This window comes from Ruditapes philippinarum, unplaced genomic scaffold (genome assembly GCF_026571515.1).
Source record: "Ruditapes philippinarum isolate M1 unplaced genomic scaffold, ASM2657151v2 ctg1503_1_1_1_1, whole genome shotgun sequence".
NCBI lineage: Eukaryota > Metazoa > Mollusca > Bivalvia > Venerida > Veneridae > Ruditapes > Ruditapes philippinarum.
In genome coordinates this window covers 1-125,451 of record NW_026858709.1, presented here as the reverse complement: position 1 = coordinate 125,451, position 125,451 = coordinate 1, and the positions used below count along the sequence as shown (strand labels likewise).

Sequence of the window (125,451 nt, the reverse complement as noted above, 5' to 3'; positions counted from 1 at the left end):
ACAATAATTTCACTTTCTGCACTACTTTGCTCAAGTGATAAACATTTAACATTCTCTAAACCCCTATTATTTTAAATGTTATAAAAATCATTTTACCCTAAATTTCTTAAGTAGAAAAAAAAATTGTATCTATGGCAGAATGTGCCTTTAAATTTACTCAGGTGAGCAATAAAAGATTGGTCATGGCCATCTTGTTTAAATGTAAGTGTAATTTATAGTTTATCTGTTGTTTTATTTGTTTTTGTTTTTTTTGTTGGTTTTGGAATAAATGATGTTTGGATTGTTCGATAAATTCATCAAAGTTTCATGAATCAGCAACATATAAATTACCTATGTTTTTGAAGTCAAGATTTTTTTGTAGATTTATTAGTCATCCAAGGTGTCAGAATGTCTATCTTCCTCAAGAAATCAAAGTATTGAAATTATTCATTTTGATTTTTTATTTAATAGGAAATGTATTAAAAATTCAGATTTATCTTAAAATAAAGTTATTTCTTTATTAGCTCGACTATTCGATAAGAATAAGTAGAGCTATTGCAGTCACCCGAGCGTCGGCGTCAGTGTCGGCGTAGGCGTAACCACTTATGTTAAAGTTTTTGTAATAGTTCAAATATTTTCAAAGTCCATTGACATATGGCTTTGAAACTTTGCACACTTGTTCACCATCATGACCCCAACCTGTAGACAGGAGGAGATAACTCTATCAAGCATTTTGACAGAATTATGCCCCTTTTTTGACTTAGAATTTATGTTAAAGTTTTTGTAATACCTTAAATATTTTCCAAGTCCATTGACATATGGCTTTGAAACTTTGCACACTTGTTCACCATCATGACCCCAACTTGTAGACAGGAGGAGGTAACTCTATCAAGCATTTTGACAGAATTATGCCCCTTTTTCGACTTAGAATTTATGTAAAAGTTTTTGTAATACCTCAAATATTTTCAAAGTTCATTGACATATGGCTTTGAAACTTTGCACACTTGTTCACCATCATTACCCCAACCTGTAAGCAGGAGGAGGTAACTGTATCAAGCATTTTTTTTTTACTATCAAGCACTAAGAATAGTTGAGCCTTGCTGTCCTACCGACAGCTCTTGTTTTTTTTTTATTTTTTACTTGCATATCAAGCAATCTTGAGGTATTTATTATTATTTTTTAGCAAAAAAGGAGTGATTTCAGATTTTTATTTATAAATTAACAATTTTACATTTTGTTCCTTTAATATTATATTTGGGTTTAATTTATTCTTTATTTCATCTCTTTGGGTTTATCTTGTTTCATAATGAAATGAATAATACTTTTTGCTTGGTCTTGAAGTAAATTGATGTGTTAATTAAAGAACATTTATTTTGAGCTCTTTTGACATTGATATTTATATTTCCCTACCTGTGTTGTTTTGCATATTTATATTTTGCTTGTTTTTTTACAGAATTTACAAAATTCCGGGCATTTCCTATGACAGGATTAATAAACATCATTGTTACATAAGTTACATCATGTTAATGTAATTATGAAGTTGATGCCACAGATAAATGTTCCCACCTGTCTATAACCACATTGCACTTTCTCAACCTTACAACACATTTCTTAGGGAGAAAAAATAATTTCAAAAATATTTTTCGCTGAATTGACTTGAAAATTTTATAATAACTTTAATTACAGGAATGTACGTCAGTGCCGAAAGATGTACTTACTTTGCAATATATTTTGTACTTTATTACACTTTATATTAAATCTTTAATGGATAATTAATTATGCTCCTTTACGTCACAGACACAAAATTACTTTATTTTTCAAAAATAAAAAATCAATTGGAGTGATATGATTTAGAAAGATGGTTTGATTTACCCAGGGATTAATTTTCATATAATTTTGCAAATAAATTATTCCCTTTGGGTATAAATATTTGTTTCAATTACAATTTGACTAGTGTTTGAAAGTCTGAAGTATGCTTTAATGGTATTCCTAATCAGTTTTTGGTTGTGATTAAATTTTATTGCAAGAATTATCATTCTGTCTAAATCCTTAGCCTGCTGAATCTGCGTGAATCTTAAGCCTTTGCCATTAGTATAGAGCCAGGTCAGCCTGCACATCCTTGTAGTCTCGTCTTTGTCTATACCGTTGGTAGCTCAAGATTTTGTTACTGAAATTGGCCCTTAAAGGGACTCCACTGAGGTTTTTTAACATGAAGGGACTGGAAATAATTTTTTTCCAGATTAATGTTCCATTAAAAAGTTTGATGTAGGTCCAGACACGTTTATCCAAAATAATTATTATACAAATGTAATTGAAAAAATAAAAATTGTGCTTAGAATAGCACAAAAATACAATGTTCAATTTATTTCTGAGTACATTTCTTAATTATCTTTTGCATTATCTTCCTGTTTTAATTGTCCCAGCTGATCTATGTAAGAAATTCAAATTTTATGGTTTTAAGCTTTTGGATCTCAGTTGAGTTCCTTTAAAGTTCAAATGAACTGTTCCAATTCAAAGCATAATGAATCGAAGGCTTGAAGGGTATGCATCTATATCTAATGAAAAGTTTTTACTTTTATTATTTCTATGATCATAATAATGGTCAATTCTTGAAATAGTTATTGCATGTTTCTGTTATTTAACACAGTTAAAGACTGCATAAACAGAGTAAAACGTTCTGTAAGAAAACTTTATGCTGCCATTTAACGTTTAGGAATTATTTTGTGCATGCAATCATTCACTGAAAACAAAATATACAAACATAATTCTTTCATACAGGCATTTGGAATTATACTTTTTCAAAAATTATAACAAATATTTTGTAAAGTGCAGGCAGCAAAGAATATAGCTGTAAAAACCTTAAAGGCTTCTGACTTTTAAACTCTAGTGTGACAGGTGACGTAGATGTTTAGGACCACACATGCTACCTCAATGGCACATCATGATGTATTAAGATACTTGAGTTGTATTCACAAAGCGGGCTAGTGCAAATTTTTGAATAAAAAAAAAATGATTAATGTAGAATTAGTCAGAGAAAAGTTAACTTGTAACATTAAAAAGATGAAAAAATGGAGAGAAAAAAGAGGGTAAAAATCTCTGATAAAATTTAATGACAACAGAAATTAGCTTAAGCTTCTGTAGAATCTGGCATTAACTGTTTGGATGAATGAGTTTTACACACTTTATTGTATAGACTGGTTCAACATCAGTGAGTATCAATTACCCAAGGTGAAGACAAAAGCTCTGCTGTTTGAAAACCAGTCTGTATCATTAATAGTTTAATGATAAGATCACATTTTCTTAAGAATTTTTATAAAAAAAGTTTCGTTACATAAATTCCACAGGATCAGAAGTCGGTCAGACAGTATTGTTGTATTTGGATAAAGGCTATCTGAGTAAAAAATAACAATTAAATCAATAAAAATGAAGAAGAAAAAAAAATACCAATTATTATTTTTAAAGTTTGTAAAATGATTAAATAGGCGTAAAGGGTATATGCTTATAAATTATAAAGCCCTAAAAAAAAAAAAATTAAGTTATAAAATGGATAAAAAAAACAGATTATTCAAAAGTTTGTAAAGGGACTGTTTTAATAGCATGAAAAGTATAATATACAGTCCAACCCCGTTTATTCGAAGTGCCTGGGACTGAGTATTTACTTCGAATAATCGATGGGTTCGAATAATCAAAATCAGAATATTTTGATAGACGAAAACTACTCCACTTTGACCAACATAGCAAAACTACCGTTTACAACACACTAACTTCCTGTAATCAATTGAGGAAAATAAATATTAAAGAAAAGATGCGTAAAAATTATTGTATTGACATTGAAGACATAAATACTTGCATTTTATTCTACATGATGTATCGATTCGCTTCGCTCAAAGCCTTGATTATAAATGGCCGTGTTGTCACTACGGTATTTACAGCTAAACTCTGGTATTTTCGATTAGGAAATAGAGTTACAATTAATGAAAAAAATGTGTTGGATGTTTTGACAAATTTACATATACGGTATGTATGAAAATAATTGCCGTCATCTTCAAGCAATAACAGTAACAAAATCGGACACGGTGCATTGCTTTTCATTTCCGGTAATTAAAGTTGATTAAATAACACACAAAGAGTTATTATCATGACTGTCTAAGTGCACGCATGACTGTTGATATTTTTCACATGTCGACCGGTCAGCGAGTGGATCTGCGCCAATTAGTCTGGCTTCGAATAATAATTAGACTGGCTTCGAATAATAGGTGTGAAATTCTTTCATAATTGTATAATCGGGACCGAAATTTTACTTCGAAAAATAGGAGGTATTCGGATAATGCATTTCGAATAATACGCTCGTATTTATATTGTATTATATAGAGATAAAAACGGGACAGCCGATCTACTTCGAATAATGCCAGGTATTCGAATAAAGGGTTGTCGAATAACCGGGGTCGGACTGTATAAAAAAAGACAGATTATTCAAAAGTTTGTAAAGGGACTGATTTTATAGCACATACATGTGAACTATTTTTGATGATCAAGTGGGAGATTTTTCTTCAAAAAGAGGGAGATTTTAGAATTTGCAATAAACAAAGAAGGAAGTTCTGACATCAAAAATAGGGAGATTTCTTTTATTTGTGAAAATACCCCTTTTTTTAAGAAAAATCTTTGAAAATTTGGCTGCAGAAAGTGGGAGTCTCCACCTAAGAGTGGGAGAGTTCACATGTATGATATCATGAAAGGTATAATATATAAAAAAAAGACAGATTATTTAAAAGTTTGTAAAGGGACTGATTTTATAGCATGAAAGGTATAATATATAAAAAAAAAGGGTATAATTGTTATATTCAGCTCTGATTCAGTCTTGCATAAGTATATTCAATTTACTATTTGTTACAAAAATAATGTTGCCTATCCTATACAAAGGTTCCATTTGTAAAGTAAAGATAACATTTTTGTACCATTAATCCTAACAGATTAGTTGTGATTAGTTGTGATTCATTGAAAACAATTCCTGATAAAATTAGCAACCAGCCACTGTACTTATTTGATGATTCTTACAAATTGTTATGGACTGGAATGCAACATTTATTTGTAGATTGTTCACTATGGTATAAACATTGTGTCTGCTTGTGAATGAGCTGTGCAAGACAGACAATATCTCATGAGTCAAGAAAGCATTTTCAATTTACATAAACAATGGATACTTAATGAAACAAAAACCTGTTATCTGATAAACATCATCTTGTACAGGGGAGCTGCAAACAGGAGCTTGATTGTATAGATACATCAAAATGATAATGGTGAATTTATCATCTGCTGCAAGCCTGCAATATGTGTCTGCTGCTGGGTTATGTCGTCTGCTTCTGTGTCCAGTTGTCTGTGTTTATGTGTGCTGTTGTCTGTTTCTATGTCATGTTGTCTGCTCCTGAGCCCTGTTGTCTGCTTCTATGTCATGTTGTATGTGTATATTACCTGTTGTCTGCTTCTGTGACTTGTTGTCTCTGTCTTTTACCTGTTGTCTGCTTCTGTGACTTGTTGTCTCTGTCTTTGACCTGTTGTCTGCTCCTGTGTCCTGTTGTCTGTCTCTTTAACATGTTGTCTGCTCCTGTGCCCTGTTGTCTGCTTCTGTGTCCTGTTGTCTGTGTCTTAGACCTGTTGTTTGCTCCTTTGACCTGTTGTTGTCTGTGTCTTTGACCTGTTGTCTGTTCCTAAGTCCTGTTGTTTGCTGCTGTGATCTGTTTGTGTCTTTGGCCTGTTGTCTGCTCCTGTGACCTGTTGTCTGTATCTTTGACCTGTTGTCTGTATCTTTGACCTGTTGTCTCCTGTGTCCTGTTGTTTGCTCCTCTGTCCTGTTGTCTGTGTCTGTGACCTGTTGTCTGCTCCCGTGTTCTGTTATCTGCTTCTGTGCCCTGTTGTCTGCTCCTCTGTCCTGTTGTTTGCTCATCTGTCCTGTTGTCTGTGTCTGTGACCTGTTGTCTGCTCCTGTGTCCTGTTGTCTGCTTCTGTGTCAAGTTGTTTGAGTATCAAACCTGTTGTCTGCTTCTGTGTTCTGTTTCTGTGGCTATGAACTTTTGTTTGCTCATGTGCCCTGCTGGCTGCTTCTGTGTTAAGTTTTGTCTGAGTTTAAGACCTGTTGTCCTGTTGTCTGTGTCTATGATCTGTTTCTGCTCCTGTGTCCATTTGTCTGTGTATTTGACCTTTTGTCTGCTTCTGTTCCCTGTTGACTATGTATGTGACCAGTTGCCTGTCCATGTGTCCTGTTGTCTGCTCCTGCTGTTTCTGTGTCCTATTGCTGTGTTGTTCTGTCAGCTTTTGTATCATTTTGATCTGCTTCTATATCCTGTTGGTCTGTTTCTGTGTCTTGCTTTTTATACCCCCAAAAACGAAGTTTGGGGGGGTATATAGGATTCACCCGGTGGTCGGGCGGTCGGTCGGTCGGTCCAGACGTCCGTTGCATTTTCCTTGTCCGAAGCATAATAAATAGCATGACTAATGGTTGGAATTCAATATAACTACATACAATGGTCAAGCACATTGAGAGGAAGTGCAGTGCACAAGAACCATAACTCTATCTTGACTAATTACAGAGTTATTGCCCTTTGTTACGTTTCCTTGTCCAGGGCATAACTTGAAAACTACTGGTTGGAATTCAAAACAACTTCATACAATTGTCAAACACCATAAGGGGAAGTGCAGTGCACAAGAACCATAACTCTATCTAAAGTAATTACAGAGTTATTGCCCTTTGTTACTTTTCCATTGCTTTCTTTTGTCCGGACCATAACTTGAAGACTAATGGTTGGAATTCAATATAACTACATACAATGGTCAAGCACATTGAGAGGAAGTCCAGTGCACAAGAACCATAACTCTATCTTGACTAATTACAGAGTTATTGCCCTTTGTTACTTTTCCTTGTCCGGGGCATAACTTGAAAACTACTGTTTGGAATTCAAAACAACTTCATACAATTGTCAAACACAGTAAGGGAAAGTGCATGGCATAAGAACCATAACTCTATCTAAAGTAATTACAGAGTTATTGCCCTTTGTTACTTTTCCATTGCTTTCTTTTGTCCGGACCGTACCTTGAAGACTAATTGTTGGAATTCATTATAACTTCATACAATGGTCAAGGACATTCAGAGGAAGTGCAGTGCACAAGAACCATAACTCCATCTTGACTTATTACAGAGTTACTGCCCTTTGTTACTTTTCCTTGTCCAGAGCATGACTTGAAAACTACTGGTTGGAATTCAAAACAACTTCATACAATGGTCAAGCACAATAAGGGGATGTGCAGTGCACAAGAGCCATAACTCCATCTTGACTAATTACAGAGTTATTGCCCTTTGTTACTTTTCCATTGCTTTTTTTGTCCGGAGCATAACTTGAAGACTAATGGTTGGAATTCAATATAACTTCATACAATGGTCAAGCACATTGAGACGAAGTGCATTGCACAAGAACCATAACTCCATCTTGACAAATTACAGAGTTATTGCCCTTTGTTACTTTTCCTTTTCCAGAGCATAACTTGAAAACTACTGTTTGGAATTCAATACAACTTCATACAGTTGTCAAGGACATTAAAAGGGAATGCAGTGCATAAGAGCCATAACTCCATTTTGACAAAATACAGAGTTACTGCCCTTTGATACTTTTCCTTGTCTGGAGCATAACTTGAAACGTACTGGTTGAAATTCAAAACAACTTCATACAATGGTCAAGCACAAAAAGAGGAAGTGCAATGCACAAGAACTGTAACTCCATCTTCAGTATTTATAGAGTTATTGCCCTTTGTTCCTTTTCTTTGTCTTTCTGGACTTATTACAGAGTAATTAAATTATAAAAACTTCATCAATGGCCAACCACATTGAAAGGAAATGCAACATACAAGAACCACAACTATCTTTAATTGCCCACAACCATAACTCTATATATCAATTCTTTTACAAGGTATTCTGTTACTAGTAACATCCTCATTTCCTAAGCAGTCTTGTGGGGGTATTAATCACATTTAGTGATAGTTCTAGTTGTTTCTGTGGTCTGTTATCTACTTTATATGTGTTGTTGTCTCCTTCCTCTATCCTGTTGCCATGATTTATGTATCCTGTTCTCTGTTTCCTCTTCCCTGTAGCCCTGCCTCCTATTGTCTGCTTCCTATGCCCTGTTTTCTGTGCCCTTTAGTGTACTTCCTCATTATTTGTCCTGCCTTGCTTCTGTGTCCTGTTAGGTTATGTATTTCCTATAGTGTGACCAGTATCTCAAAGATGTTGATTATACATTTAAAGAGTTTGTATAGCAATTATCAGTATTACAAAATATTAAATTTTAGCATTATATAATTATCTTTTAAGTTTTTAAGAAATAATTAAATTTCCATTAGCTTTTATGTCTGTAATTACAATGTATTTTGAAACTGATGATGAAAGTGCGTGTCAACAAATTTCTGTTAACCATTTAATATAATATACTACTTATTGTTAAAAATAAAGTTTTCATCTGCTATTAATAATGCCTTCATTGTTGTTGATAGACGGGTTAGGAATAAATATTCATTCATAGATGGCAGGCATTATTATGTAAAGAGCTTATGGATGTTTTTGAAATGTTTTCCCAACTGTAATGCTTTATAAATGTATCAAATTAAAATATGCTTATTTGCATCATTTCCATCGTCTACTACAGTTGCATTCCTCAGAAATGAAGGATTGGCAAAATATAGCCACAAGAATATCAAGTAGCCCCAAGAAATTCAAAAAAGGACAAGGTGTGTCATTCATGCATGCTGATTCAATTAGACAATTATTGATGAAATTTTGATTTTAGATACGCCTACTTCTGATGTTGATTTTTCAAAAGATTCTGCAGAAAAAAAAAACTGTTGCGTCATATGTAATAAAATAAACAAATTATTCATATTAAACATTAATCACGTTAAATTCTTGAATACTTCATCATTCCTGAGGAGTTCTTAACCATTTCCTTCTGATGAAATAGAAGCATAGACTATTTCCATACTGCTGGGTGATCTGACATTAAATGTCTTAGGTTTTTGTTGATTATTTGATTTATTTGGCACATGAGTGTTTAGTAAATTCCAATGACATTTTTGTATTTGGAACATACTGTATACTTATCTAATTGTTGATATCTTACAGACAGAAAAAAAAAGTATTTTCTCTATTAAAGCTGTCTTAAATGATAATTAATACACAAGATTTGTGAGGTTTTGATGATGCATGTTCATTTTCATGATATTTACATCTAAAACCTTTAGCTGTTTTTTGGACAATAGAGATACTCCGGAAAGTATGTGGGTTTTTCCCATCTTATCCGGTGTTACAAATTTAACAGTCACAACTTGATAATAACAGAGGATGGCTGCCCCCCACCCCCACTTAAGTGCTTGATAAGATCTATTAATGTACTTTTGTAACTCTTATCAGATTTATCATAATTAAAATTTAAATAATAATTAAGCAATTAAAAATTGAATAAGGGGGATTATCTGAATGACCTCTCAAACCACAACTTGATTTTTCCTGTCCTTTGGTGTTTGAAAAATAACAAGTGAGAGACACTACAAGCTATTCAAATATCCTGGTAGAATATACCTGATATTCTTGTAGATTTTAATAAGAAGAATTATTATGCAGTATGATATGATTATAATAACTTGCACTCAACATTTAAAAGGGCTGCTGTGTCCCAAGATTTTCAGAAAAAGCATTTTTGTTGTGATTTTCAAATACTGGTCATTAAAAGTGAGGTATTGACTTTGCTATTTATAGCAGTTTATCGACACTTGAAAATGGGTGAAAGATTCATCTAAAATATTATGATGACTTAGTGATATTTAAGAAAAGTACAACTGTAGCCACGAGTCTTGGGATTTAACTAGGTAGGGTGAAAGGGCACATAGTCTGTCATGTTGTCTGTTAAATGTTTTTTTGAAAAGTTGGGGCGGTCAGCACATCGATCAGTTTCAATTTGTCTGGCTTCGAATAATAGGTGTTAAATTCTTTCATAATTATGTAATTGGGACCGAAATTTTACTTCGGAAAACAGGAAATAATTGGGTAATGCATTTCGAATAATATTTTCGTATTTATATTTATTTAAATATTTAGAGATAAAAATGGGACAGCAGATCTACTTTGGATAATATAAAGGGTTGTTGAATAACGGGGTTGGACTGTACATTAAATATACATGTTCTGTGCTTCACAGTTTGCAATTTTGAAGACTGCTAGCTGTGCTTGATTTCGTTTATAATGAATTTGTGCTTACAAAAATGAACACTTGGGTAATATCCTAGCTTATCATAGGAACTGTTCCTTCAAAAAAAAAAAGTTCCTTAATTACTTTTGATACAGTAAATGAAGTTAGTTTTTTGTACATTAAGATGCCAGTCTAATTTCTTCTGAGGGTTTTGAGCCTTGAAAATGTCAAGGAACCCCACTTTGTCACTCTCTTAAGCTATATTTATTTGAAAAGCAGTTAAATGACACAGATTTTTTTGTTGCTCTTGATCATATCAAGGCTTGATTCTCAGTACTTGACACAGTTCAATATAGCAAAGTATGCCACAATCTTCAAGAGCTGCATGAATGTTGGTGCATTTCTTTTGTATGTCCTGTCATGTACTTGCAATGTCAGTGTTTCTTATTCTAAACAATGTAATTTCATTTGCCTCTTGTTTATTTGCAGGATTAAAGATGTTGGCAATTTTATGGCAAAGAATGAGAGGGAGAAATACCATAGGTAAGACTAAGTTCTTGGAAATTTCAGAATGTTAAGGGTCAATAGTTACCGGATAAAGTCCCCTATGTTTTTGCAGGGGCAGCTGTCTTTTGCTCCGCCTGTTTCCAAATTTTTATGTTTGGAAAAGTTTTGTGCAACTACTTTTTGTATGTATATACATGTATGTACTGCCTTGATGTATTTATTATTTAGTTATGCACCCCCCTCCCCCCTTTTGGGTGGAAGGAGGAGTAAAAAATTCGATCCAATATATGGTTTATTTGTAATTATTAAATTGATAAGAAAAAGGTAATTAAAGGCTTCTTACATGCTCAGAACAGTTAGTATAAAAATCTATTAATCGATTCTTAGAAAGGAATCCTTTTAAACTAAAATTGTAATTTAGCAATATTTGAAGGGTAGTCATCAGTTTTCTATACTTGCACGTGATATTAATGCACGTTGCAATTCTTGTTGTCAGGTGTCAATTTTGTTATCAAACTTAAGAATATCATTAGTCTTTGAATTGAAAATGTCATGAAAATTAACATGGAGATGTGTTTGAAGTTCTGAATAATAAATGACACTCACAGGTGTTCAAACACTACCTATGAATCTTTATGTCAAAAATCAACTTCTTTACAGGAGTTTTTCTCTGTATTCTTTTCCTCATTTTTGCTTTTTTTTTGTTCTTTACTGGTATTCTTTTTCTCTGTTTGTTTTTTTGTTGTTATTCTTTACTCTGATGAGGAAGTTGATGTTAAAGATTGACACTTTAAAAGCCGTTGAATCAGGCTGGTAGTAATTAGAATGGTAGGAAATGAATTGATAGAGATAGGCCTTGTCTGTTGAATGATAGATTGTTTCTTAAAAAACTTAATTACTGTCAGAATTGATATAAAGAAAAACAGTTTAAATGGCACCTAACATTGGATTTTAATGAAGATAGGAACCAGTTATCATTATTATATACACAAAGTGGATAAACAAAAACACAAAATTGCCAGTATATATTACTTAATGTGTATGGTCAATTGCGAGGACTTTGGGCCTTCACTCTTCCCCTCAGTATGTGTATGTCAATGAGAAAGCACAGGCACATTGACAGATGATTGAAGATCCACTGCAGCATGTAAGACGGCAAGTTTGCTTGCTTTCTCCAGCTTGGGGTTACGTTTAGGTGGCACGTTTGTTTGAGGTTACCTGCTGGTGTCCTGACTAAAGCCAAGGGGAGTTGCCATAAAATGTGGCATGGGCAACTAGGAAATTGTGCTTGGGCGTGTGTGGCCCTAGCACAGAGAGTGACGACTTGAACTAAGCCAGGCCCTTTGCTTGGCACTATTGGCCCTTTTAGAGCTACATCCTTATCACATTGTCTCAGTTTACTGTACATTTAGATTCCCATTGGCTGCAATACAATGACATACTTTTGGCTCAAAATTCATATCTTTGGTAAATACTCCGTGGAAATTGCATGGAGGTAAATTATCACCACTTTGTGGATCAAAATTAACTCTTTAAGGGCATGACTGGAGACATGGTCTGTACTCAACAGCGAAAGCAGTATTTTGTGACTTAACAGGGAGATAGACCCTCATTTAACATTGAATACATACATACAATTAGAAGGACAAGCACCTGTTTATTGTAATAACTGTATGATTTATTGCAAGCTTATATAAATCGACTTGTGTTATTTCTTGCAAGCACAGGATGAAGACGCAATTCTCCACTGTGATGTTCTTGTTTACCAGTTTAAAGCACAGACAATTCCAGTGTATATTTATTGCTGTTAAGAATACACAACCCTATAAACGTTAAAAAAAATCTTTATTATGAATTCATAAAATAGCAGCAAAATTCCTTTTCTTGAAGAAAAGTGAAAAGTACTTCGTAAATTGACAGCAGCAGTGTATATAGATTATACAAACATCAGGATTATCCAATGAATGTGATGTTACAAACTTACAGCATTATTGTAAAATAATATATCGCTAATTAGGGAAAACAAATTTTTTTTGTCATTGTTAATCTTTTCTTTTCTTAGGACCTAGACAGCCAGTTAATGATGATAAATTTAGGTGGACAACTTTAAGCCATATTATATATACTTTTTACAAGAAAGTACTAAATCACTTTATCTAAGCTGTTGTTTGTTGGATAAAAAGTTGTTTTCCATTCTGTTTTGTGATTTTTTTGTCTCCTCATTTTGTTTGATGGCTGGCAAAGAAATATTTCTTACTGCCAAGGTGCGGGCAAAGTGTGCCTGTAAATCATCATGTGGTAGTAAACTGACATTTTTATGACAATTTTTTTTTAATTGGTTGATGAAGGTGTTTGTACTTTTGATTTTAAGATCAAATGCTGGCGTTTTGAATGTAGGGTCAGGGTCATACATTTGGGGTCAGAGGTCATACATTTTGGGTCAGAGGTTACAGTACTATAAATTTATCTTATGTATACATTCATGAAGTTTGCACAGGTTGTTTTTTTTCCTGTTTGTCATGAAAAAAACAGTAATGATTTTTGTAATATAATTTTAGGCTTTATTTTGTCAGTAACATGTTTCAACTTAGTTCGCACATTTTTTTTCTATCTTCTTCTTTATATGGTTTATGTCAGTCACACCTGCTGGATTGACTAGCTGTATTGGTTAAAAAAAATAATTACGTCAATTAACAGACTATAGTTTTAATTATTGTAAAATATGTAAAAAGATCTTAAGTCTCTTGTAATTCTCTACTCAAAGAATGACTATGTACAATGTTATGTTTATCTATTATGCTAGAATATATGAGCTGCACCATGACAAAACCAACATAGTGCATTTGCGACCAGCACGGATCGAGACCAGCCTGCGCATCCGCACAGTCTGATCAGGATCCATGCTGTTCGCTATCAGTTTCTCTACTTGTTATAGGGTTTGTAAGCGAACAGCATGAATCCTGATCAGACTGTGCGGATGCTCATAAATTATGTAATTGTGCATAAATGAGACTATAATAAATAAATAAATATTTGGAATTCATTTCAGTTCTTTCCAGTTTTTATGGATGGATGAACCTGACACTGTCAACAACATCATGCTGGCATTCATAAGTATGCCGTACGTAATGGTTTTAGACCCGACCGTCCATCTGTACTATGTCCCTGAATCCCCAATAGAAGATTTAGATGCAACATCTATAGGAAATTTTCTCAAAAATGTGAAAGATGGGAAAATGCAGGTAAATATGTGCTTGAAAAAATGAATCTGTGATGTACAGTAACACTCCTGAAAACTAGACACCTTCTGGCATTGTCTTAATACATGTGTCTGGTTTTGTAAAAATTATAATGACCTGTTACACATTTGATCTAATTCAAAATTTTGTTACTTTCTTCCAAAAATATACAAACTGAATCATCAGAATTTTCTGGAACTGGAGAAGTTCTGTTTTCATGATTCATTGAGTAAAACCTGATAGGCTGTATAACTTCAATTTCTTACTAACCCGTTTAGACTTCATAACTTTGATTCCTTTATCCCATAGGATATATAACTTTAGTTAATGCTTATCCCATAGGCTATATAACTTTAATTAATGCCTATCCCATAGGATATATAACTTTAGTTAATGCCTATCCAATAAGCTATATAACTTTAGTTAATGCCTATCCCATAGGCTATATAACTTTAGTTAATGCCTATCCCATAGGCTATATAACTTAAGTTAATGCTTATCCCATAGGATATATAACTAGTTAATGCCTATCCCATAAGCTATATAACTTAAGTTAATGCCTATCCCATAGGCTATATAACTTAAGTAAATGCCTATCCCATAAGCTATATAACTTTAGTTAATGCCTATCCCACAGATTATATATCTTTAGTTAATGCCTATCCCATAGGCTATATAACTTTAGTTAATGCCTATCCCACAGACTATATAACTTTAATTAATGCCTATCCCATAGGATATATTACTTTAGTTAATACCTATCCCACAGACGATATAACTTTAATTAATGCCTATCCCATAGGCTATATAACTTTAGTTAATGCCTTTCCCATAGGCTATATAACTTTAGTTAATGCCTATCCCATAAGCTATATTACTTTAGTTAATGCTTATCCCATAGACTATATAACTTTAGTTAATGCCTATCCTATAGGCTATATATCTTAGTAAATGCCTATCCCATAGGCTATATAACTTTAATTAATGCCTATCCCATAGGCTATATATCTTTAGTTAATGCCTATCCATAGGCTATATAACTTTAATTAATGCCTATCCCATAGGCTATATAACTTTAGTTAATGCCTATCCCATAGGCTATATAATTCAGTTAATGCCTATCCCATAAGCTATATAACTTTAGTTAATGCCTATCCCATAGGCTATATAACTTTAATTAATGCCTATCCCATAGGCTATATATCTTTAGTTAATGCCTATCCCATAGGCAATATAACTTTAGTTAATGCCTATCCCATAGGCTATATAACTTTAGTTAATGCCTATCCCATAGGCTATATAATTCAGTTAATGCCTATCCCATAAGCTATATAACTTTAGTTAATGCCTATCCCATAGGCTATATAACTTTAGTTAATGCCTATCCCATAGACTATATAACTTTAGTTTATGCCTATCCCATAGGCTATATAACTTTAGTTAATGCCTATCCCATAGACTATATAAACTTTAGTTTATGCCTATCCCATAGGCTATATAACTTAAGTTAATGCCTATCCCATAGGCTATATAACTTTAGTTAATGCCTTTCCCATAGGCCATATAACTAAAGTTAATGCCTATCCCATAGGCTATATAACTTTAGTTAATGCCTATCCCATAGGCTATATAACTTTAATTAATGCCTATCCCATAGGCTATATAACTTTAGTTTATGCCTATCCCATAAGCTATATATCTTTAGTTAATGCCTATCCGATAGGCTATATAACTTAAGTTTATGCCTATCCCATAGGCTGTATAACTTTAGTTAATGCCTATCCCATAGGCTATATTACTAGTTAATGCCTATTTCACAGACTATATAACTTTAATTAATGCCTATCCCATAGGCTATATAACTTTAGTTTATGCCTATCCCATAGGCTATATAACTTTAATTAATGCCCTATCCCATTGGCTATATAACTTTAATTAATGCCTATCCCATAAGCTATATAACTAGTTAATGCCTATCCAACAGGCTATATAACTTTAGTTAATGCCTATCCCATAGACTATATAACTTTAGTTAATGCCTATCCTATAGGCTTATTACTTTAGTTAATGCCTATCCCATAGGCTATATAACTTTAGTTAATGCCTATCCCATAGGATATATATCTTTAGTTAATGCCTATCCCATAGGCTATATAACTTTAGTTAATGCCTATCCCATAGGCTATATATCTTTAGTTAATGCCTATCCCATAGACTATATAACTTTAGTTAATGCCTATCCCATAGGCTTATAACTTTAGTTAATGCCTATCCCATAGGCTATATAACTTTAGTTAATGCCTATCCTATAGGCTATATAACTTAAGTAAATGCCTTTCCCATAGGCTATATAACTTAAGTAAATGCCTTTCCCATAGGCTATATAACTTAGGTAAATGCCTTTCCCATAGGCTATATAATAGCAGTATAACTTTAATTGATTCCTAACATGATAGACTATATAACTTAAGTAAATGCCTTTCTCATAGGCTATATAACTTAGGTAAATGCCTTTCCCATAGGCTATATAATAGCAGTATAACTTTAATTGATTCCTAACATGATAGGCTATATAACTTAAGTAAATGCCTTTCTCATAGGCTATATAACTTAAGTAAATGCCTTTACCATAGGCTATATTACTTAAGTTAATGCCTTTCCCATAGGCTTTATAACTTAAGTAAATGCCTTTCCCATAGGCTATATAATAGCAGTATAACTTTAATTGATTCCTAACATGATAGACTATATAATTTCATTTTTTTCCTCACTATAGAATGCTTTATTATAAATATCTTGCAACATTGTGCAACTTAGCAGTAATTTCAATTTGAGGTTTATGCAGTAAAAGTACAACTATTAACAAAAAACATTCTAATGATAAGAAAATTTTGAAGAAAAAAGTGCAGAATATTTTGCAATTTCTTGGCACTTTTAAAATGTGGGAAGGTAAGATTGAATTTGTCATTTCTAATATATAAGCAAAACCTTTGTGAAGACGGTTTTCATTAGCTCAACAAAGTTGATGTTGTTGTTGAATAATATCGGAATTTTGTAAAAAATGGGAGATAACTCATTATTTATATAAGAGTAATTAGATTCCAGGCTTTGATAAAGTTCCAGGATATAAAATTATGTGTAAGGTGTACCATTACATACTAAATGTGCTTAAAGGAACACCACAGAGGTTCAAAAGCCTAAAGACATATAACTTTAATTTCTTTCATAGATCAGCTGGGGCACTAAAAACAGAAAGATATGCAACATATAATCAGAAATGCCTTCAGAATTGTATGTTTTGTTATTCTCTGCAGGATTTGAGCAAAAAGCATTACAACACTTCAATTCTTGTTGGTTTTTCACTACTGGAATATTATTTTGGAAAAACAGAAAGCAAATTACCTGAAATTTTGCACAAAAGTTGTTGGTATAGACCTACATCAAAATGGAACATTATTTCAATATCTCAAAATATTTCCAGTTCATGGTAATAACCTCAGTGGAGTCCCTTTAAGGGCACATTATATCTCAGAAATAGATAAAAAAAATCTTTGTCTTCTTTAAAAATGCAAACATAAGTTTTATTATACTTAAATACATGTAATTGTTTTAGAGCATGTTTGATACTTATCACCTGAAGAACGAAGAGCTGAATGTGAAATAATGTGTCCAAAAAGTAGCAAAATGTAAACAAAATAGATCTAGTATTTGAACTTCAATACAATATCACTATAAATGTACATGTATTAACTGCCAAGAAGCAATAGTAGATGATTCAGGTAATTGGCCAATGAGTAACTTTTTTTGAAAACTTTAAAAATACACCAAAAATTAAAAGCTTTTGAGACATAAAAATGAAGCATTTTTTTGCAAAATGAGCCTTTAATATGGAGAAGTTTAATACACAAATTTATACAACAACATCACAATAGTTGCTAATAGAGGTAAAGGGAAACATGGTTCATAAAGTTTACTTACAACAGACATACCTAAGTTAAAGACCATTCTAAACATTGTACACAAAGGTCAGTCTCATGGCATTGATCTCTCATGACTGATTCAAAAATCATATTTGATTAGTAGTTGGTATCTTTAGGAAAATTACTGGTTTGTTATCTGGAGAAAAAACCCAGGAAAATTGTCTTGGTTTGTTATGTGGGGGAAAACAGGAAAATAACTGGTTTGTTTGTTATCTGGAAAAAAAGGAAAAGTTTCTTGGTTTGTTATCTGGGGAAAAACAGGAAAATAATTGGTTTGTTGTGTGGGAAAACAGTTGTGTGGATCAACAGTCAAGACATTTTTTAGGAATAAAACTTGCCTATTCAAAATTTTTAACCAAAGTTACATTTATAAGTAGACTGTGTTACTATCATGGTTTGTTAAATAAAAGATTTACGTGCTGTAGGAATAAACTAAGTTCAACTAATCAACTTGTCAATTATCAGTAATTTATGGCCTGCAATAAAACATTTTGTGAAAAATTAGTTAGTACTTAGTTCTAGCCTCATAAAATGTGTTTTTATCAGTGTATCCATTATCTATAGCCATCAGAAGAAAACTAATTAGATGATGAATGAATAGTTATTGGTAAAAAAAACCAAGCCATTTATCAGGAGCTTAAGAAAAGTTAGATCACTCTTGTGATAATATATTCAGTGAAAGATTCTCAAGAGTTTTGTCCCTTTTCACTGCTTGATCCAGATGATAAAAATGTTGTAGACTTTTTTGTGTAATTTTTTATTTTGAAAATATAACTAGTGTATAAAATCAAAATAGATCTAGAATGTAAAATGGCCATTTTATACCTGTGTGCAAGCATAAAACTGAAATGGTACATGGGAAATTGACAAAAGTCCTCGCCCTCCCCATGAAAATGAGAAAATGGAGGAAAGTTCTCCAGTGAAACTGACAGGGTTGACATATGATACATTAATCATTTATGTGCTGCTTTTATGTGCTGCTAAGTTTTGATAAGACACTTGAGTTTCCTTAGTCATAAGATTATAAAACATAATATTAATACATAAATATGCCACTGCGAAAGACAAACACAGTTGGGGCATATATGGACACATTTTTAGTTTTAACAATCAATGTGTAAGGCACTATTACACTGGATCTCTGTTGTTGTTTTTTTAAAGTCTTATAAATGGTAAGGAAATTTAGTAATTGGAGAATCAAACTTGTGTCCTGGATTAGTAGCCAGACAATGTTACCATTGGAACACTACATCAGCTCTCCTGTTTTAAACTTTTCATGGGCCATGCTTTAATATGTTATGCAAAAAATACCTAAATGTTCATTGTATGTTTCATGTTTTATTTTAACCAATCAAATTTGGTTGGAATGCTGCATTAACATTGTTTCATTGCAGGCAATGGGAGGTACAGGATTCTTTCAGAGACTGAAGAGATTATTTTATGACATTCTAGTCACCGTTATAGTAAGTATTAAGCTTTTTTTATTATGATATAATTATGGATTAACCCATTCCTGCATTGATAAAATGTACAAAGTATATTAAGATACTGCTTAATTCTTTGCCAAAATACTTTGGTGTCTGCCACTTTTTAGCAACAAATGGACCAGTTTAGCTAGTGGAAAGGTATGTGGTGCGACATAGATACAGGGGCATCCAGGTAAAAATCACATGCAAAGTGTCATGTACTGCCTGGATAAATAGTTGTTTATGCACCCTGAAAGTTATTTGGAAGTATATAGTTTTAGCTTAGTTTCTTTCTGTTCTTCTGTGTTTTGTGGGTCTGTCCTACATTTTTTCCCTGGGCAGCTTTATTTATTGACTGATATCTTCTACATTAATTTTAATCTTCCAAATTTGGAAGATATAGGTAGATATTTTGTAGATCTAGAATGGTGTTTGGGGTCAAGGTCATCAATGCGATTTACCCTTTTACTCAACTGGCATCTTTTATATTTGGTAAGTACATCCTTTGGTGATCCTCTTAAGGACGATTTTGGGAGTTTTCATATAGACATATAGGCAAAATTAAAACTGTTCAATAGAATTTATTTAAACTTGGCATGTTGTTAGAATATGAAAACAGAAACATTTTAAGCGGAAAAAAAATTGGGGTCACCGTACTCATTTTTGAGATATCTGCCCTTGAATTCGAGTTTTTCGTTAAATTCAAGGGCAGATGATTTACAATGAAAAAACAATACATTTTTTTTTCTTATTTTCATAAAGCTTACCTTCCTTTTAGTCAATATGCAAAATTTCAAGAACAAATTTAGAGTGGGTAGTTTTTTTCCACATTTTCTTTTTAACTGTGCATTTTTTCTTAAAAATACCCTTTTTTTAAGAATTTAAAGTACCTTTATTTTCATTGAAAAAATATAACAGAAACGATATAAGGAATTGCTTGTTATTATGAATTGTACTCAATAATAAAAAGGAAAACATAATCCAGAAGTAAAATCAAGAAATCGTTTAAGTATGTATAAGTTATCTGCCCTTGAAATGACCTCAAATAAGTAGAAAATTCTAACGACATGCCAAGTTTAAAGAAATTCTATTGAACAGTTTTAATTTTGCCTATATGTCTATATGAAAACTCCCGAAACGTCCTTAAACTTTGAGGAAGAGGTAACTTGGATAAAGGTCATCAGCACTAAAAATAGATTTTTACACCCTTCATAGTTGGTAGGTTTATGGTTGGATGCTACTCTTAAGATAGAGTAAGGCGTCTCTTGGGTAAAGGTCACCAGTAAGGGAGCATCCATCATCTTTGAAGATAATTATGTCTTGTTTCTTTTTTCTTTATGCCTGGTACTTACCAAATACTGCGAATTCTCTTACATTTGTGGGCATGAAATTTTGTGGTTTTGTCAAAACGGGCATTTTCTTGGGTTCTTAATTTCGTGGATTTTCATTTTCTTGTAAAAAAATTTAATAACCTAATGCAAAGTAATCTTTAACTTAATCGCCGAACATTTTTACTTACAGCATGTACATATCTTTACGTGTCACACAGCACTTGTCAATAAATTTAATCCTTTCCTCTGGGTATAGCGCAGTTACTGCCGATAACTGACTGCAATTAACACATACTGTGACATGATATGCACCTCCATTAGACACACTTCCCCTGTAATTCGCCGATGTAAACATCGCATAATTTATACGACACCCAGCGAGTTTAAAATGTCTACACCCTGAATTGGTCTTACCATATTTGACAGTAACTACACGCAACGTTACAGCAACTGTGCAAATTTACATGCATATAAATTAATCTGAGTAAATAACACGAGTATGTGTGGATCTAGAAAAAGTCGGTGGCGTCTTTGATGTTTACGTAATAGCATTCGCACAAATAAAAACGACAACAGAATGTACAATTCATCTGTTTTAGCGATTGTATTTTTTTATAGTTTTGTGTACTTACGACATTAATATCAAAGACTTTTTTTTTAATAAATAAGAGCAAACTGACATTTTTATAAGCGGTAATTATTGAATAGCCTGGGTTCCCATATATTTACTTGATTATGTCAAGTATTCTAACAATGATCAAGTGTGTATATGCGACCGACATTTGCGACAGTAAATTGCGGACATATAATCGAGTTTTCTTTCAAGTTCTTAAATATTGCAAACGGATTTAATCTGTCACTTACCTGATTATTTGTACTATATGTATATAGACCTACATCCATTTCACAAAAATCGGCCTGAAAAGAGCCGACGCATGTTTGTAATATATAGAACAGAGACTGGGTAAGAAGTATTTGTTGGGATAAAATTTTGTGGGATCTTAAATTCGTGGATTGACCTACCCACGAAAACAACGAAAATTCGTACCCCACGAATAATAATGATTTTACAGTACATTATACATCTGACTTTAAGTTATGACACAATTTCTTTCATAACTAAGTGCCTTGTGCACACTTGTGCTCAGTGACATAGCTATGCTTCTTGCCAGAAAAGAAAAATTTGATGTATATACACCTTTTATATTTTTAAAATAACTTAACTTTTATACTTAATAACCTGTATAATAGATTTGCCTAGCTTTGAATTTGGAACAGTAAAAAATTAAGGGATTTCAGTGTCAAAATACAATACTTGTACTATCAGTAGTACTTTAAGCCTCATGGTCAAACTTAAAAAGGTTTGCATCAGGTTTAGGATTGTCTCCAACCATTTAAATTTATGTAGGTGAAACAAGTTAAATGTGAACTATATTAGCTGAACTGCCTGGTGGCTCTTTACTAAAGTACTTCTTGCACCAGGTGCTAAATTTTATTGTTGTTTTCAGTTAGAAACTAAATATATATATTTATATTACATAAACACTTCAGTTATATTCCTATCTAGTTAGTTCTACTTTGTATTAAGAATGTAATCTTTATATTTGGTTAATTTCTCGTATTAAAAGGCATATAAAAAGCACCTGTTATACCATGAGCTAGTGCATAGAGGTTTATAATGAACCGTTAAAGGCAAAATACTTAAGCATTTAATCAGTTACTATTTACTGCTAGAATCTGAATGTTTTGGAACAATAATTTTTGCTGATTTAACAATATTTTATTGCTGACTTAACAAAATTTTTTGCTGATTTAACTTTCTTTTTCCAAATTAATGATTATGATGTGTTTTTCTGATTTAACAATATTTGTTCTATTAGATAATAACATTTTATAAATATTTTTTTGCTGATTTAACTCTGTTTATCTGATTTATTAACAATAATTTTTTTTTTGCTAATTTAACGAAAATTAATTGATCTATGATTTTAATGTTTTTTTTAGATTTCTTTCAAATAATGTTTACCGGTATGTCATAGCTGATAGAAATCTTCCAATTGACTAATATTTAGCAAAATATTACATAAATTTTAAGGACATCATAATATTATACAGTGTAAAATTAATAACTTTTTTGCCAATATATCAACATATTTTTGAACACTCTTGACATTTTCATTTCATATGGTAACTTTTAACAATTCTCTAAAGGGGAATCTCTAACATAGTGATTACTCAGTAATTATTATGGAGTGTTGATAACGCTGATGTTGTACAGAAAATTTCCCATATTCTATATTTCCCATATTCAGACAGCTTCCTCCCATGAATGAATCCAAAGTCCCTTTGGAATTCAAACGCAGTGCCATGAGGAACAAGTTCTAAGTTTGTGATCATGGACGCCCCTCCAAACTGACATTTCAGAATAATTTCATGTATCACCAATTTGGAATTTTTTCATGTAAAATTGAGGAAAGAAATTAGCTTTTTACATTGAAAATGCTCTTTATAAATAAATAGAGATTACTTTATTTGGAAAATATATTTATCTACCTAAAATATTACCCTTGTTTTTATGACCGAACAATTAATGTGTCAGGTTTTTCCCTGTTTATAATTTAAAGTTAAAATTTTCATGTGTGAGCAGTGTTTTATGTTGTGATCTGGCTATAAATCTATGATAAATTATTTACCCAGATTTTTATCGGTAGCTCTATTTGATTTTACTAAGAACAGCCCTTCATTGATAACGAGCTTTTTTTTATGACAAAATGTTTAGAAGACACAATTGTAAGAAATTTCATGATTGTAAAACTGTCATATTTGATACATTATTTTTTTGTCTTTTCATTTTTAAACAAATAAACTTTTGTACTGACTTGTTGTCCAATATATATCTTGGCAAGTGTATAGTAGGTTATTATATTATACATGTAGTTTTCATAATTTGTTCAGTAAAATTGCTCCAACATAAAATAAATCTCAAAGATTAACTTATTTTGTACAGTTGCTAAACTCCGGCAGTAACAGGTTCTACCCATGTGACCAGGGCGGACCAAGATCAGCTGGCAAAGTCTGATCATGGTCTGCACTGTTTGCTTTTACAGACAGTATTTCGAATTTTTTTCCAGATTAATAGGTACATTTAAGATATTTAGAGGAACATTGAGGGTTGAGTACAAAAAAGTTCATGTATTTAAACATGATGTTTGTTTTAATATATGAGCTCGAATATTTGAAGCAAAATAAATAAAGCTGTTCAACTGACCTTGGCAACAGCATTGATCAGTGCAATAATTCTTTATGGTTTTAAAGCAGCATGCTTCCAGATTCATGCTTATTTTCATGAAAATTTTTAAAACGTATTTTAAAAAAAATATATTGTGAAGTGAGCAAATCAAGTAATTTACATATTTCAAGCAGCATTTATAATCCACGTAAATTACCAAAAAAAGAGGTCAACTTATGCAAAAATAGCTGTTACTGCGTAAGTGATGCAGAAGAAATATGGTGATAGATACTGCAAAATCAGTCGCAAATTATATGTAAATTATCAATTGAATCATTGCAAATACATTTTTCTCAAGTTTTATTTTCTTGAAATATTTTGGCTTATCTAGTTACATGAGTCTTTGGGAGAGTAAAAGCATAAATTTTAAATTATTGAGGTTTTATTTGTAAATTTGATCTCCACAACTGCAGAAGGTGTTCACTTGAAATTTTATATATTTTCAGGATCATGATTTTAGGTCAAGACTAAAAGTTCTAGTATAGCTTTATTTAATTAACATTGGCATAAGATTCCTTATAAAGGTTTTAGGTATGAAAGATATTTAACATAAAAAATGCTAAATTAGAAAAGACGGGATTCCTTAAGTTAGTAGAAATTTATCTAAAAGTTATGAATGAATGAAAAGCTGTGACTTAAAAAGCACTCAATATTTACTGATGAACTCAGTACTTTGTATTAAAACAAAGTGGTGCAAATTTGATGTTAGCCCTGAGGCAAATTTTTTTTTTTTTGAAACTTGAAAATAATGATAATATCATTATATTTTCTAAGGAGTAATAGATTTACAATAAAATAGCTGACTCTGCAGCTATAAACATAGTTAAACAGTTAATTTGAAATAAATGCAGTGAAAAACAAACATAAAAATGGTATATTAACAAGAGTTCTTGATATTTCTTGAGGTTTTCTGTATTATTTTATTTTATTGCACTTGCTTGTATTGAAGATAATGAAATTATCAACAAGTGTCTACTTGTGTGTTGATGATTAGTGTAGATTTAATGATTGCAAGTTGTACTAGTTCACCATCAAGATATAACATTTCAGAAGGGCAGATTATCCTGAAATAATTTTTTTTCTTCAAAGTTATGCCTCTTTTTAATTGTTTTTCTTCTGAGATCAATTTTTTCTTCTAAGGTCAATTTCTAAAAAAATTTAAAAGTCAATCGCTTCAAAAGTTAATTTTTATTTGTTTGGGTCGTCAGACCAAACAAATAATGGTAGCGAAATTTCAGAGTCTAATGCTGTTAATTGCAAGTGCCTAAAGTAGTCCACTTTTTTGAAGCGGTTACTTCCTTTTATATGTACACTAACGCCGAAAAATTCAGGGGAGATCAATGCGTAAAGATTGTCAAATGACAGGCGCATTAATTTTCAAGCAAAGTAGTTCCCGAATGGTCGAAGATTTCTAATATTGTTTCATTCTTTATAGATATACATGCTTACAGTAAGCTCCATGATTATTTATATCTGTGTTTAACAACAGGTTTAGCGTCGAAATAAAAAGAGTTACAAACCCTAATTTAGAATAATATGGTTTTCTTCAGGGCGATAATATATAACTTCACCGTGGCCGAGGGGTTAGCACGCTCGCTTATGAATAGAGAGGTCTGGAGTTCAAATCCCAGTTAAGGCAACTCATTTTTTAAAAAAAAATTTAAGTCAAAAAAACATTGAATAGACTATCAGTGTTGCAATTAGTCTTATAGCCAATTTACTACAGTTAAAACACTGGAAAGCATTGGTGGCACTTTACAAAAACAAATTGGTTTATAATCTCACAACCTTCACCTTTTCTGACTTTCTGAGACCCAAACAAATTCAGCGCCTTCTGTGCTTTGATTAAAATTGGAATGCATTTCTAATGGCCATATTTATTACAAGTTTCAGCCTACATGTTGTCCATTTTTCAAGGATTTTTTCCCTTGTTTATTTTATTGTGCCCCCACGTTAGTGGCGGGCATTTAGATTTACCCTTGTCCTTCCGTCCGTCCGTCCTTCCGTCCGTTCACTTTTGTGTCGCATGTAACTCAAAAAGTATTTAACCTAGAGTCATGAAACTTTACAGAAATGTTGATCAGCATGTGTAGTTGTGCACCTGGGTATTTTCGTCTGGATATTTTTAGTATTTTCAGAGTTATTGCCCTTGACTTAGTAAAATTTTGCAATTTTCAACTTGTGTCGCATGTAACTCAAAAAGTATTTGACCTACAGTCATGAAACTTTACAGGAATGTTGATCAGCATGTGTAGTTGTGCACCTGGGTATTTTCGTCTGGATATTTTTTGTATTTTCAGAGTTATTGCCCTTGACTTAGTAAAATTTTGCAATTTTCAACTTGTGTCGCTAATAACTCAAAAAGTATTTGACCTACAGTCATGAAACTTTACAGGAATGTTGATCAGCATGTGTAGTTGTGCACCTGGGTATTTTCGTCTGGATATTTTTAGCATTTTCAGAGTTATTGCCCTTGACTTAGTAAAATTTTGCAATTTTCAACTTGTGTCGCATGTAACTCAAAAAGTATTTGACCTACAGTCATGAAACTTTACAGGAATGTTGATCAGCATGTGTAGTTGTGCACCTGGGTATTTTCGTCTGGATATTTTTTGTATTTTCAGAGTTATTGCCCTTGACTTAGTAAAATTTTGCAATTTTCAACTTGTGTCGCTAATAACTCAAAAAGTATTTGACCTACAGTCATGAAACTTTACAGGAATGTTGATCAGCATGTGTAGTTGTGCACCTGGGTATTTTCGTCTGGATATTTTTAGTATTTTCAGAGTTATTGCCCTTGACTTAGTAAAATTTGGCAATTTTCAACATGTGTCGCACGTAACTCAAAAAGTATTTGACCTAGAGTCATGTAACTTTACAGGAATATTGATCAGCATGTGCAGTTGTGCACCAGGTATTTTCGTCTGGATTTATTTGGTATTTTTAGAGTTATTGTCCTTCACTTTGAAAATTTTTGCAATTTTCAACTTGTGTCGCAAGTTTCTCAAGAACGATTTGACATAGTCATTAAACCTTATGGGCAGGTTGCTCAGCATATTTATGCTCCCCGAAAAAATTTCGGGGGAGCATATAGTCGCCGCCTTGTTCGTCCGTCCGTCCTTTCGTCCGTCCGTCTTTCCGTCCGTCCGTCCGTCCGTCCGTCCCCTTTTCTTGTCCGGGACATAACTTTGAAACAACAAGAGGTATCAACATGAAACTTTGTAGGTAGATAGATCTCATTGAGTAGGTGTGCAGTGCACAAGAACCGTAACTCTGCCTTGCCTGATTTTTGAATTATCCCCCTTTGTTTATTTTACACTTTGAACTTTGTCCGGGACATAACTCTAAAAGTATAAAAGGTATCAACATGAAACTTTGTAGGTAGATAGATCTCATTGAGTAGGTGTGCAGTGCACAAGAACCGTAACTCTGCCTTGTCTTATTTTTGAATTATCCCCCTTTGTTTATTTTACACTTTGAACTAAAATTGTCCGGGACATAACTCTAAAAGTAAAAGAGGTATCAACATGAAACTTTGTAGGTAGATAGATCTCATTGAGTAGGTGTGCAGTGAACAAGAACCTTAACTCTGCCTTGCCTAATTTTTGAATTATCCCCCTTTGTTTATTTTTACACTTTGAACTTGTTCCAGGACATAACTCTTAATGTATAAGAGATATCAACATGAAACTTTGTCGGTAGATAGATCTCATTGAGTAAGTTTGCAGTGCACAAGAACTGTAACACTGTCTTGCCTACTTTTGGAGTTATTGCCCTTTGTTCATTTTGAAACTTTGAACTTTGTCTGGGACATTACTCTAAAATTATAAGAGATATCAACATGAATCTTTGTAGATAGATAGGTCTCATTGGGTGAAAGTGCAGTGCTTAAGAATCATTACTCTGCCTTGCCTTATTTTGAAGTAATTGCCCTTTGTTTATTTTTACTTTTTGACTTTTGACCTGGACATTACTTTAAAACTATTAGAGATATCAACATGAAACTTTATAGGTAGCTAGATATATTTTGATAGAACTGCAATGCTTAAAGAACCTAAACAAAGCCTGGTCTAATTTTGGAGTTATTGCCCTTTGTTCATTTTTACACCTTGACTTTTACCCTGGACATAACTCTGATATCATCAGGAAACTTTTTAGATAGATAGATCTCATTGAATAGAAGTGCAGTGCAAAAAAACATAACTCTGCTTTGCCTAAATAATGAGTTTTTGCCCTTTGTTCATTTTTTTTATACTTTCCTGTGTCCAGAACCTTCTCGGGGAGCATCACCCGGTTCAACCGGTTCTTGTTTAGATTTGCACCTGGGGTTTCGCTTTTGGATTTATCCAGTATTTGTAGAGTTATTTCCCTTGACTTAGTAAAAAGATTGAGAGAACAGTGGCGCGGTGGGGGCACCCGTGTCCTATGGACACATTTCTAGTTTTTGTGCCCCCACGTTAGTGGCGGGCATTTAGATTTACCCTTGTCCGGTTGTCCTTCCGTCCGTCCGCACTCACAGGAGAGTAATTATGTGGCTAGAGGGACAATAGGTAACTGTTCTTTCTCTTTGATGTCATTCATTCCGTAATGCTTTTATGTGGCTATTTTCTTTTGCGTGGCTAAAAAGAACAATAGAGAGAACAATAGAGTAGCCACATAATTACTGTCCTGTGAGAACGTCCGTCCTTCCGTCCGTCCGTCCGTTCACTTTTGTGTCGCACGTAACTCAAAAAGTATTTAACCTAGAGTCATGAAACTTTACAGAAATGTTGATCAGCATGTGTAGTTGTGCACCTTTGGTATTTTCGTCTGGATATTTTTAGCATTTTCAGAGTTATTGCCCTTGACTTAGTGAAATTTTGCAATTTTTAACTTGTGTCGCATGTAACTCAAAAAGTATTTGACCTACAGTCATGAAACTTTACAGGAATGTTGATCAGCATGTGTAGTTGTGCACCTGGGTATTTTCGTCTGGATATTTTTTGTATTTTCAGAGTTATTGCCCTTGACTTAGTAAAATTTTGCAATTTTCAACTTGTGTCGCTAATAACTCAAAAAGTATTTGACCTACAGTCATGAAACTTTACAGGAATGTTGATCAGCATGTGTAGTTGTGCACCTGGGTATTTTCGTCTGGATATTTTTAGTATTTTCAGAGTTATTGCCCTTGACTTAGTAAAATTTGGCAATTTTCAACATGTGTCGCACGTAACTCAAAAAGTATTTGACCTAGAGTCATGTAACTTTACAGGAATATTGATCAGCATGTGCAGTTGTGCACCAGGTATTTTCGTCTGGATTTATTAGGTATTTTTAGAGTTATTGCCCTTCACTTTGAAAATTTTTGCAATTTTCAACTTGTGTCGCAAGTTTCTCAAGAACGATTTGACATAGTCATTAAACCTTATGGGCAGGTTGCTCAGCATATTTTAGATTTGCACCTGGGGTTTCGCTTGTGGATTTATCCAGTATTTGTAGAGTTATTTCCCTTGACTTAGTAAAAAGATTGAGAGAACAGTGGCGCGGTGGGGGCACCCGTGTCCTATGGACACATTTCTAGTTTATTGTTGTTTTATATTTTGGCAATAATGTTTTCTATAAAATAATAACATGTCTTGGCTACTTTTTGCAAAGAAGTAAAATTTTCAAAAAAAATTTATTGTTTGATACTTGATGTTAATTAATGATAAATCGATGACTTCTAATCCAGTTACCTCTTTGGCGTGGGTTCGATCCACGGGAGATGCTTTGGTAGTTTAGCTTGGAGGAAGGTAGTCTAGTAATGGTGTAACTCTCCAGGAACGATGGTTAGGAAACTTGTAACCCGCCTATATGACTGAAATACTGTTGGGAAAAGGTGTAAAATGAAACAAACAAACAAACAAACATGTTTAATAATCTAGCACCAAGAAGACAAAATTTAGTCATCTGAAAATTCAAAGAAAATGGCAGACACTTAAAAAGGTAAAAATAAGACAAAAAACGACACATTCAATGCTTTTTGTTTATCAATTTGATTTAATCATAGACAAAGCTTAGCTGTTTTAAAATAAGATAGAAAAGATACTTGTCTAGTCCAGGGCTTGCTATTTTAAATGCAATTACTTTTTGTCATTTAAAATTCTTGAGTTTTGAATCGCGAGATCTGTAATCTATATTTACGTTAATATGTTTTCTAATTTGTCTTTATTATCTATTTAACATTAAACTGAAGAAGATTCCCGGCTGATTAATGCTTAAAGTGCGTCTAGGCAAATGAATGTTTTTTGAAGCTATTGAAATATTCTTGCACCAGATGGCGCTAGTGTTAGTTTAACGGTTTTCATTGACTTTTTTTCCTATCTAAAAATAATTCATTGAGACAATATCATACAAAGTTGATGATTTTACCGAAATTATCACCAATGTGAGTAAAATGTTGATCATTTTAGCATAATATTGTATCCCACAGGTGTAAAATTCATTGCAAATAATATATTTCTCACCAGTTAATTGTTACCATATGCTATGAAACTGTCAAGAATATTTTTGTTAATGTTTTATAACAGGATGTTTTGCAGTCTTCATGACTGTATGGTGTGATCTTCCTTAAATAAAATTGAAAGGGAGATATCAAAGTGGAGAAGTCCGTCCTGGCCAGATCCATACCTTTCAATCTGTTGGTCCAATGATACTTGGTGTTTGTTTGGTCTTACTACAGAAAATGTGACTGCCTTAACTTTGTTCTGTTTGGTTTAATTACAGAAAGAATGACAGTTGTTTGGTTTTGTTACAGGAAGTATGGCAGACTTCGCATTGTTTTGTTTGTTTGTACATTTGTATTTCAGGAAGTATGGCAGTCTTCACATTATTTAGTTTGTTTTGTTACAGGAAGTATGGCAATTTTCTCATTGATTTGTTTGGTTTTATTTCAGGAAGTATGACAGACTTCACATTGTTTAGTTTGTTTTGTTACAGGAAGTATGGCAATTTTCTCATTGATTTGTTTGGTTTTATTTCAGGAAGTATGACAAGCATAAGTTTGTTTGGTTTGGGTACAGAAAGTATGACTATCTTTACTTTGTATTTCAGGAAGTATAGCAGGCTTCACATTGTTTTGTTTGGTTTTATTTCAGAAAGTATAACAATCTTCACATTGTTTTGTTTGGTTTTATTTCAGGAAGTATGACAAGCATAACTTTGTTTGGTTTGGGTACAGGAAGTAGAACTATCTTTACTTTGTATTTCAGGAAGTATAGCAGGCTTCACATTGTTTTGTTTGGTTTTATTTCAGAAAGTATAACAATCTTCACATTGTTTTGTTTGGTTTTATTTCAGGAAGTATGACAAGCATAACTTTGTTTGGTTTGGGTACAGGAAGTAGGACTATCTTTACTTTGTATTTCAGGAAGTATAGCAGACTTCACATTGTTTTGTTTGGTTTTATTTCAGAAAGTATAACAATCTTCACATTGTTTTGTTTGGTTTTATTTCAGGAAGTATGACAAGCATAACTTTGTTTGGTTTGGGTACAGAAAGTTTGACAATCTTTACATTGTTTTGTTTGATTTTATTTCAGGAAGTATAGCAGGCTTCACATTCTTTTGTTTGGTTTTATTTCAGAAAGTATAACAATCTTTACATTGTTTTGTTTGTATTTCAGGAAGTATGGCAGTCTTCTCGTTGGTTATTCCTGATCATGTTTGGTATACCTACAGCAGTAATATCAGTCGTGTGTTATAGTCTATGTTGTATGGACACTGTTGATGACGAAGTCCACAGTGATGATGAAGATTCTGATGAAGAATACAGAGCTCTTGTTCAAGGTATAAATTCTGGATTATTATAAAGCATACCTGTAAACTGTTGATTTTAAACATCTAAAGACAGAAAATATATTATTTCAGAACCTTGTTTTTTGAAAATATGTAGTTACTTTAATAATCCTTGAACTTGTTGATGTATTTCTTCTTCTTTTTTTTCAGAACAACAAAATGTAAAGCCAGTTGAAGACAAAGAAGATAAAGATTTACCAGTAGCTGGTCATGAAAAAGCAGAATGAATGTCTCAGTGTGCCTTTAATCTCCAGGAGTGTTCTCTCATTTTTAGCTCACCTGAGCACAAAGTGCTACAAGGTGAATTTTTGTGATAGCTCAATGCCTCTCAATCATAGTCCATTGTTGTCAACAGTTACTTTTAATAATCTTGCCTCCAAAACCACTGGTAACATTTTTAACAAACTGTCTTCAGGTGGTCCTTTTCAAACAAGAATAAACTTTTAAAAAATTCTGAAACTACAAAACCTTGTAAGTTAAGATACTAAAGGGCATATTCTAATGATTCTAAATTGTACCTCTTACATAAAAAATGTCCTGCCCCTGGGATCACTTGTAACATGGACTTTGTAGGAAAATGTTTCAAAATATTCTAATTTGATACTTTCAAGCCCTCGAGAAGATATTTGGTTTGTAGCATGTCCTAGTGGGTCTCTTTTGAAAATTAATAAATTTAGTGGGAGAGTGGGGGTTAAAATTGAGTCTGACTCTGTAGACTTTTTAAACTTACCATTTTACACAAGGGAGCGATATTGACCCTCTTGGGTCTCTTGTACACCATTTTCTAGGTTTTAAGTTTATAAATTTATAGTTTTAAGAGAACAGTCAAAAACTTTTGCATCTGATTATTAACTTTTATTTGTTTGAAATTAACCAATCAAAAGTGCTGTATCATTGTAGACTGGACATTGTTATTTGAAATTAACCAAAAGAAAAGTTGTATTTGAAATTAACCAATGGAAAGGCTGTATTTGAAATTAACCAATAGAAAAGCTGTATTTTTTATCCCCCCGCCGAAAAATTAATATATAGATATAGAAATAGTCTCCGTCCGACCTTCCGTCCGTTTGTCCTTCCGTCCGACATTTTTGTCCGGAGCATATCTCTAAAAGTATTTGAGTTATCAACTTGAAACTTCATAGGTGGATAGACCTCATTGAGGAGGAGTGCAGTGCACAAGAATGATAACTCTACCTTGCATGATTTTTGAGTTATTGCCCTTTGTTATTTTTCAAAATTGATTTTTGTCCAGAGCATAACTCCAAAAGCCTATGAGATATTAACATGAAACTTCATAGGTGCATAGATCTCACTCAGGAGGTGTGCAGTGCCTAAGAATGATAACTCTACCTTTCATAATTTTTGAGTTGTTGCCCTTTGTTATTTTTCATACCTAATTTTTCACCTGAGTGGAGCATAACTCAAAAAGTGTATGAGATATCAACATGAAATGTCATAGGTGGATAGATCTTATTGAGGAGGAATGTTGCGCGCAAGAATGATAACTCTTCCCTATACAATTTTTGAGTTATTGCCCTTTTTTATGCCCCCACAATGTGGGAGCATATAGCGTTGCACTTGTCCGTCCGTCAGTCCGTCCTTACGTCCCGAAATCTTGTGAACCCAACTCCTCTTAAACCGGATGGCAGATTTTGCTTAAACTTACAGGGATGAACAACCTTTATGTGTAAATGGTAGTAAAGGAAGGAATTTTCGCTGCGACCAAATTTAACAGAATTATGGCCCTTTGTTGATTTTTTCACTATATACTATGTAGAAATTTTGTGAACGCAACTTCTCTAAAACCAGAAGGCAGATTTTGCTTAAACTTACAGGGATGAACAACCTTAAGGTGTAGATGGTAGTAAAGGAAGGAATTTTTGCTGCAACCAAATTTAACAGAATTATGGCCCTTTGTTGATTTTTTCACTATATACTATTTAGAAATTTTGTGAACGAAACTCCTCTTAAACCGGATGGCAGATTTTGCTTAAACTTACAGGGATGAACAACCTTAAGGTGTAGATGGTAGTAAAGGAAGGAATTTTTGCTGCGACCAAATTTAACAGAATTATGGCCCTTTGTTGATTTTTTCACTCTATACTATGTAGAAATTTTGTGAACGCAACTCCTTTTAAACCGGATGGCAGATTTTGCTTAAACTTCCAGGGATGAACAACCTTAAGGTTTAGATGGTAGAAAAGGAAGGAATTTTTACTGCAACCAAATTTTACAGAATTATGGCCCTTTGTTGATTTTTTCACTTTATACTATGTAGAAATTTTGTGAATGCAAACCGGATGGCAGATTTTGCTTAAACTTCCAGGGATTAACAACCTTAATGTGTAGATAGTAGTAAAGGAAGGATTTTTTGCTGCGACCAAATTTAACAGAATTATGGCCCTTTGTTGATTTTTAGTTTTCAACTTGTGGCACATGTAGTCCAAAAAATATTTGACCTAGAGTCATAAGATTGACAGAACAGTGGTGTGTGGGGGCATCAGTGTCCTATGGACACATTTCTAGTTTTCATGCTATTTTGTCCAGAGCTTATCTCAAAAAGTATTTGAGGTATCAACTTGAAACTTCAAATGTGGATGGATCTCATTGAGGAGGAGTGCAGTGCTTAAGAATGATAACTCTACCCTGCATTATTTTTGAGTTATTGCCCTTTGTTATTTTTCAAAATTAATTTTTGTCCAGAGCATAACTCAAAAAGCCTTTGAGATTTCAAAATGAAACTTCATAGGTGCATAGATGTCACTCAGGAGGTGTGCACTGCAAAGGAATGATAACTCTACCTTTTATAATTTTTGAGTTATTGCCCTTTGTTCTTTTTATACTTAATTTTTCAATTCAATTTTTTTTCTCAAAAAGTATTTGAGGTATCAACTTGAAACTTCATAGGTGGATAGATTTTACTGAGGAGGGATGCAGCACACAAGAATGATAACCTACCCTGCATTATTTTTCAGTAATTGCTCTTTGTTATTTTCAGCCATCAGTATTCACATAGGTTTCAAATCTGTAATCACTATAGCCATCAGTTTTCATTACCAAAAGACCTCTTAAAATGGAATTATTCTGCTCTACTACATATACATTCTTCCAATGAGCAAACACATTTGGCGGGGGATGGCCATGTTGACATGGCTCTTGTTAAAGACTGGTTTTCTGACTATGAATCTAAAATCTTAAAATCAGTTTTCCATTTCAAAACAATCATTGATTTTGTTATTGTTAAGTATTTTATCTTGTTGTATGAAATTATGTCAGTTGACTTTGTGACCTATATTTCTGATGAATTTAATTTATTGATGTTTTTATACCAATGTATAATATTGTATGTACAATGTGTATTTGTCAGTTTGCATGTTTACATTTCTTTTTAAGATATTTACTTTTCTTCAAGAAGTTCACATTGCAAATAAACAGTCTGTTAGATTTATGTAATTTCTATATTTTAGATATTTTTATTGTTCTAAAGACGAGATATACATGTATATGAAATCCAAACTGTTAGGAAAAGAGACATGTAGTACAGGTATAGCCTGTAGGATAAAAGAGTTTACAATTGCCATAGACAAAAATAATTTTTGTATTTATCTTATTTTTATCCTATCTATTAATGTCATATACAATGTATTCATTGAATTCATAGAATATTTACATATAATGTTCAAAAGCTCTTCCAGACTAGGTTGGCAAATGATGAGACAAGGGATACAATCACGGCAAGATTTTGGTAGATTTGCATACACTTGGGTAATTTAAAGGCCCATTATGCCTCAGAAGTGCTTTTTATTATAGTTTCCTAAATGTTTTGGGTTTTTAGTATCCTGTAATACCTTTCAAAAAAATACTCTTTGGCCATTAAACTTTCTTTTGCTTCTGTTAGTTTTTGCAATAAGTACAGTTATAGTGATTTAGTATTTTGTATGGAAGTCAAAATACTACTTTGTTTACATTTTGCAACTTTTATGACAATTAATTTCAGCTTCAGTCCCATTTTCTTCTGTCAATAAACATCTAACATGCTCTAAAAACCATTATTTAAATGATATTAAACTTAATGTTTACCTTTTATGTAGAAGTAAAAAGTTATTCCTTTCTGAAGCATAATGTGCCTTTAAGGAATATTGTACTTGTAAAGCCCATCTTATAAGGGTAATAAACGAATTTAAAACATTCAAAACAAATAGGCAAAATATTTTCTATAAATAATAATAACTATTTATAAAATTGTTTATTGTTAATGAATAATTATTCTTCTATATAAACATGTGATGGTAAAAATTGTATCTGAAAATAACTGCATGTATGATTATTTTATCAAAGATGTGAACCAAAATATCCATGAACCAAAATTATGCTTATGAAAGCTGTCTGCCAGTTAAAGAAGCATGCCGCCAGATTCATGCTAATTTTCATAAAAAATTTATAAAATGTAAAATACTTTCAAGTGAACAAAAAAGTAATTTACACATCAATCCACGTAAATTACCCAATTAATAATGTTAATTATGTAAAAAAAATAAAAAAGAAGCCCTTACTGCATAACTCATCAATAGAAATATGGTGATAAATACATTCATTGATTGTTACATGTAAATTATTACTTTACTAGTATATTGTTACATGTAAATTATTACTTTACAAGTATATTGTTACATGTAAATTATTACTTTACTAGTATATTGTTACATGTAAATTATTACTTTCCTAGTATATTGTTACATGTAAACAAGCAAATTCGTTGAATTTATATCCCCCGCCGAGTACTGGTTATTATTAACACAACAAGTTAGACTGAAGACATAAGGCTTTATTTATATATTAATCATGGCATAAACTGTAAAATTCTTTGAACTTGAAGCCTTGTACCTTCAAACAAGAAGAGTTTTTAAGTTTTCACTATATACATATAAGGAAAATCTATGACCCCCTGGAGTGGGGCCAATTTTGACCCCAGGGCTAAAATTTGAACAATTTTGGCAGAGGACCTATATGTTATATCATATACCAAATATCAAAGCTCTAGGCCTTGTACTGTCAGACAAGATTTTTTAATTTTGCATTTTTGAAACTCCTTTTCTGGCCCCGTGTGACTGATGATTGTGATTGAAAATTACAAAATTTTACTAAGTCAAGGGCAATAACTCTAAAAATACTAAAAATATCCAGACGAAAATACCCAGGTGCACAACTACACATACTGATCAACATTCCTGTAAAGTTTCATGACTCTAGGTAAAATACTTTTTGAGTAACATGCGACACAAGTTGAAAATTACAAAATTTTACTAAGTCAAGGGCAATAACTCTAAAAATACTAAAAATATCCAGACGAAAATACCCAGGTGCACAACTGCACATGCTGATCAACATTCCCATAAAGTTTCGTTGAATTCCAGCCATTAGTTGCAGAAAACTACTCCGGAAACGAAATTCAGACAAAATTTTACTGAGTCAAGGGCAATAACTCTAAAAATACTAAAAATATCCAGACGAAAATACCCAGGTGCACAACTACACATACTGATCAACATTCCTGTAAAGTTTCATGACTCTAGGTCAAATACTTTTTGAGTAACATGCGACACAAGTTGAAAATTACAAAATTTTACTAAGTCCAGGGCAATAACTCTAAAAATACTAAAAATATCCAGATGAAAATACCCAGGTGCACAACTACACATACTGATCAACATTCCTGTAAAGTTTCATGACTCTAGGTCAAATACTTTTTGAGTTACATGCGACACAAGTTGAAAATTACAAAATTTTACTAAGTCAAGGGCAATAACTCTAAAAATATCCAGACGAAAATACCCAGGTGCACAACTTCACATGCTGATCAACATTCCCATAAAGTTTCGTTGAATTCCAGCCATTAGTTGCAGAGAACTACTCCGGAAACGAAATTCGGACAAAATTTTACTGAGTCAAGGGCAATAACTCTAAAAATACTAAAAATATCCAGACGAAAATACCCAGGTGCACAACTTCACATGCTGATCAACATTCCCATAAAGTTTCGTTGAATTCCAGCCATTAGTTGCAGAGAACTACTCCGGAAACGAAATTCGGACGGAAGGACGGACGGACAACGCCAAAACTATATCCCCCTCCCGATTTCATCGGCGGGGGATAATTATTACTTTACTAGTATATTGTTACATGTAAATTATTACTTTACTAGTATATTGTTACATGTAAATTATTACTTTACTAGTATATTGTTACATGTAAATTATTACTTTACTAGTATATTGTTACATGTAAATTATTACTTTACTAGTATTTAAGTTTACTTTTATTAATATAAAGTTTATACTACAATTTGCTTAAGCTTGATTTTCTCGAAATATTTTGGCTGGTCTGGGGGCATGCAGCTTTACAGTAGCTGGTTTTATACCTGTTCATACCATTACGGTCTCATGGAGAGAACCCCTTGGGTTAGATCCTCTTCCATATAATGTGGTTGTACTCCTGTCATAAAGAATTAAATGTAGGGAACTTGAGCTTGGATCCATTTCATTCGACTGGTATATGCAATTTTGTTAGTAAATGAAGTTGTAAAGTAACCACATTATTTTACTGTTTCTTAAATATCCGACTGGATTTTCTCGTTTTTGCACAAGTGATGGAAAATATCACCATACATCCTGTTGGTGTGAAAAAGAATAACTGTATAGTTATAATAAATTAAATCGGCCGTACAGAATTTGACAGTCATATTAATTTTTTTTTCTTCATTTTCTCTGGAAATCTGTTTTTGAACATTGGTACTGAATGTTCAAGCCTTGTATTATTTTCATGACATTATCTCTTATAACTTACAATTGACTGTAGGACCTCAGGGTAAATGTGCATAGATTAATTTGCAGGTCTTTTTTTACTGTATACGGTATGGATGCTTTTTATTTTGAGTTTCATCATTTACATAATGTGGTTTTAAAAGCACAAGTTACACTTGAAATCTGAGTAGCATTACTATCCCAATCTTTAAAATGAATGAAAGGCAGGATACAATTATAATTTGAATATAGATCTACAACCTTATTATAAGAAATATCAGTTGTTCTGGAGATCAATTTACATAGGCGTGTTTCTGCTCTATGAATGTCTGTCAAAAAAACAATTCTTGTTAATACATCCAAACTTAAATTGCTTGCCATATTGTTTTTCTTTTACATAGAGTAAATTGTTGTAACTGTTTTACATGGAATGAGTTATTGTAAGTAAACTTGTGTCTAAATGTTGTGAAAGCTTACTTTTCTTTGTATGAAATATGACGGAATTATCTTATCAGTTATCTGTATTTCTAGTTTTGTTGTACTGGTACTTTATTTGAATATTTTTATGTCTCTAAAAATTAATAAAAGAATAAATTCAAAAATTAAAAAAAAAAGTTCCCTTTGTCTTTAATTCACACAACTATATTGGATGGTAATTATTAAAATGTTATTCATAGAGTGACCAATCATTACTCATATCATGATTATCAAGGACACTTACGCTGTCTCGAACACATTGCCAAAAATATTTCAAGCCCCGGTAACTGTAACAATTCCAAACCCCAACAAAAGGTAGTATTGGTTATCATGATAGGTAATAATAGGACAGCTGTCAAGGCAGTACGTCTGTTTGATATACAGTGCTATACAAAAGCTATTTTTAGCCTCCTGACCTTGAGCAACCTCGTTTTTATTAGTGCATAATTATGTGAAACTGCAAAATTAGCTTTACATTAATGAATATCTAGTTATAACAGTCCAATTGCATTAATTCTTTTTAGAAAGTTACTTTTACATCACACTACAAAGTCATATAGCAAATTTCAATCAAGGTTCACAGATACAGGAAGACCTTTGGTGCCTTTCCTTTAATTATTTTAGGCACAAACAGCCACCTGAACTACTGACGTTCCTTACATGAAAGAATTAAAAGTCCCTTTTGGAGGCAAATGGTTTAAAGTCGATAACCACTTGGCCACAGAAGCCCCCTTGTCAATTCTATTGGTGTCATTAAAATAATTGGAGAACAAATAAATGCTATGAATGTCTTGATAAAAATTGTGCCACATCTTGACCTAAACAGTATTGCAGATAAAACATCTACTCCATATCCTCGCAAAACAATGATACAAGTTGTATAGTATAAGCTTGCAATAAATGAAACACTATCTGTTCGGACTTTCTACAATCTGATTTGTAAGCCTTGGAGCAATAATTTGGAATTAACAACTTGTCTGGTAGTAATCCAACAAGTTTCTAATCAACAGATTTAATATTTTATTTTTCACAAATTCTAATACATTGTCATTTTATATTAATCATCATCTCCACTGTATTTCCTGTCATACATCTTCTAGAAGGAACCCCTCTATTTCTTTCTTCATATTTGATCTGAAAAATAAAAGACTGGTCAATCCCATATTTTCATTTTATCTAAAATTTTATGATACAGCACAAAATATGTCTGAAGTTAAATTTTCTCAACTCTAATCTCAGATATTTTATTTGGTCTGAAACAGGCAAAAAATACCTGCAACTACCAACTACTAGAAATGTGTCCATAGGGACACAACTGGCCATAGCATTTAACAGTTTTGTCAGTCTACACACAGATAGCATGATGGATGGACAAAGGCAAATCTATACACCCCATCCTTAAGTACTGGGGGTAGTAGGGGCATAAAAACAAAACTAGGTACTTCTGGCACATCAAAATCCTTATGTGCATCATTTAAACATAAAGCAACTATCAAATTCTACTCTTTTAATGACTAAGAATCAGAGTTATATACTAATTAATCTATATTTTCACACATACAATTTGTATATTATCTCTTCTTTTTTTTAAACTGAAAGAACATGCTTTCTTCAAGAAGCAGAACAAATATCTTGTTCATTTTTCAAAAGATGGTCATACATAAGCATGTACAAATATTTTAATATGAACTCTCAATTGTTATCAACCAAGAAAAATAAAAATAAAGTTGACTGAAACTAACCGTCTATTTCTCCATGCTACATCCTTCAGGACATACTCGGGTAATTTATTCACATCTTCCTAAAACCAGAAACATACAGTAATTTATACCAAAGAAATTAAGAACTTAAAAGAACATGAACCACTGTCACTGAAGTAACAAAGGTAAAAAGATGGAAATACAAGATGACTATTAAAGTCTGGTCATAAAAAGCTTAAATTACATTCATAATAAGATTTTGTAGCAGAAACATTTATGGATTTATGATCTGCCCTCACCTACCAGTAAGAATGCACAGAGCTGCAGCTATGGGGTTTTCTTGTTTGAGGTACCATAATGCACAAAAAGGGTACCTGTTATCATTACCAGCATGGTTAACTGTTAAAAAAAACAAGAAAATTAACAGGAAACAACTTTACTTACCATGTCTCTGACTATAAGTCGACATCCATAACACAAATTTGACTTTACTTCATCTCTATTTAGGCTGAAATATTGAAATAAAAAATAAATATGAATATAGATTAATCTGATTGTGTAGTGAGCAGTATAAAAGTCACTCTATTTCACATCTCAGTTTCATATCATACAACTATAAGTTGGATTGTCTAAAGCAAAACTGTTATATTTTCCCAATCAAAAAAGCTTAATTGTTTTAATTAAAACTAGAACTGCCACTATCATGGCGTGAATACCCCCGCATACCACTTTGTCAGAATCAACAGTGGCCATTTAGAACTCAAGGACAACCTCCCTGCCAAATCTGAGGTTACTAAGCCAGTGCATTGCTAAGTTATGTATTCTACATGCTTCAAATGTGAAAATGTCAAAATCAATACACTCTGGACAGGCATTCTGAAGCAATTGAGGGGAAAAGCTTTATTTTGACAAGGTCCCTGTGACCTTGACCTTTGACCCAGTGACCTCAAAATCAATACGGATCATTGACTAATCATGACTAACCTCCATGCCAAATATGAAGACTGTGGGTCAAAGGAATCTTAAGTTATTGGGCGGACAAGCTTTTTGAAGTCAAGGCCCCTATGGCCTTGACCTTTGGCCTGGTGACCTCAAAATCCATAGGGGTCATCTACTAATCATGACTAACCTCCATGCCAAATATGAAGACTGTGGGTCAAAGGAATCTTAAGTTATTGGGCGGACAAGCTTTTTGAAGTCAAGGCCCCTATGGCCTTGACCTTTGGCCTGGTGACCTCAAAATCCATAGGGGTCATCTACTAATCATGACTAACCTCCATGCCAAATATGAAGACTGTGGGTCATAGGAATCTTAAGTTATTGGGCGGACAAGCTTTTTGAAGTCAAGGCCCCTGTGACCTTGACCTTTGACCCGGTGACCTCAAAATCGATAGGGGTCATCTACTTATCACGACTAACCTCCATGCCAAATATGAAGACTGTGGGTCAAAGGAATCTTAAGTTATTGGGCGGACAAGCTTTTTGAAGTCAAGGCCCCTGTGACCTTGACCTTTGACCCAGTGACCTCAAAATCAATACGGATCATTGACTAATCATGACTAACCTCCATGCCAAATATGAAGACTGTGGGTCAAAGGAATCTTAAGTTATTGGGCGGACAAGAATAAACCGACGGATGGCCGGACAGCCGGACGGCCGGACGGACAACCTGATTCCAGTATACCCCCCTTACAACTTTGTTGTGAGGGGGTATAACTATCCACAACTACCCACTATTGACTATGATAACTATGATTTGATGCTTGAAAGCATTAATAACAATGTAAGTTTTATATATCATATTTTAACAGGTTCAAATCTTATTGTTGAAACATGAAAATTACTAAGATGTGGAAAAAAATATCCCATGGTATATATTCACATGTAATGTGTTTTTTATGTAAGCTTGCAGTACCAATTGTAGACTTGACTATAACATATGAGCCGCGTCATGACAAAACCAACATAATGGGTTTGCAACCAGCGTGGATCCAGACCAGCCTGCGCATCCGCGCAGTCTGATCAGGATCCATGCTGTTCGCGATCAGTTTCTCTACTTGTTATAGGGTTTGTAAGCAAACTGCATGGACCCCCGATCGGGCCCTGAGCGGATGGGGAAAGGGCCCTGGTCGGGATCCTGCGGGCCCCAAAAACCCCCATTTGAATGGTTTTTTCGTGACCCCCAGCCCCAATTATTAATGGCATACACCCCTTAAACCACACAAATTAAATACAGAAAAAAACCCAAAATTCCCAAACAAACCCAGGTGTTACATTTTTGATGACAACCCCCATCCCCTTCTCCAAAACTTTAAACCAGTTTTGGCAGAGTTGTCTCCCTTATTAACACTTCCACATGATATTTTCTGGGAAAATTCAACAGCCGACAGTGCAGAGGATGCTCCAACACTTTTTGTGTCTAATGGACCGCCTGTAAGTTTAAAAAACAAAGAGGGCCATGATGGCCCTAGATCGGCCCTCACCTGAATTATCAAACTCATCCAAACAATTACTAGACAAGCATTCTGACCAAGTCTCATGACAGCGGTGAGTCAAAAATTGTGACCACTAACAGTGTTAACAAAGGATTATCCATATTTGAGCAGTGCGACCTAGTTTTTTACCCAGGTGACACATATTCAAACTTGACCTAGAAATCATCAAACAAACTTTCAGACCAAATTTCCAGGATACTTGGATCAAAACAGTAGCAACTAGAGTGTTAACAAGATTTTTCTATTTTTAGCTCCGGTGACCTAGTTTCACATGCGATTTCGAACTCATCCAAGCAATTACCTAGACAAAACATCCTGACCAAGTTTGATGATAATTGAGTCGAAAATGTGACCACTAGAATGTTAACAAGGTTTTTTTCCATATTTGGGCAAGTGTGACCTAGTTTTCATCCAAGATGACCCATGTTCGATCTTGACTTAGAAATCATCAAAAACAAACTTTCAGACCAATTAAACAGAATATTTGGATCACAACAGTAGCCACTAGAGTGTTAACAAGATTTTTTCTATTTTTTAGCTCCTGTGACCTAGTTTTTTCATCTCCGAAATGTCCATGTTCGATTTATTCCAGCAATGACCTAGACAAGTTTCCTGACCAAGTTTGATGACAATTGAGTCAAAATTGTGACCACTAGAGTGTTAACAAGGTTTTTCTATTTTTAGCTCCTGTGACCTAGTTTTTTCTCATCCGAGATGACCATGTTCGAACTCATCCGAGCTATCACCTAGACAAGCATCTTGATCAAGTTTGATGATGATTGATGCAAAAATGTGACCGCTAAAGTGTTAACAAGGTTTTTTCTATTTTTTAGCTCTGGTGACCTACTTTTTCATCCGAGATGACCCATGTTCGAACTCATCCAAGCTATCAACTAGATAAGCATCCTGACCAAGTTTGATGATGATTGAATGCAAAAATGTGACCACTAGAGTGTTCACAAGGTTTTTTTCTATTTATAGCTCCGGTGACCTAGTTTTTTCATCCGAGATGACCCATATTCGAACTCATCCGAGCTATTATCTAAACAAGCATCCTGACAAAGTTTGATGATGATTGGTCAAAAAATGTGACCACTAGAGTGTTCACAAGGTTTTTCTATTTTTAGCTCCTGTGACCCTAGTTTTTCATCAGAGATGACCCATGTTCGAACTCATCCAAGCAATTGACTAGACAAGCATTCTGACCAAGTTTGATGATGATTGGTTCAAAAATGTGACCACTAGAGTGTTCACAAGGTTTTTCTATTTATAGCTCCTGTGACCTACTTTTTCATCCGAGATGACCCATGTTCGAACTCATCCAAGCTATCACCTAGACAAACATCCTGACCAAGTTTGATGATGATTGGGTCAAAAATGTGACCTCTAGAGTGTTCACAAGGTTTTTCTATTTTTAGCTCTTGTGACCTAGTTTTTCATCCGAGATGACCCATGTTCGAACTCATCCGAGCTTTCAACTAGATAAGCATCCTGACCAAGTTTGATGATGATTGAGGCAAAAATGCGACCGCTAGAGTGTTCACAAGTAATTGTGGACGGCCGGACGGACGACGGACGATGGACATTCACCGATCCTAAAAGCTAACCCTGAGCAAGCTCAGGTGAGCTAAAAACAAAAACATGACTATGTCTTTGGTTAAAACAGAAATCATTTTAGTTTGATTGTATAGAAAGACATGCTCTCTAATCCATTCCTGTAATCAACAACTACTGAGCAATGAGTGTAAAGTTTCTTGCTCAAGGAAACGACGACTTGCCACTAACAGGGTTTGAACCTATGCGACTAGCAATCTGTAGATTATTAGTCCAACATGTTAACCACTGGACCATGCTGCCGTTGTGAATATGTCTTTAAATAAAGACCTTTCAAACAGTATGTATGTTTTTGTGTAATAATAATCAGTTTCATAAAATATACATAGAGGATATTTATTTGTTTTGCATGTAAGATTGAAATATAATTTCACTGAGTGAACACCAGATGCAATATTTTCACGAGTGGCGTAGCCACGAGTGAAAATATAATAGCTGGTGTTCACGAATGAAATATATTTCAATCTTATATGTAAAACAAATAAATTTTCTTTTTATTTCATGCTTTTTAAGTCATTTTAAGTATTTTTTATTGATTTTGCCGCATAACGTCGCGCATTCTCCTTTGTGATGTCATCACATCATGACGTCACATGATCGATTTTGAAATATAGTTCTGTTAAAGTTCTCTAACTTTGTTACATTTTCAACATGATTTATGGTGACATCGACTTTCTTTTCCTAAAGAATCAAAATTTACGTATGACGGCATTTTTTCTGCCTGTTATTCCATTTAGTTTGATTTTCTTTTCATCCGCATTCAGATATAGTCCGGCTACAGTGAAAATTATATTTTATAAATTTCACTAGTGGTTTATCAGAATATAATCATCTGATATATTACAATAAAACACTGGAAAGCATGAAATAAAAGCTGTATATCACACAATAGTTTTAAATAATCTGTGATCATAACTACCTGTGATCAAAAATTTGTACCAGTACTTTCCACTCAGTACCTGGCAACTTTTTAAAATGAATCATGTTAAACGGTTTCAAAACTAAAGTAAAATGGATAGTAAAATGTTGTTTTTAACCAATCGTCATTTATAAACATGAACTCGCATTGAGTTCTGACTTGTCAACTTGTATCATAGTTTAGAGACCTTTCTATTGAAAATGTGCCCCAAGTTAAATAGTATACCGCCCTAACTTGAGTGCATGTATTAGATACACTCCAGTTACCACACTGTCTGTCAGGATCAAAATAGCATGCTCATTGATTGGCTTATTTTTTTCTGGGGTTTACATATTAAGACGACAAGGAACAATAACAAAAGAAAAATCGTATTCAGATGCTAGTTAATTTATTCTGGGGTTTCATACTGTGACAACGGGGACAGTGATTTTATTTTCGCCTACGATACAACAGAGCAAAAACATCAAAATACTTGGCAATCTAATAAAGAAATACCTTACTACAAATATGTGTGAATTCAGCAAAATGCATAAATGCACAAACAAAATTCCTACCCTTTGAAATAAATGCCAACATAGTAATAAAAATATTTCACAGTTTCTAAAAATAGATATTCATCACTTCACCATTATCACAATTGCATCATACTGGCATGGCTTACCCATTATCAGAATAAACTTAATTTCAGGTATAATAAAAGCACTACAGGCTGTTTCATGTTGAAACAATTATCTTATATTAAGCTAAAATCTGTCTCATAAATTATGCAGAAACTTTTTTTAATTTCTTATACAGAAGAAACATGTGGAAGACGTTTATTTCATCATGAAAGAAATTTATTGGATCACACATTAATATGTCATTAAGTAAAGAATAATACAGTGAAACCTGTTTATTTGATCACATTTTAATTTGTCAAGAATAGTATGGTAAAACTTGATTACACTTTAATTTGTCAACTAAGACTGATATAGCAATTCTTGTTTATTTGAATAGCATTTCAAACTGTCAATTAAGTCAATATTTATACAGCCAAACCTGTCTATTTCATTACACATTCATTAGGATGGACTCGTCCATCTTTAAATCTGAACAAAACCATTCAGCATTTTTAGGGAAAATTTTAAAATTAGTTACATCTGAGTAACAACAGTGCAGATGACAATCAGATTTGCCACATGTGTATATAAATGAAACTGAGCATTCATCTTTCTTAAGGAATTGGAAAATAACAAAATAACTTAATTTTTCATAGGTGAATTCAAAGATGAAGCCTCATTACAAAACCTGCTGATTTAGTATAATGAACTTGTCCAGCTTTGAAATTGGACCTGTCCATTGTTAGTATGCAGGGGGGATTTGATATCTAAATAATAGATAACATAGCAGATTGTATTAGAATCTGGTCAAACTGCAGAGATTTGCACTCTGACCTGGCTGTATATCGCAGCCCAAACATTCAAGAGATTAATATGAGATTCTTAGACTGTGACCAAAGCAGAAGGTAAAATATGGTATCTCACCTTACACATGGTACAGTATTTATCAGCCTTCTTCTCTACACTAGAATCTAATTTCTCTCCCGTTCTGAAATATATAAATATCATTCTGAACACAAAGATTGTTGACGCCCTAGAGAGTAATTTATGCTAATTTCAAAGGTTTGTCAAACAGGGGCATTAAACTAATGACCGTCTGCACTCCAATCATACATATTATAATGTCATCATGTACATTGTATATTTATGTTTAAATCTGCCATATATATAGCAGATACTGTTCTAGAACTAAACATTAATTTCAATGTATAAAAGTTCAAAGGCCATTTTAGTATACAAGTCCCTAAACAATCTTCTCCCTGATTATATGCAAAATCTTTTTACAAATACAGAAAATAAATCATTAAGATCATATGAACAAAAACTTCTTTTAGTCCCCAAACCAAGAATTGAATTCTGCAGAAAATCCCTATCATATTCAGGCTCAAAATTTTGGAACTCCCTCCCTTTAAACATAAGAAATTCTTCCAACTTACAAACATTCAAAACAAATTATCTTAAATGGTGGTTCTCTGGTGGGCACCAAATAATCTAGCTATGTTTTAATATCACATATATACATGTATGTCTCATAAAATGTACAATTTCATACTTTCAAATGTTTGTATTCATTTTCTTATTGCATTTTTTCAATTACTCAACTTTTCTTTGTTGTATAACTTGTTATACATTTAGTTTCTTTTTTGTTTATATAAGTCTTTGTTTGTAACTGTATATAATGTACATTTTTGATAGAGGCTCATAGGGAAGACTGGGCTTGCCTAACTATGTTGCCTCTTTAAATAAAGTCTTTATTATTATTATTATTATTATTATTATTATACTGAATTATTTAGAACTCTATAAACATTTTTTTTTCAAGAAATATTTTATAAGAACATCTATATGATACGTTTTTCCTGTTTTTATCAATATTTGTAATATTTCTGGAAAATGTGCCCATTGTAAACCAATCCACTTTAAAGGAATTTGACAACAAATACAGAGATTGTTAAGTAGCAAACAGTGCAGATCCTGGTTGGACTACACAACTTTGTAATGGAAACATAATTATGTCCCGTTTTATTGCAGCTAGTAATTATAATCATATACTTATTCTTGACCTGTGAACTTTATGTTTGTTTGTTTGTTTGTTTCATTTTACGCCTTTTCCCCAACAGTATTTCAGTCATATAGGCGGGTAGTTTCCTAACCATCGTTCCTGGAGAGTTACACCAGTACTAGACCACCTTCCTCCGTGCTTAACTACCAAAGCATCTCCCAGGGATCGAACCCACGCCAGAGAGGTAACTAGATTAGAAGTCATCGCCTCTAACCCCTCAACCACGGAGGCGGTTGCCCTGCTTTGCAAATGACAGTCCATATGACTTTCAAGGATTTCAAATGACAAAACAAAAAAATTAAGCTACTAACAATACTGAGCCTAGTCTGACAACACAAAGGCTCTATGTAATGGTGGCAAAGGCTAATCATTTATGGATTCTAACAGGTTTAAGGTCTAAAAAAAGGAAGTTCTATTCATAGATATTTATTTACCTCATTATATTGCTCACAGTAGATGGGTAGTCTGCCTGCAGACCTGTCACAAAGCTCTCTGTCAAATGTTCTATACTCACACCTGTCTGTGCCTGAAGTACAAAGGCCATATATCTTTAAAGCCATAGATTCATAAATCCTAAAAACTGCCATATACTCATACATCTTAAAAGCTGCAATAAATCAATAATTTTGACAGTAAAACATTTATAAATAAAATATCCATATACAGGATAAAAGCCTAAAAGTCATATGATATAACCATAAAATCTATAAACCTAAATGCTTATACATATTCATTAATCTTAAAATCCCATAAATTTTTTGTCATACATGTATATTCATAGATATTTAAAGTCACATATCCATACCCTTGAACAAGAATAACATCTAACTGATACATAATTTGGAAACATTTGCCCTTGACAATAATTACATGTGTTTTTGAATATGGAAAGGCACTTCAATAAAATACAAAGAAATAGATTCTCAAAATAATATATAAGAAGACTGATGATAAACCTACTGTATTATTTCAAAAATGGAAAGTGAAGAACATTTGATATCTAGAATTAAACATTTTTTCCATGAAAATTTTTAACAAAAGTTAACAAGCATGATATTTCAGCTGTGCAGAGTCCCAAATGTTTCAGGTATTTAGCTCCCTTGTCAAAAACTGTATACATTATTGCATTGACAAAATTCAAAAATAAGCAAAGTCAGACAGTAAAGGCAATTAACTTACCTTTGTTGTTAATGATGGAATAAAGACAGATTCCACATTGTGGAAAGAATTGTAAATTGCTGCCTCTTTTGAGCTAAAATCCCTGAAACAAATTAAACTGAATATATAAAACTTACAAACTAGCATCAATACTGCTTTGTCTATCCTACTAGTATAAAACCAGGCCAGTCTGTCTTTCTGTTAAGTGAAAACAGACTGCTTGATAATGAAACCTCTCTAATTTACAATACAATGTACCTGTCTTACACAGGACAGCAAGCTTCACTTTTCACAGTGCTGGATAGTTAACTTACAGCAAGATCGAAAAATGGGAAGTAACTTATATAAATTCATATTATCTGCCCATTTGCAATGGAGTCAAGTTTTGAAAGTAAACATATACCAAGTCTGAAATAAACAACTTAAATAGCTTCTGAGGAAATGGACATTAAAGAAATGTTTATCAATGCTGATGCCAATGCCAAGTAGATCAGGACAAAAGCATCTCTTGTGTAACTTAAACTCCATGTAGTAAGAGACATGTGGTTCAAAATCTGCCACCTTGGTTTAAAATTAGCCACATTAACCACTTGGCGAAGGCCCCCATCTCCATACTTAAATATAATTTGCAATTTATTTTGTATATATCATTTTTCAGAATTTTCTATACAATATCTTAGCATTATCCAGCAAATGTTCAGTATTTATCTTGAGGTGTCCTTGTATTGTTACTTTTCAGTACAATACATATGCTTTTTAATATACTAAATATTTTGAATGACTGTGAGCATATTGTTTTAAACAAAAAGTCATAATCATTTACCTCATGGGCCTGAGAAACATGACATCATCATGCCTTCTGTCAGCGAATGCCTGGAAAATATAAATATAGACTAATTGTTAAAAGCTAAATGACGAAGTTCTGTAACTTTTGTTGCGAGCCTTATACCAGTGTCTATTCTAGGATTTGAAAAATAGGGGGGATTTTTATCGAAAAATGAATTTTTTTACATTTGTTGATATTTTTCCTTCTTTCTCTATGTAAAATTTTCCCCCTGCCTCTGAAAAAATAGGGGGATTTCTCAAAAATATGAGTGAATCCCCCTCCTAGAATAGACACTGTATACAATTAATGTGATCTCAGAATTTTATTCAGTATATAAAAACCTATGAAAACACTGACACATGAACTGAAAATGCATGTGACAAAAGTATACATCTTTTATGGTAAACATCATTTAATTATGTGTTATAAAAAAATTTATATAGTATATGCAAACTTATGAGAAATCAAATACCAGAATTGATATAACAAATGTAGAAGACTTTTCAGTACATGCCAAATTTTATTTTGCCTGTTTAATTCATATTTGAAAATATCTTTCGGGATGATAAATTTGATCAAATTGTCCATTTACTCGCTATTGTCTAACTGCATGTTTATGCAAGCTTTTGTTTATTTGTTTATTGGTAATTAAAACTGTACCAACACTGTAAAGATCATACAGTGACTTTCCAGATTTACTGCTGGAGGAAGATCTGAGGTGCCCTTGTGTGCATCATTTCAGGCATGAGGAGACACCTAAGTACAGCCACTAATGTTCCATAACCTACCTGGATAGCTTCATCACATAAAAATATCCCTTCCTCACATAAAAATAGCCAAAGTTCCTGGCTGGACTGAAACCAACAGTGGTGAGGGGCTGTCTTCAGCCAGATATAAAAAATTAAGAATTGTTTCCCTCTTATATCACCAGCCTGTTGCTAACTTACCGCTACCATAGCAGCATGTGCCCCTCTTCCTGTAGAGATATCTGTAAGTAACCTCACAGCAAGCTGGGTACCACAGCTTCCTAACATCACCTTGGAATACCCACAATTCCTTGCTACATCTAGCAATATCATATTCCTGTAAATGAAAGGTAAGAAAGTTTGTTTGTTTGTTTTTTCTTTATTTCTTTACTAAATTACAAAAATAATGTGTGCATAAGCAGTGGCATAAGGTATCTGCCTCTCAATCCCAGGGATTGTAGGTTCCAGCCCTATTCAGGCCAACACCATAAATATTTGCTACGAATTTCAAATATAAGAAATATCTTTTTTTAAATACATGTAGGTCCTTCTCATTCCTTGCAAAAAAATTCAAAGCATAATGTTGTGTATAACTCTCCTACTCATTGGTCACATCAGTTACCACAGTTTTGCACCCAACCTGTCTTAATAACCTTTTATAAAACAGCAAGTAGCCTTGTGGTCGAGTTGTTTGCGCAAGAGACTAGTAATCTAAGGATTGCTATCTGCATAGGTTCAAACCCTGTCATGAGTCATTTTTTTCCTTGAGCATGGAACTTTACTCACATTTCTTAGTCCTTCACAATCATACTGATATATATTCTATATAAACTAAAACAACAATGTATACCTGAGTGAGCGTATAAAATCTTCTTTTGCTGACACAGACTTCATATTATTAAGGGTTTCCTTCAGTCTACGCTCCAAATCTTGATTTATCTCATATTTCCATTGTACCTCTTCTGTCTCTATACTTTCACCATCCCTTAATACAATAAAATCAACATTATTTACTGGTTACCTATCCTTTCTCCCTATAGTGTTACTTTGGTTACCAAGAGATAAGCCCCAGTGTTACCCTAAACAACAAGGTTGACATTGAAAAATTGCGATTTCAATAAATCACATAATTTTCAATATTTAATTCACTAAAGATTCTTAATTTGGAATAGAGATACAATTTTAAACCCATTTCAGGTTACTGTATTTTGAAACTATCTCTCTATTTTGCCTCTAGAGAGAAGTCAATTCTCCTTTTGCATCACTAGTTTGTACCCTAACTTTAATTTTTCAAAGTCAATGAGAAATAGTAAGAAAACCTTCTTTCTTTTAGAATGTTTACTTGTGAAATAAAAAACAAGCATGCATAACACTTTGATGATAGTTTATATCAATTATTCAAATTTTCAAAGTTTAATGGCATCCACTGTTATATATATTTGATATAATATATCCTTGATATTTTGCTTTCAATGGAAGCCATATCCAACAATAGTAAGGAGAAACAAATCTTAGCTTTTGCATAAAATCTTAAGTATGACTGAAGTACAAAAGATACAATATATATATACAATATAAAATACAGTATGTCTTTCTGTAAAAATATAAATTAATAAACATCTTGCAGTTGAAAAAAAAATTAGTTTGATATTTCCAGAGCACAAAAGACTTATCTTGATACTTGACTGGTTACCAAATTTTAAAGTTTAACAATAGCATGAAAAAAACCACAAAAGTAGACACAGTCTGATAAATTACGGTACCTGAATGCTGGACTGGAACCATTACATGGATTAACTGTGGTTGAACTGTCTGAAGTCTTCTCCTCATTGTCTGGTGTTAATGTAAATCCCTTTAAAAACAATAATAATATTACAAGTTTAAATTAAAGATATATATTATTATAACATTTTATCTCTAAATAAACACTTAAATATGGCTTTCAGTCTACTATTTCAATTAAAAGACAGAAATATGCTAAAAATAATCTGAATTGCAGTAGAACGATATATCAGAAATAAGACTGAAAATTCTGATTTCTTATTTTTAAAGGCAGGAATCAGTGTGTATAATCAATATATCAAAATCAACAGCCATCAGTAATATTTGATAATTGACAAACAGTTATATACAAAGATAAATCACTCAGACAATTACCTTAATTCTTACATACTGAAACCAAAAAGTGCCCTTGTAAGGAAAGGTAATGCAGGAACTGTAAAATAGGATCATACCATACATACCTCTTCTAGAGATTTGATATAACAGGTGAAACCAGTATTCTTCATAATTGAATGAATTTTCTCACAAATCGCCAATCTCTCCTCACCAGTCAGTCCTATAGTGGCTCCCTCTGCAATGTACAAATGTACAACTTCAATATTCACTTTGCTTTTTCTTGGCTTTTTTTTAGGGGGGGGGGGGAGAGGGGGAGGGGGCAGTGGGGAGACTTGATAACTTGATAAGTGTCTAAATTAATTTTGTTTGGTTTACAATTTCACTGACATTTGAAATATCATAAGGCAAATATCACAACCTTTAGTGAGGAAGACAAACTCTCCAGCCCTTCATTATCTATCTGGTAAAATCAAGAAACTGCTGACTTCTAAACCACCTGACTGGCTACCAAAAAATCTTGTTAACAGTAAATTTTCTAAGGTCGACTCAGATTTCAGGTACTTGATTGGTCAGAAACTTCACAGATTGTACACAGACCAACGAAAACCCTGAAGTTTGAGACAGAGCTAAAAAAATCATTATGATTGTATAACCTCAAGGACAGTTAAATGGATAGATGTCCATATAGGACTGATGTTCAAACTAAACCAAAACTTCGAGTCTATATTTCTTAATTGAGGATATGTGAAAGAATAAAATTGCCGCTATTGTAATTAGGTTATTCTCAATAAAACAAATTGTATAAAAAATTTCATACTCTCATAAAATACAATGTACAAAATGTAACAAAACATCTCTGAAAACAAATGTTCTTACAAACTTGTTCTTACCATCTATAAACAGAACTCCAGGTCGAAATCTCAGCTTCTTGTGTGCCCTCTGACTGAGGCCCTGTTATTAATATAAAAACATCAGTATACAGTTTTTGTAGTAAGAAAGAATGTTCTTGACTCTATTAAACCGAACAACAGCCACATCATCCTGAGCATATTAATAGCCTGCTTAGTCTTGCCAGATTCTATACAGTTGGATGCTTAATTCAAAAATAGTGTATCTTTATTGTTGTTATATTTTTTCTGGTCCTTTCGGATCAATGATTCCAGAACTTTTGTTGAAAAACTGAGTTTGCTCAAGCCAGTGCTAGGAGAGATGAAGGATGTTGCACTTTTTCATTATTCCTCATGATTGAACAAACTCAATTAAACCGAGTCTGCAATTTTCATGTAATTTGCTGATTTTAATGCTTCTGAAGATCACACTTTATCCTGATGTTTATACTGAAACCTCTTAAATTAACCTAATATAGACTTAACAACTTCAAAGGACACACTGATGTGCAACTTGTTATCTCATTTAGTACTCTAGGGGTTAATTAAGTTAATTTTCATACCTTGGATGTAATTTGAAAAAGAACTGGGTTCATAAATGTAATCAGTTGTTACAGATTAAAATTCAGGCTTAATTTTATATTACCTCCTGTATAAGACATAGCAAGGCACTTGATGACGGTCCACCTGAGTAAGCAACCAGAACATGTTCTCCGTCTCGCACCAGCTTCGTCTTACCAATAGCAGCTCGGAATTTGTGGGTTACGTATACTTGGAAACAATCCCTAAAACAAAAGTCACACATATATCATCATTTGTGTGTATGTTTACTGGGAAGACTGGGTGTGCCCAACTGTCTTGCCTCATTAAATAAAGTCATTACTTACTTACTAATATGTTCATAGACTGTTTCACTGAAATATTCCAGCAACCAGTAACCAAAACATATTATTACCTGATACCTTATATAAATGTAATTTGTTATTATTATCTGTTTTCTGAAATTCTAAAAACGCCAAAGTTCGCGAACTGTTGACCGGTCAATAGTTTCGACTGTTTCCCTCTCGTGCTCTGACGTCATTGACGTCATAGAGGATTCCCACTTGAAGCATCCATTGATCTTGATCATGAACCAGACGTGACGTGACAAATAAAATAAAAATATTAAGTTTAATTATTGACATATGTGCAACACTATTTTCTTGTTCTTTTTTTCTTCTGCAAATACTGTTAAAACAGAAGTTGATCAGGTAATAAAACAGTTATTTCATGCGTGATTTCGGAACAGTCAAACAGTTGTCCCTCGTTGTCGGGGATAGTGTTTTGAACTGTTGCCCTCGGCCTACGGCCTTGGGCAACAGTTCAAAACACTACCCCCTTCACCTCGGGCCAACAATTTGACTGTTCCCAAATCACATATGAAATAACTGTATATTAGATTCTGTACCAGAATGCACTAGTTTGTCCCACAAGTTACAGCTCACTACTCTTCAAAGATTGTTTGTAATAGCTGTTTAAAAATTAGAAATATTGTACATGTATTAGAAATAAAAACTCTTTGCAATTTAGGCATCAGGTGCTTAATTCAAAACCTTTTTTGTTCCTTTGAAAAGGATTTACAAGGCGTTGGTTCAAACTCTGCTAGGAGTGCAAGCACACATTTGGTGTTTTTTAAATACTTTTTTCTCTTCTTTTTGTCTTGTCAGAATAAGGTTTCCTTGATTATTTTTTTTAATCTTAAAGAAATATTTGCACTTTTATATATACTGTAAATGTCAAATGAGTGAAAATAGGACAGCTTAACAACCCCAAGTATTTCAAAGTCTGAATGATTAATCTTTAGTTGTTGGACATAATAATTAACTCAAACTTAACTTTTTAAAGACTATTATTCACATCAAAGTACAAAGTGTAAGGGGAGCAGTGGCCTAGTGGTTAGGGTGTCGGCCTCTCAACCCAGAGATCATGGGTTTGAGTCCTACTTGGGTAACAACCATATTTCTTCATATGACACCAGTACTGGTTGGTTCCAGGAAAAGGACTCGAAATTGATTAATATAAGTTGCAAGAACTTGTTTCGCAATCGAACTAAAATAAATATGTTTAAACCAAAGTATAATATGATACAGCTCACAGTAAAAAAAAATACAGTGCATTTGTATGACTGTGACTAGCAAAATAAAAGAAATCCTTCAATTTTTACAAAGAACTTTACAATATTTTCTGACAAGTATTCATTAAAAGACCATATAAAAACCAATTCACAATTCCAGATCATCTCGAAACCAAATAATAATCAATATAAATCAAAGATATATAAAGCAAGTGACATAAATGAGTTATGTTTCAAGTTCCTTTAACTAACAAAGCAGTCATGAAAAATCCTTCAAGTTCATTAATTTACAATGAGCTATAAAGTTCATTGACCAAACCAATATGTATATACAAAAATTTCTTATCACTTTGAACATGATAAAGAAAAGAATACAATCAATGGGTTTTTACCATTTAAGCATTCAAAATTACTGAACAAAATTACAGGTACTTGAATTACTTATCACATATTTTGATACAATTTCACTGTACAATCATTGGTCCCCCAATAATCATTCGTCACCCGATACACACAAATAGTCAATAAAAATGCCATTGACACATTATCTATTCTGCCGATTTTAAACTTTAAAATCAAATATTCAAAAACAATGTAATCATTCATGGGTTTGTACATTTGATAGTATCTATATTCATTTCACTTTTTAAAATATTTACGGTTTAACCAATAATGTTTGCAAGAGATTTATTTTACTATAGAGCTAATTAAGGCACAGTTTGAATATTTGTATTATAAGACATAAACACAATTTTTTTAGTTGATTTCAAAAAAAAGATCTACATAAATGAAATAAATCTTAAATGTGTAAAAATAATATTTTTAATATTCCTTTATCGTGAATATGTGATTTATAGAAAATTTCTGTTCATTTAAAATTATAAATGTTAAAAGGATGTAAATATAAGATTTCTAAAAATAAACTTGAAAATTTTAAAAACTGAGCTATCAAACATTGTTTTTATATTCTTATAATCATACATGTATGTACATGCATGTTGAGAGAAATTTTAACAACAACAGCTGCTGAATAATACAGAAGACCTAATAAGACATGAATAATTTTCTAATGAAATTGCAACATTAAAGCCGACATTATTCTTGAAATATAGTTGCCAAGGTTACAAATTTTGTCATGTGTTATGTTGGTATTAATAAGGGTTAATTATTTTAAGTTTCAAGTATTTTTCTTTTGTAATGTAAAATGAGTACAAAAAATAAAATTCTAAGTTAAAAAAAACTAGAACTGCCACTGTCATGGCGTGAACACCCCCGCATACCACTTTGTCAGAATCGACAGTGGCCATTAAGAACTCAAGGACAACCTCCCTGCCAAATCTGAGGTAACTAAGCCAGTGCATTGCTAAGTTATGTATTCTACTTCTACATGCTTCAAATGTGAAAATGTCAAAATCAATACACTCTGGACAGGCACTCTGAAGCAATTGAGGGGAAAAGCTTTTTGACAAGGTCCCTGTGACCTTGAACTTTGACCCTGTGACCTCAAAATCAATAGGGGTCATCTACTAAACATGACTAACCTCCATGCCAAATATGAAGACTGTGGGTCAAAGGAATCTTAAGTTATTGGGCGGACAAGCTTTTGGAAGTCAAGGCCCCTGTGACCTTGACCTTTGACTTGGTGACCTCAAAATCAATAGGGGTCATCTACTAATCATGACTAACCTCCATGCCAAATATGAAGACTGTGGATCAAAGAAATCTTAAGTTATTGGGCGGACAAGGTTTTTGAAGTCAAGGCTCCTGTGACCTTGACCTTTGACCTGGTGACCTCAAAATCAATAGGGGTCATCTACTAATCATGACAAACCTCCATGCCAAATATGAAGACTGTGGGTCAAAGGAATTTAAGTTATTGGGCGGACAAGCTTTTTGATGTCAAGGCCCCTGTGACCTTGACCTTTGACCTGGTGACCTCAAAATCGATAGGGATCATCTACCAATCATGACTAACCTCCATGCCAAATATGAAGATTGTGGGTCAAAGGAATCTTTAGTTATTGGTCGGACAAGAAAAAACCGATGGACGGCCGGACAGCCGGACGGACAAGCTGAGTATACCCCCCTTACAACTTTGTTGTGCGGGGGTATAAATATAAACAAGAGGGCCATGATGGCCCTGAGGTCGCTCACCTGTATATAGGCCCCCCCAACCCCCACCTCCCCCAACGTTGCAGGGCCAATTTAACCCAAGGGCTTTTATTTGCACAAACTTGGTAGACACCCATAAGAAGATGTTTCATGCTAAACATCTAAGCTCTAGCTCATTGGGCTTTTTAAAAGAAGATTTTTTTAAAAGTTTTTACTATACACATATAGTTAAAAACAATGACACCCCTGGGGTCGGCCCAGTTTTGACCCCAGAGTTTTGACCCCAGGGCTTTTATTTGAACAAACTTTGTAGACACTTACTAGAAGATGTTTCATGCTTAATATCTAAACTCTAGCTATTTGGGTTTTTTCAAAGAAGATTTTAAGGTTTTGCTATACACATATAAAGAAAATCAATGACCCCGGGGGCGGGGCCAATTTTGACCCCAGGTCTTTTATTTGAACAAACTTTGTAGACACTCACTAAAGATGTTTCATGCTTAATATCTTAACTCTAGCTATTTGGGTTTTTTCAAAGAAGATTTTTAAGTTTTTGCTATACACATATAACAGGGCTGCCAACAGCAAATTGCAAAATCAGCGGAAAATACGCGGGGGGTCAAGGGGGCTCCTGGATTCTGATGATTTGGTATGCCCTAAAATCAATTTCCTGGACTCTAAATTTGACAAATATCTGACATTTTGACGCATTTTGACAACAGACAAGAGCGACAATGTAAATTGTAATTTGATTGGTTATTCTAAAATAGAATGCCGGAAAAGACTCGATATGACCAATGAGAAAAGCGCTTACAGACGTACCATAGGCGGCTAGCTTAACGATAAAAGCCGAAGCGTGCCGGTTTTTGGGTACTGTATAAAATATGACGCATGAATTTATTGTCTTTGTCGAATTTACATCAATCTCAAAAATGACCCAGGAGCTCAAGTAATCTGCGGATTTCCGCGGATCCGCGGAAAATCGGCAGCCCTGATATAAGGAAAATCAATGACCCCCGGGGCGGTGCCAATTTTGACCCCAGGGCTTTTATTTGAACAAACTTGGTAGACACCTATTTGAACATGTTTGATGCTAAATATCTTAGCCATAGCTCTTTGAGTTCTTGAAAAGAAGATTTTTTAAGTTTTTACTATATGCATATAGGGAAAATCAATGACCTCCACGGAGTGGGGCCAATTTTGACCCCAGGGCTTTTATTTGAACAAACTTGGTAGACACTTATTTGAACATGTTTGATGCTAAATATCTTAGCCATAGCTCTTTGAGTTCTTTAAAAGAAGATTTTTTAAGTTTTTACTATATGCATATAGGGAAAATCAATGACCTCCACGGAGTGGGGCCAATTTTGACCCCAGGGCTTTTATTTGAACAAACTTGGTAGACACCTATTTAAACATGTTTGATGCTAAATATCTTAGCCATAGCTCTTTGAGTTCTTTAAAAGAAGATTTTTTAAGTTTTTACTATATGCATATAGCGAAAATCAATGACCTCCACGGAGTGGGGCCAATTTTGACCCTAGGGCTTTTATTTGAACAAACTTGGTAGACACTTATTAGAACATGTTTCATGCTAAATATCTTAGCTCTAACTCTTTTGGTTCTTTAAAAGAAGATTTTTAAGTTTTTACTATATGCATATAGGGAAAATCAATGACCCCCTGGGGCGGGGCCAATTTTGACCCCAGGGCTTTTATTTGAACAAACTTGGAAGACACCTATTAGAACATGTTTGATGCTCAATATCTTAGCCATAGCTCTTTGAGTTCTTTAAAAGAAGATTTTTAAGTTTTTACTATATGCATATAGGGAAAATCAATAACCCCCCGGGGCGGGGCCAATTTTGACCCCAGGGCTTTTATTTGAACAAACTTGGTAGACACCCATTAGAACATGTTTCATGCTAAATATCTCAGCTTTAGCTCTTTGGGTTCTTTAAGAGAAGATTTTTTAAGTTTTTACTATATGCATATAGAGAAAATCAATGCCCCCCGGGGCGGGGCCAATTTTGACCCCAGGGCTTTTAATTGAACAAACTTGGTAGACACTCACTAGAAGATGTTTCATGCTAAATATCTAAGCTCTAGCTCTTATGGTTTTTTAAAAGAAGATATTTAAAGTTTTTTCTTTCGGTTGCCATGGCAACCAGAGTTCTGCATGGAATTAAATTCTTTGAACAATTTTTAAAGGTGACCACCAAAAGGAACATTCCTGTGAAGTTTGGATGAAATTGGCTTAGTGGTTTATGAGGAGATGTCATTTAAAGTAAAAGTTTACGGACGGACGCCGGACGGACGACGGACAAAAAGCGATCACAAAAGCTCACCCTGTCACTTTGTGACAGGTGAGCTAAAAATTGGACTTTAATAGATCTACAAGAGTTATGAATATTGTTATGTGATGTAACTGGAGATATGAAATGAATATTTGAAGTTATTTCTTTAGATATGGTCGTGCAATAAATGTCTGATGTAAAAAAAAATGAATTTTCCTAATAAATCTGTGCACTTTTCATAAGTAATGTATATATAGCTTTGATGCATACTTAATCAGTTTGAATAAATGTTTATGAAAACATTTAACTGTTACATATAAATGGAAGTTAAAATATATAATCCAAATGTGTTATTATTAAGTTGTTTTATTTTAACGTCTGTAGTACTTCCTGCATTTAAAAACCCTTCACCACAAATATCATATGGCCTACAGTATCCAACTAAGACACTGTTAGTAACTAAGCACTTTATTAGTTTATAGTGTAACAATTTTTCATTTATTTTGTAGAATAACGTACTGAAAAGAAATGGCTTATTACATATTTTGAGAAAAGTGGCATGAAAAACACTCATCAAAAAAGTGATAAAAAATGACATTAAGAATTTTCTTGTCAAAATTGAGGATTAAAACTGTTAAGCTTTTTACATGGAAAAAATAGCCATCAAAGTTTAATGTAATGGAACAAAAATCATGTGACTGGATTTTTATAATCTGATTTTTACAAACAATGTAAATGAGTGTATATTCAGTAAAATATCACGACGTTGAACGTGTGCTAGACAGAATGGCAAGCCGGAACTTTTTCCGCCCTGGGACTAGCCACAGCGTCATATATGCGCCGGACACAGCACGCATCAATAATACCAAACTTGAGAGAATGCGGGAATACTCATCTGCTTTAACAGCGAAAAATGCACGGAATACTTTTACTCCAGCGCTTGTAGCCATGCAGTCAGTAAAACCTCGTTATTCCAAATCACCCACACCATCAGTTATGAAACCACAACGGCAGGCTAAATCAATGAGCACTGAAATTTACTGCGGACCATGTGGGCGGGACAGCTTTTATCATGAAGCAGCAGGATACTGTGTGGAATGCAGCGAATATTTCTGTGAATCTTGTGTCAAACACCACAAAAATCTCAAGATTACAAAATATCACACTGTTCAAGATCGTCGCAATATGCCAAAAGTGAAACATTACATAACAGAAGACGAAACTGTTGAGATCTGTGAGCGGCACCTTGGTGAACTGCTGCGTTATTTCTGCAAGAATCATGACGAACCTTGCTGCTCTATCTGTGCTACACTCGATCACAGACAATGTGATGGTCTGATCTACATTCCTGAAATACATGGCAAGCAGACGAACAAAAGCTGCCTGTCTATGATAAAACACATGACCAATCTTAGGAACCAAATTGAAGAGGCTCGGGAAGGAGCAGAAAAATGTCTGAAATCTCTCGACGTTCGCAAAGGCGATCACAACAAGAAAATCGCTAAAATTCAAAAAGATATCCAGGACCTATTTACCACTTTAGAAAATGAAGCAGCGAAAAATATGGACAGTTTGTATGAGGATGAGAAAGGTTATATAACAGAAAGAGTTGAGGCCTGTAATGAAGCAATCATGGGTTTACAGACAGCTAGTAACAACCTAGACATGGCAAAACAAAACGGCATCGAAAGCAAAATATTCCTCCAAATGAAGAAACTTTCAAAGCAAATCTCCTTTTATGAGCAATTTCTGGCAGACGTTAAACAAAAAAATAGTTCCCCTATCCAATTTTCTTTTAAACCAGACAAGAAAATTAAAGAATTCACAAAAAACACAGAAGCATTAGGTTCTATTGAGATTGAAAAGAAACCATCAAGAAAAGCAACATTGATGACTCAGTTTTACGTCAAATCCCAAAGTGACAAGTATCAAGTGTGCGACATAACTGGAGCATGTATACTTGCTGACGGAAGAATCGTACTTGTGGATATGTATAACGAGAACTTGAAAGTAGCCGATTCAAATTTCCATCTTGTTACACAGACAAAACTATCAACTGAACCATGGGATCTGTGTGCAATATCAGATGATCAAGTAATCGTATCTTTACCACGAGAAAAGAAACTTCAATACTTCACGATCAGTTCCACCATTCATCCAGCCAAAAAGATCGGTTCAAATGAATTAACCGTGAAACCAAGCCAGTTTTACGGAGTAGCTCACCATCAGGATAAACTCTATGTGACATGTCCCAAAGACGACCCTCCAAACATTAAAATACTTAACATGCAAGGAGCGCAACTTCAAGAAATAGCTGCGACCAATCAAGACCAAGAACAAAGCCTGTTTAACGACCCACTCTATATTTCAGTGAGGCATGATGGGAAGATGGTTTACGTGTCTGACAGCGGCAATCAAACGATCGTAACAGTCGATTTGAAAAAAGGTGGCACTAATAGACAGTGCCCAATGCCACTAGCTAATCCACCAGGGGGGTTAACTTCACTGATTGATGGGGATGTATTTATCTGCGGATTTAAATCCAACAAAATACATGTTATGGAGAAGCATGGACAAATACAGGATGAGATTGTCGGAAGTGATGGTGATCTGGTCAGTCCACAGTCAATAGCTTTCTCAACTAGATCAAAATTTATGATAGTGACAATGCAAAAATCTGACATGGTTAAAGTCTTTAGAGTTTGGTAGTTTTAAGACTTATTTATCTATGTTGAAAACTTGGGATTTAATGACAAAAGATGGCATGAAACCAATGCAAAAATGATAACTTATTCAGTTGAAAAATTGAATTTATTATTGAAAGAGTTCTACTGAGGTCCAAAAGCCTAACAACGTAAAATTTAATCTTACATTTATCAACCAGGGCATATAAAATTGGGAATAAATACAAAAACAAAATATACTTAGAATTACATTAATTTTGTACATTGAAAATCAATTTTTGATGTGATCATTTGGCAGATTTGAGTTAAAAGTGTTTCATTGTTTAGGTCATTTTGCACCATGAAAATTATTATTCTAGAAAAAAGGAGGAAGCAAATTATCTAAAATTTTGCAAACAATTTATATAGACCCACATTATTACCAGTCCTGAGTCTTAAACATTCCTAGTTACTTTTTTGTAGAAATTATAATATTAAATGTACATGTATATAATATTTAAAAACATAATAAATTAAAAAAGATTTACAAGTGATTACTTTTTCTGGTTGTATTCACAGACGCTAGTCACATAATCAAATATTTTACATAATCAGCCTATATATGTATATTAAGATATATCTTATTATAGTATATAAGCCCATATAAAACTTAAAAAAGTTTGTTCCAAGCACCTGTGGTTGTATCTTAAGAAACACGGTATATAATTAAGTTAGTATTGAGCATCTCTGTTGTAAAGGAGCTCAGCTGAGGTCCAAAAGCATAAAAAATATTTTAAAAATTTGAATTTTTTACATTAATCAGCTTAGAACCTTAAATTAATCAGAAACATAATACATAAGATAGTAAAGAAACATACTTAAAAACTGTATTTTTGTGCTATTCTTAGCCAAATTTGAGTGAAAAGTGTTTCAATTTGAGGTCTTTTTTCACAGTCAGACTAATTATTTTGAAAAAACTAGAACTCCGCGAGTTGGATGAACAGTATAGCTGTCACGTATATAGGTTATTTATAAATACCGCTAAAAGGCAATAACTCCAAAAATAAGAAGTGCAGAGTACCGGTTCTTGTGCACTGCACTTCTTCTTAATGAGATCTATCATCCTATGAAGTTTCAAGTCAATAGCTTTTATAGTTTAGGAGAAATGGCGAGGACAATAATAAGGTATGAAAATTAACAAAGGGCAATAACTAAAAAATAAGAAGTGCAGAGTACCTGTTCTTGTGCACTTCACTTCAAGTTATTGAAAGAAGCATGCATACCAAGTTTTGAGTCAGTCTGACTTATAGTGACTGAGTTATGCTCCGGACAAACCTTAGTGGACGCAGACAACAAAAGTAACCCATATATTTTTAAGGCAACACAAAAATGGTGAGCAAAATTGTTTAATGAACTGAAATTTTGCACACAGGTTATTGGTCTAGACCTACACCAAATGGATCCATTAAATCTCTCAAAAGTATTTCCAGTCAAAACCTCAGTACAGCTAATTATTACTGTATAAAAATTTTCTTATGATGCTGATATTTTTGTATAATGTAATAAATGAAATCACTGGAATGATTGGCTTACTTTGCAATTTGAAATTACATGTAAGAAATTTTATAAGATGTTTTTTCAAAGTCACTTGTGTTTGCAGTCTGTTCTACTACAACAGCATCACAAACATTGTATTTTACTAGACCGGTAATTGACTTAGAAAGATAAACCCAAACATTTGGACATACATGTATATGCACAGACCGTTTCCAAAATTACTTGTTTACATCTTCATGTTAACTTAATCAGTCCTTGTAGAAGTCGAATAGGACATACCTACGCAGCTACGCTTTACAAATAATAAGGATTTGGTATTTATAAATATTGAATTTACCTTTCAATTTTATACATTTCTCATTTTTCAATTGAACTATAGCATTTTGCTTCATAAGTAAAAAGGTAATTGTCCTCACCAAATTGCATTAATCCAACAAGACAATATGTAAAATATGTTTCTGTTGTTTAAAGTATCGCAGATCTAAATGTGTAATACACACGAATTGACCTTTGACAGGTGCATAAGCTTTTCAAAAGAATCTGCCACCCTTTGATGTATTTACTCTATCACCATCAAAGAGCCGTTGACATTCACACTTTTTGATTGAAGTTCTGTCTTCATTATTTTGTTAAGAAAGTTTGTACATGTTGAATAATAGGTTCCAGTGTTACACCAAAAACAAAAGGAAGCATATTTTGTTGGAATATTTTCGGTCTCATTTATGTTTAAATCGTAAATTCACGGGTGGATTTGTACATGTGATAATGAAAGAATAGAACCTGGAAACATTAAATATGTATTGATTATGTGTGTTTTGAGACTAAAACTGTTGAAAAGGATTTAATTGCTTTATAAAAAGCTTTGTTTGAATTAACAGTTGTCATAAAATTATGTTGGATTTGCTCTGTCATTACGGCAAAAGCTGTGTGCGATGTGTTTTGTAGGACTATGTGCGATGTGCCGTTGATTACTCAAGTATTTGATTTGTTTTCTTGTTGTTTCTTTGAAATTTAAAACTTAAAAACGTTAACTAAAAACAGTATAAGTAATTATATTTTCCTGCTGAGTACATAAATATCATTATCTTGAACATTAGGGGCAAAATACTTTTATAAAAATATGACAGTTATCAACTTTGCCGTGAAAGCCGTACTCGCCGCATGACAATAGTAGTTCATAGTTTGTTTTACGTGTTTGTAGGCTGTTTTTATTTAAAAATCTTCTTATTTTTTGAGATATAAACTATTCTTTTTTCTTTTTTACAAAATTACAATAGTATCAAATCCAGTACACGGTATATACCGGTAATTTACGAAGTTACTATTCGGTTTAGGACCGATACCGGGAACCGGTGTCCCACCCTACTCAACTTCCACAGTAATGATCAATTAAATTAAGGTTACTAAGAATTAAGGCTCCCACGTTTACAATTTTTTGTAAACGTTTACAAGATTGTTAACAACCGAAACGATACCGTTTAAACGGTGGTACTTCTATGTACTGTATTACACCATGTATTCGAGTCGCCAGATGATGACTTACTTTCTATTTTTAATACATGTACAAATAAATAAAGTTCAGAGCTCATCACGTTTGTGTCGGTACACATTTTCTGCATTTCGCTCTTTTGAAAGATTAAAGGAAAATTAACTTTACAAAAAAATATATTATGTCACGAGCGATTAGTGCACGGTAATGCTGTGGGGAAGGTTGTAAACACCCATTTTCCGTTTTTTTTTTACTTTGGAATAAACCAATTAGAATTGATAAAATCCATGATTACAGGCAATGATTAAAGTATTTTGTAAAACAATATACCTCATTTCGATTAAACGGTAAAAAATATCGTAAACGTTTACGAATAAAAATCGAAACGAATCCGTTTAAACGTGTAACCGTGGGGGCCTTACTAAGAATGCTTAAACATAAAACTAGACCTAACTTGTGTCTAATGGTTCTAATAAGATGTGTCCTCTAATATGAAATCTCTAGATCAAGCACTTTAAAGATGGTCTTGCAGATGCATCACTAATTAACTTATCTTACTTGATAAATGATATGACAGCAACAACTATCAAGAATATACTTACTTGCAGAATGCATCATTCACACGTGTAACAAGAACAGCTTGCACTTCTTTACATTTCATACATAGTCTGCCTAAACTGAAAATAAAATTTCATTATTAAGATGTAAAGCAAACCAAATTCAGATTCAAGTCAAATATGGGGAAAAAGTAGCAATAAATGAATAATAATCTTCACATTAAAATTTAGCAAAAAACATTCAATCGATTTTTTTCTATTTCAAGGGGAACAGAGGGACTTAATGATTATGATATAATAAAAAAGAAGTTCCATGTAATGTAAAAAAAAATGAATAAAGATTCATAGTATCTGTCAAGTACTAAAGTTTGGATCAAAATATCAGTCCAAATGATGTCAGCCAATTGGGAGGTAATATGCCTTGAAAAGGGTCTGAAGGTTTCGCATTTAATGTGAATCATATTCTTACATATAATTTAAAAAAATCACATTAACTTTCAAATCTGGCCAAAATGAGTTTTGAAATACAATTTCTGGATGGAAAGATTGACTATGCTATTTCACTATCACTCTTTCGATTTCATTGTTGGGGGATAATAGTAAAATGAGGTTTATTCAAAAATAACTTGTAAACAGGTAAATGTAATATTTTTTGCAGAAATAATTATTATGAGGATACTGGCATGCAAGCAGTTCCAATACAAAAATTGTAGTTACTTAAAAATCATTCTTTATTACGCTCACTCACAAAACAAGAGGGCCATGATGGCCCTGAGGTCCCTTACCTGTATATAGCCCCCCGCCCTCCCCCCACGCCCCCGGGCCAATTTTTACCCAAGGGCTTTTATTTGAACAGACTTGGTAGACACCCATAAGAAGATGTTTCATGCTAAACATCTAAGTTCTAGCTCATTGGGTTTTTTAAAAGAAGATTTTTTAAGTTTTTACTATACACATATAGTTAAAAACAATGACACCCCTGGGGCAGGGCCAGTTTTGACCCCCGGGCTTTTATTTGAACAAACTTTGTAGATATTTACTTAAAGATGTTTCATGTATAATATCTAAACTCAAGCTATTTGGATTTTTTCAAAGAAGATTTTTAAGTTTTTGCTATACACATATAAGGAAAATCAATGACCCCCGGGGCGGGGCCAGTTTTGACCCCAGGGCTTTTATTTGAACATACTTGGTAGACACCCATTAGAACATGTTTCATGCTAAATATCTTAGCCCTAGCTCTTTGAGTTCTTTAAAAGAAGATTTTTTAAGTTTTTACTATATGCATATAGGGAAAATCAATGACCCCCTGGGGCGGGGCCAATTTTGACCCCAGGGCTTTTATTTGAACAAACTTGGTAGACACTCATTAGAAGATGTTTCATGCTAAATATCTTAGCTCTAGCTCTTTGGGTTCTTTAAAAGAAGATTTTTAAAGTTTTTACTATATGCATATAGGGAAAATCTATGACCCCCTGGGACAGGGCCAATTTTGACCCCAGGGCTTTTATTTGAACAAACTTGGTAGACATTCACTAGAAGATGTTTCATGCCAAATATCTAAGCTCTAGCTCTTACGGTTCTTTAAAAGAAGATTTTTTAAGTTTTTACTATATGCATAAAGGGATTAAATCAATGACCCCCTGGGGCGGGCCAATTTTGACCCCAGGGCTTTTATTTGAACAAACTTGGTAGACACTCACTAGAAGATATTTCATGTAAAATATCTTAGCTCTAGCTCTTTGGGTTCTTTAAAAGAAGATTTTTTTAAGTTTTTACTATATGCATATAGGGAAAATCTATGACCCCCTGGGGCAGGGCCAATTTTGACCTCAGGGCTTTTATTTGAACAAACTTGGTAGACACTCATTAGAAGATGTTTCATGCTAAATATCTTAGCTCTAGCTCTTTGGGTTGTTTAAAAGAAGATTTTTTAAGTTTTTACTATATGCATATAGGGAAAATCAATGACCCCCTGGGGCGGGGCCAATTTTGACCCCAGGGCTTTTATTTGAACAAACTTGGTAGACATTCACTAGAAGATGTTTAATGCCAAATATCTAAGCTCTAGCTTTTACAGTTCTTTAATAGAAGATTTTTTAAGTTTTTACTATATGCATATAGGGAAAATCAATGACCCCCCGGGCTGGGGCCAATTTTGACCCCAGGGCTTTTATTTGAACAAACTTGGTAGACACTCACTAGAAGATGTTTCATGCCAAATATCTTAGCTCTAGCTCTTTGCGTTCTTTAAAAGAAGATTTTTTAAGTTTTTACTATATGCATATAGGGAAAATCAATGACCCCCTGGGGCGGGGCCAATTTTGACCCTAGGGCTTTTATTTGAACAAACTTGGTAGACACTCATTAGAAGATGTTTCATGCCAAATATCTAAGCTCTAGCTCTTAAGGTTCTTTAAAAGAAGATATTTAAAGATTTTTCTTTTGGTTGCCATGGCAACCAGAGTTCTGCATGAAATGGAATTCTTTGAACAATCTTGATAGAGCTTCATACAAAGAGTATTCCTGCCAAGTTTCATTAACATTGGCCTTGCGGTATCATAGAAGATGTCCTTAGAATATTTAAAATGTGGACGGACGACTGACGACGGACGCCATTTGGTTGGCCATCCTAAAAGCTCACCTGCACTTTGTGCAAGGTGAGCTAAAAATTGAATGTTACACATCTATGTTCAGCTTGTCACACAAATTATGGAAATTCCATAATGTTCTTAACATAAAATAACCCATAGTTATGAGGCTTCATATGGGGTACCGATATTAACTATTATTTTGTATGAAGAGAAGTAGTTCCTGTATATAAAATATAACCCATTATAATTATACAATGTTATTATATCAGACCTATTTTTCATTTATAATTGTTGAAGAGACCATTTTCCCAGAGGTAGGAAAATGTAATTCAGTTAATATAGAGTAGACTAAACGCTGGTATAACCCTAACGCAATCACATGTAATGGCTTGCTTGTGTGCATGATAATTAACTTATTAAAGCCATAAAATTATTTAATATAGTAATATAGGTCAAAATTTTGATAAGTAAACATGTTTTCATCGAATTGCCTACTTACCGTATCTGTATAAAGCCATTAAAGGGGGTATTAGTTGAAAACTCTTTACCAGGCCTCACATGTAAGTATTTTTGCTCATGCACTCAAGGACAGAATCCCCAAAGATAACAAGGTCATGTTTTGACAACAGACAGGTGAAAGTGACTTAAAATGAAAACTTTTTATGTACTGCCAAACTGACACTTAGATTTTGTCTTGTTTATGTATCTACTTCATTTAATATCAATTTTTGATGAATGCAAGTAAAAATCAAGCATTTAAACAAAAATACGGGTACTGCTTCTATATTGGATCTGCTCGCATGCCAGTATATAAACAGGGATTTTTTCCAGGATTTTTGGAACACGACCCATACCCATGGAATTGGGAATTTCAGCTGTGTTTTGTTAAAAATTGGGAAAAAAATGCATGACTGACATTTTGCAGTGATTAAATGGATGCAAACAATTACTGTATAGATATGATGGCATCTTCAAAGATTTAAGCACTATTACAGTAAAGAAGCCCTTATTTGAAAAGATTTTAGAATTTCTATTCAATATTTTTATTTTGTAACTTTCAATTGGGAATTTTTTCCTGTGGATTGGGAAAATAATATACTATTTTCAATTGGGAATATGACTCAATAACAGCTATGAAATAAGCCAAAAAATCCCTAAGAAATGTTCACTAGAGATGTAAAAGCAGCCAGGCAGCTCAGTCAGTCTATGTAGAGCTGGTCAATGGCATTCACACGTTCTCATGTTGAGTCGTGGTCAGAACTTCGTGCTTTTTTTCTCATACAATTACAGTAGGTGCTCAACTGGAATGACAGACTATTCTCTCCCTAACCAGTTCCTTCCCCTGACGGTTCTCTCCCAAACCGTTTCCTCCCCTGATGGTTCTCTCCCAAATTTGAAATATGCAGACAGTTCTCTCCCATTTTTATTTTTATAAGTTATCATTTTAGTTTTGACTTAATCTAATAACATTTCTTAATGAAGATTATTAAAAGAATTTGTTTGATATTAAGTGCATTTTATGTTTATCTGAATAGTGTTTGTAAATTTAACACCTTTTTTAGGAATTTTAATCCTATCAACACCTTCATTGTGAGAGATTAAGATAACTGGACAATGATTGATATGCACAGGTCTGTAATTATGTTAAGGTCTAGTGACACTTATTTATTTGTTAAAGTATGTTCTAGAAAATAAATAAGCAACAACTTGTATGCAATCATATGCATTAATCCCATTTCACATTTACTTTTATACAAAATTGAATAAAGAAAATGTAGACATTCACACTAAACATTATATTAGAGCAAATAATAAGAATACTTATTTGTCAACACTTTTTCACTGTTATTTTAATCTAATCAACACCTTGATTCTTGAGTAATGAATAAATAAACACCTCAATTATCTATGACAGCAAACTTAATGCATATGTGTATTGAACACCTTTCTTCATTATACAAAAGTATGAAATTTAGATATTAAAATGCATTAATCATTTTTTCTTATAAATTTTATTCTTATTTATTAAAAAAGAATACATAAAATAAATACAACACAATAGATTTAATATCTAATGATTATCATAATCAAGTAATTGATTTGTAAATTATTTTCAATGACTAAACACATAAACAAGAGGGCCATGATGGCCCTGGATCACTCACCTGACACAACCGCATCCAAGCAATGTCTTAAAGAAGCATCATGGCCAAGTTTGATGACAACTGAGTCAAACATGTGACCTCTAGTGTGTTATAAAGATTTTTCCATATTTGGGCAATGTGACCTAATTTTTGACCAAACACAACCCATATTCAAACTTGACCTAGAAATCATCAAAACAACCTTCCTGGCCGATTTCCAGGAAATTTGGATCAAAACTGCAGCCACTACAGTGTTAAAAAGATTTTTCTATTTTTAGCTCCTGTGACCTAGTTTTTGACCGGACATGACCCATCTTCAAACATGACCTAGATATCATCAAAACAATCTTCCTGACAAATTTCCAGAATATTTGGATGAAAACTGCAGCCTCTAGAGTGTTATCAAGCTTTTTCTATTTTTAGCTCCTGTTACCTAGTTTTTGACTGGAGATGACCCATCTTCAAACTTGACCTAGAAATCATCAAAACAACCTTCCTGACAAATTTCCAGAATATCTGGATGAAAACTGCAGCCACTAGAGTGTTAATAAGCTTTTTCTATTTTTAGCTCCTGTGACCAAGTTTTTGACCGGAGATGACCCATCTTTGAACTTGACCTAGATATCATCGAAACAACCTTCCTGACAAATTTCCAGAATATTTGGATGAAAACTGCAGACCCTAGAGTGTTAAGAAGCTTTTTTAATTTTTAGCTCCTGTGACCTAGTTTTTGACCGCAGATGACCCATCTTCAAACTTGACCTAGAAATCATCAAAACAACCTTCCTGACAAATTACCGAGATAACCCATCTTCGAACTCGATCTGTATTTCATTGAGACAAAGTTTGATGATAATCCAATCAAAATTGTGACTGCTAGACTGTTAACAACCCAATTGTTAGAGTGTTAACAAGCTTTTTCTATTTTTAGCTCCTGTGACCTAGTTTTTGATCTGAGATGACCCGTCTTAAAACTTGACCTAGATATCATTAAAACAACCTTCCTGACAAATTTCCATAATATTTGGATGAAAACTGCAGCCTCTAGTGTTAACAAGCTTTTTCTATTTTTAGCTCTTGTGACCTAGTTTTTGACCCGAGATAACCCATCTTTGAACTCGATCTGTATTTCATTGAGACAAACATTCTGACAAGGTTTGATGATGATCCAATCAAAACTGTGACTGCTAGACTGTTAACAACCCAATTGTTAGAGTGTTAACAAGCTTTTTCTATTTTTAAGCTCCTGTGACCTAGTTTTTGATCGGAGATGACCCATCTTCAAACTTGACCTAGATATTATTGTAACAACTTTCCTGACAAATTTCCAGAATATTTGGATGAAAACTGCAGCCTCTAGAGTGTTAACAAGCTTTTTCTATTTTAAGCTCCTGTGACCTAGTTTTTGACCCGAGATAACCCATCTTCAAACTTGACTGTATTTTATTGAAACAAACATTCTGACAAAGTTTGATGATGATCCAATCAAAACTGTGACTGCTAGACTGTTAACAACCCAATTGTTGAAGACGCACGACGCACGACGACGAACGCCGGACATAGCCCCATCACTATACCTCACCTTGACCACTTCGTGGTCAGGTGAGCTAAAAAGTATACATTAGATCTAATTGAATAGTTTATGCTAAAATATTTTCTTTTCTAATTTATATCAATTAATAATAAACTTACCCATTTATCTAAATACTTTGATAAAATATTTTTTCTCTAATTTATAACAATAATAATTTATCCATTTATTAAACATCTCAATACTTCAATAAAATATTATTTGTTTCTAATTTATGTCAATTAATAATAAACATTTGCCTAACATCTAAATACTTCAATACAACATTTTTTTAAAAATATGCAGACAGTTCTCCACCAAAATAGGGAGAGAACTGTCAGGGAGGAAACGTCAGGGCAGGAACTTGAAAGGGAGAGAATAGTCTGACTACCGCTCAACTGTATTACAATTTTCCTCTTTTAGTGAACAGCTCTATACACTAAAAATGTGGTAGTATTTCAAAATATAAAATCAAAATATACAATAAAAGTCAATCAAATTATCACCAATAACTTAAACTAGCCCTATTATAATATCCGAAATAAAGTTATCCGATAACTACTACATTATAAAACATGCTCAATACGATTTCGAGACGTTTCGGCCCCAAGACATATCGGCCCCAAACTACCCAAGACGTTTCGGCCCCGGACGTTTCGGCCCTTTACCAAATCGGCCCCAGAATAAGTACTGTATTTTAAACCGATATATTAATAGCATTTCAATAAATAAATGAACCAATTAATATATATATATTTATTCATTTTGTATAAAAACTAGATTATAATAGTAGTAGGGTTCCAAAAGTAATCAATACAAACAGAACAGAACATTAACTTTATTTGAAAAAATATAATACACAAACAAACAATTATTTACAACATATATAGATAATATTTTATTTGAAAGATTAAGAAGCAAGACACAAAACAATACACGAGACAGACATTAAATTATTATCAACAACTATTTAACAGTGACGAGTTTGATGGAAACGAAAACAATAACAAATGAACTATCGGTGCAATATATCCATTTTTGGGAAATCCTTTCTAAATTAATATATTCAAAACTGACCTACCTGTATCGCATACCTATCGGACATTTCATAATATTTACACTTAAAATCCGATTGTAAGTATTAAATCACAGTTAATATCCAGCAAATAATTTCTCTAATTTAATTTTATATATAATGCAATTATTCTAACAATTAAACGCACAAACACTTTATTTTCGAATGTTATAACTTATCTATAGCAGGTACATAGCATTTTAATATAATTTGGTTTCAGTTTTTCAATCAGTTTTATTACATCTAGCATCTATCATTATCTAATAACAATAATAATTAAAAATATTATCATGAGATGATAGCAAACCGTTTTTTAACATATCAAGCAATATACTAAAGTGGGGCCGAAACGTCTCGCGGAAAAGGGCCGAAACGTCCAGGGGCCGATTTTTCGACAGGGGCCGATTTGGTTTGGGGCCGAAACGTCCTGTTTGCCTCAATACAGTAAAATTAAGATAAGATCTACATTTAGACTAATATGAGTATTACCATGCGTCTTTTTCTGGTCGTTTCATGGGGACATCACCATCTTGTACACTACACATCTTTCAAATTTTGTAAATTTCAAAAGCACATGAACATCGATGAAATATTGGGTAATGTCTAATTATTTACGAAACAGGAAAATCTGCACGTATGTTGTGATGCACGTGAATGAGGTTCTCATTGAATAAATTGCAGGCTTAGATGATTTTTATGGGCGCTTCATATTGAAAACAGAAAAGCTTTGATCATATTTATCATAAAGAGTGTGTATGTTACATACATTGTATAAATTTATCCATTAAGAGATCCCGGCCCGGCCAGGATCAAACAGATCACGGGAATTGAACACTACTATATAATGTAGGCCTATCCCGGAACAGGGTCTTTCAGAACAACAAATATTAAGTTGTTTTTAGCCAAGGTAAATGATTCTTTAAATTCATTGTAGCTATAAATGCATAGATCTATCAACATTTGATCATTTTAAGGTTGGTACAATTTCAACAAGTCTTGGTTTTGCTTACAAAATAAATAAAATCTATACGACCCACTCAGCTCATTCCATTAAGGAATATTTTAACCTAGATTCAAACCGAGCAGGGTAAACACCACCGAAAAATGTATTGCAGATATGTCAGGGCTACTAAAAACCGTAGAAAATTTCACAACAGTCTATTCGACGGTGTTCAATAGTTTTTTCAAGATTTAAAAAAACTTACACTAATATGTTATAAAATATGTACAGTACAATATGCATTGGCGTGGCTACTATTCATGCGTACAAAAAGGGCAGCTGAAGGTGACACTTCTTAGTACGCTCATTTGGATGCAAAATGATTACTGCATCCAACCATTTCAGCCATTTTACCTGTCCCATTTATAATATTGCCAAATAAGGAAACTTGTCTAGATCTGCCAACTGGTAGGCTTATCACTTGTCAAAGGTTTATTCTACAGACATCACTTGAAAAAAAACTTAATAACAAATTAAAATTCAAAACTTGTCTAGATCTGCCAACTGGTATCACTTACCAAAGGTCTAACTACAGTTTTCACTTGAAAAAAAAAATTAAAAATGAAAACTTGTCTAGATTTATCAAATATCTTTTCTACATTCATCACTTGAGAAAAAAAAACACTTAATAACAAATTGAAATTTTATAAGTAAGGAGCTCTATGTAAAGTCTGGTGAATATTGAGTGGTACATCAGAACAGGGTCTTTCAAATAGAAAGACCCTGATCAGAAATAGTTATTTCAAATACACCAATAAGACAGAGGTAAATGATAAAACTCTGTAGCCAATACTTTATAAAAAAAATAACTTGCTTAACAAATCTTTTATCACTATTTTAAACAAGTGACTATTTTGATATAGTTAAAGAAAAAGGACAATTTACATTGTTACACTTAAAACAAACAGTTTCTTTTTTTCTGATAACATCTGGCAATTAATCAAGTATGGCATTAATCAGCACTTGAAAAAAAAAAAAACACTTAATAACAAATTAAAATTTTATTAGTAAGGACCTCTATGTAAAGTCTGTTGAATATTTAGTGGTACGTCAGTCATCTTATAGGTGTATTTTTTTATAAATAGTTATTTGAAATACACCAATAACATCTGGCAATTATTCAAGTATGACATTTTTGCAATACAATGTGTGACTACGTGCAGAGACATAGATAACAATCTATGTCTCTGCTTCATGCAACTTATTCTTTAAAAGCGCAGCAGAATTTAAAATGTGTTCCAATTTACTGTGTGACTAAAAAAATGTTGTTTCAGGATACATGTGCAGTATATATATGCATATCGCTTTCAGAAAACTAGGAATTGTATTTAAACATTCAGAGATCCCGGGAATATATTGACAACCTGTCATGGATCTATTTCAAAAAAGTGTTTTGGTTATCAATATGTAACGTATCATGTCTCCTATGATTTTTTCTGATTAAAAAATAATAATAAAGTACATGAACACACGGACCAAGGGTCTTTCAAATAGAAATTTGAAAGACCCTGACGGACCTTTATTGTCCTTCCCGGTGAAACAGGTGATCAAGAATCAAAATGGCAAGATGGCGGCGAGGACCTGGCGGAAATTATTAGGTAGCGGGGTTTTATGTGTTGATACTTGACTTTTAGATATATTATATATTGTGCTGTCAGCAAATGATTCACTTTACTGAATGAAGTGCGTCATATTGGCAGATTTCTTGCACATACTGCAGTATTCTAATATTAGCGTCCGTCCTGACCACAGGTGTTCGGCGCGTCGATTGGTCCCCCCCCCTCTCCTTACCCACTTTACAACCATCCTACTTCTCCAAAACCATGTAACCTGTAAATCTAGTATTTTTCATTTGAAATATATTTTAATATTTGATAGACACTGATAAATATATGCTTTTAATTCAATTCAGGAAATTGAACAAAAACATGTGGGTCCAAAGTGAAAGTAGAACTAGCTACTGTACTAGGCCAAATTCAAATAAAAACAAAGCTCACAATGTAGTTCCTAAAATATTCATAGTGTCATACAGCCTAGATTATTAGTATTTACAACTTGCAAATGTTTTGACAACATAAACTGACAAGACAAATGGCAGTTTACCTTTATTCAAAGAAATATTCAATAACTGAAACAGTCTCTGAATCTGATTCCTGGACAGTACAGTACTGGCATGCTAGCAGTTCCCGTACAGAAGTAGTACCAGTATTTTTCATTTAAATGCTTGATTTTTACTTGCATTCTTCAAAAATTCATTTCAAATCAAGCAGATACATAAACGAGACAAAATCTAAGTGTCAGTTCGGCAGTACGTATAAAAAGTCTCATTTTAAATCACTTTCACCTGTGCGTCGTCAAAACGTGACCTTGTTTTCTCTGGGGGATTCCGTCCTTGCGCGCATGCGCAAAAATATTTACAGGTGAGGCTTGTTAAAGGGTTTTCCACTAATACCACCTGTTTACAAACTAAGTAGGCAATGTGATGAAAACTTGTTTAATTATCAGAATTTTGACCAATATTACTATATAAAACAATATTATGGCTTTGATGAGTAAAATATCATGCATACAAGCATGCTATTGCATGTGAATGCGTTGGGGTAACGGTACCGGGTAATACTAATAGATACCCGTGTTTAGTCTACGCTCTATTTCCTGAATTACACCTATTTATCTCTTAGATAATGGTCTGTTCTACAATTGTAAATGAAAAATAGAATGTAGGTCCAATATAATAAAATTGTATAATTAAAATGGGTTAGATTTTATGAATGGGAACTACTTTTCTTCATACAAAATAATGGATAAAGTTCGGTACCCCATATGAGGCCTCATAAGTAAGGGTTATTCTATGTTTAGAACATAATGGAATTTCCATGATTTGTGTGACGAGCCAAATATTGATGTGTAACATTCAAATTTTGGTGAGTGAGGGTAATAAAAAATAATGTTTAAGTAACTATGATTTTTGTACGGGAACTGCTCACATGCCAGTAGACTGCAGTCATTGAATTTAAGTTTTTGAATTTACTGGCCCGAATTCAAGTTTTGAATTTATTCTACTATATATTTAACCAAATTTTCTTAAAATTTACACTGGCCCAAACTAATTTTCACTGGCCAAGGGCCACCGGGCCAGTGCTCAATTCGATGACTGATACTTGATTACCATACCTCATATCTACACTAGCAGTAATTTTCAATGACTGCCTGAAGGGGGATTAAATTTATGCTGGCCAGTTGGTAATTCAAATTTTTTTTGACACCTTGGCTCAGCAAGCCACAGGGGATAAACAATCTTTTAATAGCCTTCGATCTGAAGGTAACACTGTTCTAAAAATAGATTTTACCTAATCACCACTACATCACCTGTACTGGCTTTCGGACAAGGGATTAGGGAGTACACATTATACATGATGTTAATCAGCGTATATTTACTTTGTTTACATGCAATATTTTAAGAAATTGTAGAATGCAAACAAGTTGGAAATGGAATTTAGTGTGAAAAGAATAGGGACAACTACACACTGTACTTTTTTAAAGTTAAATTTAAACATATGTTACAATCTGCTCTGGCGATATTTGTCAATAAAACGGTTTTTGTCATAAACAATTTTTCATTCAGGCAGAAAAAAAGTTTGACTCTTTTGATTGATGAGGCGAAGTTTAAAAAATGCACCAGTAATTGGCGATGATTTTAACAACAAATATTTTGTGTGAGACATAAAATAAAAAACAAATGTATTTTATTGTCTATACGTAAACAGTGTATGTTAAATCACGGACCTCAATTGTCAATTCAGTTTAAATATACATGCAAGCATGCATGTACGTATTCATTATTTCTGATAAAATAAATACTAGAATCGGCATTTTTTATTAGGTAAAATAGGAAAAATGCAGAGTTTTGCTTATTCTAAAATAATTAAAGAATTAAGATATTAATCATTAATCTAATACTCGTAGCACTTGGTGGATAGATTCATGACTTCTCCAATCTGCATATTTTACATAGAAACAAAATTTTGTACGGTATATCTGGGACAGAAAGATACTTTTTCATTTTTAGTCCGCATACCATATCATATCACCATTTCTAATTTTGATAAAACAGTGAAACAAAAACAAATTGCCAAGCCCCGGCATTTTTCTCAAATATTGACATGCAGGGAAAGTATTGCTCCGAAACTTATTTCTTTTTCACCATATCATCTTTATTTTCCTGATGGTTTTAAACCATCTCAATCATGCTAAAACGCAAGTTTAACTCCAGGAACATCTTTTCCATTGAGAGAAATGTGAATAAAGGTTTTCGTAACCATTACATGTTGTATAATCTACATGTAGATTAACCAGTTTCCTTGTCCGAAAGTTATCGATATGTGGCTATTATTATAAACAGGTCTCTTATCAGTGACGTATACGATGCTTATCTCAGATCATTCCCTATTGATAAAAATTATGTTATAATTGTTAGTTGGAATGGTGCAGATAGATATATATACCAAATTACCAATTAATGGATTAGTGTTGCCATTCCTGTATATTGCTGCACTGTCTTGGAATAATCTCTCCATTAATCAGTGTTCTGAAAAAAAAAATCATTTAATTGACATTAGGATTGTGTAAAAATGTTTTATTTCCCGCAGCAAAGGAGATTATTTTATATTTTTGTTTTTACCATTAATCATCAGCTCAGTGACAGTCAACTGATTTCCAGGACAGTCCATTCTGAAAGTATGCAGCATTGACAATTTATTTTTCTCTTATGTAATTAGTGACATCTACAAACACTTTGATAAGAATGTTTGTAAGGGTATTATCAAAGTTTAATGTGACATTTTATAATGGAAGTAAATTTACTGTGTATATTTATTTTGTTTTCTTTCTTTTCCAGTAAACTTGAAGAGCTTTAATGACGTCAAGAAGATCCTTCTCAAGATGAATATGGTTGTACTTGTGTTGGTGGGCCTCTTCATTAGACTATGCCTTATCATTTATGGAGAATGGCAGGATAGAACCATGACAGTGAAGTTTACTGACATAGATTACTTTGTATTCAATGATGCTGCTTCTTACATTACTCAGGTATTACCATAAATTCTCTGATAAATGCACCAAGGGCACTATATTTTCAACAAGCAGGCATTTTGATTAAATATGTAAGCTGCTATTATCTTGGTAACTCAAGTTTTCTTTTTCTTTGTCAAAAGGGGAAGGAGGATATTTATTATTGAAGTGGCGTTTTTAAGAGAAGATACATTATCTTTTAATTAATGTGACTGTCTCCATTTGAAAGTTTACTCAAGCCACTTTGAAAATTCATGTAAAAAAAATAAAAAATTGAAGGAAGATATTGACACATTTGAAAAGAAAAGGAAATAAAATCCCTTGATCACACAAAAAGTATTGTCACCTTCAACTATAAACATCCCTTTATATTAAACTCCAAGCAGATTATATAAGATATGCATTTTAATTTGTGGATTAAATCTAAGGTATAGTTTTAGTTTGACACTTAAATGTAAAATATGATAACAAGAGTTGAAATAAATATATTTCAAGTACTTACACAAAAAGAATATCTAAAATAAGATAGGAAAACATTCAGTATTAATACAAAATACATTAATAATATTTGAGCAATAATTGTTATTATTAAACATTGCTTTTAAGCAATGCTATACCAGATAAATTTATATTATAACAATGATATAATAATATGATTTTAAAATAATTACAGGGCAAGTCACCTTACCTGCGGGCTACCTATAGATACACTCCACTTCTCGCCTGGATGTTACAGCCAAACATCTGGTATTCATCTGTGTTTGGGAAGCTGTTGTTTATCATACTGGACGTTTACACCGGACATCTCATATATAGCATCGTAATCTCATCCAAAAATATCACGCCAAAGACCGCAAAATTATGTGCTGCATTTTGGTTATTTAATCCACTTTCAATGACAGTGTCCAGTCGGGGAAATGCAGAGTCGATTATGACGTGTCTAGTGCTTTTATGTCTAAAATTACTGCTTGAGCGTAAAGTTTTATCATCAGCCATTGTTTATTCTTTGGCAGTTCATTTTAAAATTTATCCAGTAACTTATGCTATACCTATCTACCTGTTTCTGAATGACAGCATGGTGGAAAAAGGGAAACATTCTCTATGGAAAACTTCCTATAGTATGATCAAGCCAACTCAACAAAGGGTAGGGTTTGTGATGGCAGCTGGGATCACCTTAGCCATGTTGACAGGTGTCTTTTATTACATGTAAGTTATAACAATAAGCACTTAAAATAAATGAACGCAGGCATGAGAAAACGATCCCTAATATCATGTAAAAAATGACATGACAAGATGATAACATTATCATTGACATTAAAAATAAAAAAAAGTGAATTACCCTAGAAATGTGAAAGATAAATAGTAAGAAAATTTCAATGTTTTATTTTTATTTCAAGAGCTATAGAATTGGATTTCTTTTAAGAATCCAATATGGCAATTAAAAAAGAAATGAGTGATGTTAAGGTTTGTTTTCTCATATTGTCGGTCAAATGATATTGACAATAATCAGTTTGCATTAAACCATACAGGTGGATTCTTGGAGTATAATATTTGAAAGGATTGTTGTGTTTTTATTTTTTGAAAATTTCTTACAAAAAAAAGAAAAAGCAAAAAAATTGAATACAATTTGATAATATTTCTTCCTTGTTTGATAAAAGAAACATGAATCCTTTTTACATGACTTACATGGTGAAATGAACATTTATTGCCAAACATGCCCATAGCTAAAAATATCTTCCTTATGAATAATAGTTCACCATTAGCTTGTTTTTAAAAATAAGATGAGAATTTTGAGTGTGTTCATAGTATTTTGAAAGTGGTGCTTTATACTATTTCCTCATCACAGGTTATAAGTCAAAGGCTACAAGTTTCATCCCAGGAAGAGATGGATACCATCTTGTCCTTTCACTATTTGGCACAACAGCTCTAAGAAAAAGAGATAGAAATTTTGCTGATCTATAAACTAACTATATATGTGTTTGCTATATAATATAACAGCAAAACTTTGAGAAACAGTCAGATGGACAGATATAAAGGAAATATTAAATCACATGTTTTAGCTCCACTATTCAAAGGATAGAGAGAGCTGTTGTACTCACGGAATGTCGGCATCAAACTTTGGTTATGTTTTTGCATGCAAAAACTGCTGTAGGGAATAGTTGAAATTTCATTGAGCATATAATAGGAGGTCACCATTCAAGGCCCATAACTCTAAAATGGATTTTGATAGAATTATGGCCCTTATTGAACTTAAAATGTTCTACATTATCCAGGGTCTTGTTTTACTATCAAGCACAGAGAATAGTCAAGCACACTGCCCAACTGACAGCTCTTATTTTATTATTTCACCATTTTTTGAAAATTTGAAAAAAATGCTGTGCTGTGACAGAAATTGTTATTTTTCAGGTATGGCTGGGAGTTTTTACACCATACCTACCTGTACCATGTGACCAGGAAGGATATACGACACAACTTTTCTGTGTATTTTTACATGTTATATCAACAATCCGGGGCAGATAAATCTGTTGTCATAAGTCTAGTCTCATTCATACCTCAAGTAAGTTGATGCAAAATATAATTTTAAGCGAATTTTTAATTGTGACCTTGATAGTCAATCAGAACTTCGAAAAGCAAAAAGTTATCTAAGTTAAGGTTCATTTGTTTAATGCTTTCCAGTGTTTTATTGTAATATATCAGATGATTATATTCTGATAAACCACTAGTGAAATTTATAAAATATAATTTTCACTGTAGCCGGACTATATCTGAATGCGGATGAAAAGAAAAGCATAACTAAATGGAATAACAGGCAGAAATAAATGCCGTCATACGTAAATTTTGCTTCTTTAAGAAAGGAAGTTGATGTCACCATACATCATGCTAAATATGTAACAAAGTAAGAGAAATTTAACAGGACTATATTTTAAAATTAATGATGTTACGTCATGATGTGATGACGTCACAATGGAGAATACGCCACGTTACGCGGCAAAATCAGTAAAAATTACTTAAAATCACTTAAAAAGCATGAAATAAAAAGAAAATTTATTTGTTTTACATATAAGATTGAAATATATTTCATTCGTGTACTCGCCACTCGTAAAAATATTGCATCTGGTGTTCACTCAGTGAAATTATATTTCAATCTTACATACAAAACAAACAAATACCCTCTATTTATTGAGATATGAACAGTGAAACATGCCTATACATGTACATTTAATTATTAATGTAGATATTTTTACATCATGTTGTTGAAGTTATTCAACAAATGTTAATGGTTATTGATAATGTCACAGGAATTAAAATATAGAGTCTGCTATCAATGTTGAATTTTTATATATTAATTGATTGCTTTATTTCATATGGGTTCTAATCTAAGTCCTTTACTTCTTTCATGTCAAAAAACTGTGCTAGAGAAGGCAAGTTGTTCTACTTAAGTGCCAGCCACTGCCTGAAATAATGTGTGAATGGGCACCTAAGGTCTCCCTCTAGCATTAAAACTGAAAAGTTTAAGTTGTGACTTAAAAGCTAACCAAACAAACTTTATATTACAGGTACTTTTATTGTTGGTGTTTTCTGTCAAATTCTACGCAACTCCTGAGCTTGTTTTCTTCCTAAATACCTTTGCGTTTGTTACTTTTAATAAAGTCTGTACATCACAGGTAAGATTTTGTACTAATTACGAGGTTAACCATTAACATTCTGAATTTCTTAAATAGGCTTGTCCAGTTTCCCTTCTAGGAGCTTTTCATTATTAAGGTGAAAATTGTCTGTTGACAGTCTAGTGCAAGATCAGACTGTATGGATGTTCAGGCTAGCCTGGTGCCATTCTTGTGCCAAATGCTAATCAGTTTGTTAATTAAGAGTTATATTGTCCTATCAATCAGTTTCTACTTTTAAAAAACAAATTTTTAGCTTTTAAATTGACAAATTATCTTACTGTTTCTGTTGCACATAAGGTATATTTTGTGGATATAGATATTATTTCCTACATCTTTATAAATAGGAATTAATGTACAATTGTCAGATGATGCCTTTCCTTTAAAATATTGTTCTGATTAAAAGCTCTGTCTGGTTATGATTGAATGCATTATGTTTAATTCCAAGTAATCTTAAACAGTGTATGTTTTATTGATTATTGAGATTTGTTCTCCTTAACATAAGCTAGAATCCATTTCTGTTGACATACATGACTTGTTTTTATTTTAATTGAATGAAGTTTTATGTTTTAATGACCTTGAAAGTGACTCACTCTTGATTTTATATGTGTAAATGTCCTTTACCTAAGTATAATAAAACACTTACTATAGCTTTAAGAGTTTTATGTTGTGACTTTGTTTCACTGTTTCATGTTGTATATATATTTCAGTATTTTTTGTGGTATCTCTGCTTACTGCCCTTGTTGTTCCCATACCTGACAAAGATATCATTGAGGAAAGCTGCTGTTCTTGTTATTCTCTGGTTTACTGGACAGGTAAATGTCTTATGTTCTTTTATATAATGTACCTGGACAAGTTAAATATACTTTTGTAAGGTCAGTTCTACTTGTACCAATGTCTTCATACCATGCATATTGACAAATACATGGCAATGATTCTGGCAAGTTACATAACTGAGGCATCCATCAGTTATCTTCCATTTATGATCTTTGAAAATTGGTATGGTTAACCTTTTTTGACATTTATTATCTAAAATTCTACTAGTATCCATGACTTTATAAGTTACACACTTGCTCAAGCAATTCAAAGGCAATGGTCCTTGCAAATGGAATAAGCATGGCATCATTTTTCCCTAACTGATATCTCCTTTAGTTACAAGGGCTGTTGCAAAATCCTGTGACAACTCTGTTTAAAAGCTAAATAGAATTTGTTTGTTTTGCATGTAAGAACCAAATACATTCAGAATATAGGTCATATGGCAATTTTCCACTTTTATTGGCGGAGGAAGACCTCGGGGTGCCTTTCTGTGCATTATTTCAGGCACAAACAGGCACCTGAGTTTGAACACTGGACATTTCAATAAGCTAAGCTGGGATAGGATTCCTCATATGAAGGAAATCCAAAGTCCCTGGTTGTCTCGGAAAAACACAGCAGAGAGGGGCAAATGGTTTAAAGTCAACGACCTTGATCATTTTTGTGTTTATTTAACCCAAGTTCTTGTTATTAAATGTTTAAATTGCTTCTAGATCACATATTTTAAGGCTGTTTTTAAAGGTGCAAGAGCCTTAATTCCCAATGAAACAAATATATTTAAAGTTTAAAATATATTGTTACAAAGCATTTTTTAAATATGAAATTGTTTACCAATTTTAATCATTTTGCGGGGAATTCTGTTTTGGATTTAAAAAGCAGGCTATAATTTAAAAAAAATCCTGCAATGAAGGGTGTTTTTCATATTTCAGGGTATTTGGCTGCTACCAGCTTACTATCTGGAATTCCAGGGCTACAACACATTTCTCTACATCTGGTTGGCCGGGCTCGTGTTCTTTGTAATCAACTGCTATATCATATATGAGATTATGGACAACTATTCCAGCAAGCCTTATGTGTTCAGGAAATCGGCCCTCTCAGTTGGAAATGGACATACAGTTGATAAGAAATCTAAAGGGAAGAAAACATCTGACGAGGTTTACAAGAGTACGTCCAACGAGAACTTCGCAAGGAATACAAGATCTCAAACGAAACGAAGGGTTAAGAATTAAAGCTGATGTGGTATGTCTTCAAAATAATTGATGGAGAAATACGCATGTCCAGGATAAAGTTGAATTGTTTCACAGTGTTCTTATCAGTATTATATTATATTTTTAAAGAGTATAAAGCTATATATCAGTTGCCTGTTGTTTACAACTTTGGTGTGCAAAAATTTTGAAAAAGAATAGTTCCAAAATACTTGAATGAAAGAAATATATTTGTATCTTTCTTATTTGTAAAGCTAATGGCGGATTTAAAACATTATTTCAATGCTAAACAGTTAAAACCCTGCTTAAAATGTCAGCATAATAGTTGTTTCTTGAACATTTTATTCAGTTTACTTACAAAAATTCATGTGTCTTTAATAACATTTTATGCTGCAACTACTCTTGTGATAATTGTAACAACATAATTTTTTGGTTCATAAATTTTCATAATATTATATAATATGTAGCTTTTTACCCTTTAAGATGTACATTAATTGTTCAACCTCATGTGTTCAAATAATTTATGGTCATGCCATAAGTCTTTCACTCATTAGAGCAAAAAGTACTCTCAATGAGTTATAAAGATTGCCTAGTGTCTGCTGTTGTGTGTCAGGTAAATTCAGATTGTAACACTGTGCTGATCGTTCCGTATATCTCTGGTTGTTTGTTCCATTGATATCTGAAAAATTGTGAAGAAAAATGAACATGCATTCCAAAACATTACTGGCTAGGTTAAATTCTGTTCATGGACTGTAATATTGTTGTCCATAATATCAGAGTATTACCTTTATCAAATACAGGTGAAGAATAAACCAAGAGGTTATTATCTGCAATTTAGAAATAAGTTACAAGTTAATACCAAAGTTGCCATTTAATTGATTGTCAGTGTCACATAGAGGCTTGAGTATTACCTTTTTCAGCTCACCTTTGCACAAAGTGTTCAGAGGTGAGCTTTTGTGATCACATGTTGTTTGTCTTCCATAGTTTGGTATCTGTTGTCTGTCGTTATTCACAACTTCTTTAATCAACATCTCCTTTACCTATTGGATTATGACTGAATTTCACAGGAATAACTCTCAGATAACCATTTACAAAAGGTATATAAAAGAGTTTCAGTATGATGCAGCATGTGATAAGTAGGTCACTGGAGCTGAGAAGCTTGAAAAACTGAAATCTTTAAAAAAAAAATGTTCTCAGAAACAGTAGTGTCTGGAGTTTAAGTATTTGGCTTGTAGCACTGAATTCGTGGTCCTGTACAAAAGTAATATCAATCATGCCCCCAGGGTCAAATTTGGACCTGCATCATCTGTCACTTTGTTTATTTGAAAATATATAATATGAAGACTATCTTGACTGTTGGATTTTTTTCCTACACATGCAGAAGGATCTTTGCTTTCCTCCAGAGTCATCTGATTTATTTCATCCTGAAATAACAACAAAAAAACCCATAATAATAAGACATAAAATTATTAACTATTTATTGAACATACAGAAGGACATAAAATTATTAACTATTTATTAAACATACAGAAGGACATAAAATTATTAACTATTTATTAAACATACAGAAGTGTTCACTGATTGATTTTTCTAATGCACTGAATGCCACTTTGTCCTTAATTAAATGAAATAATTTTAATGATATCACTGCTTTAAGGAAGTAAATATTGCCTTCTTTCAAGGAGTAAATATCTCCTATCCAACCGTTTTGCACATAATTATAACCATATAAAGTTCGAAAAGATTTGATAGCCTTTCCATCATTAGCTTTAGCATTGATGAGATAGTCAACCAGGTCCTCATATGTAAGCTTTGGCCAGGTTTTTGAGTTATTTCTTTCCCATTTTGCATCATCTGGAGGTAAATCTATAAGAGAAATGGAAAATATGCTTATAGGGAACAATGGCATGTAAACCACTTGTAGGTATGTCTGACAAGATTTAAATCTTGTGTATTTTAAAAAAAAAATAAACATGACAACTTAAACTTTATAACAGATTCCAAATCATGATGATAATACATAACAACGAAAACACTCGCTTAGAAATCATAATTAAAAGTTACGCCATAAACAACCCTGCTTCAAAAAATAACCACGACCACTTCGTGCATGTACATTGATATAAACTGAATTAAAAAAACTCATTAATAAACATCTTTATTTCATAATTACCTAAATAAATCCCTCACCACTTTCCTTTTACTAAACAAATCCATTCATTATACATGTATATCTCTACATGATTAAACAAACTTCGGGAGGCTGAATTGAAGTTTACACAAAAATTTGCTATGTTTTATATGTTTTATCTTTTGATTTAAATATTCTTTTAGTTTTAGGTTGTCTATTAAATGGCCTTTCCAGTTGGTTCCCTCTTAGACCTCTCTGGCAGGCAAATAACCCTATTGGTACCAACACGCTTTTCTTACATGTCCTACTTTATTGCATAAGTGGCAAATTTTATCTTTTGCATATCACTGATAATACGGATGAAAAATTGCTCCTGTTGCTGCACATCCCCTACATTTTTGTAAATTTTGTTGGTATTGTCCATAGCTTGTATAATTTTGTGAATGTCTACCTTGCTTGTATGGATTTCGATGGTGTGTTTGCTGTCTGTGGTTATTTTGTGATCTCTGTGTATGTGACCTTGGACATCTTTGTTGTTTTGACCTTTGATATTTGTGACTGTAACCTTTGTTTTGAAAATTTATAGAGTTAAAGTCCTTGACCAATTTTTCAGATAGAATATACGTTCATCGAATCATGACCTTTTAAAATAATGCTTCTAAAGATTCAGCTGAACTTGTAGAATAAATAGAGTGAGATTTTTCACTCAATTCTGCTTCTTTAACTAAATCTTCTATCGTTTTAGCATTTGATTTAATTATACCCCCGCACAACAAAGTTGTAAGGGGGGTATACTGGAATCAGCTTGTCCGGCCGTCCGTGCGTCGGTTTTTTTCTTGTCCGCCCAATAACTTAAGATTCCTTTGACCCTTAGTCTTCATATTTGGCATGGAGGTTAGTCATGATTAGTAGATGACCCCTATTGATTTTGAGGTCACTAGGTCAAAGGTCAAGGTCACAGGGGCCTTGACTTCAAAAAGCTTGTCCGCCCAATAACGTAAGATTCCTTTGACCTACAGTCTTCATATTTGGCATGGAGGTTAGTCATGATAAGTACATGACCCCTATTGATTTTGAGGTCACTGGGTCAAAGGTCAAGGTCACAGGGGCCTTGACTTCAAAAAGCTTGTCCGCCCAATAACTTAAGATTCCTTTGACCCACAGTCTTCATATTTGGCATGGAGGTAAGTCATGATAAGTAGATGACCCCTATTGATTTTGAGGTCACCAGGTCAAAGGTCAAGGTCACAGGGGCCTCGACTTCAAAAATTTGTCCGCCCAATAACTTAAGATTCCTTTGACCCACAGTCTTCATATTTGGCATGGAGGCAAGTCATGATTAGTAGATGACCCCTATTGACTTTGAGGTCACCAGGTCAAAGGTCAAGGTCACAGGGGCCTTGACTTCAAAAAGCTTGTCCGCCCAATATCTTAAGATTCCTTTGACCCACAGTCTTCATATTTGGCATAGAGGCTAGTCATGATAAGTAGATGACCCCTATTGACTTTGAGGTCACCAGGTCAAAGGTCAAGGTCACAGGGGCCTTGACTTCAAAAAGCTTGTCCGCCCAATAACTTCAGATACCTTTGACCCACAGTCTTCATATTTGGCATGGAGGTTAGTCATGATTAGTAGATGACCCCTATTGACTTTGAGGTCACCAGGTCAAGGTCACAGGGACTTTGACTTCAAAAGCTTGTCCAACCTATTACTTAAGATTCCTTTGACCCACAGTCTTCATATTTGGCATGGATGTTGATCATGATTAGTAGATGACCCGTATTGATTTTTGAGGTCACCAGGTCAAAGGTCAAGGTCACAGGGACTTTGACTTCAAAAAGTTTGTCCACCCATTAACTTAAGATTCCTTTGACCCACAGTCTTCATATTTGGCATGGATGTTGATCGTCACTATAAGGTGACCCCTATTGATTTTGAGGTCACTGGGTCAAAGGTCAAAGTCACAGGGACCTTGACAAAAAAAAAGCTTTTCTTCTCAATTGCTTAAGAATGTCCTGTCCGCAATGTATTGATTTTGACATTTTCACATTTGAAGCATGTAGAATACTTAACTTAGCAATGCACTGGCTTAGTAACCTCAGATTTGGCAGGGAGGTTGTCCTTGAGCTCTAAATGGCCACTGTTGATTCTGACAAAGTGGTATGCGGGGGTATTCACGCCATGATAGTGGCAGTTCTAGTTAAATCAGCCCGTATGTGTGGTAAGAAACCATTATGAATGGCTGCAAATATATATTCATTTTGCACTTGATATGTACAGCCTTTATTTTGAACTAATGTGGCAAATTTTTTCACTGCTTGTGATGGTTCTTGTTTCATTAAAAAGAGGTCAGCAAGAGACTGTGGGCCTATTAATTGATTCCCAAAGCGTTTCAAAAAATTGAGCTTTAAGTTCCACATAATTGGATTCAACAGTATCTGGCAGAGCTAAAAGCCAGTCTTGTCTACAGCCTCATACTTGGCAATCCAAGTGTCTGCATTAACCTTAACAGCAGGATCACACTTGCCTATTAACTCAATATTAATAGTCGGCTCACCTTTACTTCCAGATTCCTGTGACATGATTGTTGCTTCTTTTTCCAGATTTTCTTGTTCACCAGGGTTTTGATTTGAGCACAGGGATGCCGGTCCAATGTTAATCTCTGCTGATTTCCCTTTTGGCAATGGAGATCGAACCTACCCAGATTCTCCACCAGCTTTAAGAGTGACTTGTATGGGAGTTTTGGGGTCTAAATAATGACTCACGGGGTTCTGAAATATATAGGTTTCCTCCTCACTAAAATATTACAGCAATGTTTCTTCTAAATCTGTGATTGAGGAACCCTGACACAGTAACTGTTGGTCTTTTATACAGCTTTCTAAAATCTGTTGTCAGAAGCGTTATGTCACTTTTAAATGTTTATTCCCCAATTATTTGAGTAAGGTACTGGCATGTACATAGAACTGTTTGTACCTTTACATAATATTAAGAGATGAAGAGCTGACAGCTTCGTTTAAATTGATGTATTTAATGAATTGAACAGTCTAGCAAGTGATTGTCACCCAAAGAGCTAGATTTTAGATACCAAGCATGAAATATCTTCTAGTGAGTGTGTACCAAGATTGTTTAAAAGAATCCCTGGGGTCAAAATTGGCTCTGCCCGGGTGAGGGGATCGTTGTTTTTCCCTATATGTGTATAGTAAAAACCTAATAAATCTTCTTTTAAAAATTACAAACAACGCCTTGTCTGACTGACCTACTTAGAGAAAACATGATTCCTTTCAATAAAGACTTATTCTGTGATCCGGTATCTAATACTGGCACTCTCTCACAGTTCCCTACATTGGTAGGTATGACAACCAATGATAGAGGTTTGTCATAACGGATAACTTTATAGGTGCTGTCCATCAAAGCAAGTTCATTACCATACTTTTTCAATAAATGCTGTTGAAAGTTTGTCTGATGCATAAAAAGCATGGCTTTCTTCTTTGCTTCTCATTTAAATGTACATCAATAATAAAAGAACATCAATGAAAAGGCATTTGATGGGTAAATATAAACAGTATTTATATCGCACACGCACTTGCATGATCAACCTCACAAGAAAATGGCGTGTAGTTTATTAGCTTCACTCCAGTCTAATTTAAAGTGTTAACAAAACTAATGAATAAGTTATAAGGATTTTTTAATAGTAATTTTAAGAAGATAACAATGAATAGTGAAGTCATGGAGTAAAGGTGTAAAGAAAATACACGTTACTTTCCTCATACAATATTCCATTCAAATCACATTCATACACTTCAAATTTATCACAGAAATTTGGGCCTTGCAGCCAAACACAAACTTTGCCGAGGACTGTCAAGTACAGGTATGTCATTTATGTAATTGTTTATCAGAATTGTGATGTGAGTGATGGTTAACTGCCACTCAGCTGTGTGAGTGCCTAAAAATGCACATCAGACACATGATGTAGCAAATAAAGGTGCACTACTGATGTTGATGGTGATCTTTTGGATGTGTATCCAAACACGATATGTGGCTTGCTTATCTTACAGTTTCCCTCATGAATATGAATCCAGAGTCTCTGGGTATTGATGGCTCGCTCTCCAAGGATATTCATCAGAATTGACAGCAAGGAATAGAAGTTATAATATATAGTTACTCATTATTCATATCGATAAACAGTAGAAATACAGTATTCAGCACTAATAAAACTTCATGAACAAACACACATATTTAAGTATGCTAAAACCTAACATTTAACGCCAAGACATACATCTTTAGAAGTTAAAGTTACCTTATAGGTTAAATCCACTGCTTGATTTAAATCAATTCCCCTCAAACAAAATTGTGAGAATTTAGGGACACCTGTACAAAAAGCTGCCCTTGACGGGATGTCATTTATTACGATACAATCCTTGCTAACAACATGGATTTTTGTGCCCCCACTTTAGTGGTGGGCATTTAGATTTACCCTTGTCCGTTCTCTTTTGTGTCGCATGTAACTCAAAAAGTATTTGACGTAAAGTCATGAAACTTAACAAGAATGTTCATCAGCATGTGCAGATGTGCACCTGGGTATTTTAGTGTGGATTTATTTAGTATTTTTAGAGATATTGCCCTTGACTTAGTAAAGTTTTGCAATTATCAACTTGTGTCGCATGTAACTTAAAAAGGATTTGACCTAGAGTCATGAAACTTAACAGGAATGTAGATCAGCATGTGTAGTTGTGCACCTTTAGTAATTTTAGAGTTACTACCCTTGACTTAGTAAGATTAGACCACCAGTTTTAGTCCCAATTCTTTGTTTAATTCACCGCCTCCATGGTCTTCTAATCTAGTTACCTCTCTGGCGTGGGTTCGATCCCCGGGAGATGCTTTGGTAGTTTACCATGGAGGAAGGTAGTCTAGTACTGGTGTAACTCTCCAGGAAAGATGGTTAGGAAACTACCCGCCTATATAAATGACTGAAATACTGTTGAGAAAAGGCGTAAAATGAAACAAACAAACAAACAAAATCTTTGTTTATTTTTTTATTTCACCCCATTATTAAGACCACTGATATTAAGATTTATCACATAAACTGGGCGCAGGAGTGTAATAAAGCCATTGAATAAAAACGATATTACACTGGTGAAATAACACTTCGACTTGACATCATTTGCGCTATATAGAAACATACTGTTAAAGGGTGCTAATATTAACGTAACACTATGGGCGCGTCATTGAAAAATTACTCATTTTAAAAGTGCACTGTTCTTATTTTATATATGTGATAAATAGAATATTATATTCGTGTAGATTCAATACTAAACTTATTGAACTTGTTGAATAAAACAATAGTATGCTTGCCAGAGGCTCGCATAATATAATTTTATTCAACTTGTTCAATAAATTTAGTATTAAACTACACTCATTCAATATCCACTATATACTATGCTTTTCTTGATAAAAAAGACTGCCAGATTTTGATGTGAAGAGATTGGTCTTAATTCTGCATTATAGTAACAATTTAAATAAAGAACAGGAAACTCCATTCTTTTAAAAACTTGTCTTGATAGTAAGGGTTTCTTTTGTAAATATAAATAATCACATATTGTTCATGTCAAAACTTACTCATTATCTTTTTAATCTGGGGATGTGCATCTGTTACCACCTTAATGACAACCCCTGATGCAATGAGAGTGCCCATTGCCTTCTGGAACCCTTTGGCTTCCATCAAAGTTGATTTTTTCTCTCTCTTGTCAACAGTTTCCAAGGTTAGAATGGCCTTATCTGCTTGGTTTATTTGAGTGATAGCATATCTGAGGCATAATGGGCCTTTAAATGATGTAACATCATGTTACTTGTAGGTAATATTGGCTATATACATGTAATTGAGGTTTACATGCCAATAACACTTTGTCGAAACCCTGTGTATTCTCCACTTGGGCTTGGGTATTTGTCTCTGATCATACGAACACAACAGGCAGGTATTTTCCTTCTATCTCCCTGCGCCAACTGCCCATGTACCCACAGAACATAATGCCTGTAAGCGGCATGGCGAAAGGATTTATTGGCATCCGACTCATTAGCTGCATTTAATGCAAGCATGTCGTCACGAAAATACTGTTGAAGTCTCAGTGTTAATTCATCCAAGACGATCAATCCCATTTCCTGAAACACAAAATTTATTATTTATGATTTAATATTTATCATTGTTTAAATAATTATATGTAAATAAAGTGAACTGGATGTGAGACCAATATTTCCCAATCAATATTAGTTTATACAAATGTATTTCAGCTCGATTGCATTGAAAGCCATAAGCTTATTGAAACTCTCTCTTATTAATGTTCAGTTTCGTGAAAGTCTGTACTCCATGTGGACTGGCTGTGATAGTTTGTTGTTTATGCATACAGTCTGGTATCGGTCGGTCAGGTATGACTTCATCCATTCGAGTGGCTTGCCTGTAATTCCAAAGTGTCGTTCAAGGCGGCGAAGGAGCGTTCCGTGATCAATTGTATCAAAAGCAGCAGACAAATCAAGCATCACGAGAATAGTCACATTGTTATTATCCAAAGACCGTAGAATGTCATTTTGAACTTTTAGCAATGCAGTCTCGGGCGAATGGAACTGGCGATAAGCAGATTGGTTGACCTCGTGTAGATTATTTGTCTTCAGATGGCTCTCAATTCGTACGTCAACGACTTTTTCCAAGATTTTAGACAGGAATGGCAAGTTAGACACAGGCCTATAGTTTTTCAGTTCGTTAGGTTCTAGATTTGGTTTCTTTAATAGTGGTCTTATTCGTGAGTGTTTGAACATTTTTGGTACATAAGCAGCATCCAAGGACACGTTTATAAAACTGGTTATCACTGGTGTTAGTTCATCTAGGCATTCTTTTAACAGCCATGTTGGAATGGGATCTAACTCACAGGATTTGGTGGCTGATTTTTTAATCAATGCTTTCACTTCTTGCTCTGTGGTTGGAGCAAACACAGTATATTTGACACCCGTATATTCAGATTCCATATCTACATTATCAGGTACCGATTGTGTTTGAGAACGTATGTTATTTCTTATTGTTTCAATCTTTCCGATAAAGAAGTCACTGAATTTCTGGGCAAGGCGCTCTGAAGATGAATCAAATGGTAGAATCACTTCATTTGTATCTCCAAGTAGACCTTTGGTAATCTTAGATAGACTTTTATGATCATTGCCACAAGACTCTATTTTACTTGTATAGTATTCTACACGAGCTTGTTTTAACATCTTGTTCACACTAGAACAGTGTGTTCTGTAGATCTGATGGTCTATTGTAAGTTTAGTTTCACGCCATTTCCGTTCCAGTTTACGTTTTTCATGTTTGGCTTCGTGGAGTTGCTCTGTATACCACGGACAAGCAGGTCTCAATGTAATAGTCTTGTTAATCATCGGAGCATGTTTATCCAAAATAGAGGTTAGACTGTTTGAATACTCCATCATAAAACCATCTATGTCAGAAGGGATACACTCTTTGTTGAAGAATTCCATTTTCCGTATGTCATCTCGAAAAGAATCAATGTCAATTGCACGAAGTTTTCTGTAAGAAACCAATTTCCGTACCCGTGCAGGTATTGAGGCTTTGACATCAAATGTAACAGCAAAATGGTCACGTAAGATATTTCCACTTGAATCAGAGAGTCCAGGATCTACGACTTCTATGTTTGATACAATGTTGTCTGTCTCCCTTGATATCACTACGTCCAATGTATGACCTGCAACATGGGTTGGTTCTTGTACATGCTGATGCATACCACATGCATCAAGGTTACTTGTAAATTTCTCGTATCGTTGTTGTCTGGTATATCTAGATGAAGGTTCAGATCGCCTACTATGATTGCAGAATTGTCAACTGTAGCGTACTTAGTTAAGAAAAGGGGCCACTATTTGTTGTCAATAATTGTTTTGAGAATTTGGGCAAATTTGCTGCACAGCATACACATACATATTTCATGACAATACTTATGATGTGGAGTTATCACATGTCCAGTAATATATATTTTATTTTGCTAAAAGCAAATTTAAATATGATATAAACTAAAATAGAGAGTCTCATGCTTAAACCAAGTATATGTTAGTAAAATTATGAAAAAACTATATAACTTAAATGGATATTTTTTCATATTTATATATGAATTGAGGACCAAGATTGTGATGTTCAATTCATATTTTCAACACTTTCTATCTTATTAACAGTTTCAGAAACTGGTCTTCTGGGTGATGTTGCTAGTAGCATGGGAGGCTTAGCAGTCTAAATGAAACAGTCTTGCTAATTTTATAGAGCCCCATTGGCCATGTAACCAGGTTCAGCTCAACTCTAAAACTAAATCAGCTCTCAAGTTATCACAGCCATATATAAACTCAGCACAGGTCAACACTGCCACCTTTTATTATACTACCAGTTGTATGCACTTTGTGTTCTTTTTTTTCTGTAATTTTCTACAAAGCTTATTTGCTACTACAAAAAAAGTATTACAAGTTTTGTCAAGTAACACAATGAGTACAGATTAATCAGGTGATAGGTATGGTTGATTGCATTCACAAGCTAAAATTACTGACCATCCTTTAGGAAACTTATCAGGTACAATAAATGCTTGGTTTATTTGAGTGATGAGCCATGTTGGATTTGGTTAATGAAGCATTGGGGGTCATAATGTACACATTGCGGGAAAAACCAACTTCTATTTTTATAACTGCCCTCCTTGACGAGACTGTAAAATGCTTGGCTAAAATATACATTTTCTAGCGTTATGGCTGTTATATGGTCGCTGATATGATATATTATTGATATTTTGGCTGTGAGAAAGTTATTTTTTGTGAAAATTCGATAAAAGTGTTTTGAGTTCCATTTTACCGTATGGACCTCAGTGGTGGGCCTTTAAAAGGTGTAGTTGTTTGGTTTTTTCTCTTATCTAGCTAACATTGTAGATTGACTCCTTTGGCTTCTTTAAATAACAAGGCTAAGAAGACTGCCAAGCCAAAAAAGCCAGCATCACACCCTAAATATGGGGAAATGATTGCTGCAGCTTTGGGGGCTTTGAAAGAGAGAAGAAATGTATCTTCAAGACAGGCAATTTTGAAATACATCACTGCCAACTACAAATGGGTGATAATCTAACTGCCGTAAAATCTCATTTGATAATGGCTCTTAAGGCTGGAGTCAAGAGTGGAGCACTGAAGCAGTACAAGGGAACCAGTGCCTCAGGATCCTTCAAGCTTGGTGAAACTAAGAAGGCAGCAAAGAAGGCCGCCAAGCCAAAGGCAGCTAAACCAAAGAAGGCAAAGACACCTAAGAAGAAAACCACAGCCAAGAAGCAGGCAGCCAAGAAGGCAGTGACACCAAAGAAGGCCAAGGCAGCCAAGAAGGTTAAAACACCAAAGAAGGAAGGCTGAAGCCAAGCCAAAGAAAGCTGCCAAATCACCAAAGAAGGCCAAATGCGCTCAGCCTAAGGCAGCCAAGAAGAAAAAGGCAGCAGCTAAGAATTAAACTGGAAATCATTATTTCCAAAACAAAACAAATTGGAGATTTCTTTGTTTGCACTTTAATTCAACCTGATGTAACCTAAAACCAATTATATTTCTTGCAGAAGTTTTACTACTGTTTGTTAAAAAAACTTTTATTCTTGATTTTACTAATATTTATTTCAGTATGGATGGAATATATTTACCTTTCTTTTTTCCGTTGTTGATGTTGAATCTTGGTGTAGAATTTTGTGAATGATCAGTCTGTTCTGGTATCTGTGCAGCTGTAATTGTTGGCATATTGCTGTAAACAACTTAAAAAGAACCAGCCATCTAAGCTTCAAATGGTTTGTTGTATGCGGTCTGCTGTTAATCAAAAGATATAATGGCTTACTATAGAAAAAGGCTTTGGCCTACATCAAGTGATATGGAAACAAAATAATTGAAAACATTGTTCTATACCTTCCATTTAAAAAGTATGGAGTATTCTTTAAGAACCTCCCATCTGTAGTAATTACTCTCAAAGCATGAGCTGGTGTTCCCTTTTTCATCCATTCAATGTCACATTGTCCTGACAGTGAACCATCACTACAATGCCCTCTGCCGACAGCCCAATTATGTTCATCCACTACATAGTGGAAAATTGGTTGAGCTATGGTAATTTCTTTCTTCCCATACTTTTCCCACTATGAAAAAAATTACCCTAAATATTTTTAGTCTTCTTGGATTTTAAAAGGTGTAGTTGTTTGTTTTTTCCCTTATCTAGCTAACATTGTAGACTGACTCCTTTGGCTTTCTTAAACCCTTATCTAGCTTACACTGTAGAATGACTCCTTTGGCTTTCTTTAATAACAAGGCTAAGAAGGCTGCCAAGCTAAAAAAGCCAGCATCACACCCTAAATATGGGGAAATGATTGCTGCAGCTTTGGGGGCTTTGAAAGAGAGAACTGTGTCTTCAAGACAGGCAATTCAAAACCGGTGCCTCAGGATCCTTCAAGCTTGGTGGAACTAAGCCAAAGGCAGCTAAACCAAAGAAGGCAAAGACACCTAAGAAGAAAACTGCAGCCAAGTAGCCGGCAGCCAAGAAGGCCAAAGCTGCCAAGAAGCCAGCAGTCAAGAAGATTAAAACACCAAAGAAGGCTGAAGCCAAGCCCTAGAAAGCTGCCAAATCACCAAAGAATGCCAAATCATTTAAGCCTAAGGCAGCCAAAAAGACACCAAAAAAGGCAGCATTTAGAAATAAACTGGAAATCATTACTTCCAAAACAAAACAAATTGGAGATTTCTTTTTGCACTTTAATTGCAACCAGATGTAACCTAAAACCAAATTATATTTCTTGCAGAAGTTTTTTACTACTGTTTGTAAAAAAAAAACTTTTTATTCTTGATTTTACTAATAATTTAATTTCAGTATGGATGGAATATATTTAGCCTTTCTTTTTTCCGTTGTTGATTGTTGAATCTTGGTGTAGAATTTTGTGAATGATCAGTCTGTTCTGGTATCTGTGCCCAGCTGTAATTGTTGGCATATTGCTGTAAACAACTTAAAAAGAACAGCCATCTAAGCTTCCAAAATGGTTTGTTGCTAAATCGCGGTCTGCGTGTTAATTCAAAAGATATAATGGCTTACTATAGAAAAAGGCCTTTGGCCTACATCAAGTGATATGGAAACAAAAATAATTGAAAAAACATTGTTCATACCTTCCCATTTAAAAGTGGAGTATTCTTTAAGAACCTCCCATCTGTAGAAATTACTCCTCAAAAAGCATGAGCTGGTGGTTCCCTTTTTCATCCCATTCAATGTCACATTGTCCTGACAGTGGACCATCACTACAATGCCTTTTTTATGCCGACAGCCCAATTATGTTCATCCACTACATAGTGGAAAATTGGTTGAGCTATGGTAATTTCTTTCTTCCATACTTTTCCCACTATGAAAAAAATAACCCTAAATATTTTTTAGTCTTCTTGGATTTTAAAAGGTGTAGTTGTTTGTTTTTTCCCTTATCTAGCTAACATTGTAGACTGACTCCTTTGGCTTTCTTAAACCCTTATTTAGCTTACACTGTAGATCGACTCTTTTGGCTTTCTTAAATAACAAGGCTTAAGAAGGCTGCCAAGCTAAAAAGCCAGCATCACACCCTAAATATGGGGAAATGATTGCTGCAGCTTTGGGGGCTTTGAAAGAGAGAACTGTGTCTTCAAGACAGGCAATTCAAAACCGGTGCCTCAGGGTCCTTCAAGCTTGGTGGAACTAAGCCAAAGGCAGCTAAACCAAAGAAGGCAAAGACACCTAAGAAGAAAACTGCAGCCAAGTAGCCGGCAGCCAAGAAGGCCAAGGCTGCCAAGAAGCCAGCAGTCAAGAAGATTAAAACACCAAAGAAGGCTGAAGCCAAGCCCTAGAAAGCTGCCAAAATCACCAAAGAATGCCAAATCATTTAAGCCTAAGGCAGCCAAAAAGACACCAAAAAAGGCAGCATTAAGAAATAAACTGGAAATCATTACTTTCAAAACAAAACAAATTGGAGATTTCTTTGTTTGCACTTTAATTCAACCTGATGTAACCTAAAACCAATTGCTAAGCTAAAAGTCCAATCTTGTCATTCCCACCCTTAAACTGAAAACCTATCCATGGTGTTAGATAACCGCATTGCTAAGTCCTTTTGATGTTGAAAACAAGAAAACACCAATATTTCACAACACGACATTCAACTTTAGCCATAACTGCATCTGCACTGAGATTTTGGAACAGTTTCGCCAGTTCTTTGTCATTATTTTTTTGAATGAGGATTTTCGAATAAATACAAAGATTGTTTCTTTATTTTCACTTAATGGTGTAGGGGGTGATTGTTATTGAATCAGAAAATATTAAAGTATGACTTTCAGTTCTGATAAATTATACTTTCTTTTTCTGATGCAACATCAATTTTGGAGAAGAATATTATGAGTTTGCCCATTAATCATCTCCATCAATATTTTGTATTGCATCTTGTGTAATGTTACAATTAAACATAAGACATCTTTCAGCCAGGAATGATTATACATTCCTGGCCTTAAGTTTTAACAGTCCATTCACCATAGAGCAACATGAAGGTATCTTATCTAGATTGAGATCCTGGATCAACGTATTCTTTTTTAGCTCGACTTTTCTATGAAAAGGGGAGCTATCCTACTCGCCCCGGCGTCGGCGTTAGCGTTGGCGTCACACCTTGGTTAAGTTTTTCGTACCACCCCACTTTATTTCAGAAGTATTACAAGTATGGCTTTGAAACTTACCATACTTGTTCACCATCATAACCTCCATCTACAGACAAGAGTACATAACTCTGTCAAGGTTTTTGACAGAATTATGGCCCTTTTTTGACTTAGAAAGTGTATTGAGCTTGGTTAAGTTTTTTGTACCACCTCACTTTATTTCAAAACCATTGGAGGTATTGCTTTGAAACTGACCATACTTGTTTACCATCACGACCTTCATCAACAGACAAGAGGACATAACTCTGTCAAGGTTTTTGACAGAATTTATGCCCCTTTTTGACTTAGAAAATACATTGAATATGGGTAAAATCCACTTATTGCCTTAACCCTTTGAGATATTGCTTTGAAACTTTTAATGCTATTTCACATCATTACCCCATCTGTACGCAAGAGAAGGTAACTCTGTCAAGGATTTGTTTTTAAAAATAAGGCCTTTTATCGACTTAGAATCTTGGTTAAGTTTTTTGTACCACCTCACTTTATTTCAAAACCATTGGAGGTATTGCTTTGAAACTGACCATACTTGTTTACCATCACGACCTTCATCAACAGACAAGAGGACATAACTCTGTCAAGGTTTTTGACAGAATTATGCCCTTTTTGACTTAGAAAATACATTGAATATGGGTAAAATCCACTTATTGCCTTAACCCTTTGAGATATTGCTTTGAAACTTTTAATGCTATTTCACATCATTACCCCCATCTGTACGCAAGAGAAGGTAACTCTGTCAAGGATTTGTTTTAAAAATTAAGGCCTTTTATCGACTTAGAATCTTGGTTAAGTTTTTAGTACCAGTCCACTTTTTGACTGAACTGTTTGAGATATTAATTTGAAAGTTGGAATACTTGTTTACAATCATGATTCCCAAACATGTCCAGGAGAAGGTAATTCTGTCAAAGATTTTATTTGAATTATGGCCCTTAACTGTCAATGTTTTGTATTATAGGCAAGCACTAAAAAAGTCGAGCGCGCTGTCTTACGGACAGCTCTTGTTTATAGAAATTGTCACTTAGGCAAAGGTAACGTCTTTTATTCCACTGGCACTACAACGGTATCTGTTTTGAATTTCAGCGTTCCTATCAGTTCTGTTCTTAATTATTCATTGATTTCTACTGTCCGCATTTCTCAAGAACTTTGAAACAAGTTTGCCATTTCTTAGTCATTTTGTGTTGAGTAAATACAAAAGTTGTGTCTAAGAAGTTCCTTAATTATTGGTAGATTAGAAATGTGTTGATATTTAACCAAATAACTAGAGGACGCCAAGGCCTACATTCCTAAAATGTTGTGTTAGGGTTGGTCAATTACCAAAATGACGAAGCCATTTTGATTTGGAGGTCATCTGGTCAAGGTCACATTGACACATAAAATATTAGACTGAGCAAGAGTTTCATCTGTCATAGCTTTCTGAAACATATTAAATATTATACTACTTTCAACTGTATTTTGCATTGATGTAACTCTTGACCTAAATAAAACAATAAAAGGTATGTGCATATGCCAGTGTGATAGCAGATTGATTTTTATTTTGTCTTCCTCTATATGATAATAATATAAGCTTTGGTAAAGATTACTTTAAGTATCTCCATTGATATCCTGTGTAATATTGAAATTGAACATTAAACATCTTTTTGCTAGGTAGAGAAATTCATTCCTGGCCCTCCTCTTTAGTCATTAACCATAAAACAACAATTGTCTTTCAGCAATTTCTCTGTATGATTTAGCATTCTGATGCATGACATATTTGTTTCTACAATATTGTGTCATTCTTTCCATCTCTTGCTCCACCAGTGTTTGTACTTCAGCATACAGTTGAAGGCATTTCCTTTCTTGAGCTTGAATGTCAGTCACGTTTTCTTCAACATTTTTCATGTCCCCTACTTTTAAGTGTGGTAAGGTGTTTACCATATTGTGTGTTGGGCCGGGGGGGGCTGGGAGGGAGACCACGATTTTCTTCCTCCTTGATCACGGCCTCCTCCTCCATCAGTATAAGCTGGGCCTTGGTCCAGCCTACTTTTCTGGCTCGGGCAATGGCTGTAATAGCAGTGGCTCGGAAATAGGCGACACAGCCCGTGTATGCCGGTAACTATGTCCCTCACCACAATTGATGCACTTAATTGTATGCGACCCACAGTTCCTTGTGTTATGTTCCCCGGCACACCTGCCGCACCTAGTGCTACCCCTGCAAGACTTGGCCATATGACCAAAGCCCTGACAAATATAGCACCTGGTGGGAGGCTTAACATAAGTCTCAGTTTTGTATTTGATGGTCAAATTTTCCTCCCTCAGGTACACCTCAAGGGGGCACGCACCTGCAAAAGTGAGCTTGAGTGCTGTAGATGGCTCCCTCTTCTTGTTGGGGAGCCTATCCACAGCAACAAGGGATGCCCCCTTGAACCTATCAAAATTCAAAATTCAGCCTATGCTGGAGTGTTGACAGGTCCTCCTCCATGGATATGCCGTGGATGACAACATCATATGTTGTCTCCCCCGGCATACTTGCCACCACACATAGATTGTCCTTTAACTTAAATTTATCCCTTTTGATACTATTAATTAGTGCTTCCTTAGAAACAAACTCTAATAAAAAGTTACCAGATGCCAGGGGTGTTGCCTTATTTATATTTTTTACTTTGCTGTTGAGCTCCTTGGCCAGGGTCCTAACTGGTGTTGCTGTAATCTTCTTGGTTAACCCCTTTAGAACCCCTATGTTCTCTGACGTATTACATGATATCTCATGATTCTTACGAGTGTCCAAAGTGCAACCAAGGACCCGGGAAAGATCCATGTGATGTCTAGATGGCCTGTTACAGGCCACCTTGACTGGCATTATTATTGACAATAACTGCGGTTTGACCGCCAATTACCAATATATGTATATATCTGAATTTAGTGATTTAAATCTATCTATAATTTAAAACTATACTTATATGCATACACTATGTCTATGATACACACTTTTATTATACTATATAATACAGCTGAATTTTATATAAAAAAAAACAGAGTGACTCACTAGCCAGGTAAAGAAACAAAACACACTAATAGTCAATATGACCTGATATATAATTTGTAAATCAATCAAGAAACCAAAAAGCAGTGAATAATTAATAATGATTGACCTATTAATTAATAAACAAATATATGAAATAAGTTAAATAATTTAACTATAAGTACTACTTAAATTTAAAAATACTGAATAATTTAGAAACAAGAACAATATAAATGGGGGAAGGTACAGGCTGGTGTAGAACATGACGTCTTGAAGGTAGGTGGGTGGGGAACCGCTTGGCTGACGATCGACGTTGTAGAGGACCATATAAAGTGAGAGTGAGCGCCGTGGATGGTTGTAATCAATGACGGGAGGTTGTTGTGCTTATATAGCGTAGTGTGCCTGGTTTTTGTAAAGTCTTTTATAACATATATCTGCGATATTATTGTAATTTGGCCTTTGTTTACAAAATGGCCTCCACCGGAAACGGGTGAAGGGAGATTACTGAATCAGCATTTGGGCCAATCTCTGACCTTCAAATAAATCAGCATTTGTGCCAAGGTTAAGAACTTTTATTCTGATTCAACAGGCACTATAACGGTATCTGTTTTGAATTTCAGCATTCCTGTCAGTTCTGTTAATTATTATTCATTGATTGCTACTGTCCTCATTTCTTAAGAATTTTGAATGGTATGTGCATATGCCACTGTGATAGCATATTGAAATAAAGATCTGGGGGTGATTGAGACAGACAGAAGTCCAGAAGCATTAATATTTGTGTTTCGGTTTGGATCATTTGGTCTCTCGCGACAATTATGATAACAATATAAGTTTTAGTAAAGATAACATCGAGTTTCTCTATTGATATTTCGTATAACATTCTGTGTAATATTGAGATTATACATTAAACATCTTTTTGCTAGGTAAAATAATACATTCCTGTCCCTCTTCTTTAGTCCTTAACCATAAAACAACAATTGTCTTTCAGCATTTTCTCTGTATGATTTAGCATTTTGATGCATGACATATTTGTTTCTACAATATTGTGTCATTCTTTCCATCTCTTGCTCCACCAGTGTCTGTACTTCAGCATACAGTTTAAGGCATTTCCTTTCTTGAGTTTGATTCTCCTTCATGTTTTCTTCAACATTTTTCATGTCCCCTACTTTGTGTTGTAAGGTGTTTATCATTTTGTGTGTTGGGCCGTGTATTTATAGGTATATGCAGGCTTAATCTTTTATTAACACCAAATTTTGAAAGTCAGGCCAATGTATTGGCTGATTATGACAAGAAGACATGGCCTTTATGGACCAGTTCTTTAATATATGATAAGGCATGCCAGGGTTGAAATTTATCATGGTTTGATATAATATAAATGAATTTTTAATATTATATAAATGAATTTAGTGTATGTGTTAACAGTAAAGTATAACTAAAATTATCCTAGATCAATGTCTTTTTTTCTTTCTCTGATGTTCATAGTAATCAGCATTTGTGTCAAGGTTAACTTGTTTCATTCTGATTCAACGGGCACTACAATGGTGTCTGTTTTGAATTTCAGCATTCCTGTCCATTCTTTTTCTTGTGTTATATTACAATTGAACATTAAACATCTTTCAGCTAATAAAGATTATACATATTGCTTTCATTTTTACTGTCCGTACACCATAGAGCAACAAAAAGGTATCTAACCTAGAATGAGATCCTAGATAATGTCATGATTTTCTGACGTTTATAGGAATTGTCACTTGGGGGAAAAGGTTACAAATGTATTTCATTCCACTGGCACTACAACGGTATATGTTTTGAATATCAGCGGTCCTGTCAGTTCCCTTCTTAATTATTCATTGATTTCTACTGTCCTCATTTCTTAAGAATTATGTCTACCAAAAACTTTTGGAGACATATTGTTTTATGCCTTTGCCATCTGTCCGTCTGTCCGATTGTCCATACTACCGAATAGGGATAGGGGGCCATCTAACTGTAATCAGTACAAAAGAGAACAACAGAATTTATTCCATATCAATAGAATAAGAGGCCATGGCCCTCTATTAAACAAAAGGAAAAAAAAACAATAGAAATGGCCCTTTATCTGTTTGGTCACACATCCATCCATTTGCATTTAGCTTGTCCGTCCTTCACAGGTCAAACTACTGGTTGGATTTCAACCAAACTTTACAGGAGTGATCAGTTCCAGGGCTCGACAAATTTTTTGGGAGCAACTCGTCCTGCAGGGCGAGCTACAGCTTAGAGTTTTTACTCGTCCCACTGCACATTTATAACTACATAATGATCTTTCAATTCTGGTAAACAGATAATTGAAATGAAAATAACCTACCTTTCAATAATGTCCTTTTCAGGGATTGAAAACTGAAAAACAACAACAACAATGCTTAAAAATATAGATTTACATGTCCTGACTCATTTTATTTTTTGAAGACACTGTTTAACTTTTTCCTCAAGAATATTGTGTCTAATGCTTTGCAAGATGGACAGATAAGTGAGGTAGAATTCAAGACAGTTTTAGATGAAATGGAAAAATATAATAACTTGAAACAAGAAATCAGACAAGCAAAAAACTCAAAAAATAAGCGAAGCAGAAAAAAAGCATTAATAGAACAAGGGAGGACAGAAGCTATGAACCTGATACAAAACAAAATGAAAAGCTTTGTGATTTATTGTTTTACTAATGTGTATAAATTTGAAAAAAAACCTCTGTATCAGTAGAGCATTTCAGCTTTTTTTGCACTCTTGTTTAAGTCCAGTCATTTCTGCCACTTAACACTTTTTCAGTTTCACTTCTTTTAGAAACTAACAGTGACATTGAAATGTTTGTATTCAACAGTTTTGGAAAATTTTTGATAAGATGAAAGAAAGATAAGTATCTTTGAATCTGGCGTCTTTTTAAATTCATTTCTTTACTAATCCAGTTAAGCCATCCATTTTTATGCCCCCACAATGTGGGAGCATATAGCGTTGCACTTGTCCGTCCGTCCGTCTGTCCGTCCGTCCGTCCGTACGTCCCGAAATCTTGTGAACGCAACTCCTCTTAAACCGGATGGCAGATTTTGCTTTAACTTACAGGGATGAACAACCTTAATGTGTAGATGGTAGTAAAGGAAGGAATTTTCGCTGCGACCATATTTAACAGAATTATGGCCCTTTGTTGATTTTTTCACTAGATACTATGTAGAAATTTTGTGAACCCAACTCCTCTTAAACCGGACGGCAGATTTTGCTTAAACTTCCAGGGATGAACAACCTTAATGTGTAGATGGTAGTAAAGGAAGGAATTTTTGCTGCGTCCAAATTTAACAGAATTATGGCCCTTTTTGATTTTTTCACTATATACTATGTAGAAATTTTGTGAACCGACTCCTCTTAAACCGGATGGCAGATTTTGCTTAAACTTACAGGGATGAACAACTTTAAGGTGTAGATGGTAGTAAAGGAAGGAATTTTTGCTGCGACCAAATTTTACAGAATTATGGCCCTTTGTTGATTTTTTCACTATATACTATGTAGAAATTTTGTGAATGCAACTCCTCTTAAACCGGATGGCAGATTTTGCTTAACTTCCAGGGATGAACAACCTTAATGTGTAGATGGTAGTAAAGGAAGGAATTTTTGCTGCAACCAAATTTAACAGAATTATGGCCCTTTGTTGATTTTTTCATTATATACTATGTAGAAATTTTGTGAACGCAACTCCTCTTAAACCGGATGGCAGATTTTGCTTAAACTTCCAGGGATTAACAACCTTAATGTGTAGATGGTAGTAAAGGAAGGAATTTTTGCTGCGATCAAATTTAACAGAATTATGGCCCTTTGTTGATTTTTAGTTTTCAACTTGTGGCACATGTAGTCCAAAAAATATTTGACCTAGAGTCATAAGATTTACAGAACAGTGGCATGTGGGGGCATCCGTGTCCTATGGACACATTTCTAGTTATACTTGTCCTAAGAAAGAAACAACCAAGAAGCAAAGGCAAACTTGTTTTGCTTGAATTTGATGAAACATGTTATGTTTATTGCTTGGTTGTTTTATTTTTGTTACTTTTTCAATCTTGTCAGTAACACTTTCTTCCAACCATTTTAAAGTTTTGTCCGGGATGTTTTGGTCTCCTCTTAGTTGGTTGTAAAGCTGAGTTAGTGAATCATCAGAATCGTCATCGTCTGTAAGAGTGCTACTAGATGGAACCAGAAGTGAAAGGTTTAATAAACGATGCTGTATTTCATCGTCAGTTGAATTGCTTGGCTGTTGTTTACGGTCTGCAATACTTTGGTCTGTTTTAGTTGTTTCCGAAGTATCACTTTTAGCAGACGATTCCTTTTCGGCAGAACTTCCAGCATTTTTTCTTTCATATATTTTATTCAAAACTCCAAGGGTATATTCCAAGTAAGCTATCTGGTCCTCTGAAGGGACACCATAAATGTTATTCTCTATTGTCATATGTAATGTTGATATATATAATGTCAATGAAAAAATTGAAATTGGAGGCACATGAAACTTGTGCATCCATACAAGAACTTATGAGAATAAGAAAGCAGGAAAAAAAGTGTCACTGCAGGGAAACGGACACTTAAAATATTAACGAAATAAAGACACAGAATATGAGTGCGGTGACCATGTAATGTTGTGTACTTATTTTGTTCATTGTTTAGGATGAGTTAAGGAATAAGGGGACATACAGATCCTAGCATTTATTTCAAATTGATGAAATAAATTAATAATTCCTGTGCTTAACAACATATTTCATGTTTTATTTTTAGATTATTTTGTTCTGCGTTGTTTTCTTGATCATCTTGATCTTTGTTTTGTATCAAATTTGTTGTTATATTGAGATTATTAGACATCTTTCTGCCAAAGATAGTTATCAATTCAGTGTTTTGCATCAAATATGTTGTTATATTGAGATTTAACATTAGACATTTTTCTGCCAAAGATAGTTGTCCATTCAGTGTTTTGTATCAAATTTATTGTTATATTGAGATTAAGCATAAGGCATCTTTCTGCCAATGATAGTTGTCCATTCAGTGTTTTGTATCAAATATGTTGTTATACTGACATTAAATATTAAACATCTTTCTGCCAATGATAGTTGTCCATTTAGTCTTTTGTATCAAATATGTTGTTATATTGAGATTGAACATTAGACATCTTTTTGCCAATGATAGTTGTCCATTCAGTTTTTATGCCCCCACAAAGTGGGAGCATATAGCGTTGCACTTGTCCGTCCGTCCGTCAGTCCGTCCGTCCGTACGTCCCGAAATCTTGTGAACGCAACTCCTCTTAAACCTGATGGCAGATTTTGCTTAAACTTTCAGGGATGAACAACCTTAATGTGTTGATGGTTGTAAAGGAAGGAATTTTCGCTGCGACCAAATTTAACAGAATTATGGCCCTTTGTTGACTTTTTCACTATATACTATGTAGAAATTTTGTGAACGCAACTCCTCTTAAACCGGATGGCAGATTTTGCTTAAACTTCCAGGGATGAACAACGTTAATGTGTAGATGGTCGTAAAGGAAGGAATTTTTGCTGCGACCAAATTTAACAGAATTATGGCCCTTTGTTGATTTTTTCACTATATACTATGTAGAAATTTTGTGAACGCAACTCCTCTTAAACCTTTTGGCAGATTTTGCTTAAACTTCCAGGGATGAACAACCTTAATGTGTAGATGGTAGTAAAGGAAGGAATTTTTGCTGCGACCAAATTTAACAGAATTATGGCCCTTTGTTGATTTTTTCACTATATACTATGTAGAAATTTTGTGAACGCAACTCCTCTTAAACCGGATGGCAGATTTTGCTTTAACTTCCAGGGATCAACAACCTTAATGTGTAGATGGTAGTAGAGGAAGGAATTTTTGCTGCGACCAAATTTAACAGAATTATGACCCTTTGTTGATTTTTTCACTTTATACTATGTAGAAATTTTGTGAACGCAACTCCTCTTAAACCAGATGGCAGATTTTGCTTAAACTTCCAGGGATGAACAACCTTAATGTGTAGATGGTAGTAAAGGAAGGAATTTTTGCTGCGACCAAATTTAACAGAATTGTGGTCCTTTGTTGATTTTTAGTGTTCAACTCGTGGCACATGTAGTCCAAAAAATATTTGACCTAGAGTCATAAGATTGACAGAACAGTGGAGTGTGGGGGCATCCGTGTCCTATGGACACATTTCTAGTTTGTATCAAATATGTTGTTATATTGAGATTGAACATTACACATCTTTCTGCCAATGATAGTTGTCCATTCAGTTATTTGTATCAAATTTGTTGTTATATTGAGATAAAGTATTAGACATCTTTCTGCCAAAGACAGTTGTCCATTAAAGTATTAGACATCTTTCTGCCAAAGATGGTTATCAATTCAGTGTTTTGTATCAAATATGTTGTTATATTGAGATTGAACATTATACATCTTTCTGCCAATGATAGTTGTCCATTCAGTGTTTTGTATCAAATTTGTTGTTATATTGAGATAAAGTATTAGACATCTTTCTGCCAAAGACAGTTGTCCATTAAAGTATTAGACATCTCTCTGCCAAAGACAGTTGTCCATTCAGTGTTTTGTGTCAATTATGTTCTTATATTGTGATTAATCATTAGGCATCTTTCTGCCAATGATAGTTGTCCATTCAGTTTTTATCCCCTGCTGATGGAATCGGAAGGGGGATATAGTTTTGGCGTTGTCCGTCCTTCCGTCTGTCCGCCCAAAGCTCGTTTCCGGACTAGTTCTCTGCAACTACTCGCTGGAATTCAACGAAACTTTATGGGAATCATCAATATCAAGAGGAGATGCGCATATCGTCGGCTTGTTCCGGTCAGACCTTTTAACTCAGAGTTATTGCCCTTGATTAGTTATGCAGTATGCATATAGATAAAAAATTGTTTCCGCGCTACATCTCTGCAACTACTGGCTGGAATTCAATGAAACTTTATGGGAACCTTCAATACCAAGAGGAGATGCGCATATTGTAGCTTTGTTTCGGTCAGACACTTAAACTCAGAGTTATGGCCCTTGACTAGTTATGCAGTATGCATATACAGCAAAAAATCCTTACCGCGCTACTTCTCTGCAACTACAGGCTAGAATTCAATGAAACTTTATGGGAACCTTCAATACCAAGAGAAGATGCGCATATCATTGCCTTGTTGGGGTCAGACATTTTAACTCAGAGTTATGGCCCTTGATTAGTTATGCAGTATGCATATAGAAAAATATTTGTTTCCTCGCCACTTCTCTGCAACTACTGGCTGGAATTCAATGAAACTTTATTGGAACCTTCAAAACCAAGAGGAGATGCGCATATTGTCGCCTTGTTCGGGTCAGACATTTCAACTTAGAGTTACGGCCCTTGATAACTTATGCAGTATACAACCAGAGCAATAATCGTTTCCGTGCTACTTCTCTAACTACTGGCCGGAATTCAATGAAACTTTATAGGATATTAAGAGGAGATGTGCATATAGTCGCCTTGTTCTGGTCAGATACTGATAACTCAGATTTATGGCCCTTGATTAGTTAGTTATGCAGTATGCATACATCTCATTGGCATTTCCAGATATAACTATTTAACACAGAGGTATGGCTCTGTTATTGCCCTGAATATTTTTCAAGATCAAAGAATATTACTGTTTATGCCATGATTAATATATAAATTGTATAAGTTGTTGTGTTAGTAATAACCAGTACTCAGCGGGGGATATAAATTCAACAAATTTGCTTGTTTGTATCGAATATGTTGTTATATTGAGATTGTACATTAGACATCTTTCTGCCAAAGATATTTGTCCATTCATTGTTTCGCATTAAATATGTTGTTATATTGAGATTAAACACGGGACCCCTTTCTGCCAAAAACAGTTTTCCATTTAGTATTTTGTATCAAATATGTTGTTATATTGAGATTCAACATGAGACATCTTTCTGCCAATGATAGTTGTCCATTCAGTTTTTTTATATCAAATATGTTGTTATATTGAGATTAAGCATAAGGCATCTTTCTGCCAATGATAGTTGTCCATTCAGTGTTTTGTGACAATTATGTTCCTATATTGTGATTAATCATTAGACATCTTTCTGCCAAAGATAGTTGTCCATTCAGTGTTTGGTATCATTATCAAATATGTTGTTATATTTAGATTTTAACATAAGACATCTTTCTGTCAAAGATTATTGTCCAGTGTTTTGTATCAAATATATTGTTATATTGACATGAAACATTAGACATCTTTATGCCAAAGATAGTTGTCCATTCAGTGTTTTGTATTTCAATTATTTAATTTTCATTTAAAAAAACAACTTGCAAATATGTACAGAAAATGTGAAATTACCAATCATGTTATGAAAAAGACAACATTCTTAATAACATTAAAAAAAAAGACAATTCTTTGCAATTATGTCACTTGCAGAATGGTAGTTGGCAAACCATGCTCACCCCCAGTTCCTCCTCTGTTACCTAGGTGTCGAGTAAAAGATACCATGCCATTTACAGTGATGCTTTTAGACTTTACAGGCGCACTTTATGTCAGATCTAAATATGGAATTTAATTAAAAGTTTACATTTGCTTATTTATGTGTGCGTCCACACGCGCTTTGCACCTAGAACTGGTGTCAGCTTGACAGAAGATTCCTTCCTACAGGGCTTTAGAAAAATCAGCAGCCAGATAACATATGTAACTGTGACAGCAAATGCATCGTTAACAGAAGTGTTTTTGCTAATAACACATTTCTAGCAATTATACCAAAAGTTAACTTAGCCAAAAGTTTTTAACCGGGACATGATAATCTTGATCACAACATTTTGGTTTGGATTACTCGGTCTGTTTCTGTTTGATACAAGATCAGTTTTTGAGAACATACTTTGAGTTGGCTTCTGTATCAATGTTTTGTGTTAGAATTTGTGTAATATTTAAGTTAAACATTAAACATCTTTCAGCTAGGGTGTTGCATTATTGGTCTTCATTTTTACTGCCTAGGCAACAACAGTGCATCCATATTTTGGTTGTAATTGATGTCATTTCTGGCATCTAGTCATTAAAATTGTACTAGAAATAATAATTATATAATGGTGACGACTGTCAATGGAGCCACTCTTGACTTTCCGATAAGTAAAGCACAATGTACACTGTCATTGTTCACTAGTCTGATATACGAACACTGACCATATCCATGACTACTGGCGTCCAAAAAATGTTATTAAGTCCCTTAAGATCTTTGATCCAGTTATTCCATTTAGGTTCATCAGAGACTGGAAAAGTTTCCTCTATTTCAGAAAATAATCTCTTGTCTGAACTGATGTAAAATGTTTCTTTCAATATTAAAAAATATTTCATTTCATGATTGAAAATGACTTTGTAAATGAGACATAGTAAACAATTTTAAAATTCTTTCATATATTATAATATTAAATTATATAAATATACATGTACTATAATTGATTATCTCCAGTTTCTTGATAAATGATCCTTCTGCTTCCTGTACTTTCTTCTTGTATCGAGTCAGAAGTCTTGGCGCTTGTTACTGTAAAACTTGAACCAGTCCTATTATGCATACACAATTTGCAAATAATTTTGTGTACAACAAAACATCAACATTGGAGTGAAAAGGAAAAAAACATTCTCATGTAGGATGTATTTCATATTCTCGGAAATTAAAGTCTATTATTATATATTACCATTCAAAAAAGGACTTTATTTTATTTTCAATTTCTGAAATTATTAACATGATACATCTGCACATATGTTTATCTTCAAAACTGAATTATTGGCATCAAATAGAGAAAATGAGTCAAATATAAAACAAAATTCACTCCTGGTCAGTATAGAAATAGATAAGTCAGGAGTACTTGCATTGTTTGGTGTATGGTGTACTTTTATACTTCTAACAGGGTCTTCTGCAGTTGTGCGGGTGTAAAAATGTACTTGTTCAGTAATTGTGTAGAAAATTGGCTGACCTTAAGCATGGCCTAGTGCCTTACCTTTTTAATTTTTAAGCTATGACACTCAACTTTAAGGGTTTGTCTTAAGTGGTTATTATGTGAGCGAAGGTAGGACCATTATGGCCTCCTCTCTCATGATTCTCCTGTTTATAAGTTTTAAGTTATTTTTGCATATTTGAATAGTTTTTAATGCATTTATTTATTTAAGTACTTGTCAGTGTCCAATGATCAATAATGGATAAAAGTGAAAAAACACAAAACTTAAAGTAATACTTTGTTGTTGTCTAAATATTTTGGTTAAAATAGTAAAACTCGTTCGTTTACTGTTTGATATAAAAGTTATCATGATCATGTAAAATTATGTCATTGTCAGCCGTTAAGTTTGAATAAAAATTATTTGTTTGCATTTTACATATTGATTTATTTTTATCCTTTTATTTCGGAATTATCTATGATATTGATAATGCTTTGCTACAAGTGCAGGCTGTCTGATAAGGAAATACCTGTCAAACCTTTCTTCGATACGGATAAATGTCAATAACAAGAGACTTGAATCCCTGTCCCTCAATGTATTACTTCGAGCTGAGAAAACATGGCTTATAGACTTTCAGTCCAGTAGTAATCAAGTAGAGATCAGCAACATGAGGTCAAGTAAATCCCACTCATTCTAAGCTTGTCAAGTAACTTAAACTATTTATAGAAAGGAATGGCGGAATCCCTTGTGGAGGTCAAATTTACAATGCTTCAGTGGCCGAGAGTTCGAGATTCCTTTACTTGTTACCATTGAAACATAAGTTGACTCTTTGATTATATTTGATTGCCATCAAAAATTCCTTCAACAGCTGAAAATCTTTACCACATGTCATAAATGTCTGGTAGATGTACCCTGTTAGTTATGAGGACTGAAGGTCAAAGTAACCGTGACCTTGATCAATATGTTATTCCGAAAATAATGCAAGTAGAGGATGCTTTGGGCAACTTGCTTAAGGTTGGTCATTGCTAGAAAATAACTCTTCAGGTCAAGGTCATAGTGATGCATGAAATATTTGAATAAACAAATGATTTATCAATCATTGGTTTGTGAAAGTTATTATACCCCCACAAACAAAGTTTTTTGGGGGGAGTAAAAGAGCTTCATAGGGGTCAGTTTTTGTTTCAATACATTTGATCATCATTTGTTTTACGATTTTGACTCCAGCCTCTGCTTTACCATTAGAATTTAGGTGGTTTGGCGAAGTAATATGGTGGTTAATTTGCCATTTGGTGGTAATTCTTTGAATTAATTTGAAGAATATTGAGGTCTATCATCACTTATTATCTGTCTGAGAATTCCATATCTGCTGATTTGTTTTTCAGTTTTTCAATCACTTCCTTAACCGTTGTTGTAAGATTATCAAGTTGATATAATATGTAAAGTAGTCAATAAGTAACAGGAATGATTTGTTATCAATTGTAAACAGGTCTGTAGCTATCTTGTCCCATGGACCTTTCCGTTGTTGTGCTGCAGTAAAGGTTGTCTTTGGTTACGCGGTTTTATTTGTTCTATTTGAGAGATAAAGAATCCATAAAAAACACTCAAAACGACAAAATTGAAAATGTTGCAGGCTCGGTTTGAATGGAAAGTGCAAGTTACTGCCCACACACCCTAGCACCGGCTTCAGCAGTATTCAACATTTAGCATGAACTGGTATAATTTAGAATTTTGACACATCCTCAGCTGTTATCATGGAACCTTCAATGTGACACATTATTGCCATTCCATGCATATGGTCCCCATGATTTAAGACTTATGGCATGTTTCCTAGATTCAGTGCCAAGCCATTTGATAAGCAAGTTATACCTTTCTGAAGCAGAGAAGTCCATTTTTTCACTACATTAATAAAAGTACCCTTCCACTCTTAGTAGTTTTCTTGTTTGTCACTAAACTGAACTAATCTTGATAATGTCAAGTCCTATGACAAAAACCTTGTAATGTCCTTCATTTGGTTCACATATGAATATGATTTTTTTAGCTCGACTTTTTTTTTTTTTTTTTGAAAAAAAAAAAAGTAGAGGTATTGTTATAGTCGGGTCGGCGTTGCCTTTGCCCTCCGCAAACTTGTACCTGGATCATAACTTTTTTATTTCTTGGTGTATTGTCTTCATACTTGGCCACAACAACCCTTGGGACAAGACCTTTCAGTAGACCACACTAACCTTGACCTTCATCCATAAATTACCTTGACCTTCAAGGTTAAAAGTCCAATTTTTGCTTGTTCATGCTGTTATTGGCTGTAACTTTGTTATTTTTGAATGGATTGTCTTTAAACTTGAACATAATAATCTTCAAGGATATCCCTTAAAAATTACCAGCTAGACCTTGACCTTCACTCATAAATGACCTTGACTTTGAAGGTCAAATTATTGAAATTTTCATTTTTTTGGCTATTATTGGCTGTAACTTTGTTATTTTGAATGGATTGTCTTCAAACTTGAACATAATTATCTTCAGGGATATCCCTTAAAAATAACCAGACAGACCTTGACCTTCACTTATAAATGACCTCGACTTTGAAGGTCAAATTATTGAAATATTCATTTTTTTGGCTATTATTGGCTATAACTTTGTTATTTTTGAATGGATTGTCTTGAAACTTGAACATAATAATGTTAAAAATAACCTGAAAGACCTTGACCTTCACTCATTAATGACATTGTCTTTAAGGGTCAAATTATTGAAATTTTCATCGTTTTGGCGGTAACTGACTGTAACTTTGCTATTATTGAAGGGATCAACTTCATATTATAACAGAACATTCTTAAGGACCAGACCTTGTTGTTTATCAAACCCAAATTTGCTTGGGCTCTTTAATGACCTTGACCTTGAAGGTTATATTACTGAATTTTCTCAGATTTGTGCATTTATTGGTGTGTGAATTGCGTGTTTCTATTTATAGAATTGCGTGTTTCTATTCATATATATATATATATATATACAAAATAGATAAATAAAACTTATGTGACAAGACAGACCAACTTAATTTATAAAAAGGAAACGTTAAGATGTGTTCAAACCTTTCTATGTTTGCTTTTAGAAAAAGTAAAAAGTCGAGCGTTGCCCCCGCCCGGCGGTGGCTCTTGTTCCATTTTAAAGCTCTTTATAAACATAACCAAAAGATTTTGGTATCAATTGAATATGAATGGGTCAAAAAGGGAAACAGATAAGCATTCTTATATTTTAACAATTTATTTTCAACAGAGAATCACATGTACATGCATAAAACAATAATGGTAGAACAAATGCAAAATTGATTAACATGATATTTGAGAAACCAATAGTTCACCAACTAATAGTTCACCTTAAATAAAGCCTATTGAATATTCACTATACCTAAACTACAGGCTATTTGTTGCTCTATCATAAATCTCAATTCATCAAACATGAATAGCAGTTTTTCATCAATTGAATATTTCATAAATTAATTTCTACCTGAAATAGTATCCATTTTACTGTTTTCAATCTTGATCTCACTTTCCTCGCTCGATCAGAATTTTAAAATTTATATGTACGGGTACCGAAAAATAAAATTGCATTTAACTCCATTTTCACAGAAGTTTAAACTCATAACCCAGTCAATAAAACATTGAAATATATTTTTTTTACAAACCACTTTTTAATCACTGATTACAATATTTGCCAAAAATCTTTAATTTTACTACAGAAGATTTGAAAAACGCAACCACTGTTAGAGGTGATTATTATTGTCGTCTTTGTATTTTATGAAAACTAATGTTCATGAATCTAAATCCACATTCTTTTTGCGTCCGCCTCTACCACGGCGATCTGGTGCATACTTTAGACATATCATAATCGCATTTTCATCATCATGCTCAGTTATATTTGAACCTTGACTGTCTCCAACCTGAGATCTTATTACGCTAGCTACAAGAAAAATAAATATAAAAAGATTAGTTACAATTGCAAGCAATAATTCACTTTTACATATTATAATTATGTAAAATCTGATTAAATTCTACTTAAAAACAAAAAAGGGGCTATAATTACGTTAACTTTTTAAATTTAGTTAAACCATAGTAGCTACATATACCTATTGATTTGGATAAAAATTGCTACCTTTGAAAACTAAGGTAACAATTCACACCAAAAGGTAAAGTTTTGGATATGATGGACATATGTTCAAAATAATTTGTTTTATGTGACTGTACCTTAATTCTTTCTAGCCATATAACACCAATTAAATCGGCTACGAGGGTTGTTCAAAAAGTAATAGGGTCTCCATATTCCATTAGATTTTAAATATTTTCATATCCACGGCAATAGTTAATAATTTTCTACAACTTCAACATAAGTTTATTGAATTATTGCGCTAAACGCGTGTTCCCCGTGATATTAAATAACCATGGTAACACGCACCCGGCGCAGCGCATCAAAAATATTTTGACGCTAATTTGTACTTTCAGTTTATTCATAATATGTTGTCTTTTCCCCCTAATATTTCACCAACACATTTTATCATATTAAAGTGTCATGTTGTCCAAATTTGACGTCATTCAGACAAGAAATCCTCCTCCGTGGTCGAGTGGTTAGAGTTGATGACTTCTAATCCAGTTACCTCTCTGGCGTGGGTTCGATCCCTGGGAGATGCTTTGGTAGTTTAGCGCGGAGGAAGGTAGTCAAGTACTGGTGTAACTCTACAGGAACGATGGTTAGGAAACTACCCGCCTATATGACTGAAATACTGTTGGAAAAAGGCGTAAAATGACACAAACAAACAAACAAAGACAAGAAATCGCTAAACTATAACGTTTTGAACTGCAGTGATAATCGCGTTAAATGTAATGTAAAATGAAAACTAATGTTAGCTCAGACTGACAGAATGCAAACTTTATGCCCCTCTCTTAGGACATAAAAAGATAATTATTATATATATTGATACGTGACTTACATTTTATAAGTCCACAAACAGATGAAGCCTTAAATGACATCTTATGTTTGTTTCCATTCATGTTGACATAAATTCATTCGACATCAACCTGAAAATAATAAATCTATTATTATTAAATTTGGTAATTTATCAGTGGTCAGTTCACATAACAGGCTTTCCTAGATACCAATTTCTCGTAAAGTGACCAATAGACTTGATGACCTTAAATTAATTTTTACAGAATGAGGATCAAACCAAAAAAAATGTTTGATGCTCTCACTGTTCACCATAACACAGGCGAAAACCAAGTATTACTTACCATTTTCTCAATTCAGTAAACTGTGTGATGTACTAAAAAATGCAAACAAAAATTGCAAGATTTTAAAGTTCCGTTCCAATAGTACTCTTTTTAAAATGACTCAAATTCTTCGTAACTTGCGTTATTTTAAGTTTTATTTAAACTGTTAAAGAAAAGAAGTTACAGAAAGTTCACGCATATTCATTATTTTACTGACATTGTCTCTCAAGTTCAAACCTCCGTTTGTTGATAGAGTCTTCACCTGTAAAGTATTAAGTTTGTCTAACCATAATATAATTATTAAAAGGTAGCTGAAATATAAAAAAAAATCTCACAATATTTTAACACCTCTTTCATTAAATAAATTATTTCCTTTACCAATTCAAATAAAAACCAAGTCTACACACTACGTGTAGGTAAACACAGTACATTTACATAATGTCGTTAAAAAACTAGCAGTCTTAATAAGAATAGACCAAATTAATTTGAAAATTATAAGGGAATGCAACTTCCCAAACATAGTATACAATCACATAGTCAAATTAGACATATACAGGAAAAATTGACTGGACTAATAAATTTCGGCTATAAAAGTATTTTACCCAAAGATGAGCATGGTATATCTTTGAGAAAAAAAATCTCACCATTTTAACTCTTTCTTCTGATAATTTTATCCTCCCTTCCAGAACTTTTAATTCCTCCATTGTTTCCGCTTGGTAAAACTTTCAGCTCTTCTTTTTTCTTGTTTAAGTGACCAATTTCACTTTTTAAGTCGCTCAAAAAAGCACTCATCCCTGGACTGGAATCCTAAAAAAAATCCAAATGATAATGTTTATATTTACAAGATACGTTCCAATATATATACCTTACACTATTATTTAAATGGTATGACAAATCAAATATTGTAATACACTTTTATGGACATGGCGAGTTGGATATTTTTTTTTTTTACCTATGAAGTTATAATGACCCAGTACAATGGCCTTAGTTTGAAGGTCTAAGAAACTTTGTATTGACAGAAACAATAGTTACAAAAGATATACAGTGATCCACTATTTGTTTTTAATAAAGATTTAAAGTTAATTTAATTCAGTAAATTGTTTACAGTCTATGAAGCTGTATATTTGATGCCATTATGATTGCAAAAGTTTTGTTTATATCATGATTAAAATAGATATAGAATACCAAAAAATGAAAAATGTTTGTCTGCCTATTTATTGACAGAGTTGATCATGCCACAAAATAATCAATAAAAGTCAAAACAGATAGGGGAATATTTGTATACAACATTTTTCATAAGATATAGCTAAATACCCTTTAACTGTCATAATAAATAGCAAGTTATGATATTTTGCCTAGGTAGAAGAGTAACCTGGTCTTATTCCCATGCATTTGTCTCAGCAGCCTCTACCAGGCAAGCATTTAAAATGAAAGCTGCTAATCGCAATTAGGAAATATATTTTTCTTAGTACGTTTGAACATCGTGTTCATTTCTCATCTAGCAATCCTAATTATTATGCCCCCATTTCGAAGAAAAGGGGGTATATTGCTTTGCACTTGTCGGTCCGTCGGTCCGTCGGTCCGTAGACCAAATGGTTTCCGAGTGATAACTAAAGAACCCTTAGGCCTAGGAACTTCAAACTTGGTATGGTGATTGGTCATGACCAGTAGATGACCCCTATTGATTTTGGGGTCAAGGGGTCAAAGGTCAAGGTCACATTGACCTTGTAAGCAAAAACGGTTTCCGATCAATAACTAAAGAACCTTAAGGCCTAGGAACTTCAAACTTGATATGGTGATTGGTCATGATCAGTAGATGATCCCTATTGATTTTGGGGTCAAGGGGTCAAAGGTCAAGGTCACATTGACCTTGTAAGCAAAAACGGTTTCCGATCAATAACTAAAGAACCTTAAGGCCTAGGAACTTCAAACTTGATATGGTGATTGGTCATGATCAGTAGATGATCCCTATTGATTTTGGGGTCAAGGGGTCAAAGGTCAAGGTCACATTGACCTTGTAAGCAAAAACGGTTTCCGATCAATAACTAAAGAACCTTAAGGCCTAGGAACTTCAAACTTGATATGGTGATTGGTCATGATCAGTAGATGATCCCTATTGATTTTGGGGTCAAGGGGTTAAAGGTCAAGGTCACATTGACCTTGTAAGCAAAAATGGTTTCCGATCAATAACTAAAGAACTTTAAGGCTTAGGAACTTCAAACTTGGTATGGTGATTGGTCATGATCAGTAGATGACCCCTATTGATTTTGGGGTCAAGGGGTCAAAGGTCAAGGTCACATTGACCTTGTAAGCAATAATGGTTTCCGATCAATAACTAAAGAACTTTAAGGCCTAGGAACTTCAAACTTGGTATGGTGATTGGTCATGATCAGTAGATGACCCCTATTGATTTTGGGGTCAAGGGGTCAAAGGTCAAGGTCACATTGACCTCTTGGGTAAAAACGGTTTCCGATCAATAACAAAAGAACCCTTAGGCCTAGGAACTTCAAACTTGGTATGGTGATTGGCATGACCAGCAGATAACCCCTATTGATTTTGGGGTTAATGGGTCAAAGGTCAAGGTCACATTGACCTTGTAGGTAAAAACGATTTCCGATCAATAACGAAAGAACCCTTAGGCCTAGGAACTTCAAACTTGGTATGGTGATTGGTCATGACCAGCAGATGACCCCTATTGATTTTGGGGTTAATGGGTCAAAGGTCAAGGTCACATTGACTTTGTAGGTAAAAACGGTTTCCGATCAATAACTAAAAAACCCTTATGCCTAGGAACTTCAAACTTGGTATGGTGATTGGTCATGACCAGCAGATGACCCCTATTGATTTTGGGGTTAAGTGGTCAAAGGTCAAGGTCACATTGACCTTGTAGGTAAAAACTGTTTCCGATCAATAATGAAAGAACCCTTAGGCCTAAGGACTTCAAACTTAATATGGTGATTGGTCATGATCAGTAGATGACCCCTATTGACTTTGGGGTCAAGGGGTCAAAGGTCAAGGTCACATTGACCTCTTAGGTAAAAACGGTTTCCGATCAATAACTAAAGAACCCTTAGGCCTAGGAACTTCAAACTTGGTATGATTATTGGTCATGACCAGTAGATGACCCCTATTGATATTGGGGTTTAGGGGTCAAAGGGCAATGTCACATTGACCTTGTAGGTAAAAATGCTTTCAAATCAATAACTTAAGAACCCTTTGGCCTAGGAACTTCAAACATGGTATGGTGATTGGTCATGACCAGCAGATGACCTATTGATTTTGGGGTCAAGGGGTCAAAGGTCAAGGTCACATTGACCTTGTATGTTAAAACGGTTTCAGATCAATTAACTAAAAACGCTTAGGCCTAGGAACTTCAAACTTTGTATGATGATTGGTCGTGACCAGCAGATGACCCCTATTGAGTTTTGGGTCAAGGGGTCAAAGGTTAAGGTCATGACCAGTAGATACTTGATAACCCTTATTAATTGTTTGATCACTGGGTCAGAAGTCATAATAACCTTATCACATGACTAATTGGCTGCTGATAGGGGGCATACATGTTTTACAAACATATCTTGTTTCAAAAACATTTAATATTAATACTTTTTATACTTACTTCCTTCAGGCATCGGAAATTTGCTGCCATCTTTCTTTGCAGATCTATGTAACTTGGATCTTTGTCCATCACAAACAGTATAGTTTAGAGAGGTTGACCTTGTATTCATTAGTCTATTTAAAGGGGACATAGACTGTTTTCTTTGAGAGTCTGTTCGACTTAGTTTTTGTGACCTTTTGCATTCCTCTCTTTTCATGGAGAATTATGTTTTATCCTATCATAGGACCTGGACCGTGACCTTTCCAGAGGCTGTGAAAAAGAATGGTATGAATACCTCTGTTCATATTTCTCAAAACGTTCTTTAGAACTTGACCTGGATAAGGACAAATCAAAAGTGCTGCAAGCCAATCTTGAAGAAGGTTTGGAATATGACTTTTAATCGAGTTGGATCTTGATCTTCTATTTCTCGACGCATTTGTGGATTAAGACCGGGATTGAGTTTTATTTTTTGACCTTGATTGAGACCTATGTATGAGAGATTCTCTGACTAACTCTGAATTTCTAACCCCTTCTAGATATAGGTGGTCTTGACCTTAACATGTCAGAGGACCTTCAACTGGTTCTTGATTTTTTTTTCCAAAATGCTCAACCTAGCTTCTATTTCTCGATGCATTTGGGGCTCTTGACCGGGATTGAGTTGTTGTTTTTTACCTTGATTGAGACGAGACCTATATATGACAGGATATTCTCTGACTGATTCTGAATTTCCACCCCCTCTAGATAGACAAGGTGGTCTTGACATTTCAAAGGACCTTGACCTGGATCTTGATTTAGAACCAAAATGCTCAACATAACTTCTATTTCTCGATGCATTTAGGGATCTTGACCGGGATTGAGTTTTGTTTTTTGGCCTTGATTGAGACCTATTCATGACAGGAGATTCTCTGACTGACTATAAATTTCCATCCCCACTAGAAAGACTAGAAGGTCTTGACATTTCAGAGGACCTTGACCTGGATCTTGATTTAGAACATAAATGCTCAATAGACTGGGAATCAGAACAAGCAGGTGATACAGACCGTGGATGAACAGAGTGGGTCCGTAATTCCAAATCACCTGAAGAAATTGACCTCGACCTTTTGTGTTTGGACAGTGACACTGTTTGTGGTAGGCTAAAGGAATTCGAGTTTAAACTTGTTCGTTCTCCAGTTTTTGTTGTAGATTTGGAGGATCAGCGTGATGTCCTTCATCTAAGAAATAATATTGCAACATCATATTTAAGAAATGTAAAAGGGTCCGATGGACCACACTCATTTACCCTCCATCCCTCTGTATATTTGAAAATTGGTCTTTTTTCACTTTTCTACTTTATGACTATATATGGTATCTTGTTTATACTTCAGATAAGTGGTTTTTGTTACACTCACATCATGTATGACAATGTTCATAAGTCTAGTATCTTTATTTCAAGAGTTATCTCCTCTTGGTTTAAAAATTTCCTCTTAAAAATGTTATTTTATGGTAACAACTAGGGATGTTTAAAAATTTACCCTGTCAGTCAGTCTGTCTGTCCGTTTCTAAAAACTGTTTCCTGAGATCATTTTTAAAGAAATTTTCCAACAAATTTACTTAAAACAGACAAGTTGAAATATTAGTTATACATATTCATCCTGAGAAAATTGGAACTTTTTATTACTAGGCAGGAACATTAGTATGATATAGACCTAGACAGGTAGGCGCTATTAGATTCTATGTATAATTAATCTATATGAATAAATTTATGCGTTATTAAATTTATGTTATGAAAAAAATTCAAGTAGAGTCTTATTGCTAGTCTATTGTGTTCAAATGATTACTTGCATAAACCAAAATGTATTTACATTAATGCTGGTCAGTTCCTCATAATCTGCTCCTGCCCCGTGGAATACAAGTATTCAAGATGTACAATGTAATGTTCCAAAAGTTTCCGTTAAACATTTCCGTTAACTTTATTAATGTATCTAATTTAGATGTCTTTTGCCGAATTTTTAAAAGAAAAGCTGTTGTGCTATGCGCGCGTTCCTATTTTTAAATGCCCCGCGCCATAATACTTTTGGTTGACGGCCGAATAGTGGTAATTCGGTAGTCCCAGCCAATAAGAACGTTCAATTGGTGAACGCTGTCATTCTCGTCCAATCAAAAAGCTTCCCGGTTTTCCACAAAGAAAAGAATGCATCCGCCATACAACTTAAACATCTCTCGTTGGAATTGATTTAGGCATGAAAAGTTACTCATATGTAATCAACGTCAGTCTTATACGTTACTTTTAAGTCATTTTATAATTTTAATTACAAAAAATACAGTATTAAGCGTCTCTGTATGTTTCTCACAACACTGTAATTTTACGAACACCATGACGTCACAGTTCGAATCATTGTTTCTAAATAGAATTAGCCTGCAACTTGAATAAATATGGGATTTGCGAACAAACAAGTTGGTTATCAGTTAGTGCATATGCTAATTAGTTGCCACAATAAAAGTTAAGTCTAGGGATTATGTTTTTGAATGAATTTCCGACATTGTCATTTGTTTTCGCTACCCGGAAGTATAAATTTACATTCAGTCAATGTACCTTGTATTTCTCAACAAAGAGATTGTTAACTGTCACAAAGGACAGAACAGTATTCTAAACACTTTTTAATGTTCAAATAATAAAGAAGC

The 125,451-nt window shown here is 33.8% G+C and overlaps 3 protein-coding genes and 1 pseudogene across 3 annotated transcripts; 3 read left to right on the top strand and 1 right to left on the bottom strand.

The window, feature by feature from the left end:
• The first annotated feature begins 10,621 nt into the window (after positions 1-10,621).
• LOC132754013 (protein disulfide-isomerase TMX3-like) lies at positions 10,622-36,023 on the top strand. Its single transcript, XM_060744601.1, has 5 exons — positions 10,622-10,745; positions 13,759-13,951; positions 19,323-19,391; positions 31,657-31,819; positions 31,979-36,023. Exons 1-5 carry the CDS (start codon positions 10,714-10,716, stop codon positions 32,053-32,055), a joined length of 534 nt encoding a protein of 177 aa, XP_060600584.1. The 5' UTR covers positions 10,622-10,713; the 3' UTR covers positions 32,056-36,023.
• Positions 36,024-40,108: 4,085 nt separating this feature from the next.
• On the bottom strand, positions 40,109-75,036 carry LOC132754012 (cytoplasmic tRNA 2-thiolation protein 2-B-like). The gene is made up of 17 exons (XM_060744600.1): positions 74,889-75,036; positions 67,062-67,136; positions 54,876-55,014; positions 54,233-54,293; positions 53,468-53,577; positions 52,988-53,076; positions 52,075-52,209; positions 51,426-51,561; positions 50,476-50,525; positions 49,674-49,755; positions 48,929-49,020; positions 47,327-47,420; positions 46,277-46,313; positions 43,080-43,236; positions 41,250-41,313; positions 40,848-40,906; positions 40,109-40,239 (listed from the first exon to the last, which is right to left on the bottom strand). Exons 1-17 carry the CDS (start codon positions 74,942-74,944, stop codon positions 40,191-40,193), a joined length of 1,485 nt encoding a protein of 494 aa, XP_060600583.1. The 5' UTR covers positions 74,945-75,036; the 3' UTR covers positions 40,109-40,190.
• Positions 75,037-80,300: 5,264 nt separating this feature from the next.
• LOC132754014 (GPI mannosyltransferase 1-like) lies at positions 80,301-86,303 on the top strand. Its single transcript, XM_060744602.1, has 6 exons — positions 80,301-80,487; positions 81,143-81,675; positions 82,876-83,026; positions 84,027-84,134; positions 84,842-84,946; positions 85,874-86,303. Exons 1-6 carry the CDS (start codon positions 80,341-80,343, stop codon positions 86,171-86,173), a joined length of 1,344 nt encoding a protein of 447 aa, XP_060600585.1. The 5' UTR covers positions 80,301-80,340; the 3' UTR covers positions 86,174-86,303.
• Positions 86,304-97,237: 10,934 nt separating this feature from the next.
• Positions 97,238-100,336, top strand: LOC132754011 (neurofilament heavy polypeptide-like; annotated as a pseudogene).
• The last annotated feature ends 25,115 nt before the right edge of the window (positions 100,337-125,451 follow it).

What these genes read in the sequence shown, in the direction of transcription:
- LOC132754012 (XM_060744600.1), bottom strand. Translation starts at nt 74,944, where the DNA reads ATGTGTAGTGTACAAGATGGTGATGTCCCCATGAAACGACCAGAAAAA. An exon ending in GTGAATGATGCATTCTGCAA is followed by an intron (nt 55,015 to 67,061) that starts GTAAGTATATTC and finishes CTTTTGTTTTAG; the next exon opens with GGATTGTTTCCAAGTATACG. An exon ending in CACATGCTGCTATGGTAGCG is followed by an intron (nt 50,526 to 51,425) that starts GTAAGTTAGCAA and finishes TATATTTTCCAG; the next exon opens with GCATTCGCTGACAGAAGGCA.
- LOC132754013 (XM_060744601.1), top strand. Translation starts at nt 10,714, where the DNA reads ATGGCAAAGAATGAGAGGGAGAAATACCATAG. An exon ending in TGAAAGATGGGAAAATGCAG is followed by an intron (nt 13,952 to 19,322) that starts GTAAATATGTGC and finishes GTTTCATTGCAG; the next exon opens with GCAATGGGAGGTACAGGATT. An exon ending in ACATTCTAGTCACCGTTATA is followed by an intron (nt 19,392 to 31,656) that starts GTAAGTATTAAG and finishes TTTGTATTTCAG; the next exon opens with GAAGTATGGCAGTCTTCTCG.
- LOC132754014 (XM_060744602.1), top strand. Translation starts at nt 80,341, where the DNA reads ATGAATATGGTTGTACTTGTGTTGGTGGGCCTCTTCATTAGACTATGC. An exon ending in TAGTCTCATTCATACCTCAA is followed by an intron (nt 83,027 to 84,026) that starts GTAAGTTGATGC and finishes TTTATATTACAG; the next exon opens with GTACTTTTATTGTTGGTGTT. An exon ending in TTCTCTGGTTTACTGGACAG is followed by an intron (nt 84,947 to 85,873) that starts GTAAATGTCTTA and finishes TTCATATTTCAG; the next exon opens with GGTATTTGGCTGCTACCAGC.